A 110,831-nucleotide genomic window follows, 5' to 3' on the forward strand; every position below is an offset into this window, starting at 1 on the left:
TGGCCAAGCACGAGCTGAGCAGCTCCTGTGTCACCTGTCCCACACCTGTCCCTCACCTGTCCCACACCTGTCTGTGTCTCACCTGTCCCACCTGTACAGGAGTTCTTGGCCCATGAGGGGCGTGTCCACCTGGAGGACAAGCACGAGCTGAGCAGCTCCTGTCCCACCTGTGTCACCTGTCCCACACCTGTCCCTCACCTGTCCCATACACTTCAATCTCACCTGTCCCACCTGTGTCACACCTGTGTCTCATCTGCAGGAGTTCTCAGCGCAGGAGGGGCGTGTCCGGCTCCAGGCCAAGCACGAGCTGAGCAGCTCCTGTGTCACCTGTGTCACCTGTCCCACACCTGTCCCACACCTGTCCCACACCTGTCTGTGTCTCACCTGTCTCACACCTGTCTCACCTGTCTGTGTCTCACCTGTCCCACACCTGTCCCTCACCTGTCCCACACCTGTCTCACCTGTCCCTCACCTGTCCATCTCACCTGTGCAGGAGTTCTCGGCGCAGGAGGGGCGTGTCCGCCTCGAGGCCAAGCACGAGCTGAGCAGCTCCTGCCCCACACCTGTCTGTGTCTCACCTGTCCCTCACCTGTCCCACCTGTGTCTCACCTGTCCCATACCTGTCCCACACCTGTCCCACACCTGTCTCACCTGTCCCTCACCTGTCCATCTCACCTGTGCAGGAGTTCTCGGCGCAGTAGGGGCGTGTCCGGCTCCAGGCCAAGCACGAGCTGAGCAGCTCCTGTGTCACCTGTGTCACCTGTCCCACACCTGTCTGTGTCTCACCTGTCCCATACACTTCAATCTCACCTGTCTCACCTGTCTGTGTCTCACCTGTCCCTCACCTGTCCCACCTGTGCAGGAGTTCTCGGCCCAGGAGGGGCGTGTCCACCTCGAGGCCAAGCACGAGCTGAGCAGCTCCTGTCTCACCTGTCTGTGTCTCACCTGTCCCACACCTGTCTGTGTGTCACCTGTCCCACCTGTGCAGGAGTTCTCGGCACAGGAGGGGAGTGTCCGGCTCGAGGCCAAGCACGAGCTGAGCGGCTCCTGTGTCACCTGTCCCTCACCTGTCCCTCACCTGTGTCTCACCTGTCCATCTCACCTGCACAGGAGTTCTCGGCGCAGGAGGGGCGTGTCCGCCTCGAGGCCAAGCACGAGCTGAGCAGTTTCGTCATCGAGAGCGCCGAGCGCGCCGACGAGGGGCGCTACGAGATCCGCGTCACCAACCCGGCCGGCGAGGACACGGCCGCCATCACCATCCGCGTCGTGGGTACGGGACACACCTCACACCTGGGATACACCTGGGCACACCTGAGATACACCTGGGATACACCTGGGCACACCTGGGCACACCTGGGGACAATGGGGATACACCTGGGCACACACCAACCCGGCCGGCGAGGACACGGCCGCCATCACCATCCGCGTCGTGGGTATGGAGCGCACCTGAGATACACCTGGGACACACCTGGGCACACCTGGGCACACCTGAGATACACCTGAGATACACCTGAGATACACCTGGGCACACCTGGGCACACACCTGGGCACACCTGTGGACACACAGGGGGCCACCTGGGCACACACCTGGAAACACACCTGGGCACACACCTGGGCACACAGGTAACCTCACCTGTCCCCGCAGATGTGCCCGACCCGCCCGAGGCCGTTCGCGTCACCCAGGTGGGCGAGGACTGGGCCGTGCTGGTCTGGGAGCCGCCCAAGTTCGACGGCGGGCAGCCGGTCACAGGTGAGAGACACACCTGGGGGGCACCTGGGGGGCACACCTGGGGGCACACCTGGGGACACACCTGGGGGACACACCTGGGGGGCACCTGGGGGACACACCTGGGGGGCACACCTGGGGGGCACCTGGGGGACACACCTGGGGGACACACCTGGGCGGGGCACCTGGGGGGCACCTGGGGGCACACCTGGGGGCACACCTGGGGGGCACACCTGAGAGACACACCTGAGAGACACACCTGGGGGACACACCTGGGGGGCACACCTGAGAGACACACCTGGGGGGCACACCTGGGGGACACACCTGGGGGCACACCTGAGAGACACACCTGAGAGACACACCTGGGGGGCACACCTGGGGGACACACCTGGGGGACACACCTGGGGGACACACCTGGCACCTGGATGGGCACCTGGGTGTCCCCTACCCTTCCCCACACCTGTGTGGGCTCTGTCCTGTGCCCTTCACACCTATCTCACCTGTCCCTCACCTGTGTCTCACCTGTCCCACACCTGGCACCTGGCTGAGCACCTGGATGGGCACCTGGGTGTCCCCTCCTCATCCCCACACCTGTGTGGGCTCTGTCCGTGTGTCCTGTCCTCACCTGTCCCCTCACCTGTTCTCACCTGTTCCCACCTGTCCCATTGTCCCTCACCTGTCCCCATCCATACCTGTCCTCACCTGTCCTCACCTGTCCTCACCTGGCACCCGGATGGGCACCTGGGTGTCCCCACCTCATCCACACACCTGTGTGGGCTCTGTCCGTGTGTCCTGTCCTCACCTGTCCCCTCACCTGCGTCTCCCATTGTCTCCACCTTGTCTCACCTGTCCCCATCTGTCCCTTACCTGTCTCTCACCTGTCTCACCCGTGTCTCAGTGTTCTCTCATCTGTGTCCTCACCTGTCCCACACCTGTCCTCACCTGGCACCTGGATGGGCACCTGGGTGTCCCCTCCTCATCCCCACACCTGTGTGGGCTCTGTCCGTGTGTCCCACCTGTGTCTCACCTGTCCCTCACCTGTCCCAGGTTACCTGGTGGAGAGGAAGAAGAAGGGCTCCCATTGATGGATGAAGCTCAATGTCTGTCCCTCACCTGTCTCACCTGTGTCTCACCTGTCCCAGGTCACCTGGTGGAGAGGAAGAAGAAGGGCTCACACCAGTGGATGAAGCTCAATTTCTGTCCTTTACCTGTGTCTCACCTGTCTCACCTGCATCCCACCTTGCTCAGGCTCCCATTGATGGATGAAGCTCAGTTTCTGTCCTTTACCTGTCTCACCTGTCCCAGGTTACCTGGTGGAGAGGAAGAAGAAGGGCTCCCAATGGTGGATGAAGCTCAATGTCTGTCCCTCACCTGTCTCACCTGTCTCACCTGTCTCACCTGTTTAGGTTACCTGGTGGAGAGGAAGAAGAAGGGCTCCCACCGCTGGATGAAGCTCAGTTTCTGTCCCTCACACACCTGTCTCTCACCTGTCTCAGGTTCCCTGGTGGAGAGGAAGAAGAAGGGCTCCCACAGGTGGATGAAGGGGATTTAGGGCTCCTGTGTCTCACCTGTCTCACCTGTTTAGGTTACCTGGTGGAGAGGAAGAAGAAGGGCTCCCACCGCTGGATGAAGCTCAATGTCTGTCCTTTACCTGTCTCTCACCTGTGCAGGTTACCTGGTGGAGAGGAAGAAGAAGGGCTCCCACAGGTGGATGAAGCTCAGTTTCTGTCCCTCACACACCTGTCTCTCACCTGTCCCAGGTTCCCTGGTGGAGAGGAAGAAGAAGGGCTCCCACCGCTGGATGAAGCTCAATTTCTGTCCTTTACCTGTCTCACCTGTTTAGGTTACCTGGTGGAGAGGAAGAAGAAGGGCTCCCACAGGTGGATGAAGCTCAGTTTCTGTCCCTCACACACCTGTCTCTCACCTGTGCAGGTTACCTGGTGGAGAGGAAGAAGAAGGGCTCGCACAGGTGGATGAAGCTCAATTTCGAGGTGCTGCCCGCGCTCACCTTCGAGTCCACGCGCATGATCGAGGGCGTGCTCTACGAGATGAGGGTCTTCGCCGTCAACGCCATCGGGGTCTCGGCCCCCAGCCTCAACACCCCGCCCTTCATGCCCATCGGTGCGTGGGGAGGGGTCCCGGGGGGGTTTGGGCAAAATCTGGGGGGGGGTTTGGGCAAAATTTGGGGGTGTTTTGGGGAGATTTGGGGCGTTTTAGGGGGTCCTGGAGGGGATTTGGGGGGATATTTCGGCGGGATTTGGGCGAGATTTGAGGCATTTTTGGGGGTCTTGGAGGGGATTTGAGGGGGATTTGGGCAGGATTTGGGGGAGATTTGAGGAGGATTCGGGGGTCCTGGATTGGGTCTGGGGGCTCCCAGGGGAATTTGGGGATCCTGGATTGGGTCTGGGGGATTCCAGGAGCATTTAGGGGGTCCTAGATGGGATTTGGGGAGGATTTGGGGGTCCTGGATTGGGTCTGGGGGCTCCCAGGAGGATTTGGGGGTTCCTGGAGGGGATTTGGGGAGGATTTGGGGGGTCCCAGAGGGGTCTGGGGGTGCTCTACGAGATGAGGGTCTTCGCCGTCAACGCCATCGGGGTCTCGGCCCCCAGCCTCAACACCCCCCCCTTCATGCCCATCGGTGCGTGGGGAGGGGTCCCGGGGGGGGTTGGGGGTGTTTTGGGGAGATTTGGGGCGTTTTAGGGGGTCCTGGAGGGGATTTGGGGGGATATTTCGGTGGGATTTGGGCGAGATTTGAGGCATTTTAGGGGGTCTTGGAGGGGATTTGAGGGGGATTTGGGCAGGATTTGGGGAGATTTGAGGAGGATTCGGGGGTCCTGGATTGGGTCTGGGGGCTCCCAGGGGAATTTGGGGATCCTGGATTGGGTCTGGGGGATTCCAGGAGCATTTAGGGGGTCCTAGATGGGATTTGGGGAGGATTTGGGGGTCCTGGATTGGGTCTGGGGGTGTTTCAGGGGGATTTGGGGGTCCTGGATTGGGTCTGGGGGCTCCCAGGAGGATTTGGGGGTTCCTGGAGGGGATTTGGGGAGGATTTGGGGGGTCCCAGAGGGGTCTGGGGGTGCTCTACGAGATGAGGGTCTTCGCCGTCAACGCCATCGGGGTCTCGGCCCCCAGCCTCAACACCCCCCCCTTCATGCCCATCGGTGCGTGGGGAGGGGTCCCGGGGGGGTTTGGGGGTGTTTTGGGGAGATTTGGGGCGTTTTAGGGGGTCCTGGAGGGGATTTGAGGGGGATTTGGGCAGGATTTGGGGGAGATTTGAGGAGGATTTGGGGGTCCTAGAGGGGATTTGGTGAGGATTTTGGGGTCCTGAAGGGGATTTGAGGGGGATTTGAGGGGTCCTGGATTGGGTCTGGGGGCTCCCAAGATATTTGGGGCATCCTGGAGGGGATTTGGGGGGTCCTACATGACATTTGAGGAGGATTTGGGGGGGTCCTAGATGGGATTTGAGGGGGATTTGGGGATCCTGGATTGGGTCTGGGGGCTCCCAGGGGGATTTGGGGATCCTGGATTGGGTCTGGGGGCTCCCAGGGGGATTTGGTGGTCCTGGATTGGGTCTGGGGGTGTCCCAAGGGGATCTGGGGGTTCCTGGAGGGGATTTGAGGGGGATTTGGGGGTCCTGGATTTGGTCTGGGGGCTCCCACGGGGATTTGGGGGGTCCTGGATGGGATTTGGGGGGTCCTGGATGGGATTTGAGGAGGATTTGGGGGTCCTGGATTGGGTCTGAGGGCTCCCAGGAGGATTTGGGGGGTCCTGCAGGGGATTTGAGGGGTCCTGAATTGGGTCTGGGGGCTCCCAGGGGTATTTTAGGGGCTCCACGAGGTGATTTGGGGCTGTCCTAGGTGAGATTTGAGGAGGATTTGGGGTGTTCTAGAGGGGATTTGAGGAGGATTTGGGGGTCCTGGATTGGGTCTGGGGGCTCCCACGGGGATTTGGTGGTCCTGGATTGGGTCTGGGGGTGTCCCAAGGGGATCTGGGGTTCCTGGAGGGGATTTGAGGGGGATTTGGGGGTCCTGGATTGGGTCTGGGGGCTCCCACGGGGATTTGGGGGGTCCTGGATGGGATTTGGGGAGGATTTGGGGGTCCTGGATTGGGTCTGGGGGTGTCCCAAGGGGATTTGGGGGGTCCTGGAGGGGATTTGGGGTGATTTTGGGGTGCATAATTTTGGGGTGATTTTTGGGCTGATTTTTGTGTGATTTTGGGGCGATTTTTTGGGTGATTTTGGGGGTACTTTTTGGTGTGATTTTGGGGTGATTTTGGATTGATTTTAGGCTGATTTTAGGCTGATTTCGGAGTGATTTTGGGGCTGATTTTGGGGTGTTTATTGGGGTATTTTTGGGCTGATTTTGGGGTGATTTTTGGGGTGATTTTGGGTGATTTTGGGGTGTTTATTGGGGTATTTTTGGGCTGATTTTGGGTGATTTTTGGGCTGATTTTGGGTTGTTTATTGGGGTGATTTTGGGGCGGTTTTTTGTGTGATTTTGTGATGATTTAGGTCTGATTTTGGGGTGTTTATTGGGGTATTTTTGGGCTGATTTGGGGTGATTTTTGAGCCGATTTTGGGGTGTTTATTGAGCTACTTTTGGGCTGATTTGGGGTGATTTTGGGGTGTTTATTGGGATATTTTTGGGCTGATTTGGGGTGATTTTTGGGCTGATTTTGGGGCTGATTTTGGGGTGTTTATTGGGGTATTTTTGGGCTGATTTTGGGTGATTTTGGGGCTGATTTTGGGGTGTTTATTGGGGTATTTTTGGGCTGATTTTGGGCTGATTTTTGGGCTGATTTGGGGTGATTTTTGGGTGTTTATTGGGGTATTTTTGGGCTGATTTTGGGTAATTTTGGGGCTGATTTTGGGGTGTTTATTGGGGTATTTTTGGGCTGACTTTGAGGTGATTTTGGGTGTTTATTGGGGTGATTTTGGGGCGGTTTTTTGTGTGATTTTGTGATGATTTAGGTCTGATTTTGGGGTGTTTATTGGGGTATTTTTGGGCTGATTTTGGGTGATTTTGGGGTGTTTATTGGGGTATTTTTGGGCTGATTTTGGGTTGATTTTTGGGCTGATTTGGGGTGATTTTGGGGTGTTTATTGGGGTATTTTTGGGCTGATTTTGGGTGATTTTGGGGTGTTTATTGGGGTATTTTTGGGCTGATTTTGGGCTGATTTTTGGGCTGATTTGGGGTGATTTTGGGGCTCCCTGCAGCCCCCACCAGCGAGCCCACCCACCTGACGCTGGAGGACGTCACCGACACCACGGCCACGCTCAAGTGGCGCCCGCCCGAGCGCCTGGGGGCCGGCGGCATCGACGGCTACCTGGTGGAGTGGTGCCGAGAGGGGGGTGAGTGCGGCACCCCGAAACCCGGGGGGACCCCAAAACCTCGGGGGGAACCCAAAACTTCGGAGGGGACCCCAAAAATTTGGGGGAATCCCTGAAATTTGGAGCAACCCCAAAAGTTTGTGGGAATCGCTGAGATTTGGGAGGGAATTGACGGTGGAGTGGTGCACCCCAAAATGCTGGGGGACCCCAAAAATTTGGGGGGACCCCATAATTGGAGGGGACCCCAAAATTTTGGGGCGGAATCCTAAAACTTGGTGGAATCCCTGAAATTCGGAGCAACTGGAAGTTTGTGGGAATCGATGAAATTTGGGAGGGAACTGGGGGGTACCTGGTGGAGTGGTGCCGAGAGGAGGGTGAGTGGGGCACCCCGAAATTCGAGGGCACCCCAAAACCTCGGGGGGAACCCCAAAACTTCGAGGGAGACCCCAAAAATTTGGGGTGAGATCACAGAACTTCGGGGGAGATGCCAAAAGTTTGTGGGAATGGATGAAATTTGGGGGACATCAAGTGGTGGCTGGTGGAATGATGAGGGGAGGGGATGAGTGCGGCACCCCGAAATTCGGGGGGCACCCCAAAAGTTTGGGGTGGAATCCCAAAACTTCAGGGGAATCCTTGAAATTGGAGGAGATCCCAAAATTTGGTAGAATCGAGGGAATTTTGGGGGGTGTTAGGGGTGCCTGGTGAGAGGAGGGAGGCGCCTCAAAATTCGGTGGGAGCCCAAAATCGGGAGGGACCCAAAAACTTCGGCAGGGACCCCAAAAGTTTGGGGTGGAATCCAAAACTTCATGGGAATCCCTGAAACTGGGGGAGATCCCAAAATTGAGGGGAATCCCAAAAATTTGGGGATGGAGCCCAAAATAAGCCCTTCCCCAGCCCCATAAACCCCAAAATCCAAAACCCACCAAGCCCATAACCCCAAAACCCGATACCCCCGACCCCATAACCCCAAAATCCGATAACCCCCGACCCCATAACCCCAAAATCTGATAACCCCTCACCCCATAACCCCCCAAAACCCGATAACCCCCGACCCCATAACCCCAAAATCCGATACCCCCGACCCCATAACCCCCTGCCCGACCCCATAACCCCAAAATCCGATACCCCCGACCCCATAACCCCCCAAAATCCGATAACCCCTGACCCCATAACCCCAAAATCCAAAACCCACCAAGCCCATAACCCCAAAACCCGATACCCCCGACCCCATAAACCCCCAAAACCCGATACCCCCGACCCCATAAACCCAAAATCCGATAACCCCTCACCCCATAAACCCCAAAATCTGATAACCCCTCACCCCATAACCCCCCAAAATCCGATAACCCCTGACCCCATAACCCCCCAAAACCCGATACCCCTGACCCCATAACCCCAAAATCCAAAACCCACCAACCCCATAACCCCAAAACCCGATAACCCCCGACCCCATAAACCCCCAAAACCCGATAACCCCGACCCCATAACCCCCTGCCCGACCCCATAACCCCCCAAAATCTGATAACCCCGACCCCATAACCCCAAAATCCGATAACCCCCGACCCCATAACCCCAAAATCCGATAACCCCCGACCCCATGACCCCAAAATCCAAAACCCACCAACCCCATAACCCCAAAATCCGATACCCCCGACCCCATAACCCCAAAACCCGATAACCCCCGACCCCATAACCCCAAAATCCGATAACCCCTCACCCCATAACCCCCTGCCCGACCCCATAACCCCAAAATCTGATAACCCCTCACCCCATAACCCCCCAAAATCCGATAACCCCCGACCCCATAACCCCAAAATCCGATAACCCCCGACCCCATAAACCCCCAAAATCCGATAACCCCTGACCCCATAACCCCCAAAATCCGATAACCCCTGACCCCATAACCCCCAAAATCCGATAACCCCCGACCCCATAACCCCCAAAATCCGATAAGCCCTGACCCCATAACCCCCTCCCCGACCCCATAACCCCCAAAATCCGATAACCCCCGACCCCATAAACCCCAAAATCCAAAACCCACCAAGCCCATAACCCCAAAATCCGATAACCCCTCACCCCATAACCCCCCAAAATCCGATAACCCCTGACCCCATAACCCCAAAATCCAAAACCCACCAACCCCATAACCCCCTCCCCGACCCCATAACCCCAAAATCCGATAACCCCCGACCCCATAACCCCCCAAAATCTGATACCTCCGACCCCATAACCCCCTCCCCGACCCCATAACCCCCCAAAATCAAACACCCCCGACCCCATAAGCCCCCAAATTTCCTTTTTCCCCCCCAGACACGACCTGGACCCCCACAAACACGGAGCTGGTGGAGCCCCAGCCCCATAACCCCCCAAAATCTGCTACCGCCGACCCAATAACCCCAAAATCCGATACCCCGACCCCATAACCCCAAAATCTGCTACCCCCGACCCCATAATCTCTTCCCCAGCCCCATAACCCCCCAAAATCCAATTCCCCCCGACCCCATAACCCCAAAATCCGATAACCCCTCACCCCATAACCCCCTCCCCGACCCCATAACCCCAATTTCTCCCCCAGACACCAACTGGACCCCCGCAAACACGGAGCTGGCGGAGACCCCAGCCCCATAACCCCCAAAATCCGATACCCCCCGACCCCATAATCTCTTCCCCAGCCCCATAACCCCCCAAAATCTGCTACCCCCGACCCCATAACCCCCTCCCCGACCCCGTAACCCCAGTTTCTGCCCCCAGACACCAACTGGACCCCCGCCAACACGGAGCTGGTGGAGACCCCAGCCCCATAAACCCCCAAATTCGGAGCCCTCCAGCCCCCTTCCCAACCCCATAACCCCCCAAAATCCGATATCCCCCGACCCCATAACCCCAAAATCCGATAACCCCTCACCCCATAACCCCCTCCCCGACCCCGTAACCCCAATTTCTCCCCCCAGACACCAACTGGACCCCCGCGAACACGGAGCTGGCGGAGACCCCAGCCCCATAACCCCCCAAAATCTGATACCCCCCGACCCCATAATCTCTTCCCCAGCCCCATAACCCCCAAAACCCAACACCCCCGACCCCATAACCCCAAAATCCAATACCCCCGACCCCATAAACCCCCAAAATCAAACACCCCGACCCCATAAACCCCTCCCCGACCCCATAAACCCCCAAAATCAAACACCCCCGACCCCATAACCCCAAAATCCAACACCCACCAACCCCATAACCCCCTGCCCGACCCCATAACCCCAAAATCCGATACCCCCGACCCATAACCCCAATTTCTCCCCCCAGACACCAACTGGACGCCCGCCAACACGGAGCTGGTGGAGACCCCAGCCCCATAACCCCCCAAAATCTGCTACCCCCGACCCCATAACCCCCCAAAATCTGCTACCCCCGACCCCATAACCCCAAAATCCGATAACCCCCGACCCCATAACCCCCTCCCCGACCCTGTAACCCCAATTTCTGCCCCCAGACACCAACTGGACCCCCGCCAACACGGAGCTGGTGGAGCGCTGCGGGCTGACGGTGCGCGGGCTGCCCACCGGGGAGAAGCTGCTGTTCCGCGTGGTCGGCGTCAACATCGCGGGCCGCAGCCCCCCGGCCACCATGGCCCAGCCCGTCACCATCCGAGAGATCGTCGGTGCGTCCGGGGGCGCCCCGGAACCGGGGGGGAGCACCCCGGAATCTGGGGAGGTTGAAATCGGGGGGGAAATCCTGAAATCCGGGGGGAAATCCCGAAATTATGGGGGGAAATCCCGAAATCGGGGGGATCCATAAGGGAGAGGGGGGGATCCAGAAAGGGGGATCCATAAAGGAAAGGGGGGACCCCGAAATCAGGGGGCACCCCGGAATCGGGGGGAGCACCCCGAAATTTGGGGGGGAGGCGGAGATTGGGGGGGAGGCTGAAATTGGGGTGAAGTCGCGAAATTATGGGGGAAAATCCCAAAATCGGGGGGAATCCATAAGGGGAAGGGGGGGATCCCTAAAGGGGGATCCATAAAGGAAAGGGGGGACCCCGAAATCAGGGGGCACCCCGGAATCTGGGGAGGTTGAAATTGGGGGGGGAAATCCCGAAATCGGGGGGGAAATCCCGAAATTATGGGGGAAATCCCGAAATCGGGGGGGATCCATAAGGGGAAGGGGGGGATCCCAAAAGGGGGATCCATAAAGGAAAGGGGGGACCCGAAATCAGGAGGGACCCCAAAATCAGGGGGGAGCCCAAAAACCGAAGTGGGGGAACCCAAAATTGGGGAGGCATCCCAAAAATTGGGGAGGGACCCCAAAAATGGGGAGAGACCCCAAAAATGGGGAGAGACCCTAAAAACGGGGAGGGACCCCAAAACTGGATCTGAAACTTCGGGGAGAAAAACCTGAAGGAATTAAGGGGAGAATTGATGGGTAAGGGGGAACCCCAAAATCGGGAGAGACCCCAAAATTTGGGGGTTCTGCCCCATAAATCCCCCCCCTAAACATTGTCCAACCCTCCCCAGAGCGCCCCAAAATCCGGCTGCCCCGGCACCTGCGGCAGACGTACGTGAGGAAGGTGGGGGAGCAGGTGAACCTGGTGATCCCCTTCCAGGTGAGCGGGGCACCCCAAAACCCGGGGAATCTGCCCCGGGGAGTTATCGGGGTCACTCGGCCCTATAGGGACAGCTCGGCCCCGTGGATTTATTGGGGTCACTCGGCCCTATAGGGACAACTCAGGCCTACGGATTTATTGGGGTCACTCAGCCCTATGGATTTATTGGGGTCACTCGGCCCCATAGGGATTTATTGGGGTCACTCGGCCCTATAGGGACAGCTCGGCCCCATGGATTTATTGGGGTCACTCTGCCCCATGGATTTATTGGGGTCACTCAGCCCTATAGGGAGTTATTGGGGTCACTCGGCCCTATGGATTTATTGGGGTCACTGGGCCCCATGGATTTATTGGGGTCACTCGGCCCCATGGATTTATTGGGGTCACTCGGCCCCATAGGGATTTATTGGGGTCACTCGGCCCCATAGGGAGTTATTGGGGTCACTCGGCCCTATGGATTTATTGGGGTCACTGGGCCCCATGGATTTATTGGGGTCACTCTGCCCCATAGGGATTTATTGGGGTCACTCTGCCCTATAGGGACAGCTCGGCCCCATGGATTTATTGGGGTCACTCTGCCCCATACGGATTTATTGGGGTCACTCAGCCCCATGGATTTATTGGGGTCACTCTGCCCCATAGGGATTTATTGGGGTCACTCTGTCCCATGGATTTATTGGGGTCACTCAGCCCCATGGATTTATTGGGGTCACTCTGCCCCATAGGGATTTATTGGGGTCACTCAGCCCCATGGATTTATTGGGGTCACTCTGCCCCATAGGGATTTATTGGGGTCACTCTGCCCCATAGGGAGTTATTGGGGTCACTCTGCCCATGGATTTATTGGGGTCACTCTGCCCTATAGGGACAGCTCGGCCCCGTGGATTTATTGGGGTCACTCTGCCCCATAGGGATTTATTGGGGTCACTCGGCCCTATAGGGACAGCTCGGCCCCATGGATTTATTGGGGTCACTCTGCCCCATGGATTTATTGGGGTCACTCAGCCCTATAGGGAGTTATTGGGGTCACTCGGCCCTATGGATTTATTGGGGTCACTGGGCCCCATGGATTTATTGGGGTCACTCGGCCCCATGGATTTATTGGGGTCACTCTGCCCCATAGGGATTTATTGGGGTCACTCTGCCCTATAGGGACAGCTCGGCCCCATGGATTTATTGGGGTCACTCGGCCCCATAGGGATTTATTGGGGTCACTCGGCCCCATAGGGAGTTATTGGGGTCACTCGGCCCTATGGATTTATTGGGGTCACTGGGCCCCATGGATTTATTGGGGTCACTCTGCCCCATAGGGATTTATTGGGGTCACTCTGCCCTATAGGGACAGCTCGGCCCCATGGATTTATTGGGGTCACTCTGCCCCATACGGATTTATTGGGGTCACTCAGCCCCATGGATTTATTGGGGTCACTCTGCCCCATAGGGATTTATTGGGGTCACTCTGTCCCATGGATTTATTGGGGTCACTCAGCCCCATAGGGATTTATTGGGGTCACTCAGCCCCATGGATTTATTGGGGTCACTCTGCCCCATAGGGATTTATTGGGGTCACTCTGCCCCATAGGGAGTTATTGGGGTCACTCTGCCCCATGGATTTATTGGGGTCACTCTGCCCTATAGGGACAGCTCGGCCCCGTGGATTTATTGGGGTCACTCTGCCCCATAGGGATTTATTGGGGTCACTCGGCCCCATAGGGATTTATTGGGGTCACTCAGCCCCATGGATTTATTGGGGCCACTCTGCCCCATAGGGATTTATTGGGGTCACTCGGCCCTATGGATTTATTGGGGTCACTCTGCCCCATAGGGATTTATTGGGGTCACTCAGCCCCATGGATTTATTGGGGTCACTCAGCCCCATAGGGATTTATTGGGGTCACTCTGCCCCATAGGGAGTTATTGGGGTCACTCTGCCCCATGGATTTATTGGGGTCACTTGGCCCTATGGATTTATTGGGGTCACTCTGCCCCATAGGGATTTATTGGGGTCACTCTGTCCCATGGATTTATTGGGGTCACTCAGCCCCATAGGGATTTATTGGGGTCACTCTGCCCCATAGGGAGTTATTGGGGTCACTCTGCCCCATGGATTTATTGGGGTCACTCTGCCCCATAGGGATTTATTGGGGTCACTCGGCCCTATGGATTTATTGGGGTCACTCTGCCCCATAGGGATTTATTGGGGTCACTCTGCCCCATAGGGATTTATTGGGGTCACTCTGCCCCATAGGGAGTTATTGGGGTCACTCTGCCCTATAGGGACAGCTCGGCCCCATGGATTTATTGGGGTCACTCAGCCCTATAGGGACAACTCAGGCCTACGGATTTATTGGGGTCACTCAGCCCTATGGATTTATTGGGGTCACTCAGCCCTATGGATTTATTGGGGTCACTCTGCCCCATAGGGAGTTATTGGGGTCACTCGGCCCCATAGGGATTTATTGGGGTCATTCTGCCCCATAGGGATTTATTGGGGTCACTCGGCCCTATAGGGACAGCTCGGCCCCATGGATTTATTGGGGTCACTCTGCCCTATGGATTTATTGGGGTCACTCTGCCCCATAGGGAGTTATTGGGGTCACTCTGCCCCATAGGGATTTATTGGGGTCACTCGGCCCCATAGGGATTTATTGGGGTCACTCTGCCCCATAGGGAGTTATTGGGGTCACTCGGCCCTATAGGGACAGCTCGGCCCCGTGGATTTATTGGGTCACTCAGCCCTATAGGGACAACTCAGGCCTACGGATTTATTGGGGTCACTCAGCCCTATGGATTTATTGGGGTCACTCGGCCCCATGCATTTATTGGGGTCACTCAGCCCCATAGGGATTTATTGGGGTCACTCAGCCCTATGGATTTATTGGGGTCACTCGGCCCCATGGATTTATTGGGGTCACTCAGCCCTATGGATTTATTGGGGTCACTCAGCCCCATGGATTTATTGGGGTCACTCAGCCCCATAGGGATTTATTGGGGTCACTCGGCCCCATAGGGATTTATTGGGGTCACTCAGCCCTATGGATTTATTTGGGTCACTCAGCCCCATGGATTTATTGGGGTCACTCAGCCCCATAGGGATTTATTGGGGTCACTCGGCCCCATAGGGATTTATTGGGGTCACTCAGCCCCATGGATTTATTGGGGTCACTCTGCCCCATAGGGATTTATTGGGGTCACTCGGCCCCATGGATTTATTGGGGTCACTCGGCCCTATGGATTTATTGGGGTCACTCTGCCCTATGGATTTATTGGGGTCACTCGGCCCTATAGGGACAGCTCGGCCCTATGGATTTATTGGGGTCACTCAGCCCTATGGATTTATTGGGGTCACTCGGCCCCATGGATTTATTGGGGTCACTCTGCCCCATAGGGATTTATTGGGGTCACTCAGCCCTATGGATTTATTGGGGTCACTCAGCCCCATAGGGATTTATTGGGGTCACTCTGCCCCATGGATTTATTGGGGTCACTCTGCCCCATAGGGGTAACTCTGCCCCACAGATTTATAGGGACAACTCAGCCCTATTGATTTATATGGATAACTCAGCCCCATGGGGACAACTCAACCCCACAACCCCACAGATCCCATAGGGACACCTCAGCCCCACAGATCCCATAGGGACAAATCAACCCCACAGATCCCATAGGGACAAATCAACCCCACAGATCCCATAGGGATAACCAAACCCCACAGACCCCATAGGGACACCTGAACCCCACAGCCCCATAGATCCCATAAGGATAACTCAACCCCACAAACCCCATAGGGACACCTGAACCCCACAGATCCCATAGGGACACCACAGCCCCACAGACCCCATAGGGATGCCTCAGCCCCACAGTCCCACAGCCCCATAGATCCCATAGGGACAACTGAACCCCACCGATCCATAGGGACACCTCAACCCCATAGATCTCACAGGGACACCTGAACCCCACAGATCCCATAGGGACAACTGAACCCCACAGGTCCATAGATCCCATGGAACCAACTCAACCCCACAGATCCCATAGGGACAAATCAACCCCACAGATCCCATAGGGACACCTGAACCCCACAGCCCCATAGGGACACCTGAACCCCTCAGTCCCACAGCCCTATAGATCCCATAGGGACAACTGAACCCCACCGATCCATAGGGACACCTCAACCCCATAGATCCCACAGGGACACCTGAACCCCACAGATCCCATAGGGACAACTGAACCCCACAGGTCCATAGATCCCATGGAACCAACTCAACCCCACAGATCCCATAGGGACACCTCAACCCCACAGCCCCATAGATCCCATAAGGACAACTCAGCCCCAGAGATCCCATAGGGACAATAGAATCCCACAGACCCCATAGGGACAACTGAACCCCACAGACCCCATAGGGACACCTGAACCCCACAGACCCCATAGGGACACCTGAACCCCACAGTCCCACAGCCCCATAGATCCCATAGGGACAACTGAACTCCACAGATCCATAGATCCCATAGAACCAACTCAACCCCACAGGCCCCATAGGGACAACAGAACCCCCCAGACCCCATAGGGACACCTGAACCCCACAGATCCCACAGGGACACCTGAACCCCACAGACCCCATAGGGACAACTGAACCCCACAGATCCATAGATCCCACAGAACCAACTCAACCCCACAGATCCCATAGGGACAACAGAACCCCACAGATCCCATAGGGACACCTGAACCCCACAGTCCCACAGCCCCACAGGGACGAATCAACCCCACAGATCCATAGGGACACCTGAACCCCACAGACCCCACAGGGACACCTGAACCCCACCCCCCCCCCCCATAGATGTAACCAAGCCCCGCCCCCCGGCAGGGTAAGCCCCGCCCCCAGGTGACGTGGACGAAGGAGGGCGGGCCCCTGGGCGAGGACGTGCACGTGCGCACGTCGGACCGGGACACGGTGTTCTTCATCCGCGCCGCCGCCAGGGGGCACTCGGGGCGCTACGGGCTCAGCGTGCGCATCGAGGGCATGGAGGACACGGCCGAGATGCGCCTGCGCATCGTCGGTAACTGGGAGCACTGGGAGCACTGGGAGCGACTGGGAACACTGGGAGGGACTGGGAGCACTGGAATTGGGAACTGGGAGTGATGACAGTGACTGGGATTGGGAATGGGACCACTGGGATTGGGAACTGGGAGTGATGGGAGTGACTGGGATTGGGAACTGGGAGCCCTGGGAGCAACTGGGAGCACTGGGAGTGACTGGGAGCACTGGGAACTGGGAGTGATGGGAGTGATGACAGTGACTGGGAGCACTGGGAGCGCTGGGCTCAGCGTGCGCATCGAGGGCACGGAGGACGCGGCCGAGATGCGCCTGCGCATCGTCGGTAACTGGGAGCACTGGGAGCGACTGGGAGGGACTGGGAACACTGGGATTGGGAACTGGGAGCACTGGGATTGGGAACTGGGAGTGATGACAGTGACTGGGAACACTGGGACTGGGAACTGGGAGCACTGCGATTGGGAACTGGGAGTGATGACAGTGACTGGGATTGGGAATGGGACCACTGGGATTGGGAACTGGGAGTGATGGGAGTGACTGGGATTGGGAACTGGGAGCGCTGGGAGTGACTGGGAGCACTGGGAGCGCTGGGCTCCGCGTGCGCATCGAGGGCATGGAGGACACGGCCGAGATGCGCCTGCGCATCGTCGGTAACTGGGAGCACTGGGAGCGACTGGGAGCACTGGGAACACTGGGATTGGGAACTGGGAACACTGGGATTGGGAACTGGGAGCGCTGGGAGCGACTGGGAACACTGGGACTGGGAACTGGGAGCACTGGGATTGGGAACTGGAAGCACTGGGAGTGACTGGGAGGGACTGGGAACACTGGGACTGGGAACTGGGAGCACTGGGATTGGGAACTGGGAGTGATGACAGTGGCTGGGATTGGGAACTGGGAGCACTGGGAGTGACTGGGAGCACTGGGAGCACTGGGCTCAGCATGCGCATCGAGAGCATGGAGGACACGGCCGAGATGCGCCTGCGCATCGTCGGTAACTGGGAGCACTGGGAGCGACTGGGAGCACTGGGAACACTGAGACTGGGAACTGGGAGCACTGGGATTGGGAACTGGGAGTGATGACAGTGACTGGGATTGGGAATGGGACCACTGGGATTGGGAACTGGGAGTGATGGGAGTGACTGGGATTGGGAACTGGGAGCGCTGGGAGCAACTGGGAGCACTGGGAGTGACTGGGAGCACTGGGAACTGGGAGTGATGGGAGTGATGACAGTGACTGGGAGCACTGGGAGCGCTGGGCTCAGCGTGTGCATCGAGGGCATGGAGGACACGGCCGAGATGCGCCTGCGCATCGTCGGTAACTGGGAGCACTGGGAGCGCTGGGCTCAGCGTGTGCATCGAGGGCATGGAGGACACGGCCGAGATGCGCCTGCGCATCGTCGGTAACTGGGAGCGACTGGGAGGGACTGGGAGCACTGGGATTGGGAACTGGGGGCACTGGGAGCACTGGGAACACTGGGACTGGGAACTGAGAGCACTGGGAGTGACTGGGAGGGACTGGGAACACTGGGACTGGGAACTGGGAGCACTGGGATTGGGAACTGGGAGCACTGGGAGTGACTGGGAGGGACTGGGAACACTGGGACTGGGAACTGGGAGCACTGGGATTGGGAACTGGGAGCACTGGGAGTGACTGGGAGGGACTGGGAGCGACTGGGAACACTGGGAATGGTGGGAGAGGCAATGGGGGACACGGGAGAACCAGAGATGGGCACTGGGATTGCAAACTGGGAGCACTGGGATGTTTCAGGATGGTTTTGGGGTGGTTTTTGAGGGATTTTTTGGGGTGTTTTGGGGGATTTTTGGGACGATTTCGGAGATTTTTGGGTGCCGTTTTCGGGGAATGTTTCAGGGCAGTTTTGGGGGGATTTTTGGCGTGGGTTTTGGGGATTTTGGGGCAGTTCTTAGGTGTTTTGAGGTGTTTTGGGTGCTGTTTCCCAAAGAGGTTTCAGGGCAGTTTCGGGGTGGTTTTGGGGGTATTTTTGGGGTGGTTTTGGGGGTATTTTTGGGGTGTCCCTGATCCGATCCTTCCCCCTCTCCAGAGAAACCAGGGCCCCCCAAGAACGTGCAGGTGAAGGAGGTTTGGGGGTTCAACGCCCTGGTGGAGTGGGAGCCCCCCGAGGACGACGGCAACGCCGAGATCACCGGGTACACCATCATGAAGGCCGACAAGAGAACCATGGTGAGGGGGCAGCGCCCCGAAATCAGCCCCGAGGAACCCCAGAATTCTCAATGGAACCCTAAAATATTCAGTGAAACCCCAAAGTTCTCAATGGAAATCCCAAAATACTCAATGGAAACCCCAGAATTCTCAATGGAACCCTAAAGTTCTCAGTGAAACCCCAAAATACTCAATGGAACCCTAAAATGCTCAGTGAAACCCCAAAATTCTCAATGGAAATCCCAAAATACTCAATGGAAACCCCAAAATACTCAATGGAACCCTAAAATTCTCAGTGGGACTCAAAAATATTCAGTGGAACCCCAAAATACTCAATGGAACCCTAAAATATTCAGTGGGACTCAAAATTCTCAGTGGAACCCCAAAATACTCAATGGAAACCCCAAAATTCTCAATGGAACCCTAAAATTCTCAGTGAAACCCCAAAATTCTCAATGGAAATCCCAAAATACTCAATGGAACCCCAAAATTCTCAATGGAACCCTAAAGTTCTCAGTGAAACCCCAAAATACTCAATGGAACCCTAAAATTCTCAGTGAAACCCCAAAATTCTCAATGGAAATCCCAAAATACTCAATGGAAACCCCAAAAGACTCAATGGAACCCTAAAATTCTCAGTGGGACTCAAAAATATTCAGTGGAACCACAAAATACTCAATGGAACCCTAAAATATTCAGTGGGACTCAAAATACTCAGTGGAACCCCAAAATACTCAATGGAAATCCCAGAATCCTCAATGGAAATCCCAAAATACTGACTGGAACCTCAAAATACTCAATGGAACCCCAAAATACTCAATGGAACCCTAAAATATTCAGTGGGACTCAAAATTCTCAGTGGAACCCCAAAATACTCAATGGAAACCCCAAAATTCTCAATGGAACCCTAAAGTTCTCAGTGAAACCCCAAAATTCTCAATGGAAATCCCAAAATTCTCAATGGAAAGCCCAGAATCCTCAATGGAAATCCCAAAATACTGACTGGAGCCTCAAAATACTCAATGGAACCCCAAAATACTCAATGGAACCCCAAAATTGGGCTCCCCAAAACCATCTCAAACCCCCCCAAAACCCCCTAAGTCCCCCCAAAACCACCTCAGCTCCTCAAAATCTCCCCTAAAACCACCACAACCCCCCCTCAAACCCCCTCAAATCTCCCCCAAACTACCTCAAACCTCCCCAAAAACCATCTCAAAACCACCTCAAACCTCCCCAAATCCCTTTAGTCTCCCCCAAAACCACCTCAAACCCCCCCAAAACCCCCTCATGAGCCCCCAAAACCCCCTCATGACCCCCAAAACCCCCCTCAGCTCCCCACTGAACCCCCTCACAACCCCCCTGAAAACCACTCAGCTCCCCAAAATCTCCCCCAAACCCCCCAAAAACATCTCAAACCCCCCCAAAACCACCTCAAACCTCCCCAAATCCCTTCAGTCTCCCCCAAAACCGCCTCACGACCCCCCAAAACCCCCTCACAGCCCCTCAAAGTCCCCTCACAGCCCCCAAAATCATCTAAAACCCCCCAAAACCCTCTCAAATCCCCCAAAACCACCTCAGATTCCCCCCAAACCACCTTACAGCCTCCCAAAACCCCCTCACAATCCCCCCAAAACCCCTTCAAATGCCCCCAAAACCACCTCAGATTCCCCCCAAAACCGCCTCAAACCCCCCCAAAACCCCCTCACGACCCCCTAAACCCCCTCAAATCCCCTCAAAACCCCCCAAAAACCACCTCAACCCCCCCAAAACCATCTCAAAACCACCTCAAACCTCCCCAAATCCCTTTAGTCTCCCCCAAAACCGCCTCACGACCCCCCAAAACCCCCTCATGACCCCCCAAAACCCCCTCATGACCCCCAAAACCACCTCAAACCCCCCAAAAACCCTCTCAAATCCCCCCCAAACACCATCTCAAAACCACCTCAAACCTCCCCAAATCCCTTTAGTCTCCCCCAAAACCGCCTCACGACCCCCCAAAACCCCCTCATGACCCCCCAAAACCCCCTCATGACCCCCAAAACCACCTCAAATCTTCCCAAAATCAACTCAAGCCCCCCCCAAAACCCCCTCACAGCCCCCCAAAATCATCTCACACCCCCCAAAACCTCTCAAATCCCCCAAAACCCCCTGAGGACCCCCCAAAACCCCCTCACCCCAGGAGTGGTTCACGGTGTACGAGCACAACCGGCCCCTGCGCTGCACGGCCTCGGAGCTGGTGATGGGCAACGAGTACCTGTTCAAGGTGTTCAGCGAGAACCTGTGCGGGCTGAGCGAGAAACCGGGGCTGTCCTGCAACACGGCCGTCATCCCCAAAGCGGGTACCCCCAAATTCGGGGGGTTTGACGTGGTTTTGGGGGGATTTGGGGGTGGTTTTGGGGGGATTTGAGGGGGTTTGGGGGGATTTGGGGGTGGTTTGAGGTGGTTTTGGGGGCATTTGGGGGTGGTTTGAGGTGGTTTTGGGGGGGTTTGATTTGGTTTTGAGGGGGTTTCAGGGGGTTTTGGGGGGTACCTGTGCGGGCTGAGCGAGAAACCGGGGCTGTCCTGCAACACGGCCGTCATCCCCAAAGCGGGTACCCCAAAATTCAGGGGGTTTGGGGGGATTTGAAGTGGTTTTGGAGGTGTTTGAGGTGATTTTGGGGGTGTTTGAGGTGTTTTTGGGGTGGTTTGGGGTGGTTTTGAGGGGGTTTGAGGTGGTTTTGGGGGGTACCTGTGCAGGTCTGAGCGAGAAACCGGGGCTGTCCTCCAACACGGCTGTCATCCCCAAAGCGGGTACCCCCAAATTCGGGGGGTGTTGGGGGGGTTTGAGGTGGTTTGAGGTGTTTTTGGTGTAGTTTGAGATGGTTTTGGGGGATTTGGGGGTGGTTTGAGGTGGTTTTGGGGGGGTTTGATTTGGTTTTGAGGGGGTTTGAGGTGGGTTTTGGGGGGGTACCTGTGCGGGTCTGAGCTGAGAAACCGGGGCTGTCCTGCAACACGGCCGTCATCCCCAAAGCGGGTACCCCAAATTCGGGGGGTTTGGGGGGATTTGAAGTGGTTTTGGAGGTGTTTGAGGTGATTTTGGGGGTGTTTGAGGTGTTTTTGGGGTGGTTTGGGGTGGTTTTGGGGGGGGTTTCAGGGGGTTTGAGGTGCTTTTGGGGGGGTTTGGGGTGATTTGGGGGTGTTTGAGGTGGTCTGGGGGGGTTTGAGGTGGTTTTGAGGGGATTTGGGGGGTGGTTTGGGGTGGATTTGGGGGTGTTTGAGGTGCTTTTGGGGGGGTTTGAGGTGGATTTGGGGGTGTTTGAGGTGTTTTTTGGGGTGGTTTGAGATGGTTTTGGGGGGTTTGAGGTGTTTTTGGGGTGGTTTGGGGTGGTTTTGGGGGGGTTTCAGGGGGTTTTGGGGGGTACCTGTGCGGGTCTGAGCGAGAAACGGGGCTGTCCTGCAACACGGCCGTCATCCCCAAAGCGGGTACCCCAAAATTCGGGGGGTTTAGGGAGGGGTTTGGGGGGATTTGAAGTGGTTTTGGAGGTGTTTGAGGTGATTTTGGGGGTGTTTGAGGTGTTTTTGGGGTGGTTTGGGGTGGTTTTGAGGGGGTTTGAGGTGGTTTTGGGGGGGTACCTGTGCGGGCTGAGCGAGAAACCGGGGCTGTCCTCCAACACGGCCGTCATCCCCAAAGCGGGTACCCCAAATTCGGGCGGTTGGGGGGGGGTTTGAGGGGTCTTGGGGGGATTTGGGGTGATTTTGGGGGGGTTTCAGGGGGTTTGAGGTGGTTTTGGGGGGGTTTGGGGTGGATTTGGGGGTGTTTGAGGTGGTCTGGGGGGGGTTTGAGGTGGTTTTGAGGGATTTGGGGTGGTTTGGGGTGGATTTGGGGGTGTTTGAGGTGCTTTTGGGGGGGTTTGAGGTGGATTTGGGGGTGTTTGAGGTGTTTTTGGGGTGGTTTGAGATGGTTTTGGGGGGTTTGAGGTGGTTTTGGGGGGGGTTCAGGTGGTTTTGGGGTGTTTCAGGGGGTTTTGGGGGGTACCTGTGCGGGCTGAGCGAGGAAACCGGGGCTGTCCTGCAACACGGCCGTCATCCCCAAAGCGGGTACCCCAAAATTCAGGGGGTTTGGGGGATTGAAGTGGTTTTGGAGGTGTTTGAGGTGATTTTGGGGTGTTTGAGGTGTTTTTGGGGTGGTTTGGGGTGGTTTTGTGGGGGTTTGAGGTGGTTTTGGGGGGTACCTGAGCGAGAAACCGGGGCTGTCCTGCAACACGGCCGTCATCCCCAAAGCGGGTACCCCAAAATTCGGGGGTGTTGGGGGGGTTTGAGGGGGTTTGAGGTGTTTTTGGTGTAGTTTGAGATGGTTTTGGGGGATTTGGGGGTGGTTTGAGGTGGTTTTGGGGGGGTTTGATTTGGTTTTGAGGGGGTTTCAGGGGTTTTGGGGGGTACCTGTGCGGGTTCTGAGCGAGAAACCGGGGCTGTCCTGCAACCACGGCCGTCATCCCCAAAGCGGGTACCCCAAAATTCGGGGGGTTTAGGGGGGGGTTTGGGGGGATTTGAAGTGGTTTTGGAGGTGTTTGAGGTGATTTTGGGGTGTTTGAGGTGTTTTTGGGTGGTTTGGGTGGTTTTGGGGGGGTTTCAGGGGGTTTTGGGGGGTACCTGTGCGGGCTGAGCGAGAAACCGGGGCTGTCCCTCCAACACTGCCATCATGCCCGAAGCCGGTACCCCAAAATTCGGGGGGCTTTGGGGGGTCTTAGCGGGGTTTGAGGTGGTTTGAGGTGGATTTGGAGGTGTTTGAGGTGGTTTTGGGGAGATTTGAGGTGATTTTGAGAGGCTTCAGGTAGTTTTGAGGTAGATTTGAAGGGATTTGGTTCAGTTTTTGTGGCTTCAGGAAGATCCCCATGATCCCCAAAACACAAACCTGAAATTTGGAGGTGTTTTGGGGCAGTTTGAGGTGGATTTGGGGTGGTTTGAGGTAATTTTGGGGAGGTTTGAAGTGGTTTTGGGGAGGTTTGAGATGTTTTTTGGGGGGGTTTTGAGGTGGTTTGGGGCAGTTTGAGGTGGTTTTGGGGAGCATTGAGGTGGTTTTGGGGTGGATTTGAGGGGATTTGGTTCAGTTTTTGTGGCTTCAGGAAGATCCCTGTGATCCCCAAAACCACCCAAAGCACCCCCAAAACACAGACCTCAAATTTTGAGGGGTTTTGGGGCAGTTTGAGGTGCATTTGGGTGGTTTGAGGCGGTTTTGGGGAGACTTTAGGGGGATTTTGGTTCAGTTTCTGTGGCTGCAGGAAGATCCCCGTGATCCCCAAAACACAAACCTGAAATTTGGAGGTGTTTTGGGGCAGTTTAAGGTGCATTTGGGGTGGTTTGAGGTAATTTTGGGGAGGTTTGAGGTGGTTTTGGGGAGGTTTGAGATGTTTTTTGGGGAGATTTGAGGTGATTTTGAGAGCTTTCAGGTGGTTTTGAGGTTAGATTTGAAGGGATTTGGTTCAGTTTCTGTGGGTTCAGGAAGATCCCCGTGATCCCCAAAACACAAACCTCAAATTTTGAGGGGTTTTGGGGCAGTTTGAGGTGGATTTGGGGTGATTTGAGGCGGTTTTGGGGAGACTTTAGGGGGATTTTGGTTCAGTTTCTGTGGCTTCAGGAAGATCCCCGTGATCCCCCAAACCACCCAAAGCCCAACCCCCAAATTTTGCCAATAACTGATCTCTTAATTGAGATTTTTAATTCATTAAGAATTATTCATTTAGGGTGTTCAACAGGCAATATTAAAGTGATAAAGCATTTTTAGGGCATCGCCCACACTTTGTAACCTCACCATGATAAAACCCCCCCCTTATTTCAACTTGGGGTGGGACCCCGACCATTGATCACCCCCAAATTTTTTCGGGGTGGCCCCCAGAGCTGCGGCTGAAGCCCCCCCCAGTACCAGGAGCACGATTTCCGCTCGGCCCCGCAGTTCCTGACGCCGCTGGTGGATCGCAGCGCCGTGGCCGGATACTCCACCGCCCTCAACTGCGCCGTCAGGGGGCACCCCAAGGTCTGGGGGGGCCCTCGGGGGGGTTTTGGGGTACCCCCGGGGGTGTGCAGACTGAAATTGGGGTGTGTAGGTGGAGATTTGGGGTGCTGGGTGGAGATTTGGGTCCTGGGCAGGTTTTGGGTACCCCCGGGGGTGTTCACCCCGAAATTGGGGGGGTTTGGGTGGAGATTTGGGGGTCCTGTGTGGGTTTTGGGGTACCCCCGGGGATGTGCAGACTGAAATTTGGGGCTTTGAGTGGAGATTTGGGGTGCTGGGGGAGATTTGGGGGTCCTGTGTGGGTTTTGGGGTGCCCCGGGGATGTGCAGACTGAAATTTGGGGCTTTGAGTGGAGATTTGGGTGCTGGGGGAGATTTGGGGGTCCTGTGTGGGTTTGGGGTGCCCCCGGGATGTGCAGACTGAAATTTGGGGCTTTGAGTGGAGATTTGGGGTGCTGGGTGAGATTTGGGGTCCTGGGCAGGTTTTGGGGGTACCCCCGGGTGTGTTCACCCCGAAATTGGGGGGGTTTGGGTGGAGATTTGGGGGTCCCTGTGTGGGTTTTGGGGTGCCCCCGGGGATGTGCAGACTGAAATTGGGGCTTTGGGTGGAGATTTGGGGTGCTGGGTGGAGATTTGGGGTCCTGGCAGGTTTTGGGGTACCCCCGGGGGTGTTTCACCCCGAAATTGGGGGGGTGTAGGTGGAGATTTGGGGTGCTGAGTGGGTTTGGGGTGCCCCCGGGGATGTGCAGACTGAAATTTGGGGCTTGAGTGGAGATTTGGGGTGCTGGGTGGAGATTTGGGGGTCCTGGGCAGGTTTTGGGGTACCCCCGGGGATGTGCAGACTGAAATTTGGGGCTTTTTGAGTGGAGATTTGGGGTGCTGGGGGGAGATTTGGGGGTCCTGTGTGGGTTTTGGGGTACCCCCGGGGGTGTGCAGACTGAAACTGGGGGGGTGTGGGTGGAGATTTGGGGGTCCTGGGTGGGTTTGGGGTGCTGGGCGGGTTTAGGGGTACCCCTGGTGTGTTCACCCCGAAACTGGGGGGGTTTGGGTGGAGATTTGGGGTCCTGTGTGGGTTTTGGGGTACCCCCGGGGGTGTGCAGACTGAAATTGGGGGCTTTGGGTGGAGATTTGGGGTGCTGGGTGGAGATTTGGGTCCTGGGCGGGTTTTGGGGTACCCCCGGGGGTGTTCACCCCGAAATTGGGGGGGTTTGGGTGGGAGATTTGGGGGTCCTGTGTGGGTTTTGGGGTACCCCGGGGATGTGCAGACTGAAATTTGGGGCGTTTGGGTGGAGATTTGGGGTGCTGGGGGAGATTTGGGGGTCCTGTGTGGGTTTTGGGGTGCCCCCGGGGATGTTGCAGACTGAAATTGGGGGCTTTGGGTGGAGATTTGGGGTGCTGGGTGGAGATTTGGGGTCCTGGGCAGGTTTTGGGGTACCCCCGGGGGTGTGCAGACTGAAATTGGGGGGGTGTAGTGGAGATTTGGGGTGCTGAGGGCAGATTTGGGGGTCCTGGGCGGGTTTTGGGGTACCCCTGACTCTTTTCTTCTCAATATTAAGGGGGTTTGGGTGGAGATTTGGGTGCTGGGTGGAGATTTGGGTCTGGGCAGGTTTTGGGGTACCCCCGGGGGTGTTCACCCCGAAATTGGGGGGGTTTGGGCGGAGATTTGGGGTCCCCAACTCATCCCTCTGCTCACAGTTGGGTGGGGTGGGGATAATTATGGGGGTCCTCGGGTGATTTGGGGTACCCCTGACCCTGTTCACCCCAAAATTTGGGGCGTTTGGGTGGAGATTTGGGGTCCTGGGTGGAGATTTGGGGGTCCTGGGTGGGTTTTGGGGTCCCTCTGATCTCAATTGGATGGGGTGGGGAAAATTATAGGGGTCTGGGAGTCAGTTTGGGGTCCTGAGGGGCTTTTGAGGTACCCCTGAGCCTGTTCACCCCAAAATTGGGGGGTTTGGGTGGAGATTTGGGGGTCCTGGAGGGGGTTTTGGGGTACCCCTGGGTGTGTCACCCCGAAATTGGGGGGGTTTGGGTGGAGATTTGGGGGTCCGGGGGGGTTTTGGGGTACCCCGGGGGTGTGCAGACTGAAATTGGGGGGTTTGGGTGGAGATTGGGGGGTCCTGGGTGGAGATTTGGGGGTCCTGGGCGGGTTTTGGGGTACCCCAGACTCTTTTCCCCCCAGTATTAAGGGAGTTTGGGTGGAGTTTTGGGGTCTTGGGTGGAGATTTGGGGGTCCTGAGGGGTTTTGGGGTACCCCTGGGTGTGTGCAGACTGAAATTGGGGTGGTTTGGGCAGAGATTTGGGGTCCTGGGTGGAGATTGGGGTCCTGAGGGAATTTTGGGGTCCCCCTGAGCCTGTTCACCCCAAAATTGAGGCAGGTTTGGATGGAGATTTGGGGGGTCCTGAGGGGGTTTTGGGGTGTCCCAGTGGGGCTGTGAACTCACCCCAGCTGTGGCTGGTTTTGGGGTGCCCTGGGCTGTTTTTGGGGTGCCCTGGGCCATTTTTGGGGTGCATTTCGGGGTTCCCCTGACCAGGTGTGTCCCTCCCAGCCTCAAGATCCAGGTGTGGGGTTCACTTGAGGAAGGGTTTTTGTGGCTGTGAACTCACCCCCAGCTGTGGCTGGTTTTGGGGTACCCTGGGCTGTTTTTGGGGTGCATTTCGGGGTTCCCCTGACCATGTGTGCCCCTCCAGCCTCAAGATCCAGGTGTGGGGTTCACTTGAGCCCCCTCAGTGTCCTGGGTGGGTTTTGGGGTGTCCAGTGGGCTGTGAACACATCCCCAGGTCTGGGTGGTTTTTGGGGTACCTTGAGGTGTTTTTGGGGTGCCCTGGGCTGTTTTTGGGGTGCATTTCGGGGTCCCCCCTGACCGTGTGTGCCCCTCCCAGCCAAGGTGGTGTGGCTGAATATCCAGGTGTGGGTTCACCTGAGGAAGGGTTTTTGTGGCTGTGAACTCACCCCCAGCTGTGGCTGGTTTTGGGGTGCCCTGGGCTGGTTTTGGGGTGCCCTGGGCTGTTTTTGGGGTGCAATTTGGGGTTCCCCTGTCCAGGTGTGTCCCTCCCAGCCTCAAGATCCAGGTGTGGGGTTCACTTGAGTCCCCTCAGTGTCCTGGGTGGGTTTTGGGGTGTCCCAATGAGACTGTGAACACATCCCCAGGTCTGGGTGTTTTTGGGGTACCTTGAGGTGTTTTTGGGGTTTGTTGGGCTGTTTTTTGGGGTGCATTTCGGGGTCCCCCTGACCGTGTGTCCCCCTCCCAGCCCAATGTGGTGTGGCTCAAGAACCAGGTGTGGGTTCACCTGAGGAAGGGTTTTTGGGGTGTCCCCAATAGGACTATGGATGCACCCCCAGCTGTGGGTGTTTTTGGGGGTACCCTGGGCCATTTTTGGGGTATGCATTTCTGGGTTCCCCTGACCAGGTGTGTCCCTCCCAGCCTCAAGATCCAGGTGTCGGGTTCAATTGAGCCCCCTCAGTGTCCTGGGTGGGTTTTGGGGTGTCCCAGTGGGGCTGTGAACACATCCCAGGTCTGGGTGTTTTTGGGTGTTTTTGGGGTGTTTTTTGGGGTGCCCTGGCTGTTTTTGGGGTGCATTTCGGGGTCCCCCTGACCATGTGTGCCCCTCTCCCAGCCCAAGGTGGTGTGGCTCAAGAACCAGGTGTGGGTTCACCTGAGGAAGGGTTTTTGGGGAGGGTTTTTGGGGAGGGTTTTTGGGCTGTGAACTCACCCCCAGCTGTGGCTGTTTTTGGGGTTCCTTGAGGTGTTTTTGGGGTGCATTTCGGGGTCCCCCTGACCATGTGCCCCCCTCCCAGCCCAAGGTGGTATGGCTCAAGAACCAGATGGCCATCGGGGACGACCCCAAGTTCCTGGCCCGGCACAGCCAGGGGGTGCTGACGCTGCTGATCCGCAAGCGGGGCCCTTCGACGGCGGCACCTACACCTGCCGGGCCGTCAACGAGCTGGGCGAGGCCCTCACCGAGTGCCGCCTCGAAATTCGGGGTGAGGGGCGCCCCAAAATGCGGCAGGGGGGTCCCCAGAATCTGGGGGGGGGTCCGCAAAATTGAGGAAAGGTCCCCAAAATCGGGAGGGGTTTCCAGAATTTTGGAGGGGAGGATGCGAATACCTGGGGGAGGAACGGCCAGGGGGGAAGGGGCACCCCAAAATTTGGGGGGGTCCTGAGTGATTTTGCGGTGAGAGCGTCCCCAAAATGTGGAGGGGGTCCCCAGAATCGGGGGGGTCCCCAAACTTGAGGGGGGTCCCAAAATCCGGAGTGGTTTCTCAAAATTGGGGAAAGGTCCCCAAAATTTTGGGGAGGTCGTGAGTACCTGGGTAAGGGTTGTGGTACCTGGGACTGATTTTGGGTGAGGGGGGCTCCCCAAAATTTGGGGGGCTCCCCAAATCTAGGGGAAGTCCTGAGTGATTTTGGGGGTGAGGGGATCCCAAAATCAGGAGGGGTCCCAAAATCGGGAGGGTTTCCAGAATTTTGGAGGGGAGGATGCGAATACCGTTGTGAACAGCTGGGGGAGGAACGGCCAGGGAGAGAAGGTGCACCCCAAAATTTGGGGGGGGTCCTGAGTGATTTTGGGGTGAGGGGGTCCCCAAAATGTGGGAGGGGGTCCCCAGAATCCGGGGGGGTCCCCAAACTTGAGGGGGTCCCCAAAATCCGGAGTGGTTTCTCAAAATTGGGGAAAGGTCCCCAAAATTTTGGGGAGGTCGTGAGTACCTGGGTAAGGGTTGTGGTACCTGGGACTGATTTTGGGGTGAGGGGCTCCCAAAATGAGGGCTCCCCAAAATATGGGGGAGGTCCTGACCAATTTTGGGGCTCCCCAAAATCTGGGGGGGGGTCCCCAAAATTGAGGGGGTCCCCAAAATCGGGAGGGGTTTCCAGAATTTTGGAGGGAGGTCGTGGATACCTGGGCGAGGGTTGTGAACACCTGGGGGAGGAACGGCCAGGGGGAGAAGGGGCACCCCAAAATTTGGGGGAGTTCCTGAGTGATTTTGGGGTGAGGGGGTCCCCAAAATCAGGAGGGGTCCCCAAAATTGGGAGGAGTTCCCAAATTTGGGGTGAGGTCCCCAGAATTTTGGGGGGAGGTCATGAATACCTGGGTAAGGGTTGTGGCACCTGGGACTGATTTTGGGTGAGGGGGCTCCCCAAAACTGGGGGCACCCAAAATCTAGGGAGATCCTGACTGCTTTTGGGGTGAGGGGGGTCCCAAAATTTGGGGGAGCTCCTTGAGATTTGAGGGGGTCCCAAAATTTTTGGGGTACCTTGGGAGGGGTTCCTGATATTGGGGTGGGGGCATTGTGGGTTTGGGGGGAGTTGAAGCCCCCTCAATGTTTGTTTCTCCCTTCACAGTGCCCCAGTGATGGTGACAAAAAATGGTGAGGGTAGGCTTAATTTTGGGGGGGATATTAATTTTAATTAATTAATTTTAATTAATTATTGAATTAAAACCTCCCCTATTTAATTAGGGGGGCTTGATTGGGAAGTTTAATTGGAATGTATTTAATTGGGGGGTTTGGTTGGGAGGATTAATTGGGGGGTTAAATAGAAGGGTTTTACTTGGGTTTAATTGGGGTGTTTTAATTGAGGGGTTTAATTAGTGGGGGCTTTAATTGGGGGAGATTAAATGGAGATGTTTAATTAGGGATGTTAATTAGGGGGGGTCTTTAATTGAGGGAGTTAACTGGTGATCTTTGGGGCTGTATTTAGGGGATATTTAATTCGGGAAGTTTAATTAGGAAATTATTAATTAGGGGGTGTGTTTAATTGGTGGGATGGATTTTGAGGTGACATTTAAGGGGTTCCCCCTCATTTTGGGGTGCTGACCCCCATCTTTGCCCCCACCAGGCCAGCACCATCCTGCAGAGCCACAGGCCCATGGTGGTGAGGAAGAAGAGTGTGTGGGTGACGAAGGCCCCATGAGCCCCATAAAAATAAAGAATCTGAGCAATCCCCCGGAGTCTTTGTGCTTCATTTTGGGGAGGGGGCACCTGAGGAATTGGGGAGAGCATTTCCCACCTTTTCCACTTCATGGTTTCTTCTCTTTTCCCTTGGTGTTCCCTGGCTCTTCTTCATTCCATTTGCTGCCTTTTCTCCCCTCACATTTCCCTCTTTTATGTCCCCTCACGTTTCCCACTCTTTTCTCCCTCATTTTTCCCTTTATTCCCCTCACATTTCCCTCCCTTTTCTCCCCTCAGATTTCCCATTTTTTCTCCCGTCATGTTTCCCAACGCTTTTCCCCTCATATTTCTTCCCATTTTTCCCTCACATCGCTTGCCTTTTTTACCGCCCTGTCACATTTCCCACTCTTTTGCCCCTCACATTTCCTGCTCTTTATTCCCCTCACGTTTTCCGGCCTTTCTCCCCTCATATTTCTGCCCTTTCCCCCTCACATGTCCCTCCTTTTTCCCCCTCACATTTCCCCCTCATGTTTCCTGCTTTTTTTCCCCGCTCTTTTCCCCCTTTTATTCCCCTCAAATTTTCCACCCTTTTCCCCCTCATGTTTCCCACTTTTTTCCTTCACAGTTCCTGCTTTTTATTCCCCTCACATTTTGGGCCCTTTTCTCCCCTCATGTTTCCCACCCTTTCCCCCCCACCACCACATTTCCTGATCTTTTCTCCCTCAGGGTTTCCCTTTATTCCCCTCACGTTTCCCCCACTTTTCTCCCCTCACATTTCCCGCTCTTTTCTCCCCTCAAGTTTCCGGCCCTTTTCTCCCCTCTCATTTCCTGACATTTTTTCCCCTGTCATTTCCTGACATTTTTTCCTCTCACTTTTCCCACCCTATTTTCCCCCACATTTCCCATTTTTTACCCTCATATTTTCTGCCTTTTTTCCCCTCACATTTCCCCCCTTTTCTCCCCTCAAGTTTCTTGCCATTTTCTCCCCTCACATTTCTCGCCCTTTTTTCCTCTCACTTTCCCCACACTATTTTCCCCCACATTTCCCATTTTTTACCTCAAATTTTCTGCATTTTTTCCCCTCACATTTCACGGCCTTCTCCCCTCACGTTTCCCTCACTTTTCTCCCATTTCCCACCATTTTTTCCTCTCATTTCCCACCATTTTTTCTCTTACATATTCAATTTTTTACCTCATATTTTCCACCTTTTTTCCCCTCATGTTTCATGCACTTCTCCCCTCACATCTCCCACTCTTCTCTCCCCTCACATTTCCTTTCCTTTTCTCCCCTCACATTTCCTTTCCTTTTCTCCCCTCATGTTTACTGCTCTTTTCTTCCCTCTCATTTCCTGACATTTTTTCCTCTTACCTTTCCTACCATTTTTTCTCTCATTTTTCCCACCCTATTTTGCCCCACATTTCCCATTTTTAACCTCACATTTTCTGCCTTTTTTCCCCTCACGTTTCCCCCCTTTTCTCCCCTCAAGTTTCTTGCCATTTTCTCCCCTCACATTTCCTGCCCTTTTCTCTCCTTACATTTCCCACCATTTTTTCCTCTCAATTTTCCTACCATTTTTCCTCTCACTTTTCCCACCCTTTTATCCCTCACATTTCTCATTTTTTACATCACATTTTCTGCCTTTTTTTCCCCTCATGTTTCACACTCTTTTCCCCTCACATTTCCCACCCTTTCCCCCTTCATGTCTCTCACTCTTTTCTCCCCTCAAGTTTCTTGCCATTTTCTCCCCTCACATTTCTCGCCCTTTTTTCCTCTCACTTTCCCCACCCTATTTTCCCCAACATTTCCCATTTTTAACCTCAAATTTTCTGCCTTTTTCCCCCTCACATTTCACGGCCTTCTCCCCTCACGTTTCCCTCACTTTTCTCCCATTTCCCACCATTTTTTCCTCTCGTTTCCCACCCTTTTTTCTCTTACATATTCATTTTTTTACCTCATATTTTCCACCTTTTTTCCCCTCATGTTTCATGCACTTCTCTCCTCACGTCTCCCACTCTTCTCTCCCCTCACATTTCCTTTCCTTTTCTCTCCTCACATTTCTTGCCATTTTCTCCCCTCACACTTCCAGCTCTTTTCTCCCCTCATGTTTACTGCTCCTTTCTTCCCTCTCATTTCCTGACATTTTTTCCTCTCATCTTTCCTACCATTTTTCCTCTCATTTCCCCCACCCTATTTTCCCCAACATTTCCCATTTTTAACCTCAAATTTTCTGCCTTTTTCCCCCTCACATTTCACGGCCTTCTCCCCTCACGTTTCCCTCACTTTTCTCCCATTTCCCACCATTTTTTCCTCTCGTTTCCCACCCTTTTTTCTCTTACATATTCAATTTTTTACCTCATATTTTCCACCTTTTTTCCCCTCATGTTTCATGCACTTCTCTCCTCACGTCTCCCACTCTTCTCTCCCCTCACATTTCCTTTCCTTTTCTCCCCTCACATTTCCTTTCCTTTTCTCCCCTCATGTTTACTGCTCTTTTCTTCCCTCTCATTTCCTGACATTTTTTCCTCTTACCTTTCCTACCATTTTTTTCTCTCATTTTTCCCACCCTATTTTGCCCCACATTTCCCATTTTTAACCTCACATTTTCTGCCTTTTTTCCCCTCACGTTTCCCCCCTTTTCTCCCCTCAAGTTTCTTGCCATTTTCTCCCCTCCCATTTCCTGCCCTTTTCTCTCCTTACATTTCCCACCATTTTTTCCTCTCAATTTTCCTACCATTCTTCCTCTCACTTTCCCCACCCTTTTATCCCTCACATTTCTCATTTTTTACATCACAAATTCTGCCTTTTTTTCCCCTCATGTTTCACACTCTTTTCCCCTCACGTTTCCCACCCTTTCCTCCTTCATGTCTCTCACTCTTTTCTCCCCTCAAGTTTCTTGCCATTTTCTCCCCTCACATTTCTCGCCCTTTTTTCCTCTCACTTTCCCCACCCTATTTTCCCCAACATTTCCCATTTTTAACCTCAAATTTTCTGCCTTTTCCCCCTCACATTTCACGGCCTTCTCCCCTCACATTTCCCTCACTTTTCTCCCATTTCCCATAATTTTTTTCCTCTCATTTCCCACCCTTTTTTCTCTTACATATTCAATTTTTTACCTCATATTTTCCACCCTTTTTCCCCTCATGTTTCATGCACTTCTCCCCTCACATCTCCCACTCTTCTCTCCCCTCATATTTCCTTTCCTTTTCTCCCCTCATGTTTACTGCTCTCTTCTTCCCTCTCATTTCCTGACATTTTTTCCTCTCACCTTTCCTACCATTTTTCCTCTCATTTTTCCCACCCTATTTTCCCCCACATTTCCCATTTTTTACCTCAAATTTTCTGCCTTTCCCCCCCCTCATGTTTCTCACCCTTTCCCCCCTCATGTCTCCCACTCTTTTCTCCCCTCACTTTTCCTGGCATTTTTTCCTCTCACTTTTCCTATAATTTTCCCCCTTACATTTCCCATTTTTTTTACCTCATGTTTCCTGCCCTTTTTCCTTCATTATTCCCATCCTTTCCTTCCCTCACGTTCCCTGCTCTTTTCTCCCCTCACATTTCCCACCATTTTCTCCCCCTCACATTTCCCAAAATTTTTTCCCCTCACCTTTCCCACCTTTTTGCTCCTCCCTTTTTGTCCCCTCATATTTCCCCCCAAAATTGGCATTTCCCCTCAATTCTTCCACTCCTTCTGGCTGTCTCCATGTCCATCCCCTTCACTGCCATCACAGCCCTTGGTCTTTTTTACCATCCATAATTTTGGCAGCTCAGGACTCTTTCTTTGTTTCATTGCTGCTTTTAATAAGTTATATATATATAGTTATATATTTTTATATAAATAAATATATAAAATATATTAATATATATATTAATTAAATTAATATATATATTAACTAAATAAATATATAAAAATATATTTTATATATGAATAAATAAATATATATATAGAAATATATATGTAGTTATATATATTTATATATAAATAAAATGAATCTGTATATAATATAAAAGAAAGTGTTCGTTACATAACACGTTATATAAAAGGGATCCACACATGGAACGTTCAGTTTGGAACACTGGGGGTGTCACAATGGTCACTCGGCGACACCTCCCGTGTTCCAAAGGATCTGTTGGTGGGACAGCAACTCCCAACCCTCAGTGTCCGGCAGGACAGCGACCAGAGAGGACGCGAGTGCGCAGCTGGCTGACAAACCTGCGAGCACAGCTCACCTCTTGCCTTAAATTAATCCGATTTTCACCCGACTACACTTACCATCCATTGCCTAGAGATATCCCTCCTTCTGAAGAATGGGGGACACATCTCCAATCCAGCCCATAGTGAGCTGGGAGAAACCTGAGGTTCCTAAAAAGAGCAAATATGAAGCGGAGCCCATCGAGATGACCATGGTGGAGCATCTCAGTGAGTGAGGGGCCCTGGGGGATTGGGCGGGGCTGGGGCCTAACAGCAAAGGGAAGCCATTTTCTGCTCCTTCCTCTCTGCTGTCACAGCACTCCCTGAATTTCTCCCTTCTCTCCCTCTTTGTTAGATGATTGCTGGATTCCTACTTATGCTCGCCACTCCGTGGACTTCATCTATGACTTTGCCACCGATCCTAGCAAGGTACATCCACACTGGATGGTGGTTGGCTCTGGTCCCTCAAGGCCCTAGGTGTCCTCATGCTGATCCGTTGTCACTGTCCCCCCAGTTCCAGGAGGAGGAGCAGAAGGAGGAGTTCCTCCACAACATCTCCAGCCTGTGCAGAGAATCCATTGTCCATGATTTCTCTGAGGACCTGACTGATTTCTCCAACAAACACAACTTGGTGGACCTGATTGAGGTGAGGGGGCAGGGACCCTCATTGCCCTGTGAGGGCAGGGCATGGCTCTGGTGGCACTGGGTGCTGGCAGCTGCCATGTTCCAACCCAGCTGTGCTCTGCAGACCCTGCTGAATTTGGAGCCCAAGGATGAGATTAGCAACCGGCTGCGGCGCCTTGCCATGCTTGCCTTTGCTGGACTGAGGTAAAGGCCCAAAGGCCCTCAGGCCTTTCCCTTCCCATCCCTCCTTTTTTCCTCTCACTTTCCCCACTCTTTTTTCCCCTCAAAATTCCCATTATTCAATGGGAATTGAAAAACGCAGCACTTTCAGTGGTGCTGCAGGAGACCTTGAGGCTCCCAACACCAGTGTCCAACTAGGCCTCTCTCTCTTGGCAGCACCATCGGGGCCTTGCTGGACATCAAAAAGGTTTTAAGCCTCTGCTTCAACAGCGTCTTTTTCCTTCCTCCATGCGAGGAAATGCCAGAGAACCAAGCAAACCTCTGTACTCGGGTGAGTTTTGGGAGAACTCGAGGAGCTTCCAGGCCTTGTGGCCTGGAAGATCCACTCTCAACTTTCCACCCCTCCTTTCTTCATCCCTTGCTGGGTTCCAGCACTGCCTGTTGCTGTGTCCCCCTCCTCACATGTTGAGGTCAGATCAGCGTCCTGGTGGTGGGAGGGACAGCAGAGTCACGGCCGTTGTTCTCTGTCACCCCTGCAGGCCCTGCTCACCATGGACACCATGCTGCAGGTGATGGTGCTCAACTCTCCTGGCGCCAAGAGCCACGAGATGCTGCAGGACATCTTCGAGGTCTGCGCTTCCTTTACTTTTCTGAATTGCGATAAATTTTAAATTAAGGGGATTTAATTTAATTTAATTTAATTTAATTTAATTTAATTTAATTTAATTTAATTTAAATTAATTAAAAATTAATTTTAATTTAATTTAATTTAATTTAATTTAATTTAATTTATTTTACTTTAAATTAAATTAAATTAAATTAATTTAAAATTAATTTAAAATTAATTTATTTTAATTTAATTTAAATTAATTTAAAATTAATTAATTTAAAATTAATTAATTAATTAAAAATTAATTAATTTAAAATTAAATTAAATTAAAATAATTTAAATTAAATTAAATTAATTTAAAATTAATTTAAAATTAATTTATTTTAATTTAATTTAAATTAATTAAAAATTAATTAATTTAAAATTAATTAATTAATTAAAAATTAATTAATTTAAAATTAAATTAAATTAAAATAATTTAAATTAAATTAAATTAATTTAAAATTAAAATTAATTAAAATTAAATTAATTTTAAATTAAAATTAATTTAAATTAATTAATTTTAAATTAAATTAAATTAAATTTAATATAAATTAGTTTAAATTTTAAATTAAGTTGCTTGTGTCTTGGTTTGGAAAGACAGGAGTCTGCTAAGCTTCTCCTGAAATGGAGAATGTAAGCTGCCCTTTACTTTTCTGAATTGCTATAAATTTTAAATTAAGGAATTTAATTTAATTTAATTTAATTTAAATTAAATTAATTTTAAATTAATTTAAATTTTAAATTTTAAATTAAGTTGCTTGTGTCTTGGTTTGGAAAGACAGGAGTCTGCTAAGCTTCTCCTGAAATGGCGAATGTAAACTTTCTTTACTTTTCTGAATTGCTATAAATTTTAAATTAAGGGGATTCAATTTAATTTAATTTAAATGAAATTAATTGTAAATTAATTTAAATTTTACATTTTTAATTCATTGCTTGTGTCTTGGTTTGGAAAGACAGGAGTCTTCTACGCTTCTCCTGAAATGGAGAATGTAAACTTTCTTTATTGTTCTGAATTGCTATAAATTTTAAATTGCTATAAATTTTAAATTAAGGGGATTTAATTTATATTAAATTAAATTAATTTTAAATTAATTTAAAATTTTAATTTTTAATTAAGTTGCTTGTGTCTTGGTTTGGAAAGACAGGAATCTGCTAAGCTTCTCCAGAAATGGAGAATGTAAACTGCCCTTTACTTTTCTGAATTGCTATAAATTTTAAATTAAGGAATTTAATTTAATTTAAATGAAATTAATTGTAAATTAATTTAAAATTGATTTTAAATTAATTTAAATTTTACATTTTTAATTCATTGCTTGTGTCTTGGTTTGGAAAGACAGGAGTCTGCTACACTTCTCCTGAAATGGAGAATGTAAACTGCCCTTTACTTTTCTGAATTGCTATAAATTTTAAATTAAGGAATTTAATTTAATTTAATTTAAATGAAATTAATTGTAAATTAATTTAAATAATTTAAATTTTAAATTTTTAAATAAGTTGCTTGTGTCTTGGTTTGGAAAGACAGGAGTCTCCTAAGCTTCTCCAGAAATGTAGAATGTAAACTTTCTTTACTTTTCTAAATTGCTATAAGTTTTAAATTAGGAGTTCTCAGGCAAAATAAAATATGGGAGCAGGAAACAACAGTTCTTTAAAAAAAAAAAAATGATAAAATAAACAATGCAGGGCTCTAGAACAACAGAGTCAGAACTCAACCTGACACCTTGTGTTGGCAGCACTCTAATTGGAATTGTGGCTGCAGTCTTCCTCAGCTGTCAGCTGTGGTTCTGTTGGAGCAGGGTTCTGTTTTCTTGTAGAAAAGGAAACAGAATTACAGTGTTCTTCAGAATTACAGTATTCTTCTTCTGAAGATCTATTGGAAGAAGAAGAAGCAGCTGCAGTTTTTTTCTGGGGAATCCAGTGGAGAAAGCCGTGCTGGTGTTTTAGAACTTCTGGATTATAAATGCTTGGCTCCTTCTCACAATGGGATGTTATAGTTCTTATCAGTCATGCACTGATATTTAACAGCTTGTTATCAGCAAAAGTTCTTTCTCGAGGGTGGAAGAACTTTTTCTTTTGCTTCTCACCTGCAGTTTCTCTGTTTGCAGGTTCTGCTGGATTACCTGCTGTCTGACATGGCAGAAGTGCAGGAGAGGGCCATAGGCAGGATTAAGGCATTGTGCCACTTGCTGACTGAGACTGCCACCAAGGTGGTAACACTGGTCACCCTCCATCCCCGTGTCCTGGCACCGCCACAGCCCCAGAATTGCCTTCAACCCTCACCTCAACCCTTCTGCTCTTCTTCCTCAGGATGATGAAGATGAGGATGAAGAAGATGCTCCCAGAGCACAGATCCAGATCCCAGTCCTGGGCAAGCTGCTGGGCAATCTGTTTTTCAAGTTGTTCAAGCCTAATGAAAACATGGCAACGGTGGTGGAAATTCTCTGCACCCTCATGACTTTCCTCTCTGAGCAGAAAAGTAAGATAAGCGGTGGTGGGCTGCATTCCCCACTTAAACCTATTTGTCCTCCTTGGCCTTGTGATGGCCTTTTGGCCTCTTGATGCCACCATCACTTCTTTTTAGGTGACACTCCAGAGAGTTATGTCCAGCCCCCAGAAGATTGGGAACCTGAGATCACCTCCTGGGTGAATGCATCCAACGCCTGGAAAGTTGAGGTATGGAGCCGTCCCACCTTGCTGGGGCTCTCACCTGTGGTATAAGCAGGGGATTTGTGTGTGAAAAAGGGCATGGAATCAATAGGGACGTCCCTGGTGAAATGAGAATTGTGAGGAATTGTGGGTAAAAAATGGGAGGAAAGGGCGGGAAATGTGAGGGGAGAAAAGAGCGGGAAACGTGAGGGGAGAAAAAGGGTGGGAAACACAAGAGAAAAATGGTGGGAAAAGTGAGGGGGAGAAGTGGGGGGAAAGTGGGAGTAATGTGAGGGGAGAAAAGGGGGGAAAATATGAGGGGGAAAAGGGAAGGAAACATGAGGGGAGAAAAGTGGAGGAAATAGGAGGGGGTAAAATGGCACTGTCTGGCACTGGCCTCTGCTCCCTTCCTTCCTGCCCCAGGCCTTTGGGAGATACCTTGGGCCAGACGAGAGGATGGGAGTCGTCCTTGAGGCCATCGAGATCTTGGGACGCTCCAACCTCAAGAACAAGGATGGGCCAGTGGAGTTTCTGGATGAGGTCATGAATGCCCCTGAGATGTGGCTGATGGATGTAAGTGACCTGTGGTGGGATTGCTTTGTCTTTGAGTCCTGTCAGGTTCCTGCCTCCATTCCCCTCCTGAAGCCACCTTGAGGCAGCTTAGCCTGGTCTGCCTCACCTGCTCTTGCTGTTGTTGCTGTCTGTGCTTTTCCCTGGTATTTTGTCCAGGGCGCTGATTCCAAATCTCTGTTCAGATCTGGAATTAACACCTTTTTGCCATCTCTGCCTGCTTATTTTATCTGAATTTCCTTCTTTGGCAGTGCTTTGAGATGGGTTAACTGCATTATTTAAAGGGATGGGCAAGGCTGCCCACAGATGCAGCAGCACCACCCTGACTTGTGTTCCCTGCAGGTGCCAAAGGTGGTGAGACACATCTTTCAGTACTACAACGAGCAAAACGCAGCGACTGCTAACAACTTTCACGCCCTCCTTATCTTCATGGCGAATAAGTGGACCGAGAAGGTCATCACCGCCGCTCTGGAGGTCACACCAAATTTCAGGTACTGGCCCTGATCACCTGGAGGGCTTTTTTCCCTGTGGGGAGGTTATGGCTGCCAGACCCAAGCCCAGGCTGTGCAGCCATGTTGACAGCGCTCTGCCTTGCAGTGACAAAGTCAGCCTGTGGAAGGCCATGTTCTCCGCACGCCAAACTCTGGAGAAGGTTCTGAAGGAGCTGCAAGTCCAAGTCCAGGACTGGCAGGAAGACATCATCACCGAGCAGCAGAAGGCGTGCCTCACTTTCTTATCTGTGAGTCCTCAGGGAAAGCCCTCGTGGCCTTGCCCTCAGCCGTGCCAGGGGAGCCCTGCCAGATCTCTGCTGCTTTTTTTCCAGATGCTGACCTACGGTGATGTGCTGGAGAACAGAGTTAGGCCACTCTACAAGAACTTGAGGCTTGTGAAGTCTCCAAAAAAGGAAATGGTCCCTCTGGTCCTCAGGGCTCTGGAGACTCTGTCGGAGAACGCCGATATGGTGAGCAGGCGTCTGTCAGGGACAGAATGTGGAACCTTGGACTCTGAGGCCTCAGAGAAGATGGTGGCTTGGGATGGTGCTGGGGTGGCTGCTCTGAACGCCCTGCCCGCCATGATGTGGCCTGGTGGATGTTTTGAGAGCTGAAATTCTCACAGAATGGAAACTCTCTCGTACACAGGCCAAAAAAATGAAAAGCCTCCTGCCGGAAATGCTGAAATTCCTGGGAAATTGGTCCTGGGACATTTCAGTGATGGCTCTGGACACCTTCCGCAACATTCTGGGGCAGGTGAAGAAGAAAGAGGCCAGTGGCATGGCTTTGAAGGCCGTGCAGAGGCTCTGGAAACTCTTTGATGCGGTAAGGCTGAGTCTGACACCACAGAGGGGCCCTGGGAGCAGCACTGGGAGCAGGTTCTGCTTCTCTGGGCTCTCCTGGGATGGATTCTGGGCACAGGAAACATGAGGGGAATGGTGGGAAATGTGAGGCAAGAAAAGGGCAGGAAACATGAGGGGGGAAAGGGTGGGAAATGTGAGGGGAGAAAATGGAGGGAAACGTGAGGGGAGAAAATGGAGGGAAACATGAGGGGAGAAAATGGAGGGAAATGTGAGGGGAGAAAAGAGAGAGAAAGGTGAGGGGAGAAAATGGTAGGGAACATGAGCGGAGAAAAGGGAGGGAAATAGGGGAGGAAAAAGGCAGGAAATGTGGGGGGAGAAAAAGGAGGAGAAACGTGAGGGGGAACAGGGAGGGAAACGCGAGGGGGGAAAAGAGTGGGAAATGTGAAGGGAAAGGGGCAGGAAATGAGAGGGGAGAAAATGGTGGGGGAACATGAGGGGAGAAAAAAGGGCAGGAAAAATGAGGGGGGAAAGGGTGGGAAACATGATGGGAGAAATGTGATGGGAAACGTGATGGGAGAAAAGAGTGGGAAATACAAGGGGAGAAAAAGGGTGGGAACATGAAGGGAGAAAAGGATGGGAAATGTGAGGGGAAAAAGGCAGGAAAAATGAAAGGAAAAGGGAAATATGAGGGGGAAAAGGATGGGAAATGAGGGGAGAGAAAGGAAGGAAATTTTAAGGGTAGAAAAAGGATGGGAAGCCTCAGTTCAGCCCCTCGTGGCCGCGGGCAGGGAGCCATTGTGTGCAAAGCTCACCTTTCCTCGTCCCTAACCAGAGAGAGGAGTGTCTGCGGGAGCGCTCCATCTCCCTCTTCAGGGAGCTGCTGGGCAAAACCGCATGGAAAGACAAGGAAGCCATGAGGAGAAACTCATGGAAGGTCCTGGTCCAGCTTGTTCTTCACATGAGTGACGAGGACCCCAGCGTGGCCCAGGTACCCATGTCTGAGCATGGCTGCCACTCCTCAGGCGTCCCGGCCATTGTGGTGTGGGCTCCTTCCACAGGCCCTGGTGTCACCTCACAACTTTTGTCCCCCAGGCCTCCAAGGAAGCCGTCGTGGCTGTAGCAGAGCTCTTCAAGTGGAAAGAGCTCAAGAAGCTGGCGCAGAACGAGCAGATGTGGAAGATGGGCGAGTGCTTGGTGAGGATGAGCCTCAGGCTGGGAGAGGGATGTGAGGGATGTGAGCTCTGCATGTGGGCCTCCATGTCCCCTCCATGTCCTTGGGATGAGGGAGGGCTCTGAGCTATGGGGGTGCTCTGAGGAATGCTCACACCTTTGTCCTCTCTCCAGCTGGCCAAGGACAGCAGCAGGGCTGAACAATATGTGCTGGACAGCCAGCGCTACCTGCTGAGCCCTCAGGCCTCGATGAGAGAGGCCGCCCTCAGGTTCTTAGGTGAGTCCCAGTCCCCAGGATCCCTCTTGTGCCCTCCCTGCCAATCACAGGTGGCTTTGGTGGCCATCTTGCCTGGTTCCAGCCCCGGGCTGCTGAGGGGAGGGCAGGGCGGCCATGTTGATGAGGAGCAGGGCTGATGGAGCTTTGTGCCCAGGGCTGGCTGCACAGCGCCTGACAGAGAGGAATGAGGAGACCATGGCTGCCCTCCTCACGGGTGAGTGAGTGGGGAGCCTTGGGGGATTATTACGAGGGGAATAAAGGGAAATGTGAGGGGATAAAAGGGTGGGAAACGTGAGGGGAGAAAAAGGCGGGAAACATGAGGGGAGAAAAAGGGAGAGAAACATGAGGGGAGAAAGGGGTAGGGAAGGTGAGGGGAGAAAATGGTGGGGAACATGAGGGGAGAAAAGAGAGGAAAACATGAGGGGAGAAAAGGGAGGGAAATGTGAGGGGGAAAAGGCAGAAACATGAGGGGAGGAAAGGGAGGGAAACATGAGGGGGGGAAAGGCAGGAATGTGAGGGAAAAAAAGGAGGGAAAGGTGAGGGGGAAAAGGCAGGAATGTGAGGGATAGAAGGGAGGGAAACATGAGGGGAGAAAAGGGAGGGAAAGGTGAGGGGAGAAAAGGGTGGGAAAATTGAGGGCAGAAAAGGGCAGGAAACGTGAAGGGAGAAAAGAGAGGGAAACGTGAGGGGAAAAAGGCAGGAATGTGAGGGAGAAAAGGGAGGGAAACGCTTCCACAAGGCCTCATTTGGGCTCCATTTTTGTTGTAGAGCTTGGATTAATGGAAACACGAGAAATGGACCCCGCCATCGCTGCCCTGGCAGCTCAGACCGGCCTGATCCTCAGCACTCTGAAGGATCGGCGCAAATCGGGATTGTCCCTGCGTAGGCTGTGCCGCTGGTGCTGCTGAGCAGAGAGGGACCTTCCTGGCCAGGGACTCCAACACCATCATCATCATCAGACAAAGGATGCCCTGGCTTTTGAAGGTCCCTCTCAAAGGCACAGCCAGGCCGGTCAAAATGAGGACAGATATCCAGATTCTAGTCCTAGGGAAGCTGCTGGAACATCTTTTCAAGGCACTCAAGACACAAAAATCTCATTTATGCCTCTGGATGGCCTCAGCCAAAGTCATCTGTTGGCAGGAAGGCAAGAGGAACTAGCATGGCCACAGGACCCTGATGCATTTGCTGGTCCTTTCGGGCTCTGCTACTGTCACAGAACCTGAAATACTCTGAAATATCTGAAATATTCTGAAATATTGCAGGCCACAGGTTGGGAAAGGTAAAAAAGAAAGGCAAAAAGGAAAGTAAATTGGAGTGAAAAGGACTCAATGATGGAAATTAAAGGGGAGAAAAGGGAAACATGAGGGGGGAAAAGAGCGGGAAACGTGAGGGGACAAAATGGTGGGGATCATGAGGGGCCAAAAGGGCAGGAAATCTGAGGGGGAAAAGTGGGAATTGGAAGGCAAAAAGGACAGTAAACTCAAGTGAAAAGGATGGGAAATGAGAGGAAGAAAAGGTATGAAACAAAAGGGGAGAAATGGTGGGAAATGTGAGGGGAGAAAGGGGCAGGAAATGGGAGGGGAAAAAGAGCAGGAAACTGCGAGGCGAGAAAAGAGCGGGAAATGTGAGGGGAGAAAAGGGCGGGAAACGTGAGGGGAGAAAAGGGGGGAAATGTGAGGGGAGAAAATGCACCAAATTGAAGGCAAAAAGGATGGTAAACTTGAATGAAAAGGATGGGAAACGAGAAGAAGAAAAGGTATGAAACAAGGGGAGAAAAGACGGGAAATGTGGGGGGAGAAAAAAGCAGGAAATGTGAGGGGGAAAGCGGTGAAAAATGTGAGGGGAGAAAAGTGAATGAAACATGAGGGGAAAAAAGACAGGAAACAGGAAGAAAAATGGGTGTAAAAGATAAAGGGAAAAAATGCAAATAACATGAGGCCAAAAATGATGGGAAATGTGAAGGGACAGAAGGGCGGGAGGTGTGAGAGGAAAAATGGTTGGAAGCTTGAGGGGAAAAGGGTGGGAAACGTGAGTAAAAATGGGGAAAATGCGAGAAAAATGACCAAAAAAGAGCCCTGGGGTGCTTGGATTCCTTAATGCTGCCACGGCCAAAGCAAATCCTTGCAGTGGATTCTGTGGGAATTTGGGGGGGTCCTGCTTGGGTGTGTATTTGTGTGTATTTTGAGGATCTCAGACCCCCTCCCCAAATTATGAGACTCTCCCAAATTGCCCCCCAAATTGTGTGACCCCCCCCCCCAAAAAAATTCAACCCCAAGACTGAACCGCCCCAACCCACGTAACCCCCCAAAATCAGAACTCTGTTTTCACGATTTCAAATTGCGTGCCCTGAAATCGGACATCCCACCCCAAAAATGAGACCCCCATTATGGGACCCTCAACCCAGAGTTGAGTGACTCCTCCAGATCCGACCCCCCCCCAAATTGTGTGACCTCCCCCTCCCCAAAATCATGACCCTCCCCACTCTCCACCTCCCCAAATTCCCCTTTTTTCGCCCCAAAAAAACTCACGGAGCCTCAGCAACGATAAAAAGGTCTCGGCAACACCCACGACACGCCCGTCACGATACACCGTAGAAAATGGGGGGGGGGGGGGGGTACCGGGGGGGGCCCCTCAACCCCCCCAAAAACCCCGCGGGGGGGGGGGAGGAAAGGGGGGAAGGGGTGTGGGGAGGGGGCCCCAATATATATAATAATAATAATAATAATAATAATTAAAAAAAACCCCGAAATGAACAAAAAAATGGGGAGGGGGGGGGAAAGGAGAGAAGCCCCCCCCGCCAAATTGAGGGGGGGGGGGAAGGAAATAACCCCCCCCATGGTGGGGGAGGGGTTGTGTGTTGGACACCTGGGGGGGGGGGGGGAATTCGACCCCACCCGGGGGGGTGGGGCAAATTTTGGGAGGGGGGAGGGGGTAAATTTACCCCTGGGGGGGTATAAATGCCCCGGGGGGGGAATTACCCCGGGGGGGGGCAAATGCGACCCCCGGGGGGGGTGGGGGGGCAAATACAATATGATACATAGAGACTTTGACCATATACACTATTTACAGACCCCCCCTCCCCAAAATCCCGGGTGGGGTGAGGGGGGGGGTATAAGGGGGGTCCCCGCACCCCCCAAAATCCTTGGGGGGGGGAGGGGGGAAGGTTTGGGGGGTGTCCCCTCCCTTTGAACCCCCCCCCCCAAATTCATCCGGGGGGGGGCAACTTGGCAATAAATAGCTCGGTGAGGGGGGGTTGGGGGGGGGGGCTGATGGTGATTTTGGGGACCCCTCCCCATCCCTTGGCAGGGCCCCCCCCCCCACTCTGAAACCCCCCTGGACCCCCCCCCCCCCAAATTTATGTACAGCTTCCCCCCAAGGGGGGGTGAGGGGTGGTCCGGAAAGGGGGAGGGGGGGGCAAATTTTGGGGGACCCCCCCTCCTCCCCAAAAAAAAAAACCCTGTTGGCTGCCTGGGATTTTGGGGGACACCGATGTTGGGGCACCCCCCCCCCTCCAAAAACTGGGGACCCCCTCCCCAAAATTGGGGCCCCCCCCCGGGCGGAGAGAGGGGGCTGCTAATAGACATTTGTACATATATATAAATAGGGGGGGCTCCGCCGGGGGGGCGTTTTTGGGGGGACCCCCCGATTTGGGTGGGGGTGGGGACACCCCATTTTTTTTTGGGGGGGTGGGGGGTCCCCTGTACCTCTGCCAATTTCCAGAAAAAAAAAGGGGAGGGGGACACACAGACCCTGCTGGGGTGATTTTGGGGGGGGGTCCCTAAAAAGGGGGTGCCTCAATTTTGGGGGGGGGGGGGGGCTGTACCCAAAGAGGGGGGATCCCCAAATGTGTGTGGGTCCCAATTTTTGGGGTGCAGCTCGTGGGGGGTGTCCCCCAATTTTGTTGTGTCCTGGGGGGGTCCCCAACTCTGTCAGAAATTGGGGGGGGTTCCCCCAAAGCTGTCCTTGTTTTTGAGGTGTTCCCATTTTTGGGGTGTCCCATTTTTGGGCTGTCCCATTTTTGGGGTGTCCCTACTCTTTGGGGGTGTCCCCATTTTTGGGGTGTCCCATTTTTGGGGTGTCCCTACTCTTTGGGGCTGTCCCCATTTTTGGGGTGTCCCTACTCTTTGGGGGTGTCCCCATTTTTGGGGTGTCCCATTTTTGGGGTGTCCCTACTCTTTGGGGGTGTCCCCATTTTTGGGGTGTCCCTACTCTTTTGGGCTGTTCCATTTTGGGGTGTCCCTACTCTTTGGGGGTGTCCCCATTTTTGGGGTGTCCCATTTTTGGGGTGTCCCATTTTTGGGGTGTCCCTACCCTTTGGGGGTGTCTCCAGTTTTGGGGTGTCCCATTTTTGGGGTGTCCCTACTCTTTGGGGGTGTCTCCATTTTTGGGGTGTCCCATTTTTGGGGGTGTCCCCATTTTTGGGGTGCCCTCCCACCCCCTCAGGGGATCCCCCTATTCCTGGGGGGCGGGGTTCTGTCCCACTCCCCCTCCTTTGGGCGTGCCTCCCCAAATTTTGGGGACCCCCCCCCCCAATTTTGGGGGACCTCCCCGAGTTTTGGGGACCCCCCTGATGTTTTTGGGGTGCCCTAGGGGGGGTCTCAAGTGTGTCCTCACTGCAGGAGCTTCGATCCTTATCCCAAACCCCCCCCCCCATTTTGAGGGGCTTTTGGAATAGTCCCAATTTTTTGGGGGGTGGTCCCCCCCATATTTTGGGGTGCAATTTTTTTTGGGGGGGATCCCCCCATATTTTGGGGTGCCCCATCCACATTGGTGTCACCACGGTGGGAGGTTCGGTCCTTGTCCCCTCTGCCGTTCTGGGGGTGTCACCTCGTTTTTTTTGGGGGGGGGGATCCCCGATTTTGGGCGAGTCCTCAAATTTTGGGGGAGGTTCCCATCTTCTGGGGGGGATCCCCGAATTTTTGGGGGGATCCCCGAATTTTGGGGTGCCCCACTGCGGGGGGGTCTCCCCCACATCGGTGTCCCTATGGTGACAGGTTCAGTCCTTGTCCCCCCCCTCACACCGTTCTGGGGATGTCACCCCATTTTTTGGGGGGGTTTCCCCATTTTTAGGAAGGTCCCCATATTTTGGGGGGGTCCCCATATTTTGGGGGGGGGTCCCCATATTTTGGGGGGGTCCCTCATATTTTGGGGGGGTCCCCATATTTTGGGGGGGGGTCCCTCATATTTTGGGGTGCTCCCTCCACATTGGTGTCCCCATCCTGGCAGCTCCATCCCTGTGGCAGGAGGTTCAGTCCTTACCCCGGGGGTGTCCCCTCTCCATCCCGGGGGTGTCACCCCGATTTTGGGGGGGGGTCCCCATATTTTGGAGAGGGTCCCCATCTTTTGGGGGGGGGGGGGTCGCCACATTTTGGGGTGCCAGCTGTCCCCATCCTGGCAGCTCCATCCCTGCGGCACGACGTTCAGTCCTTATCCCGGGGGGTGTCACCCCGATTTTTTTTGGGGGGGAACCCCCGATTTCGGGGGGGTGTCACCCCGTGTTTTTGGGGGTGTCCCCCCGTGTTTTTGAAGGGTCTCCCATATTTTGGGGTGTCCCCACTGTGGGGTTCCAGGTGTCCCCGTCCCGGCAGCAGAAGGTTCAGTCCTTATCCCAGCACGTCCCCTCTCCATCCCGGGGGTGTCACCCCGATTTCTGCAGGGGGGATCCCCGATTTCGGGGGGTGCCTCCCCGATTTCTGGGGGGATCCCCGATTTCTGGGGGGATCCCCGATTCTGGGGGTGTCACCCCGATTTTTCAGGGGGGGTGATCCCCATTTTCGGGGGTGTCCAGGCGTCTGTCCCCACGCCGGCAGCTCCGTCCCATGGCAGGAGGCTCAGTCCTCGTCCCCCTCTCCGTGCCGGGGGTATCACCCCGTATTTCTGGGGGGTGTCCCCGATCCCGGGGGGCGTCCCCCCGGATTTTGGGGGGGTTTCAGGCGCACTTGGCGCGCGCCTGGGCCAGCAGCTCGCTGAAGGAGTCGAAGAGGCGCTCGAGCCAGGGCTGGTTGCGCATGCAGCGCTGCACCACCTCCTCCTGGCCCAGGTCCTCGGCGCGGCCCTCGATGGCCGTCGTCTGCGGGGACACGCGGACACGGGAACGGTCAGCGGGGCGGCCGGAGAGGCGGGAATGGTCAGCGGGGTGGGGAATGGTCAGCGGGGTGGGGAATGGTCAGAGGGGTGGGGAATGGTCAGAGGGGTGGGGAATGGTCAGCGGGGTGGGGAATGGTCAGCGGGGTGGCCAGAGAGGTAGGGGTGGTCAGTGGGGTGGACAGAGAGGTAGGGGTGGTCAGTGGGGTGGGGAATGGTCAGTGGGGTGGGGAATGGTCAGAGGGGTGGGGAATGGTCAGCGGGGCGGCCGGAGAGGTAGGGGTGGTCAGCGGGGTGGGGAATGGTCAGCGGGGTGGGGAATGGTCAGCGGGGTGGCCAGAGAGGTAGGGGTGGTCAGTGGGGTGGACAGAGAGGTAGGGGTGGTCAGAGGGGCGGGAATGGTCAGTGGGGTGGGGAATGGTCAGTGGGGTGGGGAATGGTCAGCGGGGTGGCCAGAGAGGTAGGGGTGGTCAGTGGGGTGGGGAATGGTCAGCGGGGTGGCCAGAGAAGTAGGAGTGGTCAGCGGGGTGGTCAGTGGGGTGGGGAATGGTCAGTGGGGTGGGGAATGGTCAGCGGGGTAGCCAGAGAAGTAGGAGTGGTCAGCGGGGCGGCCAGAGGGGTGGGAATGGTCAGTGGGACACGGAATGGTCAGTGGGGTGGGGAGTGGTCAGTGGGGTGGGGAGTGGTCAGCAGAGTGGCCACAGGGGTGGGGAGTGGTCAGCGGGGCGGCCAGAGGGGTGGGAATGGTCAGCAGGGTCAGCAGGGTGGCCAGAGCGGTGGGAAAGGTTAGTAGGGTGGCCAGAGGGGTGGGAATGGTCAGTGGGACATGGAATGGGCAGTGGGGAGGCCAGAGGGGTGAGGAATGGTCAGTGGGGTGGCCAGAGGGGCGGGAATGGTCAGTGGGATGGACAGAGGGGCGGGAATGGTCAGTGGGGTGGGGAATGGTCAGTGGGACACGGAATGGTCAGTGCGGTGGCCAGAGGGGCGGGAATGGTCAGTGGGACACAGAATGGGCAGTGGGGTGGCCAGAGCGGTGGGAATGGTCAGAGGGGTGGCCAGCGGGGCGTCCAGAGGGGTGGGAATGGTCAGTGGGGTGGCCAGAGGGGTGGGGAATGGTCAGCGGGGTGGCCAGACAGGTAGGGGTGGTCAGTGGAGCGGCCAGAGGAGTGGGAATGGTCAGCGGGGCGGCCAGAGGGGTGGGAATGGTCAGTGGGACACGGAATGGTCAGTGGGACACGGAATGGTCAACAAGGAATGGTCAGCGGGGTGGGGAGTGGTTCAACAGGGTGGCCAGAGGAGTGGGGAATGGTCGGAGAGGTGGGGAATGGTCAGTAGGAAATGGTCAGAGGGGTGGGGAGTGGGCAGCAGGATAGGGAATGGTCAATGGGATGGGGAATGGTCAGTGGGACAGAGAATGGGCAGTGAGCAATGGTCAGTGGGGTGGGGAGCGGTCAGAGGGCTGGGGAATGGTCAGTGGGGAATGGTCAGTAGGGTGGGCAATGGTCAGTGGGATGGACAGAGGGGTGGGAATGGTCAGCGGGGCGGCCAGAGGGGTGGGAATGGTCAGCGGGGTGGGGAATGGTCGTAGAGGTGGGGAATGGTCAGCAGGGTGGCCAGAGGGGTGGGAATGGTCAGTGGGGTGGGGAGTGGTCAGCAGGGTAGCCAGAGGGGTGGGAATGGTCAGTGGGGTGGACAGAGAGGTGGGAATGGTCAGCGGGGTGGGGAATGGTCAGTGGGGATGGTCAGTGGCGTGGGCAGTGGTCAGTGTGTTGGTCAGCACGAGGGGACACAGGAGCGATGTGGGAGAGCAGAGCACAGAGGGGTGGCCCAGGTGCCCCCCAGGTGCCCCCCAGGTGACACACACACAGGTGACATCCCAGGTGTCCCCCAGGTGCGCTCACCTTGTCCTTGCAGCGCAGGAAGGTGTGGGGGACACGGGGGGACATGGGTGGGACACGGGGGTGATGCAGGGGGACAGAAGGATGGCCCAGGTGACACAGAGGTGACCCAGGTGACACACAGGTGACACACACACAGGTGACACACAGGTGTCCCAGGTGCGCTCACCTCGTCCTTGCAGCGCAGGAAGGTGTGGGGGACATGGGAGCAACACGGGGACAGAAGGATGGCCCAGGTGACAGGGGGGGTGGGCCAGGTGACCCAGGTGACACACAGGTGACAGACACACAGGTGACACACAGGTGACAGACACACAGGTGACACACAGGTGACACAGAGGTGACACACAGGTGTCCCCCAGGTGCGCTCACCTCGTCCTTGCAGCGCAGGAAGGTGTGAGGGACACAGGGGGGACATGGTGACAGGGGAGTGGCCCAGGTGACCCAGGTGACATAGGGTGGCTCAGGTGACACAGAGGTGACACAGAGGTGACACAGGTGCGCTCACCTCGTCCTTGCAGCGCAGGAAGGTGTGGTACTTGTAGTGGTGCAGCGAGTGGTACAGCGTGTACAGGAACGACTTCTCCACCTCCACCTTGAACTCCTGCGGGGACACCTGGGCTCAGGGACACACCTGGGGACCCCCTGACACACCTGGGGACCCCCTGACACACCTGGGGACCCCCAAATCCACCTGGGGACCCCTCCAAACCCCACCTGGGCTCAGGGACACACCTGGGGACACCCTGACACACCTGGGGACCCCCAAATCCACCTGGGGACCCCCTGACACACCTGGGGACCCCCTGACACACCTGGGCTCAGGGACACACCTGGGCTCAGGGACACACCTGGGGACCCCCTGACACACCTGGGGGACCCCCTGACACACCTGGGGACCCCCCAAATCCACCTGGGGACCCCCTGACACACCCGGGGACCCCCCAAACCCCACCTGGGATCAGGGACACACCTGGGGACCCCCCAAACCCCACCTGTGCCCCCAAACCCCACCTGTGCCCGTACCTGTGGCTTGCCCACGCTCCTCTTCACCTTGCTGAGCGTTTTGCGGTTGTAGGGGTCCCCCCAGACCCCACCTGTGCCCCCCAGGTACCCCCACCTGTGCCCCCCAGGTACCCCCACCTGTGCCCCCCAGGTGCCCCCAGGTGCCTGTACCTGTGGTTTGCCCACGCTCCGTTTCACCTTGCTGAGCGTTTTGCGGTTGTAGGGGTCCCCATGGAGCCCCCAAACCCCACCTGTGCCCCCCAGGTGCCCCCAGGTGCCCGTACCTGCGGCTTGCCCACGCTGCGCTTCACCTTGCTGAGCGTTTTGCGGTTGTAGGGGTCCCCCCAAACCCCACCTGTGCCCCCCAGGTGCCCGTACCTGTGGTTTGCCCACGCTCCGTTTCACCTTGCTGAGCGTTTTGCGGTTGTAGGGGTCCCCCCAAACCCCACCTGTGCCCCCCCAAACCCCACCTGTGCCCCCCAGGTGCCCGTACCTGCGGCTTGCCCACGCTCCGTTTCACCTTGCTGAGCGTTTTGCGGTTGTAGGGGTCCCCGCCCGGGCGCAGCCGCACCAGGGACTCGCCGGGCTCGGCGTGCAGCTGCGGGAACGTGTGCAGCGCCTCCTGCCGGACAGGTGGGGGCACAGGTGGGCACAGGTGGGCACAGGTGGGCACCACAGGTGGGGACAGGTGAGTGCAGGGACACCACAGGGACAGCTCAGGTGGGCACAGGTAGGCACAGGTGGGCACAGAGACACCACAGATGAGCACAGGGACACCACAGGTGGGCACAGGTGGGCACAGGGGAGCAAGGAGTCACCATAGGTGAGCACAAGGACACCACAAGGGACACCACAGGTGAGTGCAGGGACACCACAGGGACAGCTCAGGTGAGCTCAGGTGGGCACAGGTGGGCGCAGGTGGGCACAGGGACACCACAGGTGGGCGCAGGTGAGTGCAGGTGAGCAAGGGGTCACCATAGGTGAGCACAAGGACACTGCAGGGACACCACAGGTGGGCACAGGTGAGTGCAGGGACAGCTCAGGTAAGCACAGGTGGGCACAGTGACACCACAGGTGGGCACAGGGATACCACAGGTGGGCACAGGTGGGCACAGGTGAGTGCAGGTGGGCACAGTGACACCACAGATGAGCACAGGGACACCACAGGTGAGTACAGGTGAGTGAAGGGACACCACAGGGACAGCTCAGGTGAGCTCAGGTGGGCACAGGTGAGTGCAGGTGGGCACAGATGAGCACAGGCACACCACAGGTGAGCACAGGGACACCACAGGTGGGTACAGGTGGGCACAGGGACACCACAGGGACACCACAGGTGGGCACAGGTGAGGGCAGGTGAGCTCAGTGACACCACAGGTGAGCACAGGTGAGCACAAGTGAGCACAGGGACACCACAGGGTCAGGACAGGTGGGCACAAGTGAGCACAGGTGAGCTCAGTGACACCACAGGGACACCACAGGTGGGCACAGGTGAGTGCAGGTGGGCACAGGTGAGCACAGGGACACCACAGGGGAGCACAGGGACACCACAGGTGGGCACAGGTGAGCACAGGGACATCACAGGGGAGCACAGGGACACCACAGGGACACCACAGGTGGGGACAGGTGAGGACTGGGACACCACAGGGACCTCACAGGGACACCACAGGTGGGGACAGGTGAGGGCAGGTGGGCACAGGTGAGCACAGGTGGGCACAGGTGAGCACAGGTGGGCACAGGTGAGCACAGGTGAGCACAGGGACATCACAGAGACACCACAGGTGGGGACAGGTGAGTGCAGGTGGGCACAGGTGAGGACTGGGACACCACAGGTGAGCTCAGTGACACCACAGGGCCACCACAGGTGAGCACAGGTGGGCACAGGTGAGCTCAGTGACGCCATAGGGACAGCACAGGTGAGCACAGGGACATCACCGTGGGGTCCCCCATGTCACCTGAGCCCCCCCAGCTCCCCCCCCAAGCCCCCCCTCACCTGCAGGCTGGGGTTCAGCGTCACCCTCTTGAGCACCTTCTTCTTGTGGTCGTTGAGGATGCCGTCGATCTTCCGCATGGGGGGCAGGTACAGCTCATCTGGGGGGCACCAAGGGGGGGTCAGGGGGTCCGGGGCAGATTCCGGGGGGGGTCCCTGGGTGTGAGTGGGGGGGTCTCACCGTTGGTGTCCTCCAGGGCCTGGATCATGTCGGGGTCCAGGGCGGTGCTGACCAGCATCTCCACGTAGCTCCGGTACATCTCCTTCATGGCCCGCGTGTTCAGCACCCGCCCCGGCGGGGCCCGCTCTGCCCGACACGGCCCCTTTAAGGGGAGGGGCGCGCGGACACGCCCACACCCCCCCGAAAAGGGGGAAAAACCCCACCCACAACTTGGAGACACGCCCTTGTTCTAAAGGAGCGCTGGCCCTTTAAGGGAAGAGGTGGAGGGACACGCCCACCTCCCAAAAATGGAAAAACCCCACCACAAATCAGGGACACACCCCTGTTCTAAAGGAGCGCGGGCCCTTTAAGGAAAGACACGCCCCCCTCCCAAAAAAGGGGAAAACCCCACCCACAACTTGGAGACACGCCCCCTTGTTCTAAAGGAGCGCTGGCCCTTTAAGGGAAGACACGCCCACTTCCCAAAAAAGGGGGAAAACCCCACCCACAAGTCGGAGACACGCCCCTGTTCTAAAGGAGCGCTGGCCCTTTAAGGGAAGGCACGCCCACCCACCAAAAAAGAAGGAAAACCCCGCCCACAAGCTGCAGCCACACCCTCATTATAAAGGAGCGCGAGCCCTTTAAGGGAGAGGCACGCCCCTTTAGAGAGCCACGCCCCTTTAAGGGAGAGCCACGCCCCCTTGATTGAGAGTGATTGAAGTGAGCCACGCCCCTTTAAGAGAAAACCACGCCCCTCTAGAGGAGCCACGCCCCTTTAAGGGAGAGCCACGCCCCTTTGATTGACAGCCGCCCCCATTGAAGTGAGCCACACCCCTTTAAGAGAAAACCACGCCCCTCTAAAGGAGCCACGCCCCCTTTAAGGTCCCCCTCCCCAATTTGGGGGTCCCCACCCGTGTCCCCCCTCCCCAATTTGGGGGTCCCAATTCCGTGTCCCCCTCCCCAATTCGGGGGTCCCAAACCCGTGTCCCCCTCCCCAATTCAGGGGTCCCAAACCCGTGTCCCGCTCCCCAATTTGGGGGTCCCAATCCGTGTCCCCCTCCCCAATTCTGTGTCCCCCTCCCCAATCCGTGTCCCCCTCCCCAATTCGGGGGTTCCCAACCTGTGTCCCCCTCCCCAATTTGGGGTCCCCCTCCCCAATTTGGGGGTCCCAAACCCGTGTCCCCCTCCCCAATTCGGGGGTCCCCCCCATTGTCTCTCACCCTCCTCGCTGGGGGGGTCCCCTCCCCAACCCGTGTCCCCCTCCCCAATTTGGGGGTCCCAACCCGTGTCCCCCTCCCCATTTTGGGGTCCCCCATTGTCCTCACCCTCCTCGCTGGGGGGGTCCCAACCCGTGTCCCCCTCCCCAATTTGGGGGTCCCAACCCGTGTCCCCCTCCCCAATCCGTGTCCCCCTCCCCATTTTGGGGTCCCCCTCCCCAGTTTGGGGTCCCCACCCGTGTCCCCCTCCCCAATTCGGGGTCCCCCTCCCCAATTCGGGGTCCCCCATTGTCCTCACCCTCCTCGCTGGGGGGTCCTCTCCCCATTTTGGGGGTCCCAAACCCGTGTCCCCCTCCCAATTCGGGGGTCCCCCACGTTGTCCTCACTCTCCTCGCTGGGGGGGTCCCCTCCCCAATTCCGTCTCCCCCTCCCCAATTCGGGGGTCCCAAACCCGTGTCCCCCTCCCCAATTCGGGGTCCCCCTCCCCAATTCGGGGTCCCCCCCGTCCCTCACCCTCCTCGCTGGGGGGGTCCCCGCTGGACTCCGACTCCGACGTCGTCGCCGCCTCCTTGAGCCATTTTTTCCTCTTTTTGGGGGGGGCTCCGCCTTCACCTTGGGGGCTTCGCTTTGGCCTTGGGGGGGCCCGGGGGGGCGCGGGAGGGGGGGGCGGGGCGGGCGCGGGGGGGGGGAGGGGCGGCCTCGCCCCGGGGCTGTTTCTCGGATTTTTGGGGTTTCTCCGTTTTCGGGGTTTTTCCGATTTTTGGGGTTTCTCCGCCGGGTCGGGTCTGGGGGGGGGAGGGGCTCTGGGGCGCTGGGCTTGGGGTGGGGCTGTCTCCTGTGGGGGAGGGGAAAGGGGGAGGGGTTAGAGGGGGCGCGGCCAGGTGTGCCCAGGTGTGTGCCCACAGGTGTGCCCAGGTGTGTGCCCACAGGTGTGCCCAGGTACCCACAGGTGTGCCCAGGTGTGTGCCCAGGTGTGCCCAGGTACCCACAGGTGTGCCCAGGTGTGTGCCCAGGTGTGCCCCAGGTGAGTCCAGCTGTGCCCAGGTGTGCCCAGGTACCCACAGGTGTGCCCAGGTGTGTGCCCAGGTGTGCCCAGGTACCCACAGGTGTGCCCAGGTGTGTGCCCAGGTGTGCCCCAGGTGAGTCCAGCTGTGCCCAGGTGTGCCCAGGTACCCACAGGTGTGCCCAGGTGTGTGCCCAGGTGTGCCCAGGTACCCACAGGTGTGTGCCCCAGGTGTGCCCACAGGTGTGCCCAGATAATTCCAGGCGTGCCCACAGGTGTGCCCAGGTACCCACAGGTGTGCCCCAGGTGAGTCCAGCTGTGCCCAGGTGTGCCCAGGTACCCACAGGTGTGTGCCCCAGGTGTGCCCACAGGTGTGCCCAGATAATTCCAGGTGTGCCCACAGGTGTGCCCAGGTACCCACAGTGTGCCCCAGGTGAGTCCAGCTGTGCCCAGGTGTGCCCAGGTACCCACAGCTGCGCCCAGGTGAGTCCAGGTGTGACCCAGGTGTGCCCAGGTACCCACAGGTGTGCCCAGATAATTCCACATGTGCCCAGGTGTGCCCAGGTGTGCCCAGGTGTGCCCAGTTGTGCCCACAGGTGTGCCCAGGTGTGCCCAGGTGTGCCCCAGGTGTGCCCAGGTGTGCCCAGGTGTGCCCACAGGTGTGTCCAGGTGTGCCCAGGTGTGCCCAGATAATTCCAGGTGTGGCCCAGGTGCCCCCATGTGCCCACAGCTGTGCCCAGGTACCCACAGGTGTGCCCAGATAATTCCAGGCGTGCCCACAGGTGTGCCCAGGTACCCACAGGTGTGCCCCAGGTGAGTCCAGCTGTGCCCAGGTGTGCCCAGGTACCCACAGGTGTGCCCAGGTGAGTCCAGGTGTGACCCAGGTGTGCCAGAGATGTGCCCAGGTACCCACAGGTGTGCCCAGATAATTCCACGTGTGCCCAGGTGTGCCCACAGGTGTGCCCACAGGTGTGCCCAGGTGTGCCGAGGTGTGCCCACAGATGGGCCCAGATAATTCCAGGTGTGCCCAGGTGTGCCCAGATAATTCCAAGTGTGCCCCACGTGCCCCCATGTGCCCGCAGATGGGCCCAGGTACCCACAGGTGTGCCCAAGTGAGTCCAGGTGTGCCCAGGTGTGCCCAAAGCTGTGCCCAGGTACCCACAGGTATGCCCAGGTGAGTCCAGGTGTGCCCACAGATGTGCCCAGGTACCCACAGGTGTGCCCAGATAATTCCAGGTGTGCCCCAGGTGTGCCCAGGTGTGTGCCAGGTGTGCCCAGGTGTATCCCAGTGGCCCCAGGTGTGCCCAGGTGTGTGCCAGGTGTGCCCACCTGAGCGCCAGGGGCCGGTGCCAGGGTTTCCTGGAGCACACCCTCACTATGCCCAGGTGTATCCCAGTGCCCCAGGTGCGCCCAGGTGTGCCCAGGTGTGTGCCAGGGGTGCCCACCTGAGCGCCAGCGGGTGGTGCCAGGGTTTCCTGGAGCACACCCTCACCATCCCCATGCTCCCAGGTGTGCCCAGGTGTGCCCAGGTGTACCCAGGTGTGCCAGGTGTGCCCAGGTGTGTGCCAGGTGTTTCCTGGAGCACACCCTCACTATGCCCAGGTGTATCCCAGTGCCCCCAGGTGTATCCCAGTGGCCCCAGGTGTGCCCAGGTGTGTGCCAGGTGTGCCCACCTGAGCGCCAGGGGGCGGTGCCAGGGTTTCCTGGAGCACACCCTCACTATCCCCATGCCCCAGGTGTGTGCCCAGGTGTGCCCAGGTGTATCCCAGTGCCCCCAGGTGTATCTCAGTGCCCAGGTGTGCCCAGGTGTGTGCCAGGTGTGCCCACCTGAGCGCCAGCGGGCGGGTGCCAGGGTTTCCTGGAGCACACCCTCACTATCCCCATGCCCCCAGGTGTGTGCCCAGGTGTGCCCAGGTGTACCCAGGTGTGCCAGGTGTGCCCAGGTGTGTGCCAGGTGTTTCCTGGAGCACACCCTCACTATCCCCAGGTGTATCCCAGTGCCCCCAGGTGTGCCCAGGTGTATCTCAGTGCCCCCAGGTGTATCTCAGTGCCCAGGTGTGCCAGGTGTGCCCACCTGAGCGCCAGCGGGCGGTGCCAGGGTTTCCTGGAGCACACCCTCACTATGCCCAGGTGTATCTCAGTGCCCCCAGGTGTATCTCAGTGCCCAGGTGTGCCAGGTGTGCCCACCTGAGCGCCAGCGGGCGGTGCCAGGGTTTCCTGGAGCACACCCTCACGTAATCCTTCTTGTTGACGTTCTCCAGGAACTTCACGTAGAGCCGCTGGTACCGGTGCTTGGCATCGCCGAAATAGCCCAGGTACTGCGGGGGCAGGGGGCAAAAACGGGGGGTCAGGGGCACCCCAAAACCCCCTAAAATACCCCCAAAAATTTACCCCAAAAATCCCCCCAAAATCCCCAAAAATTCCCCCAAAATCCCCCCAAAATTACCCAAAAATCCCCAAAAATTCACACCAAAATCCCCCCAAAATTACCCCAAAATCCCCTCAAAATTACCCCAAAAATCCCCAAAAAATTAACCCAAAATCCCCCAAAAAATTACCCCAAAATCCCCCCAAAATTACCCCGAAATCCCCCAAAAATCCCCCAAAATCCCCCAAAATTACCCAAAAATCCCAAAAAAGTCCCCCAAAATCCCCCCCAAAATTACTCGAAAATCCCAAAAAAATTCACACCAAAATCCCCAAAATCCACCCCAAAATCATCCCGGGTACCCCCAGGTACTGCAGGGGAAGGGGCAAAAAATGGGGGGTCAGGGGCACCCCAAAAATCCCAAAAAATTCCCCAAAAAATCCCTCCAAAATTACCCCAAAAATCCCCACAAAAATTACCCCGAAATCCCCCAAAAATCCCCCAAAATCCCCCCAAAATTACCCAAAAATCCCAAAAAAGTCCCCAAAAATCCCCCCAAAATTACTCGAAAATCCCAAAAAAATTCACACCAAAATCCCCAAAATCATCCCGGGTACCCCCAGGTACTGCAGGGGAAGGGGCAAAAATGGGGGGTCAGGGGCACCCCAAAAAATCCCAAAAAAATTCCCCAAAAATCCCTCCAAAATTACCCCAAAAATCCCCACAAAAATTACCCCAAAATCCCCCAAAAAATTACCCCGAAATCCCCCAAAATTACCCCAAAATCCCCCCAAAATTACCCCAAAATCCCCAAAAAATTAACCCAAAATCCCCCAAAAAATTACCCCAAAATCCCCAAAAAATTACCCGAAATCCCCAAAAATTACCCAAAATCCCCCCAAAATTACCCAAAAATCCCAAAAAAGTCCCCAAAAATCCCCCCAAAATTACTCGAAAATCCCCAAAAAATTCACACCAAAATCCCCAAAATCCACCCCAAAATCATCCCGGGTACCCCAGGTACTGCAGGGGAAGGGGCAAAATTGGGGGGTCAGGGGCACCCCAAAAATCCCAAAAAATTCCCCAAAAATCCCTCCAAAATTACCCCAAAATTCCCAAAAAATTCCCCAAAAATCTCCAAAAAATACCCAAGAAATCCCCAAAAAATTACCCCAAAATCCCAAAAAATTCCCCAAAAATCCCCCCAAAATTACGCGAAAATCCCAAAAAATTCCCCAAAATCCCCAAAAAATTACCCCAAAATCCCCAAATTTCTGGTGGGATTTTTCACCTCAGGGTTATCCCCAGATATTTGGGGTTTTTTTGGGGGTGTCCCCGATATTTTTGGGGGTGTCCCCGATATTTTTGGGTTGTCCCCGATATTTTGGGGGTGCCCCCGATGTTTTTGGGGTGTCCCCGATGTTTTTTGGGGTTGCCCCCGATATTTTTGGGGTGTCCCCGATATTTTGGGGGTGTCCCCGATATTTCTGGGTTGTCCCCGATATTTTTGGGGTGTCCCCGATATTTTTGGGGTGTCCCCGGTATTTTTGGGGGTGTCCCCGATGTTTTTGGGGGTGTCCCCGATATTTTTGGGGTGTCCCCGATATTTTTGGGGGTGTCCGCAATATTTTTAGGGTGTCCCGGATATTTTTGGGGGTGTCCCGATGTTTTTTGGGGTGTCCCCGATATTTTTGGTGGTGTCCCCGATATTTTGGGGGTGTCCCCGATATTTCTGGAGGTGTCCCCGGATATTTTTGGGGTGTCCCCGATATTTTTGGGGTGTCCCCGATATTTTTTGGGGGTGTCCCGATGTTTTTGGGGTGTCCCCGATATTTTGGGGGTGTCCCGGATATTTTTGGGGTGTCCCCGATGTTTTTTGGGGTGTCCCCGATATTTTTGGGGTGTCCCCGATATTTTGGTGGTGTCCCCGATATTTTTTGGTGGTATCCCCGATGTTTTTGTGGGTGTCCCCGATATTTTTTGGGTTGTCCCCGATATTTTTGGGTTGTCCCCGATATTTTTGGGGGTGTCCCCGATATTTTTGGTGGTGTCCCGATATTTTTGGTGTGTCCCCGATATTTTGGTGGTGTCCCCGATATTTTTTGGGGTGTCCCCGATGTTTTTGGGGCTGTCCCCGATATTTTTGGGGGTGTCCCCGATATTTTTGGGGTGTCCCCGATATTTTTGGGGGTGTCCGCAATATTTTTAGGGTGTCCCGGATATTTTTGGGGGTGTCCCCGATGTTTTTTGGGTGTCCCCGATATTTTTGGTGGTGTCCCCGATATTTTGGGGGTGTCCCCGATATTTCTGGAGGTGTCCCCGATATTTTTGGGTTGTCCCGATATTTTTGGGGGTGTCCCCGATATTTTTGTGGGTGTTCCCGATATTTTTGGGGGTGTCCCCGATATTTTTGGGGTGTCCCCGATATTTTTTGGGGTGTCCCCGATATTTTTGGGGTGTCCCCGATATTTTTGGGGTGTCCCCGATATTTTTGTGGGTGTCCCCGCTATTTTTAGGGGTGTCCCCGGATATTTTTTGGGTGTCCCCGATATTTTTTTGGGGTGTCCCGGATATTTTTGGTGGTGTCCCCGATATTTTTGGGGTTGTCCCCAATATTTTTGGGGGTGTCCCGATATTTTTTGGGGTGTCCCCGATATTTTTGGGTGTGTCTCCAATATTTTTGGGGGTGTCCCCGATATTTTTGGGGGTGTCCCCGATATTTTTTGGGGGTTTCCCCGATATTTTTTGGGGTGTCCCCGGTATTTTTGGGTGTGTCCCCGATATTTTTGGGGTGTCCCCGATATTTTTGGGGGTGTCCCCGATATTTTTGGGGGTGTCCCCGGATATTTTTGGTGGTGTCCCTTGATGTTTTTGGGGTGTCCCCGATATTTTTGGTGGTGTCCCCGGTATTTTGGGGTGTCCCCGATATTTCTGGGGTGTCCCCGATATTTCTGGGGTGTCCCGGATATTTTTGTGGGTGTCCCCGATATTTTTGGGGTGTCCCCGATATTTTTGGGTGTGTCCCCGATATTTTTGGGGTGTCCCCGATATTTTTGGGTGGTGTCCCGATATTTTTGGGGTGTCCCCGATATTTTTGGTGGTGTCCCCGATATTTTTGGGGGTGTCCCCGATATTTTTGGGGTGTCCCCGATATTTTTGGGTTGTCCCGATATTTTTGGGGTGTCCCCGATATTTCTGGGGGTGTCCCCGATATTTTTGGGGTGTCCCCGATATTTTTTAGGGGTGTCCCCGATATTTTTGGGTTGTCCCCGATATTTTTTGGGGGTGCCCGATATTTTTGGGGGTGTCCCCGATATTTTTTGGGGTTTCCCCGATATTTTTGGGGGTGTCCCCGATATTTTTGGGGTGCCCCCGATATTTGGGGTTTTGGGGGGTGTGCCCGATGTTTTTGGGGTGTTTTTGGGGGCGGCACTCACGTTGCTGGTGGCGCAGAACTGGCGCTGCCGTCCTTGATCTCGGGGGTGAATTTCTGCAGCAGCGCCTTCTGCACCCTCCAGATGGGCGGCGGCTCCCGGCCCGTCTGCAGGCGCCAGCTGGGGGCGATTCGGGGGGTCAGAACCCCAAAATTCACCCAAATTTACCCCAAATCCATCCCAAATCCATCCAGAGCCATCCAGAGCCATTCAGGGTCATGAGAACACCAAAAATCCCCAAAAAATCCCCCCAAAATTCACCAAAATTCACCCCAAATTTACCCCAAATCCATCCAGAGCCATCCAGAGCCATTCAGGGTCACAGGAACCTCAAAATCCCCCAAAATTCACTCCAAATTTACTCCAAATTCATCCAGAACCATCCAGAGCCATTCAGGGTCACAGGAACCCCAAAATCCCCCAAAATCCCCCCAAAATTCACCCCAAATTTACCCCAAATCCATCCCAAATTCATCCAGACCCATCCAGAGCCATTCAGGGTCATGAGAACACCAAAATCCCCCAAAAATCCCCCCAAAATTCACCCCAAATTTTACCCCAAATTTACCCCAAATCCATCCAGAGCCATCCAGAGCCATTCAGGGTCACAGGAACCCCAAAATCCCCCCAAAATCCCCCAAAATTCACCCCAAATTCACCAAAATTCACCCCAAATTCACCCCAAATCATCCAGAGCCATTCAGGGTCACAGGAACCCCAAAATCCCCCAAAATCCCCCCAAAATTCACCCCAAATTTACTCCAAATCCATCCTAAATTTACCCCAAATCCACCCCAAATCACCCAGACCCACGCAGAGCCATCCAGAGTCATGGGAATGCCAAAATCCCCCAAAAATTCCCCCAAAATTCACTCAAAATCCCCCCAAAATTTACCCCAAATTCACCCCAAATCCATCCAGAGCCATTCAGGGTCACAGGATCCCCAAAATCCCCCAAAAATCCCCCAAAAATTCACCCCAAATTTACCCCAAATTCACCCCAAATCCATCCCAAATTCATCCAGAGCCATTCAGGGTCACAGGAACCCCAAAATCCCCCCAAAATTCACCCCAAATTCACCCCAAATTTACCCCAAATCCATCCAGAGCCATCCAGAGCCATTCAGTCCCAGTTAAACACCAGTTCAATCCAGTTCAATCCCCAGTTAAAGCCCAGTTCATCACCAATTCAATCCCAGTTAGTCACCAGTTAAATCCCAGTCAAGCACCAGTTCAATCCCAGTTAGTCACCAGTTCAATCCCAGTTAAACCCCAGTTCAATCCAGTTAAACCCCAGTTCAATCCCAGTTAAACACCAGTTCAATCCCAGTTCAGTCCCAGTTACACACCAGTTCAGTCCCAGTTAAACACCAGTTCAATCCACTAAATCACCAGTTTCATCCCAGTTGAATCCCAGTTCAATCCCAGTTAATCACCAGCTCAATCCCAATTAAGCACCAGTTCAATCCCAGTTAAACACCAGTTAAATTCCAGTTCAGTCCCAGTTACACACCAGTTCATCACCAATTCAATCCAGTTAGTCACCAGTTAAATCCCAGTCAAGCACCAGTTCAATCCCAGTTAGTCACCAGTTCAATTCCAGTTAAACCCAGTTCAATCCCAGTTAAACACCAGTTCAATCCCAGTTCAATCCCAGTTAAACCCAGTTCAATTCCAGTTAAACCCCAGTTCAATCCCAGTTAAACCCCAGTTCAATCCCAGTTAAACACCAGTTCAATCCCAGTTCATCACCAATTCAATCCCAGTTAAGCACCAGTTCAATCCCAGTTAATCCCAGTTAGTCACCAGTTCAATCCCAGTTAAGCACTAGTTCAGTCCCAGTTCAATCCCAGTTAATTCCAGTTCAATCCAGTTAAGCACTAGTTCAGTCCCAGTTCAATCCCAGTTAATTCAGTTCAATCCCAGTTCAACACCAGTTCAGTCCCAGTTCAATCCCAGTTCAACACCAGTTCAATCCCAGTTCAGTCCCAGTTACACACCAGTCCAATCCCAGTTAATCCCAGTTCAATCCCAGTTCAACACAGTTCAATCCAGTTAAACATCAATTCAATCCCACTAAATCACCAGTTGAATCCCAGTTAATCCCAGTTCAATCCCAGTTAATCACCAGCTCAATAGCAATTAAGCACCAGTTCAACCCCAGTTAATCCCAGTTAAGCACCAGTTCAATCCCAGTTAAACCCCAGTTCAATCCCAGTTCAACACCAGTTCAGTCCCAGTTAAACACCAGTTCAATCCCAGTTAAACACCAGTTCAATCCCACTAAATCACCAGTTCAATCCCAGTTCATCACCAGTTCAATCCCAGTTAATCCCAGTTAAACCCAGTTCAATTCCTGTTAAACACCAGTTCAAACCCAGTTACACACCAGTTCAATCCCAGCTCAATCCCAGTTCAATCCCAGTTCAACACCAGTTCCATCCCAGTTCAACCCCAGTTCCTTCAGTGGAGTCTCTCCCAGGGCTCCCAGTTTCCTTTCCCAGTGCCCTGTCCTGACTCCCAGTTTATCCCAGTCCATCCCAGTTCACTCCCAGTCCCTCCCAGTTTATCCAGTCCCTCCCAGTTTATCCCAGTCCATCCCAGTGCCCTCCCAGTCTATCCCAGTGCCCTCCCTGTCCATCCCAGTCCCTCCCAGTTTATCCCAGTCCCTCCCAGTGCCCTCCAAGTGTCTCCCAGTGCTCTCCACATCTCTCCCAGTCACTTTCTCAATGCCATATTCTCATTCCCAGTGCCTCTCAGTTTATCCCAGTCCCTCCAGTTTATCCCAGTCCATCCCAGTGCCCTCAAAGTCTCTCCCAGTGCCTCCCAGTCCATTTCTCAGTGCCATGTCCTCACTCTCAGTGCCTCCACTCCCCTCTCTTCACCTCCCAGTCCCTCCCAGTTTATCCCAGTCCCTCCCAGTTTATCCTAGTCCCATCCCAGTCCATCCCAGTCCATCCCAGTGCCATGTCCTGACTCCCAGTGCCTCCCAGTCCATCCCAGTACCCTCAAAGTCTCTCCCAGTGCCTTCCAGTCCTTTCCTCAGTGCCACGTCCTGATGTCCAGGGACTCCCAGTCTCCTCCACTCCCCTCCCAGTGTATTCCAGTTCACTCCCAGTCCCTCCCAGTTTATCTCACTCCCTCCCAGTGCCCTCCCAGTGCCCTCAAAGTCTCTCCAAGTGCTCTCCACATCTCTCCCAGTCCCATCCCAGTCCATTTCTCATTGCCAGATCCTCACTCCCAGTGCCTCCCGCTCCCCTCGCTTTGCCTCCCAGTTTATCCCAGTCCCTCCCAGTTTATTCCAGTCCCTCCCAGTGTCCTCAAAGTCTCTCCCAGTGCCTCCCAGTCCATTTTTCATTGCCACGTCCTCACTCCCAGTGCCTCCCGCTCCCCTCTCTTCACCTCCCAGTCCCTCCCAGTTTATCCCAGTCTATCCCAGTCCATCCCAGTTCACTCTCAGTGCCTCCCAGTCCCTCCCAGTGCCCTCAAAGTCTCTCCCAGTGCCTCCCAGTGCTCTCCACATCTCTCCCAGTCCATTTCTCATTGCCAGATCCTGACTCCCAGTGCCTCCCACTCCCTCCCAGTCTATCCAGTGTATCCCGGTGCCCTCCCAGTTTATCCCAGTCCGTCCCAGTCCCACCTTGAGCGCGGGGATGTCCTCCACGCGCACCACGAACTCGTCCCTCTCCCTGAAGATGCCCTCCCCGCCGCTCTGCTCCTCATCGCTGGTGTCCCCAGTGCTCCCACTCCCTCCCAGTTTATCCCAGTCTATCCCAGTTTACCCCAGTCCCTCCCAGTTCACTCCCAGTTCCTCCCAGTGCCCTCAAAATCTCTCCCAGTCCCATCCCAGTCCATTTCTCAGTGCCAGATCCTCACTCCCGGTGCCTCCCACTCCCCTCACTTTGCCTCCCAGTCCCTCCCAGTCCCTCCTACTCCCTCCCAGTCCCTCCCAGTCCATCCCAGTCCCATCCCAGTGCCTCCCAGTCCATCCCAGTGCCCTCGAAGTCTCTCCCAGTGCCTCCCAGTGCTCTCCACATCTCTCCCAGTCCCATCCCAGTCCATTTCTCAGTGCCACGTCCTCACTCCCAGTGCCTCCCACTCCCCTCTCTTCACCTCTCACTCCCTCCCAGTCCCATCCCAGTTTATCCCAGTCCATCCCAGTGTCCTCAAAGTCTCTCCCAGTGCCTCCCAGTGCTCTCCACATCTCTCCCAGTGCCTCCCAGTCCATTTCTCAGTGCCACGTCCTCACTCCCAGTGCCTCCCGCTCCCCTCTCTTCACCTCCCACTCCCTCCCAGTTTATCCCAGTCCCTCCCAGCTTATCCAGTTTATTCCAGTTCACTCCCAGTCCATCCCAGTCCCTACCAGTGCCCTCCCAGTGCCCTCAAAATCTCTCCCAGTGCTCTCCACATCTCTCCCAGTGCCTCCCAGTCCCTCCCAGTCCCTCCCAGTGCCCTCAAAGTCTCTCCCAGTGCCTCCCAGTGCTCTCCACATCTCTCCCAGTTTATCCCAGTCCCTTTCTCAGTGCCATGTCCTCACTCCCAGTGCCCTCCAAGTCCCTCCCACTTTATCCAGTGTATCCCGGTGCCCTCCCAGTTTATCCCAGTCCATCCCAGTTCACTCCCTGTCCCTCCCAGCTTATCCAGTTTATTCCAGTTCACTCCCAGTCCCTCCCAGTGCCCTCAAAGTCTCTCCCAGTGCCTCCCAGTGCTCTCCACATCTCTCCAGTCCCTTTCTCATTGCCAGATCCTCACTCCCAGTGCCTCCCGCTCCCCTCGCTTTGCCTCCCAGTTTATCCAGTCCCTCCCAGTTCACTCACAGTTCCTCCCAGTGCTCTCCACATCTCTCCCAGTGCCTCCCAGTCCCTTTCTCAGTGCCACGTCCTCACTCCCAGTGCCTCCCGCTCCCCTCTCTTCACCTCCCAGTCCCTCCAGTTTATCCCAGTCTATCCCAGTCCATCCCAGTTCACTCCCAGTCCCTCCCAGTCTATCCCAGTCCCTCCCAGTTCACTCCCAGTCCCTCCCAGTGCCCTCAAAGTCTCTCCCAGTGCCTCCCAGTGCTGTCCACATCTCTCCCAGTTTATCCCAGTCCCTTTCTCAGTGCCATCTCCTCACTCCCAGTGCCTCCCGCTCCCCTCTCTTCACCTCCCACTCCCTCCCAGTCTATCCCAGTGTATTCTGGTGCCCTCCAGTCCCTCCCAGTTTATCCCGGTGCCCTCCCAGTTCACTCCCAGTGCCTCCCAGTCCGTCCCAGTCCCACCTTGAGCGCGGGGATGTCCTCCACGCGCACCACGAACTCGTCCCTCTCCCTGAAGATGCCCTCTGCCCGCTCTCCTCCTCGTCGCTGGTGTCCCCAGTGCTCCCACTCCCTCCCAGTTTATCCCAGTCTATCCCAGTTTACCCCAGTCCCTCCCAGTTCACTCCCAGTTCCTCCCAGTGCCCTCAAAGTCTGTCCCAGTCCCATCCCAGTCCATTTCTCAGTGCCAGATCCTCACTCCCGGTGCCTCCCACTCCCCTCACTTTGCCTCCCAGTCCCTCCCAGTCCCTCCTACTCCCTCCCAGTCCCTCCCAGTCCATCCCAGTCCCATCCCAGTGCCTCCCAGTCCATCCCAGTGCCCTCGAAGTCTCTCCCAGTGCCTCCCAGTGCTCTCCACATCTCTCCCAGTCCCATCCCAGTCCATTTCTCAGTGCCACGTCCTCACTCCCAGTGCCTCCCACTCCCCTCTCTCCACGTCCCACTCCCTCCCAGTCCCATCCCAGTTTATCCCAGTCCATCCCAGTGTCCTCAAAGTCTCTCCCAGTGCCTCCCAGTGCTCTCCACATCTCTCCCAGTTTATCCCAGTCCCTTTCTCAGTGCCATGTCCTCACTCCCAGTGCCCTCCAAGTCCCTCCCACTTTATCCCAGTCTATCCCGGTGCCCTCCCAGTTTATCCCAGTCCCTCCCAGTTCACTCCCAGTCCCTCCCAGTTCATCCCAGTTTATTCCAGTTCACTCCCAGTCCATCCCAGTGCCTCCCAGTGCTCTCCACATCTCTCCCAGTCCCTTTCTCAGTGCCACGTCCTCACTCCAGTGCCTCCCGCTCCCCTCGCTTTGCCTCCCAGTTTATCCCAGTCCCTCCCACTCCCTCCCAGTCTATCCCAGTGTATCCCGGTGCCCTCCCAGTTTATCCCAGTCTGTCCCAGTCCCACCTTGAGCGCGGGATGTCCTCCACGCGCACCACGAACTCATCCCTCTCCCTGAAGATGCCCTCTGCCCGCTCTGCTCCTCGTCGCTGGTGTCCCCAGTGCTCCCAGTCCCTCCCAGTCCATCCCAGTCCCATCCCAGTCCATCCCAGTACATCCCAGTCCCCTCCCAGTCTATCCCAGTCCCTCCCAGTTCACTCCCAGTCCATCCCAGTGCCCTCGAAGTCTCTCCCAGTGCCTCCCAGTGCTCTCCACATCTCTCCCAGTCCATTTCTCAGTGCCATCTCCTCACTCCCAGTGCCTCCCACTCCCCTCTCTTCACCTCCCAGTCCGTCCCAGTTTATTCCAGTTCACTCCCAGTCTATCCCAGTAAATCCCGGTGCCCTCCCAGTTTATCCCAGTTTATCCCAGTCCCACCTTGAGCGCGGGGATGTCCTCCACGCGCACCACGAACTCGTCCCTCTCCCTGAAGATGCCCTCTCCGCCGCTCTCCTCCTCGTCGCTGGTGTCGCCGCACACGGCGGCCGTGCCCTGCTTCTGCGCCAGGTGCAGGGGGCGCTCGGGGGGCTCGGGCGGCTCCGGGGACCCCCCGGGGGGGGCGATCGGGGACCCCGCGGGGGGGGCGGGGCGGCGCCGGGGGGGGAGGGGAGGAGGGAGGGGCGGGGGGAGGAGGGGGAGGGGGAGGGGCGGGGGGGGGAGGGGAGGGGGAGGGATGGGGGGGCTCCGGGGGGGGGCGGGGGGAGGGGAAGGGGGGGGGGTCCTCGGGAGGGGGGGCGGCTGGAAAAGAGAGAAAAAAATAAATAAATAAAAATTAGGAAGGTCCTGGAAGGGGAATGGAGATCCATGACAGGTCCTGGAAGGGTAATAGGGACTCCTGGAAGGCCCTGGAAGGGGAATGGGGACTCCTGGAAGGTCCTGGAAGGGTCATGGAGATCCACAACAGGTCCTGGAAGGGTAATGGGGACTCCTGAAGGTCCTGGAAGGTCTTGGAAGGGTAATGGGGACTCCTGGAAGGTCCTGGAAGGGTCATGGAGATCCATGACAGGTCCTGGAAGGGTAATGGGGACTCCTGGAAGGTCCTGGAAGGGTCCTGGAGATCCATGACAGGTCCTGGAAGGGTCATGGGTACTCCAGCAGGTCCTGGAAGGGTCATGGAGATCCACGACTGGTCCTGGAAGGGTAATGGGGACTCCTGGAAGGTCCTGGAAGGGTCATGGGGACTCCTGGAAGGTCCTGGAAGGTCCTGGAAGGGTAATGGGGACTCCTGGAAGGTCCTGGAAGGGTCCTGGAGATCCATGACAGGTCCTGGAAGGGTAATGGGGACTCCTGGAAGGTCCTGGAAGGGGAATGGAGATCCACGACAGGTCCTGGAAGGGTAATGGAGACTCCTGGAAGGTCCTGGAAGGGTAATGGGGACTCCTGGAAGGTCCTGGAAGGGTAATGGGGACTCCTGGAAGGTCCTGGAAGGGTAATGGGGACTCCTGGAAGGTCCGAGAAGGGTCCTGGGAAGCCCTGGAAGGGCCCCATGAACACCTGGAAGGTCCTGGAAGGTCCCTATGAACCCCTGGAAGGTCTCTATGAACCAGTGGAAGGTCCTGGAAGATCACCATGATTCCCTGGAAGGTCCCTATGAACCAATGGAAGGTCCTGGAAGGTCTGTATGAACACCTGGAAGATCCTCATGATCCCATGGAAGGTCCTGGCAGGTCCCTATGTAACCCTGGCAGGTCCTGGAAGGTCCCCATGAACCCCTGGCAGGTCCTGGAAGGTCCCTATAAACCCCTGGATGCTCTCTATGGGTCCTGGCAGGTGCATACGAACAACTGGAAGGTCCTGGCAGGTACATATAAACCCCTGAATGGTCTCTACCAGCCCCTGGAAGGTCCTGGAAGGTCTCTAGCAGCCCCTGGAAGGTCCTGGAAGGTCTCTAGCAGCCCCTGGAAGGTCCTGGAAGGTCTCTACAAGCCCCTGGAAGGTCCTGGAAGGTCCCTATGGACACCTGGATGGTCCCTATGAACCTCTGCAGGATCTTTATGGATCCTGGAAGGTCCCTATGAACCCCTGGATGCTCTCTATGGGTCCTGGAAGGTTCCTATGACCCTCTGGCAGGTCCTGGCAGCTCTCACCTTGCGCCTCGTGCCCCTCCCTGCGCTCCGGGGGCTCATCCAGCGCCGAGATGGCCGAGCTGATGCTCTGCCCCAGGTCCTGGCAGCTCCCTGAGACCCTCCCCCAGGTCCTGGCAGCTCCCTATCACCCTCCCCCAGGTCCTGGCAGCTTGGTATTGCTCTCACCTTGTGCCTCGTGCCCCTCCCTGCGCTCCGGGGGCTCGTCCAGCGCCGAGATGGCTGAGCTGATGCTCTGCCCCAGGTCCTGGCAGCTCCCTGAGACCCTCCCCCAGGTCCTGGCAGGTCTCTAAGGGTCCTGGCAGGTCTCACCTTGCGCCTCATGCCCCTCCCTGCGCTCCGGGGGCTCGTCCAGGGCAGAGATGGCCGAGCTGATGCTCTTCTGCAGGTCCTGGCAGCTCCCTGAGACCCTCCCCCAGGTCCTGGCAGCTCCCTGTGACCCTCCCCCAGGTCCTGGCAGCTTTCTATGCCCCCCTATGACCCCCTGGCAGGTCCTGGCAGGTCAGTAGTGCTCTCACCTTGTGCCTCGTGCGCCTCCTGTGCTCCGGGGGCTCGTCCAGGGCAGAAATGGCCGAGCTGATGCTCTGCCGCAGGTCCTGGCAGCTCCCTGGGAACCCCTGGGATGTCTCTGTGAACCCCTGGAAGGTCCTGGAAGGTCTCTATGGACACCTGGGAGTTCCTGGATGGTCCCTATGAACCCCTGGAAGGTCTCTACAAGGTCCTGGAAGGTCCTGGAAGGTCTCTATGAACCCCTGGAAGGTCCCTATGAACCCTGGAAGGTCTCTATGGACCCCTGGAAGGTCCCTATGAACCCCTGGACGCTCTCTATGGATCCTGGAAGCTCCATATGAGCTCCTGGAAGGTCCTGGAAGCTCCATACGAGTCCCTGGATGCTCTCTATGGGTCCTGGAAGGTTCCTATGACCCTCTGGCAGGTCCTGGCAGCTCTCACCTTGTGCCTCGTGCCCCTCCCTGCGCTCTGGGGGCTCGTCCAGGGCAGAGATGGCCGAGCTGATGCTCTGCCGCAGGTCCTGGCAGCTCCCTGAGACCCTCCCCCAGCTCCCCCAGGTCCTGGCAGCTTTCTATGCCCCCCTATGACCCCCTGGCAGGTCCTGGCAGGTCCTGGCAGCTCTCACCTTGTGCCTCGTGCCCCTCCCTGCGCTCCGGGGGCTCGTCCAGCGCCGAGATGATGCTCTTCTGCAGGTCCTGGCAGCTCCCTGTGACCCTCCCCCAGCTCCCCAGGTCCTGGCAGGTCTCTAAGGGTCCTGGCAGGTCTCACCTTGTGCCTCGTGTGCCTCCCTGCGCTCCAGGGGCTCGTCCAGCGCCGAGATGGCCGAGCTGATGCTCTGCCGCAGGTCCTGGCAGCTCCCTGAGACCCTCCCCCAGGTCCTGGCAGGTCGGTATTTCTCTCACCTTGCGCCTCGTGCCCCTCCCTGCGCTCCAGGGGCTCATCCAGCGCCGAGATGGCCGAGCTGATGCTCTGCCGCAGGTCCTGGCAGCTCCCTATCACCCTCCCCCAGGTCCTGGCAGCTCTCTATGCCCCCCTATGACCCTCTGGCAGGTCCTGGCAGCTCTCACCTTGCGCCTCGTGCCCCTCCCTGCGCTCCGGGGGCTCGTCCAGCGCCGAGATGGCCGAGCTGATGCTCTGCCACAGGTCCTGGCAGCTCCCTGTGACCCTCCCCCAGGTCCTGGCAGCTCCCTATCACCCTCCCCCAGGTCCTGGCAGGTCGGTATCGCTCTCACCTTGCGCCTCGTGCCCCTCCCTGCGCTCGGCCGGCTCATCCAGCGCCGAGATGGCCGAGCTGATGCTCTGCCCCAGGTCCTGGCAGCTCCCTGAGACCCTCCCCCAGGTCCTGGCAGCTCCCTATCACCCTCCCCCAGGTCCTGGCAGGTCTCACCTTGCGCCTCGTGCCCCTCCCTGCGCTCCGGGGGCTCATCCAGCGCCGAGATGGCCGAGCTGATGCTCTGCCGCAGGTCCTGGCAGCTCCCTATCACCCTCCCCCAGGTCCTGGCAGGTCGGTATTGCTCTCACCTTGCGCCTCGTGCCCCTCCCTGCGCTCCGGGGGCTCATCCAGGGCAGAGATGGCCGAGCTGATGCTCTTCTGCAGGTCCTGGCAGCTCCCTTATCACCCTCCCCCAGGTCCTGGCAGCTCTCTATGACCCTCCCCCAGCTCCCCCAGGTCCTGGCAGGTCGGTATTTCTCTCACCTTGCGCCTCGTGCCCCTCCCTGCGCTCCGGGGGCTCATCCAAGGCAGAGATGGCCGAGCTGATGCTCTGCCGCAGGTCCTGGCAGCTCCCTATCACCCTCCCCCAGGTCCTGGCAAGCTCTCTAAGGGTCCTGGCAGGTCTCACCTTGCGCCTCGTGCCCCTCCCTGCGCTCGGCCGGCTCATCCAGGGCAGAGATGGCCGAGCTGATGCTCTTCTGCAGGTCCTGGTTCTTGCTGACCGAGTCCTCCTCGTCGCTGGAGAAGGAGGGCAGCGTCTCCAGGTTCCTCTTGAGCTCCTCGTCCAGGCGCTTGCAGGGCGAGGCGCAGCCGCCCATCACCAGCCCCTCGCCGCCCTCGGCCGCCTCCAGCGACCCCCCCAGCGCGGGGAAGCTCTTGGGGGGCGCCTTGGAGGGGCTGGGGGGTGGCTGGGGGTGGGGCTGGGGCTGGGGGGTGGGGCTGGGGGTGGATTGGGGCTGGGGGCGCTTGCCGGCCTTGAGGAAGTCCAGGAAGGAGGCCATGAAGCCCGACTTGACCTCGGGCTGCTTCTCCTCGGCCTCGCGCAGCCGCTGCTTCAGCCGGGCCTGGGGGGGGTCCTGGGGGTGGGGGTGGGGGTGGGGGGGGTCGGGGAGGGCTGGGAATGGGGGTGGGGGAGGGGGAGGGGCGGTGGGAGCGGAGGGGGTGGTGGGGGGTGGTGGGCGGGGTCGGGTTTGGAGACGGCCAGTTTGATCTGTGGGGAGAGAAATGAGATACTGGTTATACTGGTTTGTACTGGTTATACTGGGAGACACATTGATACAGCTGTGACCCCCTCCAGACACCCCCAGTTTGATCTGTGGGGAGAGAAAGGGGATACTGGTTATACTGGTTATACTGGGAGACACATTGAGCCATGTATGAACCCCCACGGACACCCCCAGTTTGATCTGTGAGGAGAGAAAGGGGATACTGGTTATACTGGTTTGTACTGGGAGACACATTGATCAATCCTGACCATCCCCAGACACCCCCAGTTTGATCTGTGGGGAGAGAAATGGGGGATACTGGTTATACTGGTTATACTGGGAGACACATTGAGCCATGTATGAACCCCCATGGACACCCCCAGTTTGATCTGTGGGGAGAGAAAGGGGATACTGGTTATACTGGTTTGTACTGGGATGCATTGATACAACTGTCAGTACCCCCAGTTTGATCTGCAGGGAGAGAAATGGGGATACTGGTTATACTGGTTTGTACTGGGATACCCTGATCCAGCCCTGATCTACCTCAGAGACCCCCAGTTTGATCTGTGGGGAGAAATGGGGTTACTGGTTATACTGGTTTGTACTGGTTTGTACTGGGATAATCCCTGACCTAACCCTGATCCCCTCCAGACACCTCCAGTTTGATCTGTGGGGAGAGAAAGGGGATACTGGTTATACTGGTTTGTACTGGGAGACACATTGATATAACTATCAGTACCCCCAGTTTGATCTGTGGGGAGAGAAATGGGGGGTACTGGTTATACTGGTTATACTGGGAGACACATTGAGCCATGTATGAACCCCCATGGACACCCCCAGTTTGATCTGTGTGGAGAGAAAGGGGATACTGGTTATACTGGTTATACTGGGAGACACATTGATATAACTATCAGTACCCCCAGTTTGATCTGTGGGGAGAGAAAGGGGATACTGGTTATACTGGTTTGTACTGGGATGCATTGATACAACTGTCAGTACCCCCAGTTTGATCTGTGGGGAGAGAAATGGGGATACTGGTTATACTGGTTTGTACTGGGATACCCTGATCCAGCCCTGATCTACCTCAGAGACCCCAGTTTGATCTGTGGGGAGAGAAATGAGATACTGGTTATACTGGGAGACACATTGATATAACTGTCAGTACCTCCAGACACCCCCAGTTTGATCTGTGGGGAGAAATGGGGTTACTGGTTATACTGGTTATACTGGTTTGTACTGGGATAATCCCTGACCTAACCCGGATCCCCTCCAGACACCTCCAGTTTGATCTGTGGGGAGAGAAAGGGGATACTGGTTATACTGGTTATACTGGGAGACACATTGATATAACTATCAGTACCCCCAGTTTGATCTGTGGGGAGAGAAAGGGGGGGTACTGGTTATACTGGTTTGTACTGGGAGACACATTGATATAATTATCAGTACCCCCAGTTTGATCTGTGGGGAGAGAAATGGGGGATACTGGTTATACTGGTTATACTGGGAGAGACATTGATACAGCTGTGACCCCCTCCAGACACCCCCAGTTTGATCTGTGGGGAGAGAAATGAGATACTGGTTATACTGGTTATACTGGGAGACATTGATATAACTATCAGTACCCCCAGACACCCCAGTTTGATCTGTGGGGAGAGAAAGGGGATACTGGTTATACTGGTTATACTGGGATACATTGATGTAACTATCAGTACCCCCAGTTTGATCTGTGGGGAGAGAAATGGGGGATACTGGTTATACTGGTTATACTGGATACATTGATGTAACTATCAGTACCCCCAGTTTGATCTGTGGGGAGAGAAAGGGGATACTGGTTATACTGGTTTGTACTGGGATGCATTGATACAACTGTCAGTACCCCCAGTTTGATCTGTGGGGAGAGAAATGGGGATACTGGTTATACTGGGAGACACTGATATAGCCATCAGCACCCCCAGTTTGATCTGTGGGGAGAGAAATGGGGGATACTGGTTATACTGGTTATACTGGGAGATACATTGATATAACTATCAGTACCCCCAGTTTGATCTGTGGGGAGAGAAAGGGGGGATACTGGTTTGTACTGGTTTGTACTGGGAGATGCACTGAGCCATCCCTGACCATCCCCAGACACCCCCAGTTTGATCTGGAGGGGTTACTGGTTTGTACTGGGAGACATTACTCCATCCACAGACACACCCAGTTTGATCTGCGGGGGGTCAATGGTTTATACTGGTTCATACTGGTTTATACTGGGACCCACTGACCCCTCTACGGACACACCCACTTTGATTTGGGGGGGGAAACCCCAAATTTCGGGCATTTTGGACCATTCCGAGCACACCAAACCCCCCAAAACACCCCCCAAAATCCTGAATTTTGGACCATTCCGGCCACACCAAACCTCCCAAACCCCAATTTGGGGCATTTTAGGGCCATTCCAAGCACCCCAAATCCCTCAAAACCCCGAATTTGGGACATTTTGGGACTGTTCTGAGAAGAGCAAACCCCTCAAATCCCCTCAAATCCCAATTCTGAGGAATTTCGGGTCAATTTGGAGCAAAACAAAACCCTCAAACTCCTCCCAAAAACCCCAATTTTGGGGCATTTTGGGACCATTTGGAACACCCCAATTCCCCCAATTCTGGATCATTTTGGGCCCATCCTAAGCACCCCAAACCCCCAATTTTGGGACCATTCCGAGCACCCCAAACTCTCCAATTTTGTGTCATTTTTGGACCATCCCAAGCACACCAAACCCTCAATTTCGGGTCATTTTAGGACCATTTTGAGCACCCCAAACCCCCAATTTTGGGTCATTTTCAGCCCATCCCGAGCACCCCAAAGCTCCCAATTCTGGGTCATTTTCGCCCCATCCTGAGCACCTCAAACCCCAAACTTTGGGACCATCCCGAGCACCTCAAACCCCAAACTTTGGGACCATCCCGAGCGCCCCAAACCCCAAACTTTGGGACCATCCCGAGCACCCCAAACCCCAAACTTTGGGACCATCCCGAGCACCCCAAACCCCAAACTTTGGGACCATCCTGAGCGCCCCAAACCCCAAACTTTGGGACCATCCCGAGCACCCCAAACCCCAAACTTTGGGACCATCCCGAGCACCCCAAAGTGCCCAATTCTGGGTCATTTTAGGACCATTCCAAGCACCCCAAACCCCCCAATTTCAGGACCATTCCGAGCACCCCAAACTCTCCAATTTTGTGTCATTTTTGGACCATCCCGATCACCCCAAACTCTCCAATTTTGTGTCATTTTTGGACCATCCCGAGCACCCCAAACCCCCCAGTTTCGGGACATTTTGGGACCATCCCAAGAACCCATTTTCTGCCATTTTCGCACCATTCCGAGCACCCCAAACCCCAAACCCCAAACTTTGGGACCATCCCGAGCACCTCAAACCCCAAACTTTGCGACCATCCCGAGCGCCCCAAACCCCAAACTTTGGGACCATTCCGAGCACCCCAAACTCTCCAATTTTTTGTCATTTTTCGACCATCCCGAGCACCCCAAATCCCCCAATTTTGTGTCATTTTTGGACCATTCTGATCACCCCAAACACCCCCAATTCTGGGCATTTTCGGACCATCCCAAGAACCCATTTTCTGCCATTTTCGCACCATTCCGAGCACCCCAAACCCCAAACCCCAAACTTTGGGACCATCCCGAGCACCCCAAACCCCAAACTCTGGGACCATCCCGAGCACCTCAACCCCCAAACTTTGGGACCATTCCGAGCACCTCAAACCCCAAACCCCAAACTTTGGGACCATCCCGAGCACCCCAAAGCTCCCAATTTTGGGTCATTTTAGGACCATTCCAAGCACCCCAAACCCCCCAATTTCAGGACCATTCCGAGCACCCCAAACTCTCCAATTTTGTGTCATTTTTGGACCATCCCGATCACCCCAAACTCTCCAATTTTGTGTCATTTTTGGACCATCCCGAGCACCCCAAACCCCCCAGTTTCGGGACATTTTGGGACCATCCCAAGAACCCATTTTCTGCCATTTTCGCACCATTCAGAGCACCCCAAACCCCAAACTTTGGGACCATCCGGGACACCCCAAACCCCAAACTTTGGGACCATCCCGAGCACCTCAAACCCCAAACTTTGGGACCATCCCGAGCGCCCCAAACCCCAAACTTTGGGACCATTCCGAGCACCCCAAACTCTCCAATTTTTTGTCATTTTTCGACCATCCCGAGCACCCCAAATCCCCCAATTTTGTGTCATTTTTGGACCATTCTGATCACCCCAAACACCCCCAATTCTGGGCCATTTTCGGACCATGCCAAGAACCCATTTTCTGCCATTTTCGCACCATTCCGAGCACCCCAAACCCCAAACTTTGGGACCATCCTGAGCACCTCAAACCCCAAACTTTGGGACAATCCGGGACACCCCAAACCCCAAACTTTGGGACCATCCCGAGCACCTCAAACCCCAAACTTTGGGACCATTCCGAGCACCCTAAACTCTCCAATTTTGTGTCATTTTTGGACCATCCCGAGCACCCCAAACCCCCCAGTTTCGGGACATTTTGGGACCATCCCAAGAACCCATTTTCTGCCATTTTCGCACCATTCCGAGCACCCCAAACCCCAAACTTTGGGACCATCCCGAGCACCCCAAACCCCAAACTTTGGGACCATCCGGGACACCCCAAACCCCAAACTTTGGGACCATCCCGAGCACCTCAAACCCCAAACTTTGGGACCATCCCGAGCGCCCCAAACCCCAAACTTTGGGACCATCCCGAGCACCTCAAACCCCAAACTTTGGGACCATCCCGAGCACCTCAACCCCCAAACTTTGGGACCATCCCGAGCACCCCAAACCCCAAACTTTGGGACCATCCTGAGCGCCTCAAACCCCAAACTTTGGGACCATCCCGAGCACCTCAAACCCCAAACCCCAAACTTTGGGACCATCCCGAGCACCTCAAACCCCAAACTTTGGGACCATCCCGAGCGCCCCAAACCCCAAACTTTGGGACCATCCCGAGCACCCCAAAGTGCCCAATTCTGGGTCATTTTAGGACCATTCCAAGCACCCCAAACCCCCCAATTTCAGGACCATTCCGAGCACCCCAAACTCTCCAATTTTGTGTCATTTTTGGACCATCCCGAGCACCCCAAACCCCCCAGTTTCGGGACATTTTGGGACCATCCCAAGAACCCATTTTCTGCCATTTTCGCACCATTCCGAGCACCCCAAACCCCAAACCCCAAACTTTGGGACCATCCCGAGCACACCAAACCCCCCAAACTTTGGGACCATCCGGGACACCCCAAACCCCAAACTTTGGGACCATCCCGAGCACCTCAAACCCCAAACTTTGGGACTATCCCGAGCATCCCAAACCCCAAACTTTGCGACAATCCCGACCACCCCAAACCCCCTTTTTTTTTTCGGCGCCATTTCCAGCCCACCCCTTGCACCCCAACCCCTCACCTTGAGCGGCCGCAGCGGCTCCATCCCCTCTCCGTCCTCTCCTCCCTTCTTGCCCCGGCCCCGGCCCCTTCCCCGCGGCCTCTTGGCTCCCTCGGGGAATCCTGGCGGCTCCAGGGGCCGGATCCTGGGCCTGCCCCGCGGCCGGGGCGGCCCTTCCCGCTTGGGCTTGGTGGGTTTGCGGCCGCGCTTCTTGGGCGCCGCGGCGTGCGCGCCGGGGTGCGGGCAGAAGTCGATGTCGCCCATGGGCGTGAGCGGAGCGCGGCGGCAGCTGGAGATGAGGTCGGGCAGCAGGTCCGGGAGGCGCCGCGAGTTGAGGCGGATGTCGGCGGGCACGTCGGCCTTGTCCTCGTCGTCCTCGAACTCGTACTCCTGCGCGTAGGTCTTCTTGGGCGGCGGGAAGGGGTCCCGCTTGCGGAGCAGGTGGAAGGAGGAGGTTTTGAGCAGCTTCTTGGGTTTGGAGGAGCAGAATAAAGGCGTGCTCAGAGGCGGAGGAGGCGGTTTGGGACCCCCGTCGCCCGTGCTCTGGATCAAACCCAGCGGCTCCGCGTTCACCGTGGAGGGCAGCTCGTGCTTGGGGGGCTCCAGCGCCAGCTGGGGGGGCTCCCCGGCGGCGCCTCCGTCCTGCGGGCAGAACGAGGGGTAGCTCTGCCCCATGTCGTACGGAGGGGGCGCCTTCATCCCCTCGGGCCGCGCCGCCTCCAGCCCGGCCGCGTTGGCGCTGCCTTCCTCCTCCTCCTCCTCGCTGGCCTTGGGGAAATCCTCGGGCGGCGGCCCGAACATGTCCTCCATGCCGGGGAAGAAGCCGCGGTCCTCGTCCTGCAGCAGCGCGTCCGGGAAGCAGATGGACGTGAGGGGCACGAAACGCCCCTTGCCCCCGGCGGGGCTGCCCCCTTCCGAAAACTGATCCTTGGCCTCGGGGGGCACGGCCGGGACGCCCCCCTCGGGGTCCAGCAGGTGCCCGGCGGGTCCCTGGACCCCCGCGCTCTGCCCCAGGTGCGGCTCCAAACCCAGCGGGGGCTCCAAGAAGTCCTGGATCTCTTGGGGAGGGGGCAACACCTCCATGGAGTCGGGGGGCAGCGGCGGCGGCGCCTGCGGGTCCAGGCCTTGCGAGCGCACCTGGTGCAGGTGGGCCTCGAGCAGCAGCTGCGGGGAGGGGGCGGCCGGAGGGGCCGGGGGCGCCGAGGGGGGCGCGGGGGGCGGCGGAGGCGGCGGCGGAGGGGGCGGCATGCGCTGCTGCTCCAGCAGGTGAACGTCCAGCGGCGCCCGGCCCTTGCTGGGCCGCGGGTGCAGCTGGCTCTGCGTGTGCGTCAGCACCGAGGGCAGCAGGGAGCCCCCCAGTTCCGGCGAGGGGTCCAGCAGCAGGTTGTGGGGCTCCAGCGGGGGCCCCTCGCCCACCAGCCGCCCGTGCTCGGGGGTTTTGGGCAGGTACGAGTGCGGCGGGGGCGGCTGGCCCAGCTCCTTGCCGCCGGCCAGGTGCTCGGGTGGTTTCTTCATCTCGTACGTGTCCATGGCGGGCGGCGCTTGGTGCCCGTAGTGCACCACCGACGTGGCCGCCACCTCGCCGCCGCCTCCTGCTGCTCCGCTGGCCGCCCGGAATTCCTTGCCCCTCTCCGGCTTCTTCTTCTCCTTGAGCAGCGCCAGCTCCAGCGGCGCCTCCAGGTTGGAGTTGGGCCGGATGACGCTCTGCAGCTGGTAGCGCTCCTCCTTGCCCAGCGCGCCGCCGTAGCCCCCCAAGGCTTTGGGGCGCTCCTCGCAGCCCCCCAGCCCCTCTCGGGGCGGGCTGGGCGCCTGCAGCAGGTGCTGGATCAGGAAATCCTCGTCCTCGCTGCGCTCCGCCGCCAGCAGCTCCGCCTCGCCCTTGGCCCCTTTGCCGAAAGTGGGGGGCGCCCCCGGCGGGGCTGGCGGCTGCTGCCTGTCGAGCCCCCCGCCCGGCGCGGCGCCGTAGCCCTGCGGGGCCATGAAGGACGGCGACAGCACGGAGCCCAGGTATTTCTGCGACTGTCCCGGCGAGGCCCCGCTCTGCGGCCGCGCCGCCGGCGGCGACTGCAGCGGGCGGATGATGGGCGACGGGCTGGAGCCGCCCAGGCCGGCGTAGGGCAGCGGCGGCGGGCCGGGCATGGCGGGCGAGTGCCCGGTGGCGCTGTAGCTCAGCGAGGGGCTGGCCGTGGGCAGACCCTGCGAGGGGGCGGGCGGCCCGTAGCCCCCCGGCTGCGCCCCCTCGGGCTGCACGCCGTAGGGCAGCGCCTGCAGCTGCTCGGGCGAGTAGGTGCCCGCGGCGCTGACGCAGGGCTGCAGCCCGCCTTGCTGCCCGCCTTGCCCCGCGCCCTGGTAGCCGCCTCCTTTGCCCGCCATGTCCCCGGCCTGGCCCGCGCCGAACCCTCCTGAGGGCTGCGCCGTCCCCGCCAGGCTCTGGGGCGCGCCGGGGCCGCTGTAGCCGGGCGCCGCCCCCATGGCCAGCAGGCTCTGCGGCGGCTGGCCCGGCGAATAGGCCGGAGACTGGCTGGCGATCACCGAGCTGGGCTTGGGCGTGCTGGGCGTGTAGCTGCTCTGGCACTTGGGCGTGTTGGTGGAGCGCGGCGTCGGCTGCCGCGACGCCGAGTAACTCTTGGATTTGCCGCCGTTGCCGCCGGCCGCGCCGCCGTTGCCCGCGGCGTTGGCACCGCCAGAGTAGCCCGGCGACTGGATGATGGGCCGGTAGCCCGGCTCGGGGCGCGGCGCCGCCGGCGCGGCCTTGGGCGGCTGCTGCTGCGAGCCCTCAGAGCTGGCCGGGGACTGCTCGCCCAGCGGGCTGCAGGACAGCGGGGCGCGGTGCGCCGGCACCTGCTGGTACGAGCCGCCGCAGCTCAGGTAGTGCTGCAGCCCCGGCGCCGGCGGCAGCTGCGGCTGGGCCGCGCCCGGCCGCTGGTAGTGCTTGATGACGCTGTCCTGCCGCGATATGGCGCGGTCGCCGCCGCCCGCCGCGTTGGCGCCGCCGAACACGGGCGCGTTGTAGAGCTGAGGCGGCTGCTCGGCCGCCGCCAGCAGGTTGAACTGCGACGAACCGGGAGCCGGCCGGTACGGCGGCGTCTGCGCCGGCAGCGCCGAGCCCAGCACGGCCGAGCCCAGGCGGTCGAAGCCCAGCGAGGAGGGCACGGCGGGCTGCGCCGGCTTGATGTGCAGCAGCGGATCGTGCGGCGACAGCAGCCCGTTGGAGCCGGGGCTGAAGGCGGCCTCGGGCAGGCTCAGCGGGGACCCCACCGGGAAGCTGCGGCCGCCGAACGACGCCGGGTGCTGGTAGGGACCCAGCGCCGACGAGGACGGGAAGGTGCCCGAGCCGGGCAGGGCGCCCGAGATGAAGAGTTCGGCCGGAGCTGGAGTGTGCATGGCTGGGGAGGGGAGAGGAACGGGGTTAGAGAGGGGGGAAAGGGGCTGGGGGCATCCTGGGATATGGGGGGGACCCCATTTGGGGAGGGGGAGACACCCTGGGACATGTGGGGACATCATTTGGGGAGGGGGTGACCCCATTTGGGGAGGGGGGGGACCCCATTTGGGGAGGGGGGAGACACCCTGGGACACGTGGGGACCCCATTTGGGGAGGGGGGAGACACCCTGGGACACGTGGGGACCCCATTTGGGGAGGGGGTGACACCCTGGGACATGTGGGGACCCCATTTGGGGAGGGGGTGACACCCGCAGGGGGAGTGGGGACACAATTTGGGGAAGGGGGAGATCCCATTTGGGGAGGGGGGGATACCCCCAGAGGGAGTGAGGGCACCCTGGGACATGCGGGGACCCCGTTTGGGGAGGGGGGGGGACCCACAGGGGGAGTGGGGACACAATTTGGGGAGGGGGTGACCCCATTTGGGAGGGTGGGGGGCACCCCGGAATACGTGGGGATCCCATTTGGGGAGGGGGAGACACCCTGGGACACGTGGGGACCCCATTTGGGGAGGGGGTGACAGCCCCATGGGGAATGGGGATACCCTGGGACATGTGGGGACACAATTTGGGGAGGGGGGGACCCCATTTGGGAGGGTGGGGGGCACCCAGGTACACGTGGGGACCCCATTTGGGGAGGGGGAGACCCCATTTGGGAGGGTGGGGGGCACCCTGGGACACGTGGGGACCCCATTTGGGGAGGGGGAGACACCCTGGGACATGTGGGGACCCCATTTGGGGAGGGGGTGACACCCTGGGACATGTGGGGATCCCATTTGGGGAGGGGGTGACACCCTGGGACATGTGGGGATCCCATTTGGGGAGGGGGTGACACCCTGGGACATGTGGGGATCCCATGAGGGGCAAACGGGGACACCCCTGGGGTAAACAGGGACCCCGACCCAAAAAAGAGACCCCAAGTCCCCCAGACCCACCGGTCTGGCAGGAGGGGATGCAGAACTGGGACCCCTCCCCTCAAAACAAAGCCCCCAGACCCACCAGTTTCCCAAACGAAGCCCCCAGACCCACCAGGGCATGGAATTAGGACCCCCCCCAATAAACCCCCCAAACGAAGCCCCCAGACCCACCAGGGCATGGAATTAGGACCATCCCCCCCCAATAAACCCCCCAAAAGAAGCCCCCAGACCCACCGGTCTGCCAGGAGGGCATGCAGAACGGGGACCCCAACCCCAATAAAACCCCCAAACGAAGCCCCCAGACCCACCAGTCTGCCAGGAGGGCGTGCAGAACTGGGACCCCCCCCCAAATAAGCCCTAAAAAGAAGCCCCCAGACCCACCAGGGCATGGAATTAGGACCATCCCCCCCCAATAAACCCCCCAAACGAAGCCCCCAGACCCACCGGTCTGCCAGGAGGGCGTGCGGAACTGGGAGAGCAGGGACGAGGCCGAGGGTCCGGGCTGGGGTCCCCGCGACTCCAGCGCTGAGATCAGGTTCATGACGGAGGCGTCGGGGGCGGCGCCCCCCGCGTGGTGCAGCCCCGTCTCAAAGAGCCCCGAGAGACCTGGGGGGGACACGGGGACACCTTGGGGACATGGGGACAGCTTGGGGACACCCTGGGGACACCCTGGGATAGAGCCCGAGACACCTGGGGACATGGGGACAGCTTGGGGACACCCTGGGACACTGTGGGGACACCCCGCGTGGTGCAGCCCCGTCTCAAAGAGCCCCGAGAGACCTGGGGGGGACACGGGGACACCTTGGGGACACCCTGGGACACTGTGGACACCCTGGGATAGAGCCCGAGACACCTGGGGACATGGGGACAACTTGGGGACACCGTGGGGACACCCTGGGGACACCCTGGGATAGAGCCCTGACAGCCCTAGGGACATGGGGACTGCTTGGGGACACTGTGGGGACACCCTGGGATAGAGCCCGAGACACCTGGGGACATGGGGACAACTTGGGGACACCGTGGGGACACCCTGGGGACACCCCGCGTGATGCAGCCCCGTCTCAAAAGAGCCCCGAGAGACCTGGGGGGGGACACGGGGACACCTTGGGGACATGGGGACAGCTTGGGGACACCCTGGGATAGAGCCCGAGACACCTGGGGACATGGAGACAGCTTGGGGACACCCTGGGGACACCGTGGGGACACTGTGGGGACACCCTGGGATAGAGTCCTGACAGCCCTAGGGACATGGGGACAGCCTGGGGACATGGGGACAGCTTGGGGACACTGTGGGGACACCCTGGGGACACCCCGCGTGGTGCAGCCCCGTCTCAAAAGAGCCCCGAGAGACCTGGGGGGGGACACGGGGACCCCTTGGGGACATAGGGACAGCTTGGGGACACTGTGGGGACACCCTGGGATAGAGCCTGAGACACCTGGGGACATGGGGACAGCTTGGGGACACCCTAGGATAGAGCCCTGACAGCCCTAGGGACATGGGGACAGCTTGGGGACACTGTGGGGACACCTTGGGGACACCCCGCGTGGTGCAGCCCCGTCTCAAAGAGCCCCGAGAGACCTGGGGGGGACACGGGGACACCTTGGGGACATGGGGACAGCTTGGGGACACTGTGGGGACACCTTGGGGACACCCTGGGGACACCCTGGGATAGAGCCCTGACAGCCCTAGGGACATGGGGACAGCCTGGGGACACTGTGGGGACACCCTGGGATAGAGCCCGAGACACCTGGGGACATGGGGACAGCTTGGGGACACCGTGGGGACACCCTGGGGACACCCCGCGTGGTGCAGCCCCGTCTCAAAAGAGCCCCGAGAGACCTGGGGGGGACACGGGGACACGTTGGGGACATAGGGACAGCTTGGGGACACCCTGGGATAGAGCCCGAGACACCTGGGGACATGGGGACAGCTTGGGGACACCCTGGGGACACCCTGGGGACACCCCGCGTGGTGCAGCCCCGTCTCAAAAGAGCCCCGAGAGACCTGGGGGGGGACACGGGGACCCCTTGGGGACACGGGGACACCTTGGGGACACCCTGGGGACACCCTGGGATAGAGCCCTGACAGCCCTAGGGACATGGGGACTGCTTGGGGACAACCTGGGGACACCCTGGGATAGAGCCCGAGACACCTGGGGACATGGGGACACCTTGGGGACACCCCGCGTGGTGCAGCCCCGTCTCAAAGAGCCCCGAGAGACCTGGGGGGGGACATGGGGACACCTTGGGGACATAGGGACAGCTTGGGGACACCTTGGGGACACCTTGGGGACACCCTGGGGACACCCTGGGATAGAGCCCTGACAGCCCTAGGGACATGGGGACAGCCTGGGGACACTGTGGGGACACCCTGGGATAGAGCCCGAGACACCTGAGGACATGGGGACAGCTTGGGGACACTGTGGGGACACCCCGCGTGGTGCAGCCCCGTCTCAAAAGAGCCCCGAGAGACCTGGGGGGGGACACGGGGACACCTTGGGGACATGGGGACAGCTTGGGGACACCCTGGGATAGAGCCCGAGACACCTGGGGACATGGAGACAGCTTGGGGACACCCTGGGGACACCTTGGGGACACCCCGCGTGGTGCAGCCCCATCTCAAAAGAGCCCCGAGAGACCTGGGGGGGGACACGGGGACACCTTGGGGACATAGGGACAGCTTGGGGACACTGTGGGGACACCCTGGGATAGAGCCCGAGACACCTGGGGACATGGGGACAACTTGGGGACACCCTAGGATAGAGCCCTGACAGCCCTAGGGACATGGGGACAGCTTGGGGACACTGTGGGGACACCTTGGGGACACCCCGCGTGGTGCAGCCCCGTCTCAAAGAGCCCCGAGAGACCTGGGGGGGACACGGGGACACCTTGGGGACATGGGGACAGCTTGGGGACACTGTGGGGACACCTTGGGGACACCCTGGGGACACCCTGGGATAGAGCCCTGACAGCCCTAGGGACATGGGGACTGCTTGGGGACAACCTGGGGACACCCTGGGATAGAGCCCGAGACACCTGGGGACATGGGGACAGCCTGGGGACACTGTGGGGACACCCTGGGATAGAGCCCGAGACACCTGGGGACATGGGGACAGCTTGGGGACACCCTGGGGACACCCCGCGTGGTGCAGCCCCGTCTCAAAAGAGCCCCGAGAGACCTGGGGGGGGACACGGGGACCCCTTGGGGACATGGGGACAGCTTGGGGACAACCTGGGGACACCCTGGGATAGAGCCCGAGACACCTGGGGACATGGGAACAGCTTGGGGACACCCTGGGGACACCCTGGGGACACCCCGCGTGGTGCAGCCCCGTCTCAAAAGAGCCCCGAGAGACCTGGGGGGGGACACGGGGACACCTTGGGGACATAGGGACAGCTTGGGGACACTGTGGGGACACCCTGGGATAGAGCCCGAGACACCTGGGGACATGGGGACAACTTGGGGACAGCTTGGGGACGGTTTGGGGTGACCTTGAGTGGTGCAGCCCCGTCTCGAAGAGCTGTGACAGACCTGGGGACACCATGGGGACAGCTTGGGGACAGCTCAGGGACACCTTGGGGACATTTGGGGTGACCCTGCGTGGTGCAGCCCCGTTTCAAAGAGCCCCGACAGACCTGGGGACATGGGGACAGCTTGGGGACACCTTGGGATAGAGCCCTGATAGCCTTGGGGACATGGGGACAGCTCAGGGACAGCTCAGGGACACCTTGGGGACATTTGGGGTGACCCTGCGTGGTGCAGCCCCATCTCAAAGAGCCCCGACAGACCTGGGGACACCTTGGGACACCCTGGGATAGAGCCCTGACAGCCCTGGGGACACCATGGGGACACTGTGGGGACACCTTGGGGACACCCTGGGATAGAGCCCTGACAGCCCTGGGGACACCATGGGGACACTGTGGGGACACCCTGGGGACACCCTGGGGTAGAGCCCTGACAGCCCGGGGACATGGGGACACTGTGGGGACACCCTGGGGACACCCTGGGGACACCCTGGGGTAGAGCCCTGACAGCCCGGGGACATGGGGACACTGTGGGGACACCTTGGAGACAGTTTGGGGTGACCCTGCATGGTGCAGCTCCATCTCAAAGAATCCCGACAGCCCTGGGGACACCTTGGGGACAGCTTGGGGACACCTCAGGGATGTAGGGACACCATGGCTGTGACCTCTCAAGGACAGGGAGGGAACTGAGGGGACAGTTTGAGGTGACTCTGAGTGGAGCAGCCCTAGGGACACCTTGAGGACACCTTTGGGACATCTTGGGGACGTGGGGACACCACGGCTGTGACATTTACGGGGTCAGGGTGACATGGGGACGTGGCAGCCTGAGGTGGCAGTGACACGGGGCTGGGGTGACAAACGTGGAGGTTTTGGGGTGAGCGGATGGAAACTGTGTGAGAAAAACGGGGGGAAAGGAAGAAAAAATAGCGGAAAACGTGAGGGGGGAAAATGGCGGGAAATGTGAGGGGGAGAAAAGGGCAGGAAACGTGAGGACAGAAAAGGAGGAAAACACGAGGAAAAAAGACAGGAAATGTGAGGGGAAAAGTGAGAAATGTGAGGGAGGAAAGGGAGGGAAATGTGAGGGGGAAAATGGGGGGAAACTTGAGGGGAAAAAGCAGGAATTGTGAGAGGAAAAAGGGCAGAAAATGTGACGGGGAAAGTGAGAAATATGAGAGGGCAAAAGGGCGGGAAACATGAGCGGGAAAAGGGCAGAAAATATGAGGGAGAAAAGGGAAATGTGAGGGGAAAATGGGGGGAAATGTGAGGGAAAAAGGTAGGAATCGTGAGAGGAAAAAGGGCAGAAAATGTGAGGGGGAAAGTGAGAAATGTGAGGGGGGAAAAGGGCGGGAAACATGAGCGGGAAAAGGGCAGAAAATATGAGGGAGAAAAGGGAAATGTGAGGGGAAAATGGGGGGAAATGTGAGGGAAAAAGGTAGGAAGTGTGAGAGGAAAAAGGACAGAAAATGTGAGGGGGAAAGTGAGAAATATGAGGGGGAAAAAGGGCGGGAAACGTGAGGGGAGAAAAGAGCGGGAAATGTGAAGAGAAAAAAGGAAAATGTCAGGGGGTAAAAGAGTGGGAAACATGAGGAGAGAAAAGAGCGGGAAATGTGAGGGGAGAAAAGGCAGCAAATGGAAGGCAAAAAGAACAGTAAAACTGAGTGAAAAGGGCAGGAAATGAGAGGAAGAAAAGGTACGAAACAAGGGGAGAAAAGAGTGGGAAATGTGAGGGGGAAATGGGGGGAAACGTGAGGTGGGAACAGGTGGGAAATGTGAGGGGAATAAAGGGAAACATAAGGAAGAAAAGGGCGGGAAATGAGACAGCAAAAAAATACAAAATGTAAAGGGAAAAAATGGTGGGAAATGTTGGCGAAAAAAGGTGAGAAACATGAGGAAAAAAAGGTGTAAAACTTGATGGGACAAAATGGCCCAGGAAAGGAGATAGCCAGAAACCTGAGGGTATAAAAGGTGGGAAATGTGAAGGGGAAAAAGCAGGAAATGATTGGAAAAAATCAGGAAACGTGAGGGAGGAAAAAAGGGTACATGGGAAAAATTGGTGGGAAATGCGAGGGAAGAAAATGTGGGAAATGTGAGGGAAAAAAGGGTAGGAAAAATTGGGAAATGTGAGGGAAAATTGGTGGAAAATGTGAGGGGAAAAAGAGTGGGAAACGTGAGGGAAAACAGTGGGAAACATGAGGGGAGAAAAGAGTGGAGACATGAAGGGTCAAGATAGGAAAAACATGAAGGGAGAATGGTGGGTAAGATGTGGGGGAAAAGTGAGAAATGTGAGTGGTAAACATGAGGGGAAAAGGGTGGGAAATGGAGAAAAGTGCTGGAAATGTGAGGGGAAAAAGGTCAGGAAAAATTGGGAAATGTGAGGGAAAATTGGTGGAAAATGTGAGGGGAAAAAGGGCGGGAAACGTGAGAGAAAAAAATGTGGGAAATGTGAGGGGAAAAAGGGCAGGAAAATTGGGAAACGTGAGGGAAAATTGGTGGAAAATGTGAGGGGGAAATGGTGGGAAACGTGAGAGAAAAAAATGTGGGAAATGTGAGGGGAAAAACGGCAGGAAAAATTGGGAAATGTGAGGGAAAATTGGTGGAAAATGTGAGGGGGAAATGGCGGGAAACGTGAGGGGAAAAATGGCGGGAAACGTGAGGGGACAAATGTCCCCGGGTGACACAACACTGGGATGACAAGGTGACAAGGTGACACAGGGACCTGGGGTGGTGGTGTTACCTGGTCAGGGTGACAATAGGTGTCCGTGGGTGTTGGCGGGTGACAGGAGGTGACAGTAGGTGGCAAAGAGCGACAGACGTGACAGTAGGTGACAAAAGGCGACAGTAGTGGACAGAAGGTGACAGAAGATGACAGTAGGTGACAGGGAATGACAGTGGGTGACAATGACAGTAGGTGACAAAAGGTGACAGGAAGTGAGAGAGATGACAGTAGGTGATGGGGTGACAGGAGGTGACAAAAGACAGAAGGTGATAAAGGTGACAGAAGCTGACAATAGGGGACAGAAGGTAACAACAGGTGACAGAAGGTGACAGGGGATGACAGTAGGTGACAGAAAGTGACAGAAGGTGACAGCAAGAAACAAAAGGTGACAGTGGGTGACAGAAGGTGATAAAGGTGACAGCAGGAAACAAAAGGTGACAGTGGGTGACAGAAGGTGATAAAGGTGACAGAAGGTGATAAAGGTGACAGAGATGACAGAAGGTGCCAGCAGGAGGCAGTAGGTGACAGAAGCTGACAGAGGTGACAACGGGTGACACACAGGTGCAATGGGTGACAATGGGTGACACTGGGTGATGGGTGACACACAGGTGACAGTAGTTGACAGCGGGTGACAGTGGGAGACAAAAGCTGACAGAGGTGACAATGGGTGACAGTAGATGACAATGGGTGACAGTGGGTGACACACAGGTGACAATGGGTGACAGTGGGTGACAGCGGGTGACAGTGGGTGACAGTGGGTGACACACAGGTGACAGTGGGTGACAGTAAGTGACAATGGGTGGCACACAGGTGATGGTGGGTGACAATGGGTGACACACAGGTGACAGTGGGTGCCAGCAGGTGACAGTGGGTGACACACAGGTGACAGCGGGTGACACACAGGTGACAATGGGTGACAGTGGGTGACAACAGCTGACAATGGGTGACACACAGGTGACAGTAGATGACAGTGGGAGACAAAAGCTGACAACAGGTGCCAGAGGGTGACACACAGGTGACAGTGGGTGACAATGGGTGACACACAGGTGCCAGCAGGTGGCACACAGGTGACAGTGGGTGACACTGGGTGACACACAGGTGACAGTGGGTGACACTGGGTGACACACAGGTGACAGTGGGTGACAGTGGGTGACAGTGGGTGACACACAGGGGCCAGCAGGTGGCACACAGGTGACAGTGGGTGACAATGGGTGACAGCAGGTGACAGCAGGTGACAGTGGGTGACAGTGGGTGACAATGGGTGACAATGGGTGACAATGGGTGACACACAGGTGACAATGGGTGACAATGGGTGGCACACAGGTGACAGTAGGTGACAATGGGTGGCACACAGGTGCCAGCAGGTGACAATGGGTGACACACAGGTGACAATGGGTGACACACAGGTGCCAGCAGGTGGCACACAGGTGACAGTGGGTGACAATGGGTGACAGCAGGTGACAGTGGGTGACAGTGGGTGACAATGGGTGACACACAGGTGACAATGGGTGACAATGGGTGGCACACAGGTGCCAGCAGGTGACAATGGGTGACACACAGGTGACAATGGGTGACACACAGGTGCCAGCAGGTGGCACACAGGTGACAGTGGGTGACAGTGGGTGACACACAGGTGACAATGGGTGACAGCGGGTGACAGCGGGTGACAGTGGGTGACAGTGGGTGACACACAGGTGACAGTGGGTGACACGCAAGTGACAATGGGTGACAGTAAGTGACAATGGGTGGCACACAGGTGATGGTGGGTGACAATGGGTGACACACAGGTGACAGTGGGTGCCAGCAGGTGACAGTGGGTGACACACAGGTGACAGTGGGTGACACACAGGTGACAGTGGGTGACAGTGGGTGACACACAGGTGACAGTGGGTGACAGTGGGTGACACACAGGTGTCACAGGTGCCATACCTGGCGGGTGGTGGTTGGCCGCATAGCCCTGCAGCGGGTGGGGCGCTCCGTACGGCTGCCGGTGCAGCAGGTCGGGGTCGGGGTGGGACCCCCGCGAGCCCCCGTACACCAGGCTGGGACAGACAGACAGACAGACACGTGTGTCACATCACAGCATTGTCACATTCCCCCGCGAGCCCCCGTACACCAGGCTGGGACGGACAGACAGACAGACAGGTGTGTCACATCACGGCATTGTCACATTCCCCCGCGAGCCCCCGTACACCAGGCTGGGACAGACAGACAGACAGACAGGCGTGTCACATCACGGCATTGTCACACCATGGCATTGTCACACCCCCGCGAGCCCCCGTACACCAGGCTGGGACAGACAGACAGACAGGTGTGTCACACCATGGCAGTGTCACACCCCCCTCATCCCCCGTACACCAGGCTGGGACGGACAGACAGACAGACAGGTGTGACACATCACGGCATTGTCACATCACGGCATTGTCACACCCCCCCTCCCCTGTACACCAGGCTGGGACGGACAGACAGACAGACAGGTGTGTCACATCATGGCATTGTCACACCATGGCAGTGTCACACCCCCGCGAGCCCCCGTACACCAGGCTGGGACAGACAGACACGTGTGTCACACCATGGCATTGTCACACCCCCCTTCATCCCCCGTACACCAGGCTGGGACAGACAGACAGACAGACAGGTGTGACACAGGTGTGTGACAAACGTGACCTGTGCACAGGTGTGACACACGCACAGGTGTGCCCGGCACTGACACACAGGTGTGACACACCCACACGGGTGTGACACACTCACACAGGTGTGACAGAACCACACACAGGTGTGACATAGGGTGTGTGACAGGTGTGACACAGGCGTGTGACAAATGTGAGCTGTGCACAGGTGTGACACACCTATAGGTGTGGCAGGCACTGACACCCAGGTGTGACACACCCACACGGGTGTGACACAGGGTGTGTGACAGGTGTGACACAGGTGTGTGACACAACCACCGGTGTGACACAGGCACTGACACAGGTGTGACACACACAGGTGTGACACAACCACAGGTGTGACACAGGCACACACACGTGTGACAGAACCACACACAGGTGTGACACAGGCACTGACACAGGTGTGACACACTCACACAGGTGTGACACAGGCAGACACAGGTGTGACACACTCACACAGGTGTGACACGAGTGACACAGGTGTGACACAGGCACACACAGGTGTGACACACTCACACAGGTGTGACACAGGCAGACACAGGTGTGACAGAACCACACACAGGTGTGACACAGGCATGACGCACCCATACACATGTGTGACACACGTACAGGTGTGCCAGGCACTGTCACACAGGTGTGACATGTGTGACACAAGTGTGCCAGGCACTGTCACACAGGTGGGACACAATCCTACACGTGTGCCACAGGTGTGCCCGGCCCTGACACACAGGTGTGACACAGGTGTGACACGTGTGCCACAGGTGTGCCCGGCACTGACACACAGGTGTGACACACCTACAGGTGTGACATGCGTGACACAGGTGTGCCCGGCCCTGACACACAGGTGTGACACACGCACAGGTGTGCCCGGCACTGACACACAGGTGTGACACACCCACACATGTGTGACACAGGTGTGACACAAGCACTGACACACAGGTGTGACACACCCACACACGTGTGACACAGGTGTGACACAGGCACTGACACACGGGTGTGCCAGGCACACACAGGTGTGGCACACCCATACACAGGTGTGACACAGGCCCTGACACACAGGTGTGACACACCCACACAGGTGTGACACAGGTGTGACACAGGCCCTGACACACAGGTGCGGCACGCCCATACACAGGTGTGACACAGGTGTGACACAGGCACTGACACACAGGTGTGACACAGGTATGACACAGGTGTGACACAGGTGTGACACAGGCACTGACACACAGGTGTGGCACGCCCATACACAGGTGTGACACAGGTGTGCCAGGCACACACAGGTGTGGCACACCCATACACAGGTGTGACACAGCCACGCGCAGCTGTGACACACTTATGCTCCTGCACCCCAAATCCATCAGCACCCCAAACCCTGGAGCACCCCAAATCCCGCTGTAACGGGATCCCAGCACCCCAAATCCTGCAGCACCCCAGAACACGGTACAATGGGATCCCAGCACCCCAAATCCTGGAGCACCCCAAATCCTGCTACAGCGGGATCCCGGCACCCCAAATCCCGCTGTAATGGGATCACAGGACCCCAACGCTCCACGGACACCCCAGATCCCGGTGTAACGGGACCCCTGCACCCCAATACTGCTGGGACACCCCAAACCCCAGCACACCCCAAATCCCAGCACACCCCAAACCCCGGTGTAACGGGACTGCACCATTCCAAACCCCTCTGCACCCCAAATCCCGGTGTAATGGGATTGCAGCACCCCAAATCCCAGCACACCCCAAATCCCGGTGTAACGGGACCCCTGTACCCCAAATCCCAGCACACCCCAAATCCCGGTGTAATGGGATTGCAGGACCCCAATACTGCTGGGACACCCCAAAGCCCTCCACACCCCAAATCCCTCAGCGCCCCCCAAATCCCAGTGTAACGGGATCCCCGCACCCCAAATCCCAGTGTAATGGGATCCCAGCACCCCAATACTCCTGGGACACCCCAAACCCCAGCACACCCCAAACCCCGGTGTAACGGGACTGAACCATTCCAAACCCCTCTGCACCCCAAATCCCGGTGTAATGGGATTGCAGCACCCCAAATCCCAGCACACCCCAAATCCCAGCACACCCCAATCCCCGGTGTAACAGGATCACAGCACCCCAAACCTCCTGCACCCCAAATCCTGGTATAACGGGATCCCAGCACCCCAAACCCCAGCACACCCCAAACCCCAGCACACCCCAAACCCCAGCACACCCCAAACCCCGGTGTAATGGGACTGAACCATTCCAAAACCCTCTGCACCCCAAATCCCGGTGTAACGGGATCCCAGCACCCCAATATTGCTGGGACACCCCAAATCCCAGCACACCCCAAATCCCGGTGTAACAGGACTGCACCATTCCAAACCCCTCCGCACCCCAAATCCCGGTGTAACGAGATCCCAGCACCCCAATATTGCTGGGACACCCCAAACCCTTCCACACCCCAAATCCCTCAGCGCCCCCCAAATCCCGGTGTAACGGGATCCCAGCACCCCAATAGTGCTGGAACACCCCAAACCCCTCAGCGCCCCAAATCCCGGTGTAACGGGACCCCAGCACCCCAAATCCCGGTGTAACAGGATCGCAGAACCCCAATGCTCCAGGGGCACCCCAAATCCCAGCACACCCCAAACCCCAGCACACCCCAAATCCCAGCACACCCCAAATCTCAGCACACCCAAATCCCGGTGTAACGAGATCCCAGCACCCCAATATTGCTGGGACACCCCAAACCCCTCCACACCCCAAATCCCTCAGCGCCCCCCAAATCCCGGTGTAACGGGATCCCCGCACCCCAATAGTGCTGGGACACCCCAAACCCCTCAGCGCCCCAAATCCCGGTGTAACGGGATCGCAGGACCCCAATGCTCCAGGAACACCCCAAATCCCAGCACACCCCAAATCCCGGTGTAACGGGACCCCCTCATCCTGTAATGGGATCTCGGCATTTCAATACTCCAGGGACACCCCAAACCCCAGCACACCCCAAATCTCAGCACACCAAATCCCAGCACACCCCAAATCCCAGCACACCCCAAATCTCAGCACACCCAAACCCCGGTGTAACGGGATCCCCGCACCCCAAATCCCGGTGTAACGGGATCCCCGCACCCCAAATCCCGGTGTAATGGGATCCCAGCACCCCAATACTCCTGGGACACCCCAAACCCCAGCACACCCCAAATCCCGGTGTAACGGGACTGCACCATTCCAAACCCCTCTGCACCCCAAATCCCGGTGTAACGGGATCCCCGCACCCCAATAGTGCTCGGACACCCCAAACCCCTCAGCGCCCCAAATCCCGGTGTAACGGGACCCCAGCACCCCAAATCCCGGTGTAACAGGATCGCAGGACCCCAGTGCTCCAGGAACACCCCAAATCCCAGCACACCCCAAATCCCGGTGTAACGGGATCCCAGCACCCCAAATCCCAGTGTAACAGGATCGCAGGACCCCAATGCTCCAGGGGCACCCCAAATCCCAGCACACCCCAAATCCCGGTGTAACGGGACCCCCTCATCCTGTAATGGGATCACAGCACCCCAATACTGCTGGGACACCCCAAACCCCAGCACACCCCAAACCCCAGCACACCCCAAATCCCAGCACACCCCAAATCCCGGTGTAACGGGACCCCCTCATCCTGTAATGGGATCACAGCACCCCAATACTGCTGGGACACCCCAAACCCCAGCACACCCCAAACCCCAGCACACCCCAAATCTCAGCACACCCAAATCCCGGTGTAACGAGATCCCAGCACCCCAATATTGCTGGGACACCCCAAACCCCTCCACACCCCAAATCCCGGTGTAACAGGATCGCAGGACCCCAATGCTCCAGGAACACCCCAAATCCCAGCACACCCCAAATCCCAGCACACCCCAAATCCCGGTGTAACGGGACCCCCTCATCCTGTAATGGGATCACAGCACCCCAGTGCTCCAGGGACACCCCAAATCCCAGCACACCCCAAATCCCTCAGCACCCCAAATCCTGGTATAACAGGATCACAGCATCCTAAATCCCAGCACACCCCAAACCTCAGCACACCCCAAATCCCGGTGTAACGGGATCACAGCACCCCAAATCCCTCTGCACCCCAAATCCCGGAGTAATGGGACCCCTCACCCCAAATCCCAGCACACCCCAAATCCCTCAGCACCCCAAACCCCGGTGTAACGGGATCCCAGCACCCCAAACCTCCTGCACCCCAAATCCTGGTATAACAGGATCACAGCACCCCAAATCCCTGTGTAATGGGATCACAGCATCCCAAATCCCTCTGCACCCCAAATCCCAGAGTAATGGGACCCCGCACCCCAAATTCCAGAGTAACGGGACCCTGCACCCCAAATCCCAGCACACCCCAAACCCCACTGTAACGGGATCACAGCACCCCAAGTCCCTTGGAACCCCAAATCCTGGTATAACGGGATCACAGCACCCCAAATCCCAGCACACCCCAAATCCTGGGGTAACAGGATCCCAGCACCCCAAACCTCCTGCACCCCAAATCCCGGAGTAACGGGACCCCCTCACCCCAAATCCAGAGTAACGGGACCCTGCACCCCAAATCCCTGCACACTCCAAACCCCACTGTAATGGGATCCCTCACCCCAAATCCCAGCACACCCCAAATCCCGGTGTAACAGGATCACAGCACCCCAAATCTCCTGCACCCCAAATCCCTCAGCACCCCAAATCCTGGTATAACAGGATCACAGCACCCCAAATCCCTCAGCACCCCAAATCCTGGTATAACAGGATCACAGCACCCCAAATCCCAGCACACCCCAAATCCTGGGGTAACAGGATCACAGCACCCCAAATCCCAGCACACCTCAAATCACAGCACACCCCAAACCCCAGTGTAATGGGATCACAGCACCCCAAATCCCTCTGCACCCCAAATCCCTCTGCACCCCAAATCCCGGAGTAACGGGACACCGCACCCCAAATTCCAGAGTAACGGGACCCTGCACCCCAAATCCCAGCACACCCCAAACCCCACTGTAACGGGATCACAGCACCCCAAGTCCCTTGGAACCCCAAATCCTGGTATAACGGGATCACAGCACCCCAAATCCCAGCACACCCCAAATCCTGGGGTAACAGGATCACAGCACCCCAAACCTCCTGCACCCCAAATCCCGGAGTAACGGGACCCCCTCACCCCAAATCCAGAGTAACGGGACCCTGCACCCCAAATCCCTGCACACCCCAAACCCCACTGTAATGGGATCCCTCACCCCAAATCCCAGCACACCCCAAATCCTGGGGTAACAGGATCCCAGCACCCCAAACCTCCTGCACCCCAAATCCCGGAGTAACGGGACCCCCGCACCCCAAATCCAGAGTAACGGGACCCTGCACCCCAAATCCCTGCACACCCCAAACCCCACTGTAATGGGATCCCTCACCCCAAATCCCAGCACACCCCAAATCCCGGTGTAACAGGATCACAGCACCCCAAACCTCCTGCACCCCAAATCCCTCAGCACCCCAAATCCTGGTATAACAGGATCACAGCACCCCAAATCCCAGCACACCCCGAATCCCGGAGTAACGGGAGCCCTGCACCCCAAATCCCAGCACACCCCAAATCCCGGAGTAATGGGACCCTGCCCCCCAGATCCCTCTGCACCCCAAATCCCTCAGCACCCCAAACCCCGGTGTAACGGCATCACAGCACCCCAAATCCCTCTGCACCCCAAATCCCTCTGCACCCCAAATCCCGGAGTAACGGGACACCGCACCCCAAATTCCAGAGTAACGGGACCCTGCACCCCAAATCCCTGCACACCCCAAACCCCACTGTAATGGGATCCCTCACCCCAAATCCCAGCACACCCCAAATCCTGGGGTAACAGGATCGCAGCACCCCAAATCTCCTGCACCCCAAATCCCTCAGCACCCCAAATCCTGGTATAACAGGATCACAGCACCCCAAATCCCAGCACACCCCAAATCCCAGCACACCCCAAATCCCAGCACACCCCAAATCCCAGCACACCCCAAATCCCGGGGTAACAGGATCCCAGCACCCCAAACCTCCTGCACCCCAAATCCCGGAGTAACGGGACCCCCTCACCCCAAACCCCAGCACACCCCAAACCCCAGAGTAACGGGATCACAGCACCCCAAATCCAACACCCCCAAATCCCGATGCAACCAGACCCCAGCACACCCCAAATCCCGGCGTAATGGGAGCCCCAAACCCTGCTGCACCCCAAATCCCGGCAGAACGGGACCCCCCTCACCCCAAATCCCTCAGCACCCCAAATCTCAGCACAATCCCCAATCCCGGAGTAACGGGACCCTGCACCCCAAATCCTTCGCATCCCAAACGCCGCTGTAACGGGACCCTGCACCCCAAATCTCAGCACATCCCCAATCCTGGTGTAACGGGACCCTGCACCCCAAATTCCCCCCTCACCCCAAATCCCTCAGCACCCCAAATCCATTGCATCCCAAACGCCGCTGTAACGAGACCCTGCACCCCAAATTCCCCCTCACCCCAAATCCCTCAGCACCCCGAATCTCAGCCCATACCAAACGCCGGTGTAACGGGACCCTGCACCCCAAATCCATCACATCCCAAACCCCTCAGCACCCCAAATCCATCACATCCCAAATTCCGGTGTAACGAGACCCTGCACCCCAAATTCCCCCCTCACCCCAAATCCATCGCATCCCAAACGCCGCTGTAACGGGACCTTGCACCCCAAATCTCAGCACATCCCCAATCCCGGTGTAACGGGACCTTGCACCCCAAATCCATCACATCCCAAATCCCGGTGTAACGGGACCCTGCACCCCAAATTCCCCCTCACACCCAAACCCCTCAGCACCCCAAATCCATCACATCCCAAACGCCGCTGTAACGGGACCCTGCACCCCAAATCTCAGCACATCCCCAATCACGGAGTAACGGGACCCTGCACCCCAAATCCCTCAGCACCCCAAATCCATCGCATCCCAAACGCCGCTGTAATGGGACCCAGCGCCCCAAATCCCTCAGCGCCCCAAATCCATCACATCCCCAATCCCGGTGTAACGGGACCCTGCACCCCAAATTCCCCCCTCACCCCAAACCCCTCAGCACCCCAAATCCATCACATCCCAAACGCCGCTGTAACGGGACCCTGCACCCAAATCTCAGCACACCCCAATCCGGAGTAACGGGACCCTGCACCCCAAACCACCCTCACCCCGAACCTCCCCTCACCCCGAACCTCCCCTCACCCCCAACCTCCCCTCACCCCCATCCCCTCACACCCCAAATCCCTCCTCCCCCTCCCCCCCCCCCACTGCGCGCCCCCCTCCCTCCCCCTCCCGCTCCCCCCGGGGCTCACCTGGCCTTGGCCGAGCGCTCGTAGCTCCAGCCGGGCCCGGCGCTGAGCGGGTCCCGAACCCGGCGGCCGGGTAGTTCCTGTCCATGGGGGCGGCGCCCCCCGGGGCCGGGCGGGGGTCGAGGGCCGGGGGGGCCGGGGGGCGGCCCGGGCGGGGGGCGCCTCACGGAGCCGCCATGATGGAGCGGGGCCGCGCGCCGCCGCTTCCTCCCACACTGCACCGCGCGGGGCCCGAGCGGGGCCGCGCGCCGGCGGGAGCGCGGCGGGAGGGGGCGGGGCCGGCGCTGGCCAATGGGGGGAGAGGGGAGGGGCCGGCGCCTTGCCGTATAAGGGAAAAGGGGCGGGGAAAAAGCGGCGCGGGGAGACAATGTCGGCGAGGGGGGAAGGGCGGGGCCGAGCGCGGCCGTAAATGGGCAAAGGGGCGGGGCCGTGCAGTGGCGGGAGCGCTGAGGGGGCGGGGCCAAGCTGCGACAAAAAGGGAGGGGCGACGTGGCTCCATATATGGAAAAGGGGGCGTGGTCACACCGGTGAGGCAGCGCTGAGGGGGCGGGGCCAAGCCGCGACAAAAAGGGCGGGGTTAAGCGCCCCATATATGGAGAAGGGGCGTGGTTAGACGCTGGAGGGAACCCTTAGGGGCGGGGCTAAACTGCGTCTATAAACGATGAAAGGGCGGGGGTTAAGCTGTCCCATATATGGGAAGGGGGCGTGGCCACACAGTAGCGGACGCACTGAAGGGGCAGGGCCAACCCGTGTCTATAGGGGCTAAAGAGGCGGGGTAACTACCTCCATATATGGAAAAGGGGCGTGGCCACACAGTGGCGGGAGCCCTTAGGGGCGGGGCCAAGCCGCGTCAATGGGCGAAAAGGGGGCGGGCCCAGGAATTTTCTATAGGGCAAGGGGCGGGGTAAGGGCGTGGCTGTGCTCTGCCTATAGAATGAAAAGAGGCGGGGCTTTTCCCCTATAGGGGCGGGGCTTGGAACACCATGGAGGGGGGCGCGGCTAAGCTGCCGAGAGCCACTGGGCGGAACTGGCGCAAACTGGGAGCTGAGAAACAGAGGAGGCGGAACCAAAGTGCTGCTCCCACCCGGACCCTTTTACCCGCCGCACTTCCGGTTCGCCACTTCCGCCTTCCGCTGTTGCCCGGGCGCCGGCCGTGAGGGAGCCGCGCGCCCAAACCCCCAAAAACCCCAAAAAAACCCCAAAAACCCCCAAAAATCCCCCAAAAAACCTCCCGGAACCCCTTTAAACTCTTCTCTCCATCCCTCCAGGAGCGTCTCGGAGCCGCTGAGACGCGGCCATGACGCGGCACGGCAAGAACTGCACGGCGGGGGCCGTGTACAGCTACCACGAGAGGAAGAAGGACACAGGTGGCGCCCGCACCCCGAGGGCTTTGGGGACTTTGGGGACACCCACGGGAGGTGACGATTGTGCCTTTTGTGTTCCCTCCCAGCCGCCTCGGGTTACGGCACGCAGCGGGTGCGGGTGGGCCGTGACGCCATCAAGGATTTCGATTGTTGCTGCCTCTCCCTGCAGCCCTGCCGGGACCCCGTGGTGACGTGAGTGAGCCCCGAAACTCCCCCGAAATAGCCCCCAAAAAATACCCCCAAACCAGCCCGGAAATATCCACTGAAATACCCAGATAACGGCCCAAAAAGTGCCCCAAAAGTCGCCACAAAACAGCCCCAAAATGCCCCAAAGTTATCCACGGAACAGCTTGGAATAGCCACAGCAATACCCAAATAATAGCCCCAAACCTGCCCCAAAAGAGCCACAAAAATATTTCGTTAAACAGCCCCAAGAATACCCCAAAACCAGCTCAAAAAATACCCAAAATAAACCAGCCCCAAAATACCCAGAAAAGAGCCCAAAATACCCGCAAAACAGCCCAAAACTGTCCCCAAACCAGTCCAAAACTGTCCCAGAACCAGCCCAAAACTGTCCCAAAACCGCCCCCAAAAAGACCCCCCAAAACTGCCCCAAAAGACCCCAATACTGCCCCAAAATTGTCCCAAAACTGCCCCAAAACTGCCCCAAAACTGTCCCAAAACCAGCCCCAAAAAGACCCCAAAACTGCCCCAAAAATGCTCCCAAACCACCCCAAAACTGCCCCAAACCAGCCCCAAAACTGTCCCAAAACTGTCCCATAACCAGCCCCAAAAAGAAACCAAAACAGTCCCAAAAAGACCCAAAAATGCTCCCAAAACTGTCCCAAAACCACCCCAAAACTGCCCAAAACCAACCCCAAAAATGCTCCCAAAACAGCCCCAAAACTGTCCCAAACCAGCCCCAAAAATGCTCCAAAACCACCCCAAAAAGACCCCAAACCAACCCCAAAACTGCTCCCAAAACCACCCCAGAACTGTCCCAAAACCAGCCCCAAAAATAGCCCAAACCAGCCCGGAAATATCCACCGAAATACCCAGAAAACGGCCCCAAAAGTGCCACAAAACAGCCCCAAAATGCCCCAAAGTTATCCACGGAACAGCCTTGGAATAGCCACAGCAATACCCAAATAATAGCCCCAAACCTGCCCCCAAAAGAGCCACAAAAATATTCGTTAAACAGCCCCAAGAATACCCCACAAAACCAGCCCAAAAAATACCCAAAATAAACCAGCCCCCAAAATACCCAGAAAAGAGCCCAAAATACCCGCAAAACAGCCCAAAACTGTCCCAAAACCACCCCAAAACTGTCCCAAACCAGCCCCAAAACTGTCCCAAAACCGCCCCAAAAAGACCCCAAAACCGCCCCAAAAAGACCCCAAAACTGCCCCAAAAAGACCCCAATACTGCCCCAAAATTGTCCCAAAACCGCCCCAAAACTGCCCCAAAACTACCCCAAAACTGTCCAAAACTGCCCCAAAAATGCTCCCAAAACCAGCCACCAAAACTGTCCCAAAACCACCCCAAAACTGTCCCAAAAACTGTCCCAAAACCACCCCAAAAATGCTCCCAAAACCACCCCAAAACTGTCCCAAACCAGCCCCAAAACTGTCCCAAAACTGTCCCATAACCAGCCCCAAAAAGAAACCAAAACAGTCCCAAAAAGACCCCAAAAATGCTCCCAAAACTGTCCCAAAACCACCCCAAAACTGTCCCAAAACCAGCCCCAAAAATAGCCCCAAACCAGCCCGGAAATATCCACTGAAATACCCAGAAAACGGCCCAAAAAGTGCCACAAAACAGCCCCAAAATGCCCCAAAGTATCCACGGAACAGCCTTGAAATAGCCACAGCAATACCCAAATAATAGCCCCAAAAGTGCTTCCAAAATAGCCACAAAAAAAATCCGTTCAACAGCCCCAAAATGCCCCGAGAATACCCCAAAACCAGCCCAAAAAATGCCCAAAATAAACCAGCTCCAAAATACCCATAAAAGAGCCCAAAATACCCCGCAAAAACAGCCCAAAACTGTCCCCAAACCAGTCCAAAACTGTCCCAGAACCAGCCCAAAACTGTCCCAAAACAGCCCCAAAACTGTCCCCAAGTCAGCCCCAAAAATGCTCCCAAAACAGCCCCAAAAATCCTCCAAAACGACCCCAAAACTGTCCCCAAACCAGCCCCAAAAGACCCCAAAACCAACCCCAAAACTGCTCCCAAAACCACCCCAAAACTGTCCCAAAACCACCCCAAAACTGTCCCAAAACCAGCCCCAAAAATGCTCCCAAACCACCCCAAAACTGCCCCAAAACCAGCCCCAAAAAGACCCCAAAACAGCCCCAAAAATGCTCCCAAAACCACCCCAAAACTGTCCCAAAACTGCCCCAAAACCACCCCAAAACCAGCCCCAAAAAGACCCCAAAACCAACCCAAAACTCTCCCCAAACCAGCCCCAAAAAGACCCCAAAACTGTCCGAAAACTGCCCCAAAACTGCTCCCAAAACGGCCCCAAAACTGCCCCAAAAATGCTCCCAAAACCAGCCCCAAAAACTGTCCCAAAACCAGCCCAAAAAATGCTCCCAAAACCACCCCAAAACTGCCCCAAAATCACCACAAAATGGCCCCAAAACAGCCCCAAAACTGTCCCAAAAGCACCCCAAAACCCGCCCCAAAAATGCTCCCAAAACCAGCCCCAAAAAGACCCCAAAACTGCCCCCAAAACCAGCCCTAAAAATACTCCCAAAACTGTCCCATAAAAGACCCCAAAACCAGCCCAAAACTGCCCCAAAACCAGCCCAAAAAATGGTCCCAAAACCAGCCCCAAAAAGACCCCAAAACCACCTCAAAACTGACCCAAAACCAGCCCAAAAATGCTCCCAAACCAGCCCAAAACTGCCCCAAAACCAACCCCAAAAATGCTCCCAAACCACCCCCAAAAGTGTCCCAAAACCAACCCCAAAACTGCCCCAAAACTGTCCCAAAACCGCCCCAAAACCACCCGAAAACAGCCCCAGAACGGCCCCAAAACTGTCCCCAAAACAGCCCCAAAAAGACCCCAAAACTGCCCCCAAAAATGCTCCCAAAGCACCCCAAAAATGCTCCAAACCACCCCCAAAACCGCCCCAAAACTGCCCCAAAACTGTCCCAAAAAACCCCAAAACCAACCCCAAAACTGTCCCCAAACCAGCCCCAAAAATCCCCCCAAAACAGCCCAAAAATGCTCCCAAAACCACCCCAAAACTTTTCCAAAACCACCCCAAAACTGTCCCAAAACCACCCCAAAAATGTTCCAAAACCAGCCCCAAAAATGCTCCAAACCACCCCAAAAATGTTCCAAAACCAGCCCCAAAAATGTTCCAAAACCAGCCCCAAAACTGTCCCAAAACCAGCCCCAAAAAGACCCCAAAACAGCCCCAAAAATGCTCCCAAAACCACCCCAAAACCCAGCCCCAAAAATGCTCCCAAAACTGCCCCAAAACTGCCCCAAAACCAGCCCCAAAAAGACCCCAAAACCAACCCCAAAACTGCTCCCAAAACCACCCCAGAACTGTCCCAAAACCACCCCAAAACTGTCCCAAAACCAGCCCCAAAAATGCTCCCAAACCACCCCAAAACTGCCCCAAAACCAGCCCCAAAAAGACCCCCAAAACAGCCCCAAAACAGCCCCAAGACTGTCCCAAAAAGACCCCCAAAACAGCCCCAAAACTGCCCCAAAAACCAGCCCCAAAAAGACCCCAAAACAGCCCCAAAATGCTCCCAAAACCACCCCAAAACTGCCCCAAAACCTAGCCCCAAAAAGACCCCAAAACAGCCTCAAAAATGCTTCCAAACCACCCAAAACTGCCCCAAAACCAGCCCCAAAAAGACCCCAAACCAACCCCAAAACTGCTCCCAAAACCACCCCAGAACTGTCCCAAAACCACCCCAAAACTGTCCCAAAACCAGCCCCAAAACTGTTCCAAAACCAGCCCCAAAAATGCTCCCAAACCACCCCAAAACTGTCCCCAAACCAGCCCCAAAAGACCCCAAACCAGCCCCAAAAATGCTCCCAAACCACCCCAAAAAGACCCCAAAACAGCCCAAAAATGCCCCAAAACTGTCCCAAAACCAGCCCCAAAAATGCTCCCAAACCACCCCAAAACTGCCCCAAAACTGCCCCAAACCACCCCAAAACCAGCCCCAAAAAGACCCCAAAACCAACCCAAAACTCTCCCCAAACCAGCCCCAAAAAGACCCCAAAACTGTCCAAAAACTGCCCCAAAACTGCTCCCAAAACGGCCCCAAAACTGCCCCAAAAATGCTCCCAAAACCAGCCCCAAAACTGTCCCAAAACCAGCCCAAAAAATGCTCCCAAACCACCCCAAAACTGCCCCAAAATCACCACAAAATGGCCCCAAAACAGCCCCAAAACTGTCCAAAAGCACCCCAAAACCCGCCCCAAAAATGCTCCCAAAACCAGCCCCAAAAAGACCCCAAAACTGCCCCAAAACCAGCCCTAAAAATACTCCCAAAACTGTCCCATAAAAGACCCCAAAACCAGCCCCAAAAATGCTCCCAAACCACCCCAAAACTGCCCCAAAATCAGCCCAAAAAATGGTCCCAAAACCAGCCCCAAAAAGACCCCAAAACCATCTCAAAACTGACCCAAAACCAGCCCAAAAATGCTCCCAAACCACCCAAAAGTGTCCCAAAACCAACCCCAAAACTGCCCCAAAACTGTCCCAAAACCGCCCCAAAACCACCCGAAAACAGCCCCAGAACGGCCCCAAAACTGTCCCCCAAACAGCCCAAAAAGACCCCAAAACTGCCCCAAAAATGCTCCAAACCACCCCAAAAATGCTCCCAAACCACCCCCAAAACCGCCCCAAAACTGCCCCAAAACTGTCCCAAAAAACCCCAAAACCAACCCCAAAACTGTCCCCAAACCAGCCCCAAAAATCCCCCCCAAAACAGCCCCAAAAATGCTCCCAAAACCACCCCAAAAACTTTTCCAAAACCACCCCAAAACTGTCCCAAAACCACCCAAAAATGTTCCAAAACCAGCCCCAAAAATGCTCCCAAACCACCCCAAAACTGCCCCAAAACCAGCCCCAAAAACCCCAAAACAGCCCAAAAAATGCTTCCAAACCACCCCAAAACTGCCCCAAAACCAGCCCCAAAAATGCTCCAAACCACCCAAAAATGCTCCCAAACCACCCCCAAACAACTGCCCCAAAACTGTCCCAAAAAACCCCAAAACCAACCCAAAACTGTCCCCAAACCAGCCCCAAAAATCCCCCAAAACAGCCCCAAAAATGCTCCCAAAACCACCCCAAAACTTTTCCAAAACCACCCCAAAACTGTCCAAAACCACCCCAAAAATGTTCCAAAACCAGCCCCAAAAATGCTCCCAAAACCACCCCAGAACTGTCCCAAAACCACCCCCAAAACTGTCCCAAAACCAGCCCCAAAAATGCTCCCCAAACCACCCCAAAAATGCTCCCAACCACCCCCAAAACCAACCCCAAAACTGCCCCAAAACTGCCCCAAAACTGTCCCCAAAAAACCCCAAAACCAACCCCAAAACTGTCCCCAAAACAGCCCCAAAAATGCTCCCAAAACAGCCCCAAAATGCTCCCAAAACCACCCCAAAACTGCCCCAAAACTGCCCCAAAACTGCCCCAAAACCACCCCAAAACCAGCCCCAAAAAGACCCCAAAACCAACCCAAAACTCTCCCCAAACCAGCCCCAAAAAGACCCCAAAACTGCCCAAAAATGCTCCCAAAACCACCCCAAAACTGCCCCAAAACCAGCCCAAAAAACTGTTCCAAAACCAGCCCCAAAAATGCTCCCAAACCACCCCAAAAATGCTCCCAAACCACCCCAAAACTGCCCCAAAACCAGCCAAAAAAAGACCCCAAAACAGCCCCAAGACTGTCCCAAAAAGACCCCAAAACAGCCCCAAAATGCTCCCAAAACCACCCCAAAACTTTTCCAAACCAACCCCAAAATGCTCCCAAACCACCCCAAAACCCCGCTGGACGCAGCCCCAATCAGCTCAAAATCAGCCCCAAAAATGCTCCCAGGACCCCAAAACTGGATCCAAAAATACCCCAAAACCATCCCTGAAACAGCCCCAAAATGCCCCAAAACCACCCCAAAAACTGTCCCAAAGATGTCCCCAAACCACCCCAAAAATTAAACTGCCCCTAAAACACCCCAAAACCAGCCCCAAAGCATCCCAGAAATCCCAAAACAGCCTAAAATCTCCCAAAAATCCCCCCAGCACCCCAAAACCTCCCTGACACCCCCCAAAAAAAACCCTGAGCACCCCAAAAATCCCCCAAAACACCCCAGAAATGCCCCCTAAAATCACCCTAAAACCCCCCAAAAACACCCCAAAAATCCCCCCAGCACCCCAAAACCTCCCTGACACCCCCAAAAAAAAAACCTGAGCACCCCAAAAATCCCCCAAACACCCCAAAAAATCCCCCTAAAATCACCTAAAACCCCCCAAAAACACCCCAAAAAATCCCCCCCAAATCACCCTAAAACCCCCCAAAAACACCCTAAAATCACTCTAAAACCCCCAAAATTTCATCTTTATGATTTCCCAGACCCTAAAGAATTTTGGGGTGCCCCAAATCATTTTGGGGTTCCCCAAATTCCCCCCAAAAGCCCCCCAAAATCCCAAGAAACCTCAACCCCCCCCTCAATAACGCTCAAAATACCCCAAAAACCCCCCCAGGACCCCAAAATATCCCCAAAATCCCCCCAAACCAGCCCCAAAAACACCCCAAAAATCCCCCAGCACCCCAAAACCTCCCTGACACCCCAAAAAAAAACCTGAGCACCCCAAAAATGCCCCAAAACACCCCAAAAAATCCCCCCTAAAATCACCCTAAAACCCCCCAAAAACACCCAAAAAATCCCCCCCAAATCACCCTAAAACCCCCCAAAAACACCCTAAAATCACCCTAAAACCCCCAAAATTTCATCTTTATGATTTCCCAGACCCTAAAGAATTTTGGGGTGCCCCAAATCATTTTGGGGTTCCCCCAAATTCCCCCCAAAACCCCCCAAAATCCCCAAGAAACCTCAACCCCCCCCTCAATAACGCTCAAAATACCCCAAAACCCCCCCAGGACCCCAAAATATCCCCAAAATCCCCCCAAAACCATCCCCAAAAAACACCCCAAAAATCCCCCCAGCACCCCAAAACCTCCCTGACACCCCAAAAAAAAAACCTGAGCACCCCAAAAATCCCCCAAAACACCCCAAAAATCCCCCCCCAAATCACCCTAAAACCCCCAAAAACACCCTAAAATCACCCTAAAACCCCCAAAATTTCGTCTTTATGATTTCCCAGACCCTAAAGAATTTTGGGGTGCCCCAAATCATTTTGGGGTGTCCCCAAATTTCTCCCCCCAGCCCCGATGGGTTCCTGTACCAAAAGCACCTCAAAACCAGCCCCAAAATCCCCAAAATTTCACCAAAATTTCACCAAAACAGCCCCAAAATCTCCCCCAGCACCCCAAAATCTCCCTGGCACTCCCCAAAAAAAACTGAGCACCCCAAAAATCCCAAAAATGCCCCCCAAAAATCTTTCCAGGACCCCAAAAATCCCCCCAAACACCCCAAAAATGCCCCTAAAATCACCCTAAAACCACCCAAAAACACCTAAAAAACACCAAAAAAAACCCCCAAAACACCAAAAACCACCACAAAAACCCCCAAAATTTCATCTTTATGATTTCCCAGACCCTAAAGAATTTTGGGGTGCCCCAAATCATTTTGGGGTGTCCCCAAATTCCCCCCAAAACCCCCCCAAAATCCCCAAGAAACCTCAACCCCCCCCCCTCAATAACGCTCAAAATACCCCAAAACCCCCCCAGGACCCCAAAATATCCCCAAAATCCCCCAAAACCAGCCCCAAAAACACCCCAAAAATCCCCCCAGCACCCCAAAACCTCCCTGACACCCCCAAAAAAAACCTGAGCACCCCAAAAATCCCCCAAAACACCCCAAAAATCCCCCCTAAAATCACCCTAAAACCCCCCAAAAACACCCAAATAATCCCCCTAAAATCACCACAAAACCCCCCAAAATACCCAAAAATCCCCTCAAAACCCCCAAAATTTCATCTTTATGATTTCCCAGACCCTAAAGAATTTTGGGGTGCCCCAAATCATTTTGGGGTGTCCCCAAATTTCTCCCCCAGCCCCGACGGGTTCCTGTACCAAAAGCACCTCAAAACCAGCCCCAAAATCCCCCAAAATTTCACCAAAATTTCACCAAAACAGCCCCAAAATCTCCCCCAGGACCCCAAAATCTCCCTGGCACTCCCAAAAAAAAACTGAGCACCCCAAAAATCCCCAAAAATGCCCCCCAAAAATCTTTCCAGGACCCCAAAAATCCCCCAAACACCCCAAAAATGCCCCTAAAATCACCCTAAAACCACCCAAAAACACCTAAAAAACACCAAAAAAAACCCCCAAAACACCCAAAAACACCACAAAAACCCCCAAAATTTCATCTTTATGATTTCCCAGACCTAAAGAATTTTGGGGTGCCCCAAATCATTTTGGGGTGTCCCCAAATTTCTCCCCCAGCCCCGACGGGTTCCTGTACGAGCGCGAGGCCATCGTGAGTTACCTGCTGCACCAGAAAACCAAAATCGCCCGAGAGACCAAGGTGAGAACCCCAAAAAATGCCCCAAAATGCCCCAAAAATGCATCCAAAAATCTCCCACAAAAATCCCCAAAAAAGTCTCCAAAATACCTCCAAAAATCCCCCCAAAATCTGCTAAAATTCCATCCAAATACCCCAAAAATACCTCAAAAAATACCCCAAAAAATCTCCAAAAATTCTATCAAAATACCCCAAAAAATCTAAAAAGATCCCCCCAAAATCTCCAAAAGTTCCATCCAAATACCCCAAAAATATCTGAAAAAACCCTTAAAAAATACTCCCAAAATACCCCCCAAAAAACCCTTCAAAATCCCCCCAAAAAATCTAAAAAAAATCCCCCAAAGTTTCCAAAAACTCTATCAAAATACCCCAAAAATACCTTAAAAAATACGTCAAAAATACCCCCAAAAATCCCTCTAAAATTGCTCCAAAAATTCCGTCCAAATACCCCAAAATACCTTAAAAAATACACCAAAAATACCCCAAAAATACCCAAAAATCCCCCTAAAATAGCTCCAAAAATTCTGTCCAAATACCCCAAAATACCTTTAAAAATACACCAAAAATACCCCCAAAAATGCCCCAAAAATACCCCAAAATACCCCCAAAATGCATCCAAAAATGCCCCAAAAAAGCCCCCAAAATGCCCCAAAAATGCATCCAAAAATACCCCAAAAAATGTCCCAAAAATACCCCCAAAAATGCCACAAAATTGAGTCCAAAAATGCCCCAAAAATGCCCCCAAAATACCCCTAAAATAGCTCCAAAAATTCCATCAAAATACCCCAAAAATATCTAAAAAAAACTCTTTAAAAATACACAAAAATACCCCAAAAAAAACCCCCAAAAATCCCCCTAAAATACCTCCAAAAGTATCCCAGAAATCTCCAAAAATTCCATCAAAATACCCCAAAAATACCTCCAAAAATCCCCCCCAAAATTGGCAAAAATTCCATCCAAATAACCTAAAATACCTTAAAAAACACACCAAAAATACCCCAAAAATACCCCTAAAATAGCTCCAAAAATTCCATCAAAATACCCCAAAAATACCTCAAAAATACCCCAAAAATATCCAAAAATTCCATCGAAATACCCCAAAAATGCATCAAAAAATTCCCCAAAAATGCCCCAAAAATGCATCCAAAAATACCCCAAAAATGCCCCCAAAATACCCCAAAATGCCCCAAAAATGCCCCCAAAATGCATCCAAAAATATCCCAAAAAATACCCCAAAAATGCCCCAAAAAAAAACCCCCAAAAATGTCCCAAAAATACCCCAAAAATGCCCCAAAAATGCATCCAAAAATGCCCCCAAAATACCCAAAATGCCCCAAAAATCTCCCACAAAAATCCCAAAGAAGTCTCAAAAATACCTCCAAAATTTGGGGTAAAATCCCTGAAATTTTGTGGTAAAAAATCCCAAAAATTTGGGGTAAAACTGAGGAGTTGGGGAAAAAAAATTCAGAAATTTGGGATAAAAACCCCAAAAATTTGGTGCAAAATCCCTGAAATTTTGTGGTAAATTCCCAGAAATTTTGGGATAAAAAAATCCCAAAAATTTGGTGTAAAATCCCAGAAATTTTGGGATAAAAATTCCCAAAAATTTGGGGTAAAACTGAGGGAGTTGGGCTAAAAAAAATTCAGAAATTTGGGATAAAAACCCCAAAAATTTGGTGCAAAATCCCTGAAATTTTGTGGTAAATTCCCAGAAATTTTGGGATAAAAAAATCCCAAAAATTTGGTGTAAAATCCCAGAAATTTTGGGATAAAAATTCCCCAAAAAATTTGGGGTAAAACTGAGGGAGTTGGCCTAAAAAAAATCCAGAAATTTGGGATGAAAAACCCCAAAACTTTGGTGTAAAATCCCTGAAATTTTGTGGTAAATTCCCAGAAATTTTGGGATAAAAAAATCCCAAAAATTTGGGGTAAAAACTGAGGGAATTGGGCTAAAAAAAAATTCAGAAATTTGA

General features: G+C 55.8%; 3 protein-coding genes across 4 annotated transcripts; 2 read left to right on the plus strand and 1 right to left on the minus strand.

The window, feature by feature from the left end:
- Positions 1–1,110: 1,110 nt before the first annotated feature.
- LOC134433777 (myosin-binding protein C, fast-type-like) lies at positions 1,111–30,803 on the plus strand (the record flags this gene model as incomplete). The annotated part of the gene is made up of 14 exons (XM_063182488.1): positions 1,111–1,270; positions 1,646–1,750; positions 3,659–3,847; positions 6,942–7,076; positions 10,543–10,710; positions 11,561–11,649; positions 16,509–16,701; positions 18,761–18,900; positions 21,059–21,218; positions 24,752–24,889; positions 28,480–28,506; positions 28,688–28,846; positions 30,204–30,229; positions 30,699–30,803. Coding segments are annotated over 13 exons (1,674 nt in total), but the record flags the coding sequence as incomplete, so codon positions are not given.
- A 15,015-nt stretch (positions 30,804–45,818) lies between these two features.
- PRR12 (proline rich 12) lies at positions 45,819–98,897 on the minus strand. Its single transcript, XM_063182489.1, is given in 33 exon segments — positions 45,819–48,421; positions 50,842–50,937; positions 51,832–51,960; positions 53,329–53,426; positions 53,507–53,632; positions 55,216–55,334; positions 55,406–55,537; positions 57,893–58,023; positions 61,511–61,536; positions 61,539–61,622; positions 68,100–68,262; positions 68,816–68,991; positions 69,813–69,902; positions 69,978–70,067; positions 70,122–70,242; positions 70,328–70,416; positions 70,761–70,850; positions 70,945–71,025; positions 71,088–71,177; positions 71,222–71,311; positions 71,387–71,476; positions 71,552–71,641; positions 71,707–71,796; positions 71,841–71,930; positions 72,016–72,105; positions 72,161–72,608; positions 72,692–72,742; positions 78,211–79,353; positions 79,408–81,575; positions 82,989–83,150; positions 90,715–90,827; positions 98,813–98,867; positions 98,870–98,897. Coding segments are annotated over 33 exon segments (6,780 nt in total). The 3' UTR covers positions 45,819–48,280.
- A 1,035-nt stretch (positions 98,898–99,932) lies between these two features.
- On the plus strand, positions 99,933–109,140 carry NOSIP (nitric oxide synthase interacting protein). Of its 2 annotated transcripts, none has more exons than XM_063182485.1 (3): positions 99,933–100,176; positions 100,260–100,365; positions 108,780–109,140. In XM_063182485.1, the coding sequence occupies exons 1-3, from the start codon at positions 100,107–100,109 to the stop codon at positions 109,060–109,062; spliced, it is 459 nt and encodes a 152-aa protein (XP_063038555.1). In that variant the 5' UTR covers positions 99,933–100,106; the 3' UTR covers positions 109,063–109,140. The 2 variants fall into 2 exon arrangements, with proteins under 2 accessions (XP_063038555.1, XP_063038556.1); XM_063182486.1 differs by lacking the exon at positions 108,780–109,140 and adding an exon at positions 108,389–108,689.
- The last annotated feature ends 1,691 nt before the right edge of the window (positions 109,141–110,831 follow it).

This window comes from Melospiza melodia, unplaced genomic scaffold, assembly GCF_035770615.1.
Source record: "Melospiza melodia melodia isolate bMelMel2 unplaced genomic scaffold, bMelMel2.pri scaffold_254, whole genome shotgun sequence".
Lineage (NCBI taxonomy): Eukaryota > Metazoa > Chordata > Aves > Passeriformes > Passerellidae > Melospiza > Melospiza melodia.

What these genes read in the sequence shown, in the direction of transcription:
- NOSIP (XM_063182485.1), top strand. Translation starts at nt 100,107, where the DNA reads ATGACGCGGCACGGCAAGAACTGCACGGCGGGGGCCGTGTACAGCTAC. An exon ending in CGAGAGGAAGAAGGACACAG is followed by an intron (nt 100,177 to 100,259) that starts GTGGCGCCCGCA and finishes GTTCCCTCCCAG; the next exon opens with CCGCCTCGGGTTACGGCACG. An exon ending in TGCCGGGACCCCGTGGTGAC is followed by an intron (nt 100,366 to 108,779) that starts GTGAGTGAGCCC and finishes TTTCTCCCCCAG; the next exon opens with CCCCGACGGGTTCCTGTACG.